This window comes from Dama dama, chromosome 33 (genome assembly GCF_033118175.1).
Source record: "Dama dama isolate Ldn47 chromosome 33, ASM3311817v1, whole genome shotgun sequence".
NCBI lineage: Eukaryota > Metazoa > Chordata > Mammalia > Artiodactyla > Cervidae > Dama > Dama dama.
The window spans coordinates 75,128,445-75,272,623 of record NC_083713.1 but is presented as its reverse complement, the minus strand read 5'-3'; the positions used below and the strand labels follow the sequence as shown (position 1 = coordinate 75,272,623).

The window sequence follows — 144,179 nt, the reverse complement described above, 5'->3', positions numbered from 1 at the left end:
TACATGAATTCATGCCAAGAAAAAAAAAATTGCTATCAGTTAAATTCCTATTCCCACTAGAAATACTAGCATTTTAAAAAATAATAAAAATAAAAACTCTGAATCTTAGGAATGTCAGTGGGGAAGATATTTTGGGCAAGTCCTGTTAAGCAAATGTGTGTTTTTCCCATGCCAAAATGAAACTATCTCCCAAACCCAATCACAGAAGGCCATAAAGAGGCCAGAAGTAATTGTAATAATAACTATTGTTTTAGGTTCCTTAATAGTTGGGGGCAGATGGACTGTGGGTTTGGATGAAAGGAGATTGAGTGGAGATGAATAAAAATGAAATATGCAGATATTTACCAACTACTCAGTCGTGATATATCCTACATGATTATGCCTCAAGCCTGGAAATATTCTATTTGAGTGAATTTAATTCTCTTCTTTACCTGCACTTACTGTTTCATAATCAGGTTGCTTCACGATTCTCTGTAATATAACTAACACTATAAAAGAGCATCACATGCAATCTTTGACTTTTTTAATGCTCAGAAGCCCTTCTGTGAAGACAATAATTCCGTCTTCATTTGAGTCATAATGGGGAAAATAGAAAGGAAAAGCACGGGGAGTGGAAAGGAAAACCATGCCTGTTAAGAGCTGAATCATGGGGGATCCTACATGTGTTAAGGTCATAGTTCATTTATTCTAGGTAATAACCCCATGAGGTAGGATGACTTCCCCTCCTTTTTAAATTTCTTTTTATAAATGAAAAAAGTGAAGGTCAGAGAGTTTATGCATCCTGTCCAATGTCACATGCAGAAAGATGATCCATAATCATGTGCTTGTGTGTGCATGCTAAGCTGCTTCAGTCCTGTCTGACTCTTTGCGACCCCATGGACTGTAGCCTTCCAGGCTCCTCTGTCCAGGGGATTCTCCAGGCAAGAATACTGGAAGAGGTTACCATGCCCTCCTCCAGGGGATCTTCCAGACCCAGGTATCAAACCCACATCGTTTACTCTTCTTGCATTGGCCAGTGAGTTCTTTACCACTGGCGTCACCTGGGATACTGGGATTTGAATTAGCCTTTACTTGCCTTCAAAGCTAACTAATATTTAATGCCTTAAACACAGGCAGTTTACTGACTTCAAGTATATTCTCTTGCCAGGACATCACACATATTTGCCACCACTTGACCAGTCACTAGGCAAACGACTCTCTAAAATGAACTTCCTCATAAACCTTAAGATCATATGCTTCAGAATTCTTCTCTCTCCACTTTCAGCTCCTAGGTCAATGTGACATTATAATGCAAAGAAGAATTTTCTGGGATCTCAAGTTTTGCATTATTATTATTATTAACTTTTTAATTGTATTATTTAGATGTCATCTTATTCTTGTGTTTCTGAAGATAAACAAAATGTTTGCCTTGATTTAAACTCTGATGCCACCCATAATGTCCCTGGATCATGAATTATGTGAATTTTGAGGCTAAAGGAACATGTTGCCTTCTGGACACAGTGAAATGACTGCCTATTCTTTTGAAACAGAGGATATAACATATTTAAACGCATTTGTTCAATACTTTTATTTCAAATATGTTGATGCTCATATGAGAAAAGTCTCCTTTTTGAAGCTAAGAGAAGCATACAAAAAGAAAAAAAAAATGTATTTGGTCAACTTCAGTTTGGACTGCTTGGGAATTGATTTTAATGGGATATACATTCTATTTGGATTTGTTCTCTACTTCTCCAAAGACACCTTTCAATGCTCGTTCACAAACAGCTGACAGCATCTGTCTTCAGAGATGATAAAGGAAAAAACATGATAATAAAATGTATCTGTTAACATCTCTGGGGAAACACATTTTCAATTTCCTTTAACTCACTCCACTTAATTTGACAGTTGGAACTTTTGTCTCATTTGATCCCCAGAACTCAGTGGTGTACATCGCTCAGTGAGCCTAATTTTATTACAGATATTATCCAAATGCTTTTTAATCATCCAAGATCGTGATGAACACCAGAGAGGGAATGTTATTTAACAGCGACACTTAACAGTGAATTAAATGAAGATAGTCCTGATTAATAAAGTGGTTTGAGCTTCCTGCTGCAATCTCTTTCTGTTTACATGCTATTTTTGAGATGACACGGCCATGGTTTGAATCTTGAGACTCAAGCCTTCTTTGATTATGCAGTAAAATTGCATTAATTGTAACTTATTATCACAACATGTGCGATAATTCCCATAGTGCCTGAGATTGAGTTCAATTTGATGCTAATATCATATGAAAGGAAATGGTGATAACCTATGCTAGGGGGAAAATTTATTTTTAAATTATAGAGAATCTCTAATTCTAGGCAAGGAAGTGAGTTTATTTTGGAAAGGAGAGATCACATTGAAAAAGCTTTGATCAAATCATTGGTCTTTTCAAATTTTCACATAGAAATCTGTCAACAAACCCACCTTGAATATACTAGTTTCTTAGTAACCCATGGATGATATAAATGCTTGAAAAATACTTTATCTCCATTCCAATCCTCACTACTATTAATTAAATTTGACTGGAATACCTATGTAAATATGTCATAAATAATTTGAAAGTGAAAAAATACATTCCTTGTAGGCAAAACTAAGTCCATAAATAAGAAAAGCACAAGACATTTTTGTTTGACTATTATCTATAATTTACTATCTAAGTTAATGAGGGAAAGACAATGAAGTTATTTTTATTTGTTTCTTTTATTTTTGGTTAAAATTAAGTTTACTAAAAACATTGTATATTATGAAACACATTTATTCATACTTCGGTCTGTTACTGAAAGAAAAATCCCACTTCATGATATCTTAAGTTTGTCTTTTGGGTAAGCCCTAAGTACTAAAATTTGAATTGAAAGAGACAAAAGAGCAGACAAGCAGACCTTCTGAGTAAATTACTATGTGAATATGGGATTTTGAATAAGACCTGCTTTCTGCAGCCATGAATTCGATAAATAATGAAAAAACATAACTTTTTTTTTATAGTGTCTAAATTCTTCTTGGTAGTCAATGTCAAACTTGAGATTGCTGAGGAACAAATCAATATACAATATAGGGACAAGGACAGACTCATTCCTTGGACATCCATAAAGTAAGGAATTTCACCAAAATAACAACTATGAAAGTAAATGATTCTCCTATTTTTGTTATGGATACAGCACTCATAGTATGCAAAAAGCTCTTTTATGTGAATAGTCAGACTATTTTCATAGCTTCCAAATGCAAACCTTAAGTAGTACCTATCACTGTATATTAAGATTTTCATATTCTTCACTATTTCCTGTCAAAGGATATAAACTACATGAAAGGAGGAACTGGGTCTATCATTCACATAATTTCAAGCCAGAGAAAAGCTATGGATGAGACTCAGTTGATTTTTCATTTATTTATCTTTAACTGAAGGATGATTGCTTTGCAATATTGTGTTGGTTTCTGCCATACATCAACATGAATCCATTGTAGGTACATAGTACCTATCCACATAGGTACATGAATCCCTTCCTTCTTATTGCTTTTGTTTTTGTCATTTTTTTTTCTCTTTTTCTAACTATAAACTAGCATACAATCAGTGACAGATGATTTGGGGAAAAGAGCTCAAGAAAAAAAAAATCAGATAATTTCACCAACCAGAAATGATCTTTGCTAATATTTTGGGGTATTCTTTCTGGATATGTATTTGTCCTTATTTTTTCCTTTTCAACCATGATTTCACAGGCCTAATTTCACAAATACTTTCATCAACATCCATCTAAACTGACTATGATTTTTCTCTTCCATATTGTTAAATCTGTATAATTACATCCTTTCCAACACATTTAAATATATACGTTAACTCCAACCTTTAAAATGCAGTCTATTTTCAACATTTTTATCATTTACTCTTTCTCAATGATCCATTAACTATTTAAAACTAGTCAACACAATCCATTATTAAAATAATTCCAATATTACTAACAACCCAGTAGAATGCTAATTAAATGGCTATATTCTTTAGTCTTCATCTGGTTTGTTTCCTATGGAAACACCCTTCTGTGGTATCACAACGTCCTGTATTTCCTTCCAACACTTTTGATACTTCAGAACCTCTTCTGGTTCATCTTCTACTTGCCACTAAATTTTGACATGTATCGATCTTGATCCTGATTCCTGTTTTAACATTTCTCCCCCAGGCAGTCTTATCCATTCCATTAGCTTTAATTGCCACCTGTATCCAAGGTGCACACAAACATCAATAATCCAGCTCACTTCATAAAGTTCCAAATTCATTTATCTTACTCCCTACATCTTTACTTAAATGTTGGAAAAGCCCCTGAAAATTCTGGTTTCAATTCCAACCTGTAAAGAACCAGAAAGTCTTCATTCCCATCCTTATAACAAGGTAAAATTAGACAAACTAAAAAGCAATAAGAATACTTGGAATCAAGAGAAATTTGAAGTTTCAGGGCAAACTGCCACCCCAGAGTCTGGAAGACTAGGCAAATCCAGAGAGTCCCAGTGGAGATCTGTTCATCTGGGGAGAAGTTGCTGGAATCATAAACTGATATGAACACTTTTAATGGCATTTTTGGCAAACTGTTGCAGATTGCACTTGTACCACCTCAAGAGTAAAAGCTCCTGGGGTATGCAGGCTGGAGTGGCACCAATACTTCAATAGATTTTTCTTTCAGAAATCCCATCAGGTTATGATATTCTGGAAAAGGCAAAAATACAGGCATAAAAATATCACTGGTTTCTATGGCTTTGAGTGGAAGAGGGAGTATTAAATAGATGAAATATAGAAAACTTTGTAGGGTCTGAAGGCATTTTCTATATATCATTGTAATGGTGAATCCAGGACACTATGCTTTCTTCAAAACTCATAGAACATTACAGCACAGAGAATCTTAATGCAAGCAAAATGTAAAATGTATATTTCTCGGAGGTCAGAGGACTTCAGGACAGAATGCAGACTTTCAACATGACGTTTTAACAATACTACAGATGTTTAAGACAATTTCTCTGATGGGGCAGTGGAAAAGGTGCTCGCCTAAGTAACTAGAGATGAATGAAGTTTGTAAGCCTAAAAGCAAATAAAACGCTACAAAGCTACTTAACGCTTGATGAAGGTATTCATCTTGAAGCTAGAGGCCAATAATTCTGGTACCACTCTACCTGCGTCCTGGAATTGAGCGACTAGGTAAATGGATGCTGGATAGCGGGAGACAGGTTTCTCACTATTGGCCTTAAAGCTTACAGAGAAGCAAACAGAAGAGGTTAGAATGGATTAATGCTAGATATACTATATGAACTTATTTTTTTTTAGCAGATCACCTACATTTTAAGTTTTAAATACTTAAGACCAATGTCCATTTTAGTTGAAGGTAAGTTATCATTTTTGTCAGTTTAGTTTTTTAATTGAAGTTTTTTTGATATACAATGTTGTGTTGGTTTTGGGTATATGGCAAAGTGATTTCATTATGAGTATATACATTCTTTTTCAGATTATTTCCCCTCATATGTTATTACAAAATATTGAGTGTAGTTCCCTGTGCCATGCAGTGGGTCTTGTTGGCTATTTATTTTATATGTAGTAGTGTGTATATGTTAAATCCAAACTCCTAATTTATCTCTCTTCTGCTCGCTCTTTCCCCTTCAGTAACCATGTTTGTTTTCTATTTTTTCATTTCTATGTTTTAACTTTTCATAACGTGAATATATATGCATATACATTAGTGTGTATGCAACACATATGAATACACACTTACAAATATAATCACACAGATGAGATGGGATACACAAACACATATTCCTTTCTTCTGTCAGTTGTGAGGATTAGAAGCAATGATACCTCAGGTACAATAAGCAGTCCCGGCACCCAGACCTTCATTTCTCACACCAGTCTCCAGTGCTAAGAATCAAGGCTCCACGAGCAAAATGCCTGATTCTAGGACTGAAGTAGGAAATCTCTAAGAACTCCATGGAGCATCTCAAAGTATGTGGCAGCAAGACAAGAAATGGTGACTCAAAGTCCACAGGAGTCCAACATTATAGTAAGTCCAACATTATAATAAATGACCTTTTGTTGTATTATAATCCAAAGTATAAAATAAATACATGAGTACTCACTGATGTAAATGGTTAAACGAATTAACAGGAGAGATGAGACATAACCCTCAGTCTCTGAGACCGGGCTGCCCATACTAACTTCCTGCCACCGTACAGAGTGGAAAGGGAGAGAACAAGCGCTTTAACGGGCCCGGCACACTCACTCAGGTGATAAAGGTCAGCAGCAACAGTCATAAATCTTGTAGCTGGTACCCCTGATATGATGTGATGGAAACAGTACTTTACCCCTGCCATCCTCCTCCCCAAAACCCATAAGCCCAGCCTAATCATGAGAAAAACATCAAACAAATCCCAATTCAGGCTCATTTCACAAAATACCTGACAAGCAGAACTTAAAACTGTCAAGTTCATCAAAAACAGGGAAAACTTAAGAAACTGTTACAACCAAAATGAACTTAAGGAGATATGACAACTACATTTTAAGTTAGTATCCAGGATGGGATCTTGAAACTGGAAGGAAAAAAAAAAAACTTTAAAGACAAAAGAAAATCTGAATAAACTCTGGACATAGTCAATAACAGTGTATCAATATTGATTCATTAATTTCAAGTCATATATCTTACAATTTTAAGTTGTTAATAGAATAAACTGGGTGTAGTGTGCGTTTGAAAGCTTTATCATATCTTTGCAATTTTCTAATAAATCTAAAACTGCTAAAATGACAAGTATTTATGAGAAGTTTCTGAAATTTTGTGACAATATTATATTTTTCTTTATCAAACTTAGAACTGACTTTTGCTATAGTCTCCACCCCACACCTCATTAACATTGTAAGGCTATCAAACCAGTCATTTCTAAAGCAAATCAACCCTGAATGTTCATTGGAAGGACTGATGCTGAGCTGAAGTTCCAATACTTTGGCTCCTGATTGAAAGAGCCAACTCACTGGAAAAGACCCTGATGCTGGGGAAGATTGAGGGCAGGAGGAGAAGCGGGCGGCAAGGGTGAAATGTCATCACCAACTCTATGGACATGAGTTTGAGCAAGCTCTGGGAGATGGTGAAGGACGGGGAAGCCTTGTGTACCGCAGTCCTTGGGGTCACAAAGAGCCAGACACGATTGAGTAACTGAACAACAACCACCCTTCGTCTTGAGTGGCAGAAGTGGAAAAAAAAAAAAAAAAAACAACCTCCTACATGCATCAGGTGCACTCACCATTTAACTCCCATAGTATCACTAGAAAGAAGGTACCAACTTTGTCTGAGATAATGGGATCTTTACCTTGAAAGAGGCCAGTTACGTTGGAATGGGAAAGAAGAATGGATTTCTCCTCTCTTCAACATTTGTTGCTAGGAGGTCAGGAGTTAGATATGGTTCGTGGTCCTGGATGTCTGTGTGACTAGAACCCTCCAGACCCAATCATCCTGAGACTGTGACCAAACCTTAGGAAGATGGATTGCATAGGAGAGCAAAATTCAGTAAAAATGGACCCCTGAAGAGCTGTAACCTTGGGAGTCAAGATCCATGGTGGAGTACCACTGAGTGAAAAGCCTGACACCTATGATTTTTAACTAACTAATTATAATTGTGTATATACTATAATTAAATTGACATAAATAAATTAACTTAATATGTTTAATTAAATTCATGTAAATATAAAAATGTAATTTCTAAGTCAGAGTGTACATAGTTCAGACTTTTGATTCATACTTTCTAAATGTCACTGGTCAGATATAATATTCAATTTCCAGAATTCTCAGTGAAATTCTGATATCATTCTTACATTATGTATTTCACTTTATATTTACAAACTCATTCCGATGAGCTTGAAAATGATTCAAATACGTCTAATGGATACTGACACTACTCTTTAATGAATTAATTGTTTATGTCTTTTGTCCAGGTTTTAGAGGTCTTCTTTTTCCTACTATTCTTAAGAGTTGATTATGTTACAAAGTTCTAATTTTGGTTATAAAAATACTTTAAAAAAATCTATTCCTGTGACCAAAGCTTTACTCCAGGCTGGCATGAATTGAGAAAAATAGACTTTTTGCACAATTAAGATGACTATTCTAGGACTAATTTTGTATTTGATGAGTGGTCAAAGTAACTTAGGCATAGTTTATGGCTATTGTTATATTGTTGTTTTCATGAGTTATTTACCTTTCAGAGCTGATTTCAACTCATTTCAGCTGTTCTGATACGTAGCCTTTAGCATGACAATCAGATCTTTACTCAGAGGAAATATCATTTATGCTGAGCTGTCAGGATAAATTAAGAAACACTAAGCAAATACTCTCATAAGAGTATGATATGATTAACATCCACATATGATTAGCATAACAATTTTCATTTATTTTCATTATCAGAATAATTTTATTGGAAAATATTCAATGTTATGAAAATGTTCTTGGAATTATTTTTTTAATCTTTTAAACAATTTTTAAAGATTGATTAAAATACAGGAAAATATCAAGATCTAAACAGACAAACCTACCACTAAAACTTAAAAAGCATGTCAAGACTAACTGACCTTTTGTCAAAGCACATTATTTTTTGGTGGAAGGAATAGGAAGAGTGGTGAATTATACAATTATTAACACAGTGTGAGTACAGTTCTGCATATGTTTTAACTGTTTTGATTTTAGGGTAAATTTACCATTTTGAAAGTATGCTATTCTAACTTAAAGTGCACTTATTATGTTCATTTAATAAATGAGAAAAAATTTTTATAAGGTAGAGAGGAGTGGTAATTGGTCAGCAGTAAACCTATAAATATTTAATTTTTTGTTTAATCTCCATTGAATCAATGAATCTAGATAGCACCATATAGAGAATTTCATAGACATTTATGTTTTTCATAGACATTTATATCCAAGACCTTTAGCCCTTGGATTAGTAATAAAAGGTTCTGCAAATACTTACCATTCACTATCTGTTACTTGATGAAAAACTCCACTATTCTCCCCAACATGCTGGCAAGTATCTTTCTTTTATTGGAGATAATGTGCATTAAAGCAGACACATTTTATTCTATCTTGTTCTTAATTTGAATTCTCAATACATTTTTTATTTGAAGAGTTAGAAACCTTGGTTAATATATTATGATGAAATAAAAAATGACATGCTTCTTTTCTTATATAGCACTTGATTCTGCCTTTTCAAAATATAGAAGAAACTTCCAATAAATACATTTTCAAAAGAATGGTGTAAGATTTGGGAATATTATTAACTTTTTTTTTCAAAACTGTATTTTAAAATAACTGAATAAAACATACAATTTAGAATGAGAGAATAGTTCTATTGGTATTTGTCACTGACAATAAACAATGAGCTTTTTTTTTTTATTTGTAAAAAAGAAGATAATAACTTACATTCCCGAAATAATTGGCTCAAAATTTCCACATCCATCATAAAATTTAGAGATTAAAAACACTTTGAAAAGCAAAAAGTGATGTATTAATTTGGAATATATAACTAATAGATGAAAAATTCTTATGTTTGCACAACTTCATATTGCATATATGTTCATAGTTTTATAAGTGGCAAGTTGGGAGGAAAATAGCTTCCTGGTCTGCCAAATTGGAGAATCAAATATTAATTATGTTTAATATTTTCGAGGAGCTACTGTCTGGCAATAGAGTGAGATACTGTAGAACGGCTCATCTATCCATGCCAGGTCCTAACCACCACACTGTTTAACACAATAGCATTCAAGCCACCATTTTATTTTTATTTTTTCCTTTTAACTGTGCTACATGGCATGCAGGATCTCAGCTCTTCAACCAAGAGTCAGATCCATGCCTCCTGTACTGGAAATGAAGAGTCCTTATGACTGGACTGGCAAGGAAATCTCAAAACTCTGTTTTAAATTATCAGGGTAAGACGGCACAGAGAACTACTCATTAGGGGACATGTTGCTATTTAATGTCTTCCAATCATGAATAACTGGTTTTACTTGGCTCCAAGTTGCACAGGGTCTGCAGGCAGGCTAATTGCTTAAAGTGAGTCTGACCAAGCCCAAGACAGGACTATGAATTTGATGATCATCATTTAGACAGATCTTAATGTCTGCCATTGAAGCCTGTGATATCCTATCACCTACATGCTATAACAGCCAACTTTTCTTACCCTGGTCCCTTTTCATTCTACATTTCTTTCTTTGGAAGAGTTGTGTTATTTTGTTTGACTTTCTTTCACTAGAGCTGATGTAATAACCTTCCTTCCAAATAGGAATTACTTTCCTTGAAAATAAATGAACTCAAATTGTTTGAGATCTCTCTGGACCATTCTGGGCTTGGAATAGAGCCAGGTGATGCAGAATAGAATATATTTGCCTTAACTACCTCATCTTCAAAAAATTATCTCAGTGGATCATACCTCACCCCTGCCTCCCAGAACCTGAAAACAAAAAAGGATGGAGAAAATGAAGTATACTAGTAGTGTTCACAGTGAATCTGAGGCTCTTGCCTCGTTGTGGAAAAAAATTGGAAACAAAGCAAGGAGGTTAAGAAAGTAAAGTGAAAAGTGAATTCGCTTAGTTGTGTCTAATTCTTTGTGACCCCCATAGACTTGCAGCCCACCAGGCTCCTCTGTCCATGGAATTCTCCAGGCAAGGATACTGGAGTGGGTAGCCATTTCCTTCTCCAGGGGATCTTCCCGACCCAGGGATGGAACCCAGGTCTCCCACATTGCAGGTGGATTCTTTACTATCTGAAACACCAAGGAAGCCCAAAAAGTAAAATGAGAGTTTATTTAAGCCAAAAATGTACTCAGAGGGAAAACAGGCAGACTGGTGAGGAGCTGCTGTTTGGGGTTTCTTTGTCTAGTGGTCCAGGTGGGTCAGGAAGATCCCCTATAGGAGACCATGGCAATCTACTCTAGAATCTTCATGGACAGAGGAGCCTGGTGGGCTACAGTCGGCAGGGTCCCAGAGTCAGACACGTCTGAAGGGACTTACCATGCACGCACATGAGGCGCATACAAATGAAGGGGTGGAATATTCAATGTGGAAAGAGAAGCTTGGGGATCATATTTCCTGATTTTCATCCAGCTCCACCATCCTGAGGGGAGTTCAGTTCAATTCAGTCACTCAGTCGTGTCCGACTCTTCGCAACCCCATGAACCGCAACACGCCAGGCCTCCCTGTCCATCACCAACTCCTGGAGTCCACCCAAACCCATGTCCATTGAGTCAGTGATGCCATCCAACCATCTCATCCTCTGTCATCCCCTTCTCCTCCTGCCCTCAATCCTTCCCAGCATCAGGGTCTTTTCAAACGAGTTAGCTCTTCATATCAGGTGGTCAAAGTTTTGGAGCTTCAGCTTCAGCATCAGTCCTTCCAGTGAACACCCAGGACTGATCTCCTTTAGGATGGACTGGTTGGATCTCCCTGCAGTCCAAGGGACTCTCAAGAGTCTTCTCCAACACCACAGTTCAAAAGCATCAATTCTTCCACGCTCAGCTTTCTTTAGAGTCCAACTCTCACATCCATACATGACCACTGGAAAAGCCATAGCCTTGACTAAATGGACCTTTGTTGGCAAAGTAATGTCTCTGCTTTTTAATATGCCGTCTAGGTTGGTCATAACTTCCCTTCCAAGGAGTAAGTGTCTTTTATTTATTTATTTATTGAGTGAGTGAGTGAGTGAGTGAGTGTCTTTTAATTTCATGGCTGCAATCATCATCTGCAGTGATTTTGGAGCCCAGAAAAAAAAAAAAAATCAGCCACTGTTTCTACTGTTTCCCCTATTTCCCCTGTTTCCCCATCTATTTGCCATGAAGTGATGGGACCAGATGCCATGATCTTAGTTTTCTGAATGTTGAGCTTTAAGCCAACTTTTTCACTCTCCTCTTTCACTTTGGAGAGATTTTTATCTTTATTTACCTTAGGTCAGAAGTGTCATGGCATCAGTGCATGATCGATATTTCTTACCTACAAGGCTAATTTTATTGGAATGAGAGCATAGTTAGCAATAGGTTACACTAGGATGCAGAAAATTCTTGCCTTTCCTCATCTTTTTTTTCTGTCTGCTCCGAGGACACGTATCACCCAAATGTGTGATTTCCTTCAGTCTGGGGGTTCCTGCTTTTCTTCATCTACCAAAGGATGTGTGATTTCCTGCCATGTGGCCCCTGTGCCCATTTCTCTGCTCATACCTAGCTACCTACCTGCTGTAGCAGTGGATATACTCAATGTGAGTTTTAACTACTATTACAAATAGTCAAGGAGAAATAACAGAACTGGCAAGAGAAAATTATTTAAAATGAGACAAAGTCTAACAAAGATTTCTGGTTTGAACTAAAACTTGAATCCCAATTCATACAAAACTTATATCAGAAATGTTAGGAAAAGTATCTACTTTCAATTTTAGCAATGAGAACTTTCAAAAGCATGATATGATGTTGTCAAGTTGGAACCCGCTGCTCACCACTTACAAAATCAAATGTTGACAGAAAGGAAAGTTGTCTTTAATCGGAATGTTGGCAATTTGTGGAGATGAGAAAAGAAGGTAGAAGACCGGGTCACATTTGTCTCCATTCCCCATGGCCTGCAGGCTTGCTGACTTCTTGTGATCTTTCTGTAGATGCCCTCTTATGCACGCAGTTTGTTTGTAAGATTACTAAAAGGGAATCTGGAGAGGAGATCTGGTCATCTGTTAATTACTTACTCTTCATTCCTACTTCTTTGATCTACAGAAAGAACACGTTAGGCAAGGCATAGTGTGATTAAAAGATTTGGAAGTTGTGCTTGGGTTGGAGATGAGGAGAGCATGAAGGTGCCTGGTTTAAAAAGCTAGTTACAATATAGCTTTGCTAAAGTGACAGGAAGACGGGCTTCCTGCTGATGATGGTTTCCTACAAAGAGCTGCTTGCCATGAAACTATGCATTAAAACAAATTTCCTTCACATTAGCTACTTAGATGTCCATCAAAATGGAACTGCTTTTTTAGGTTAGCACGTGATGAAATTTTTTTTTTTTAGGCATTGTAAACAGTTGGGCCTTTAGGCATAAGACTGTCAGTTTGAAGAAAGGGTTTAAGGAAGATGGCTCTGTAACTTTATATAATTTGTTTGGAAACTCTAAGAGATTAGACACAGGGAAGTATGCTAAACTGAAAGCCTGTGGAGATGGAATAAAAATGTCCTCTGTACCTTTTAAAGCTTGGAAAGAGGACTGACATGTATATCATGTGTCCTTCTCCCAAATCAAACAATTATATGTACATGATAACGAGATTATAAGAAAACTTGTCTGACTCTTTGCGACTCCATGGACTGCAGCACCCCAGGCTCCCCTGTCCATGACTGAGCTGACTGACTGAAGAAACCTTGTAATAAATTGCCAATTAAACACTAATCTTAAAAAATAAATAAATAAATAAATAAATAAAAAACAACAACAACAACAACAAAAAAAACAAACACTAATCTTAACTTTCCAAGTTTCCATTTACAAAGTTAGCATATGAAGAAAAAAAGCCTTCTCTTGCTGAACTAATCAGCAGAAAGTTCATTATTTATATTAAGAATAGATAACTTTTCAACCATACATAATCAGATGAAGTTTAAGATGCAGAAGATTAGATTCAGAAATCAACCATCACTGTCACCTAAAGAAACACAGCCTGTCTGGACCCTGATCTCAGGGGTTCTTGGCCTGCAGTGGTTTGAAGCGGAGTTGCTATTCCCAACCAGAGAGTGAGGTTTCACCACGGAGGTGAGAGCGCCAAATCCTAGCCACTGTACCCGTGGCTAGTGTCAAGACGCTGGCCCTTTGGCTTTGCAGAAAAGAATTCCCACAAAGAGAGAAAGTAGTGAAACAACTAGAGTCTTTACTAGGAATGAAAAGAGTACAGTGTGTGAAGTTTGGCGCACGGGTGGACTCAGAGGAAAAGTCAGGTCTTGTGGTAGTTCGAGTCATTAATATGGGGCATTTCTTCTGGTTTTCCTTTGGCAAATCATTTTCCTTTGCCTGGTTCAGAGCCCATACTTGGTATATCTCAGGGTCCTCCATGGGTGCACATGCATCTCTTAGCCAAGATGGATTCTACTGAAGAGGCCTATAGGCAGCTTGGCATCACTTAGCATCACTTTCCTTTTGACCTCCAAGGAATCTTTCTGCCCACTTGCAGTCTAGGGGGTCTCCTGACTTCTAGAATGGGAAATACGTGGTCTCTTATCCTCTGTCTGGGCAGGGCCCAGACCGCTCTCTCAATCGCCCTGCCATTTTCATCTTGGGCCGCAGAGAATGAAGCTCCAATTGATTTATCCTGGTTGTTTGTGGGTGGGGGCAGGCATCTACCTTCTTCCTCAACCTGACTAGACATCCTCTGATACCAGGGTACCTCATTTCAGGCTCTTCATGTGGTCCTTAAGTTTTCTCATCTCTAACCTTCATAGTCTTCTACTTGTTTTACACATAATTTTCAGGATTATAGGTTGTACTTAGTGGGAAGAATAAGGCAAAATGTGTCTACTCACCCTTCACCTGAGCAAATGTTCTATTTATTTTTAAAATAACAGTTTTATATAAGCATAATTTATTTTCAGATTGAAAAGTCTAATCTTTTTTTTTGGAGTTCTAGGAATAAATGATAGTGAAGAATAATAGAGGAATCACAAGTTTGGGTACAGTAAAACTCTGCTACAATATTTGTTTTGTTACTTTCTTTCTGTGTAAATTTGACAATTTAATTTTTCTTGAGTTTTAGTTTCCATATATATAAGATGACATAAAAATGCATACCTTTTAATGTTACTTTTAATTTTGCAATAATCCAATGGAAAAAACTTGGCATATATTACTGTATCATCAAATAAGAGTAATGACATCAAATTTTGTCATCAAAATTAACAAAGATGTTACTCCCTCCAAAATAGAATGCACATCTTCCTCCGTTTTTGTTTTTTTTTATTTTGAACATTCACTTTTTCTGTGTAACATTGGTGAGTGTGTGATTTCTATTGATACTTTATTGTCATCACAATATCTAAATTTATCTTATCCACTTCTTTTAAAAGTAGCAAGATTCAATCAATATTTTTTTAGTGCTTCAAAGAAGAATTTAGAAATATGGTTATTATTTTATCTGTATTTTAGTTGTGTTAAATAATATATTCACAAGTTGAATTTCTTCAAGCTGTTGTAAGTTCCTTATAATTTACTTTGAGATGGAACATTGAGTTTTTGCAGAATATGTTCAACAAACAGAAATTTATAATACTGACAAAATCCTAAGTAGGAAAAGCATATTTCCAATATCTATATTAATGTTTTAAACTCTTTAATTAAATTTTTTAGAAACTCTATGTAATCACCAACTCTTTGAATTCATTACTTAAAACAACATTTTTGTAAAGCTGAAACTGTATCAGAAAGACATAGAATTTATAAGGTGATCTAAAATATATCATTCAGTTTTATGTACATACTTTACACAGTAATATGTGAAGAAATAAATGAACAGACTAACATTTCTTTTACATCTTCTATACAAGCATGCATTATGTACTTTCTGCATGTTATTTCATATTTGCATCTTCTAGAAGAAATAGTAACTATTTTAATCAGAGGATTTAGAAGCTTACAAACTGCAAGTAGGTCAAATATGAGAACGACTTTAAAACTGCAGTTTGAAATCACAAAGAGTGGCAGCTCCAGCTTTGCTCTTCTTTCTCAAGATTGCTTTGGTTATTACAAATTTAAGAATTTTGTTCTATTTCAGGGAAAAATGCCATTAAAATTTTGAAGGAGGCTGCACTGAGTTTGTACATTGCTTAGGGTAGTATGGACACTTTAACAACATTAATTCTTCAAATCTGCGAACACAGAATATCTTTCTATTTACCTGAGTCTCCTTCAGTTTCGTTCATCAGTACATTATGACTTTCAGCGGCAGATATTTAACCTCCTTGGTTAAACCTATCTGTAGCTCTTTTATTGCTTTCGATGCAGTTATAAATGGGGTTATTTTCATAACTTCTCTTTGTGACAGTTTGTTGTTACAGTATGGAAATGCAGCAGATTTTTCTATATTGACTTCAAATCCTGCTGCTTTGCTCAATTCATTGATTAATTTTAATAGTTTTTTTTTGATGGAGACTGTCATACTTTCTATGTATAATATTTTGTCATCTGCAAATAAAGATAGTACTACTCCATTTATGGTTTGAATGTCTTTTATTTCATCTTTTTGGCCTAGTTTCACAGGCTAAGACTTCCAGTGCTATGTTGAATATAACTGGTGAGCGTGAACATCCTTGTTTTGTTCCTAATCTTAGAAAATTAATTTTCAGGTTTTTGGTGCTGAGTATAATGTTAGTTGTGGATTTGTCATATATGGCCTTTATTAAGTTGTAGTACTTTAATTCTACACTTAATTTGTTGAGAGCATTTATCATGAAAGGATATCAAATGTTTTTTCTGCATGTGTTGAAGTGATCGTAAGATTTTGTTCTTTTTTTTGGTTATTTAGCTGTATAGCATTGCTTAATTTGTGGATGTTGAAATTATCTTGCATTCCTAGACTAAATCTCACTTGATTACATTGTATGGTTCACTGACTGCATTTCTGAATTCAGTTTGTTAGTATTTGTTGAGGGTTGTTGCATCTTTGCACATCAGGGATATTCACCTGCAATTTACTTTTCATGTGATGTCTTGTCTGGAAAACCAGAAAACTAAGATCATGGCATCTGGTGCCATCACTTCATGGCAAATAGATGGGAAAACAGTGGAAACAGTGGCTGACTCTATTTTGGGGGACTTCAAAATCACTGCAGAGGGAACTGCAGCCATGAAATTAAAAGATACTTACTCCTTGGAAGAAAAGTTATGACCAGCCTAGACAGCATATTAAAAAGCAGAGACATTACTTTGCCAACAAAGGTCCGTCTAGTCAAGAGAATTGGACTATAAAGAAAGCTGAGTGTGGAAGAACTGATGCTTTTGAACTGTGGTGTTGGAGAAGACTCTTGAGAGTCCCTTGGACTGCAAGGAGATCCAACCAGTCCATCCTAAAGGAAATCAGTCCTGAATATTCATTGGAATGACTGATGCTGAAGCTGAAACTCCAATACTTTGGCCACCTGATGTGAAGAGCTGATTCATTTGAAAAGACCCTGATGCTGGGAAAGATTGAGGGCAGGAGGAGAAGGGGACGATAGAGGATGAGATGGTTGGATGGCATAACCGACTCGATGGACATGAGTTTGAGTAAACTCTGGGAGTTGGTGATGGACAGGGAAGCCTGGTGTGCTGTGGTTCATGGGGTCGCAAAGAGTCGGACACGACTGAGTGACTGAACTGAACAATGTAATAAATTATAAGTAGGATTTCTGTATTATATGGTAATTCTATTTTAACTTATTGAGAAACCTCTATACTCTGTCAGTCAGTCAGTTCAGTCGCTCAGTCGTGTCCGACTCTTAGCGACCCCATGGACCGCAGCCTACCAGGCTCCTCCATCCATGGGATTTTCCAGGCAAAAATACTGGAGTGGGTTGCCATTGCCTTCTCCTGGCTCCTGGTATAAAATTAAAAAAAAAAAATAATTTCCAAGAAACTTTATCACTATTTTTTTTCTTTTAGGATGTGCACTGCCCAATCCTATGCCATTCACATAGACAAATCATGACCCCCAGAGTTGTACACTGGGTAACCACATACTGTCCATGGTGGCCTTGACTGTATAATTTCATTTGACTTTAGTTCTTAGGTCTTTAATTGATTTTTGACTTGATTTTTGTGTGTGGTGAAAGACAATGCCGCAGTGTCATTCTTTTGCATGCGGCTTTCCAGTTTTCCCAGCACCATATACTGAAAAGACTATTGTTTCCACAGTGTACATTCTTGGCTTCCCTGTCATCAATTAATTGACCATGGATTCCAAATAAATAATAATATAAATGAAGAAGGAGACATAACAACTGGTATGGCATAAATACAAAGAATCATAAAAGGCTAATCAGTAACTAAGTTCAGTCACTCAGTCATGTCTGACTCTTTGCGACCCCACAGACTGCAGCACGCCAGGCCTCCCTGCCATCACCAACTCCCAGGGCTTCCTCAAACTCCTGTCCATCAAGTCAGTGATGCCACCCAACCATCTCATCCTCTGCAGTCCCCTTCTCCTCCTGCCTTCAGTTTTTTCCAGAATCAGGGTCTTTTCAAATGAGTCAATCCTTCGCATCAGGTGGCCAAAGTATTTGAGTTTCAGCTTCAGCATCAGTCCTTCCAATGAACACCCAGGACGGATCTCCTTCCGGATGGACTGGTTGGATCTCCTTGCAGTCCAAGGGACTCTCAAGGGTCTACTCCAACACCACAATTCAAAAACATCAATTTTTTGGTGCTCAGCTTTCTTTATAGTCCAACTCTCACATCCATACATGACTTCTGGAAAAAGCATAACTTTGACTAGATGGACCTTTTGTTGGCAAAATAATGTCTCTGCTTTTTAATATGCTGTCTAGGTTGGTCATAGCTTTCCTTCCAAGGATCAAGCATCTTTTAATTTCATGGCAGCAGTCACCATCTGCAGTGATTTTGGAGCCCCCCAAAATAAAGTCTCTCACTCGTTCCCCATCTATTTGCCATGAAGTGATGGGACCAGATGCCATGATGTTAGTTTTCTGAATGTTGCGTTTTAAGCCAACTTTCTCACTCTCCTCTTTCACTTTCATCAAGAAGCTCTTTAGTTCCTCTTCACTTTCTGCCATATGGGTGGTGTCATCTGCATGACTGAGGTTATTGATATTTCTCCCAGCAATCTTGATTCTAGCTTGTGCTTCACGCAGCCCAACATTTCTCATGATGTACTCTGCATATAAGTTAATTAAGCAGGGTGACAATATACGGCCTTGATGTACTCCTTTCCTGATTTGAAACCAGTCTGTTGTTCCATGTCCAGTTCTAACTACTGCTTCTTGACCTACATACAGATTTCTCAGGAGGCAGATCATGAAATCTGGTATTCCCATCTCTTAAGAATTTTCCAGTTTGTTGTGATCCACACAGTCAAAGGCTTTGGTGTAGTCAATAAGGCAGAGGTAGATGTTTTTCTGGAACTCTCTTTATTTTCCTATGATCCAGTGTATGTTGGCAATTTGATCTCTGGTTTCTCTGCCTTTTCTAAATCCAGCTTGAACATCTGGAAGAGACTAATCAACTGTTACTAAATAGCAAGACAAATTATTGCTACCAAAAGTTATGAATGAATCTCACAAACATAGTGTTGAACAAAAGAAGCCAGAAATAAATGACTGAATATTGTATGCTTCCATTTGTATAAAACTCAAAATGACAAAATTTTTCTCTGGGTCCGGAAATCAAGATAGTCATTAACTTTTTCAGGAGTAATGACTGGGAAGAGGCACTCATGACACTTATTCTATTTCCAAATTCATGAATTCATTTCTTTGAGTTTCTTGAAAATGTTTTCATCCTGTTTTCTTGCTTTTCTAAGATGCTCTTGCAAAATCTGCTGCTTTGTTTCTTTCACTCATTGGTAACATGTTCTTCTTGTGTGGGCTTCCACAGATTTAAAAATATAACTTTACATCTGTTCATTCTACTAAAATGTCTTTTATGGTTGACTGATCTTGGTCCAGTTTTTCATGTAGATTTTTGAGCCCTTTAACTTGTAGATTATTCTCCCTCTACTTCTAGAGAGCTAATTTTTAGGCAAAAATTTGTAACAGTAGTTCTGCATATACATTATTTTGCTATTCCATTACTTTATTTCTGTATGTGTGTGGAGTATGCCCATTTTATCTTTTACTTTTTAAAATCTTTGTTACTCCCTTTATATTTTTGCTTTAAAGTTTCCAAATGTTTTCTTTTACCCTCTCTACCTCAGCTTTTATTTTTAGCTAAATTTATCCTAGGTTTAGTAACTTGGAATTTCAACCTTCATGTCTCAGAAGACCTAGTCCTCCTCTTTAATTTTTCTTAGTTCTTCCAAATGTATCTTAAATTTTCCTCCTCTCTGTTTATTTCTATTCTGATTTTTTAATTTCCAAATTTAGATATTCTGAAATATTTTCAATTAGTTGTTTAATTGCATATAATTACTGTTTTATTATGTTAGGGCTATTTTAATTGAGAAGAGTATTTTCATCAGTGAAAACTTTAGCCCTTATATTGCTCATCTTCTTCTGTTTGTTTTAATAGGTGTTTGAGAATTTGTGTGTGTGTGTGTGTGTATGTGTGTGTGTGTGTGTGTGTGTGTGTGTATGTGTGTGTGTGCGCACGCGCGCGCGCGCGCTGTTGACTGTCTATTTTTGGGTCACCAATATCCAAGGTGTTTATGAGAACTGGTAAACATATCAGTCAAATTCCCTGGTAGATCAGTTTTACTGGTAGCTCAGCTGGCAGAGAATCCATCTGCAGGAGACCTGGATTCGATGCGTGGGTTGACAAGATCCCCTGGAGGAGAACATGGCAATCCACCCCAGTACTCTTGCCTGGAGAATGCCCATGGACAGAGGAGCCTGGCATGCTACAGTCCATGGGGTCACAGACGGTTGGACATGAGTGAGCACACGAGTCAACTTATTGTTTTCTTAGCCAAAATCCGTCCGCTATGTTGGAACTGTGGAGTACGGTTTACTTATTTAATTATTTTATTTATTTATTTAGAAGAAATGAGGGAGTTCATGCTTTTTTCTTTTTTTAATGGTATGGACTTTGGAATTTTACTTTTTGTTTTTGCAGTAGATTCATTAATTTGCATCTCTTGCTCTCTTTATTCCTTTCTTGCTAAGCCTGTAGACATAATTTTCCTGTTTAGTTTGTACCACTTAGCCCCAGAAGCTCTGCCTCCCAGAGGCCCTGGCCCTTTTCTCACACTTCCTAAGCCTCAATAGATCATGCTCTGACCCATCACATCTCCAAACTGTTTTTTAATTATCTTCCCACTCTGCGAACTGTATGTGAGGTTAACAAGGTCAGGGCCACACCACAGATCCCACGGCATGATTCTTTTTCAGCATAGTCTCATCTCAACGTTCCTCTGGAAGTATTCCAGCCCTGATTCTAGTAACTTCAGATTATCCCTCACCCATTCGTAAGTGAATGAAAGTTTGTAGCATTCTGTGTCTTTTAGTTCTGCTTTAGGCATGGCTTATATGCAGTTTTATTTTCTCTCCTTATACGTTTAGTTTGTGCAAAACATGTTAGGAGATTTGGATATAGATAACTGACTTTGGGTGAGGTCTATTAACCCCCTCTCAAGTGTCCTGAGGACTCATTTTTCTGAGTGGTCTGAAATGCCCTTCCCACGCTGACCACTTCAATTGGGGTAAACAATGGCAAATGTGCTCAGGTTTCAAAGAAACCCTTTGATATTGACATGATCCATGCAATGATTCGTCATGAACTATCCCCACCTCCTTCCTCTTACAGTACAGTTCATATATATGACAAAATCTTATACTTAAACACTCAATCTTTAGTCTTATTTTCTACAATGCTATTCAGGTTATTGATTATTTCATTTCTTCTGGTAATTAGCTATTTAATAACACCATTTTTGGAACTTGTTCCAGGTGTTACTATATTAAGACTCAGGGTCTGGATTCTACAGCCATCTGTACTTGTTGCACACATTTGTGCAATTAGGTACACATTACTGACTAAAGTCTAAAGTTTTGATAAACCAAGTATTAAAAGTGAGGCAATGATATATACATGCGTGTGACTGACATTTGTAAACATTATGACAGATATTTAAAGAAAACAATATATATATCCTTTAAAAATGCTGTAGAGTGTTTTAGTGTATAATAATGGGCTATGTTATTCTATTATTCTTATGAGGACACTGAAGCTGAATATTTAATAAATACTTAATCATGATGACAATTAAGTTAAAGATGAATGCTATTCATTCTTTCCTTGTAATATTTCTACACCTGTATATATTGTACAAACAAGATGTTAATATTCATAAAAAGCCAATTAAGAACACATTATTATTTATGCTTTATACTTAGAAACTCAATGAAATTAAGGAATGTATCAGAACCACACAGCTAGCAAATAGCATTCAAGCCTAAGTATCCTTGAATCAAAAGCTTTTGGTCTAAACAGGTGCATTATATTCTACTGATTAATGAAAAAAGAAGCTTCAGAATTTAAAAATGCTTTTAATGTGAAACAGGGCTTATCTTAATTTACTGGAAGCAGAATGTATTTGTCTTTCTTTTATTGCTCTATTCTGAAAACTCATCCTTTGCACTTGTAAATGGACCTCTTGTTACCTGTGAACTGTTCTTCCAAGGCCAAAAATAAATTGAAATTACCTTCAAATCTTAATTGCCTCAGATGTTTAATCTACACAATAAGGCCAATAACCTTGACACACTTCACAGGGCTGCAGAAAGAGAAAGCAAATAAAAGCACACATACAAACACAGTTGTAAAGCTCTTATAAATAAAATGCAGCGATATAAGTGCAAAGTAACAAGAATAATTATAATTGCTCCTCAAACACTAGACTTTCACAATGCAGGTGTCGGCAAATATCTCTTTTTGTGAATTCACATTTGCAGTAGAATAGATAATTGTATTTTCCCTAGTTTAATGTCAACCACCAATTGTATACTTTGGGAACGAGCTATTTATTACAGTATAAAGGACATAAATGGTATGGACTTAACAGAAGCAGAAGATATTAAGAAGAGGTGGCAAGAATACACAGAAGAACTGGACAAAAAAAATCTTCAAGACCCAGATAAGGACGATGGTGTGATCACTCACCTAGAGCCAGGCATCCTGGAATGTGAAGTCAAGTGGGCCTTAGGAAGTACAACTATGAACAAAGCTAGTGGAGGTGATGGAATTCCAGTTGAGCTATTTCACATCCTGAAAGATGATGCTGTGAAAGTGCTGCACTCAATATGCCAGAAAATTTGGAAAACTCAGCAGTGGCCACAGGACTGGAAAAGGTCCGTTTTCATTCCAATGCCTAAGAAAGGCAATGCCAAAGAATGCTCAAACTACCATACAATTGCACTCATCTCACACACTAGTTAAGTAATGCTCAAAATTCTCCAAGCCAGGCTTCAGCAATACGTGAACCGTGAACTTCCAGATGTTCAAGCTGGTTTTAGAAAAGGCAGAGGAACCAGAGATCAAATTGCCAACATCCTCTGGATCATTGAAAAAGCAAGGGAGTTCAATAAAAACATCTATTTCTGCTTTATTGACTATGCCAAAGCCTTTGACTGTGTGGATCACAATAAACTGTGGAAAATTCTGAAAGAGATGGGAATACCAGACCACCTGACCTGCGTCTTGAGAAACCTGTATGCAGGTCAGGAAGCAGTAGTTAGAACTGGACATGGAACAACAGACTGGTTCCAAATAGGAAAAGGAGTACATCAAGGCTGTATATTGTCACCCTGCTTATTTAACTTATATGCAGAGTACATCATGAGAAACGCTGGGCTGGAAGAAGCACAAGCTGGAATCAATATTGTCAGGAGAAATATCAATAACCTCAGATATGCAGATGACACCACCCTTACGGCAGAAAGTGAAGAGGAACTAAAGATCCTCTTGATGAAAGTGAAAGAGAGTGAAAAAGTTGGCTTAAAGCTTAACATTCAGAAAACTAAGATCATGGCATCTGGTCCCATCACCTCATGGCAAATAGATGGGGAAACAGTGGAAACAGTGGATGACTTTATTTTTGGGGGTTCCAAAATCACTGTAGATGGTGATTTCACCCATGAAATTAAAAGACACTTACTCCTCAGAAGGAAAGTTATGATCAATCTAGATAGCATATTAAAAAGTAGAGCCATTACTTTGCCAACAAAGGTCTGTCTAGTCAAGGCTATGGTTTTTCCAGTGGTTATGTATGGATGTGAGAGTTGGACTGTGAAGAAAGCTGAGTGTGGAAAAATTGATGCTTTTGAACTGTGATGTTGGAGAAGACTCTTGAGAGTCCCTTGGACTGCAAGGAGATCCAACCATTCCATCCTAAAGGAAATCCTAAGATGCATCCTAAAGGAAATCAGTCCTCGGTGTTCATTGGAAGGATTGATGCTAAAGCTGAAACTCCAGTACTTTGGCCACCTCATGTGAAGAGTTGACTCATTGGAGAAGACCCTGATGCTGGAAGGGATTGGGGGCAGGAGGAGAAGGGGATGACAGAGGGTGAGATCATTGGATGGCATCTCCGACTCTATGGACATGAGTTTGGGTAAGCTCCAGGAGTTGGTGATGGACAAGGATTCCTGGCGTTCTGTGATTCATGGGGTTGCAACAAGTCGGACACGGCTGAGCAACTGAACTGAACTGCACTCACATGTTGTTTTAAGAAAACTATAAGAAATCAATCTCTAAATCCCCAGACTATACTTAGACAACTTTATATTTCTACTATTTCATCTATCTTATGTTCATTGTTCTAGGATCCAAAACTATTCTTTTGAATAAACAAAATTCACCAAGACCTGGGCTCACTTTTCTTCTTCTCTCAATTCCACCCACTCTTTCAGGCTGCACACCAGGGGTTCTTCACTCTTCCTAGATCCCCTGCTGTCCTTTCCATCCTCTGAGCTTTTGTTTGTCTTTCTCCTTCCTAGAATCCTTTTCATGTCATTTTACTCTCTCATGAAGGTTCTCAGCTGCTGTGCAGTCTTTGGTGATAACATTTCTTCGGCCCTGTAAAGCACTCTATCTCTATTAGAACCCTCACCAGATGCATCTTCTTTGTGCATCTTCCTCTTCCCGAGGACTTGAGGGGGAGGGTGCTGCCCTATTGCTGTATCTCTCACAGCACTGCTCAGTTCAGTGGTGTGAGCATGAAGATGTCCATAAGTGCCTAATAATTAAGAGTAACACAGGATTCTAAGTTAGGAAGATGAGGGAATGAATTCTCTTTTCTTTAAATGCGAGCAACTTGAGATGGAATTTTCCCTGGGCCTTTTGACAGAAACGAAAAGAAAAATCAAGAGTCTCATTCTTGATTAAAAAAAAAAAATCTAAGATGCACAAACACACATTCAGTCTTACACAAAGTGTCAGGTCAGTCTACAATGTGAGTATATAGTATGTGAGTGGGTAAATATCTAATAATATTTTACTGGAATTAAAGTCAATAACCTCTACCCCCTTGTACATTTCCACACTTAGAAAGTTGACAAAATATATGCAATTCTACCACCATATAGGAGCTTCCTACGTGGTGTTAGTGGTAAAGAACCCACCTACTAGTGCAGGAGGTGTAAGAGATGTGGGTTCAGTCCCTGGGTTGGGAAGATCCCCTGCAGGAGGGCATGGCAACCCACTCCAGTATTCTTGCCTGGAGAATCCCCATGGGCCGAGGAGCCTAGCAGTCTACAGTCCATGGAATCGCAAAGAGTCAGACACGACTGAAGTGACTTAGCGTGCACCAACATATAAAAATTCTAGATAACATACTTTAAATATTTAATTTATATATGAGCATAAAGAATGAAAATAGATTTCCTGGTATCAGACAAAAGAAGACTTGAAGATAGCACAGTCAGCTTCCATACTCACGTAAAGGAAGTTGGGACTGCATTGGAAATGGGAATTTAACTAAGAAATCAATGCTCTTACAAGGAAAGGAAATTTTGGAGTTAGATACCTGCAAAACAGGGATTTGAAACTGAAATTGCAGCAAAAAGCTGAGACCAAAAAGAGTTGCCCTCTGATGGATCGGGGCCTACGGAGGAGTTCACTGCCCCAGGGAACCACAAGGTAACTTTTTGCTGCCTCAGGTCACTGTTGGCAAAAGAAATGTCCTTTGGGAAATATAAACTACAAGTGTATAAAATCAAACTTTGCATTATCCACATGCTTTGGAACACTCCAACTTGAGATGTTATTTTAAAACCTGGACCCAGTCCAGTGATTCTTCAGAGTACCTAGCAGATGTATCGTGCATTCATGCTGCAGGAACATTTTCTACCAAAGGGAACAGGCCCTGGAGGAGAAACAGAGGTAAATATGATTTTATACCCACCCTCAGAAATTGCAGACTAGATGACTAGTGAGAATCATAACATCAATCTTGAGGCTGAATGCCTTACAAATGTTTTCAATAGTGTAAACTACAATAAAATAAACATATTTGGTATAAGGAAATAGAGAATTAAAGGTATGTAAAACATCATGAAATGGTAGAATATCATGGAAAAATAGGTAGATATGTAAAGAAAAACAGTAAAATTTAGAAAAAACAATTATTGAATTTTAAGAATCAATGAGATGTAGAAATCTGAGTGAAGAGCATGCTATCTCTGTTTTTTTTTTCAAGGTTTTTTAATGTGAACCATTTTTAAAGTCTTTATTGAATTTGTTACAATACTATTTCTGTATCATGCTTTGCTTTTATTTGGCTTCGAGTCATGTGAGACCTTAGCTCCCTGACCAAGGTTTGAACCTGCAACCCCTATGTTGGAAAGCAAAGTCTTAACCACTAGACTACCAGGGCAGTCCCTCTATTCTATTTTTTGCAGCATCTCGCAAGTCCTTTTTTTTTTTTCAAGTATTTTATTTTGTTATTATTATTATTTTGGCTGTGTCTTGCAGCATGTGGTATCCTTGTTCCCCTACCAAGGATCAAACCCCCACCCCCTGCATTGGAAGCATGCTGTCTTAACTACTGGACAGCCAGGGATATCCCTGCAAGCCTCAAATTTAAGTTGTTTAAAAAAAAAGATCAATGAGAGTTCTGGTTCAAGAGGGAGATGAAGGGAGATTCTGAACCCACAGACACACTGACCCTATAGCTACATATGGACAAATTTCCTCTGCAAAAAAACCCCTAAAACCTGGTGGAAGGACCTTTTCACATCAGCAAGTGAGAGGGGAAGCACAATAAAGCGGGTGAGAAGGCCAAGAGACCGTCTTGCCACAAATCTCAGCAGCAGGGCAGGAAATTAGAAACCTGGAATTTCTCCCTGAAGAGAAAGGGCTCATACCTCATCAGGCACCCTAACTTTGAAGACCAGCCCCTGAGAGGAGAGCACCCCAAAATCTCTGACTTTAAAGACCAGTGAGGCTCCCATTCATGAGATCCAAGACACTGTGGCAAATGGAGGAATGTCTCTTACAGGGCCCAGGCAGGGACCATCAGGTTCAGAGTCCAGCACAGAGATAGCTCTTAGAAAAGCACCCAGACTGTAGATACAAGTCTCATTTCCTAATTGTGAGGAATTAGTCGAAGGGGCAGGGGCACCTGTGGTGATAGTCTCCAGGGAACAAGGCTGGCAGGCAGCATCTTCATCCTCTCCTTCATCCTTGAGGAAGTTGCAGGTACCAACCTTCTGCCCTTACCCCCCAAAAGCTGCCATCTTTGTGCTCCAGCTTGTGGGTACTACCCTTAATTCTTTTTTTTTTTTTAATTTTCCTTTTGTTCTTTTAATTTTTTTATTTGCCTTTCTCTTCTATTTCTTTTTTCCCTTCTTTTTTTCTTGTTTCTTTTCTTATGTATTTATTGAGTTTTCATATTCCCTTTCTGCCTCCCTCCAGCCAGTGGGGACCATCCATGCTCTCCTCCAGTCTTGTTGAAGCTTCAGGTGCTATCTTTTCTTTTTCTCTCCTGCAGGTGCCACTTTTATCTTACAGCTTATAGGTACGACTAGTTTTTTTTTTTTTAATTGTCTTCCTTTTTTTAAATATTTCTTTCTTCCCCCATTGTCTTTGGCCCAGGATCTCCTGGTTAAGGAAGAACTTACATATGTCTGGTGTCCTAATTTTTACATCTGGTGACTTGATTTTTTGTGGCCTGCATGTAGGGGCCTGTGTTCCTGGATCCCCTGGGATCGTAATCATCAGAGAGATAGTTTTTGGATGACTTCCACACTTAGGGCACTGCACAGATAGTTGACTAAAATACACCACCTGTCCTTCTGGGAAAGACGCCCATTTGCTTGTCCAGGGGCTCTGGCCTGTGGGACAGGCTTTTGGTTTGGCAAATATGTAGATGCCTATGAAGGGGCTGGGGGCTTCCCTGGTGGCTCAGAAGTAAAGAATCTGCCTATAATGCAGGAGAGACAAGTTCGGTCCCTGGGTTGGGAAGTTCCCCTAGAGAAGGAAATGACAGCCCACTCCGGTATCCGTGCCTGGGAAATTCCATAGACAGAGGAGGCTGGCAGGCTGCAGTCCACGGGGTCGCAGGAGTCAGATGACTCAGTGACTGGACAGCAATAGTAATACGAAAGGGTGGGGAGGAGTGGAGCCCGGGGAGTCCAGCCTTTGTGCGCTCCTTCGGCCTCATTCCAGCTCACCAGTAACGAAGAGAAAGAAGCTTGTTGCCCCTTCTCTGGTGCCCTGATAATGGGGATGCTGCCAGAGACCAATTCTGTGTTGCCCGATTCTGGTGGACGGTGGACCACAGCTCACAGGTCTCCCATGACCCTAACCAGCAAAGAAAGAGTTCCAGGCCATAGCGGAGGACTAGTCAATAGAAAGAGGAGCTCAGTCCATCTGGAAGGACACTTATTAGATTATAGCTTATGATGACAAGCAGCCTGAGGGGCAGGCTTCTGATTAGACACACATCTAATGACTGTAAACATTTCCGGAGAGCTCAGAGGGTAGGCACTATCTTTTCACTTTCCCTCTGCAGTGCTCCAGACTGCCAGCAGTGATCAGACGGGAGCTCATATAATTTAATAGCAATAATAACAGTAATAATAATCCATTTTAAAAATGGGCAAAGATTTCCCTGGCAGTCTAGTAGTTAAGACTCCACACTCCAAATGCAGGGGATAGGGGTTCAATCCCTAGTCCAGCAACTAAGATCCTACGTTTAGCATGGTGTGGCAAAAAAATAAATAAATAAAATTAGAAAATGGGTGGAGGTTCCGAATATACTTTTTCTTGTCTAAGAAATACATATAGATGGCCCCCAGTTACATAAAAATATGGTCAACATCATTAATCATCAAGAAAATGGAAATAAAAACCACAGAATATCACCATATACCTTTCAGATTAGCTATCAGCAAAAAGATAAAAAACAGTAAATTTTGGCAAGGATATGGTGTTAAGGAGACCCTTGTTCACTGTTGTTTGAATACACTTTGGTTCAGTCGGTATGGAAACTGTATGGAGGTTCTTCCAAAGATTTAACATAGAACAGCCACGTGATCATCAGTGTAAGTGAGATTGTACAGTGTGTGTATTTCCTCTTTTGACTTGTTTCACCCAAGTATTTCATAAGACCCAGGCAATACATGTACTGTGTTAAGAAGTACCACATTGAAAAGAATACATCCATGTAGATGATGAATATTAAAAGGTCATCATCAGATGCAGGGTTATGGGCTTATCCTGGATTTAGCTGACAAAGATAGTAGTTTAAGAGAGAGTTTTGACATTTTTGGAATCAATTCATTTCAATGCGCTAGTGTTCATTTCAGTCAAAGGACATGAAGGAACTTGGGGGGTAGGAGTAAAATTCCTTCCAAAATGTGGCCACTGATCTTCCTTTTTAAAATTATTTAGCAGAAGCACATTAGATGATTCAGTCTAACCTGCCTTTTTGTTGATATAGAAACAATGAATTTACATGGTTTGACATTCTTCAATGGGCCAGATGCCACTTGAACTCCCAGGTGCTCCTGTAGTACCCAACTTGCAAATTATTGTTAAATGCAAAAATATATCCATCTAAGACCATGGGTTTTATAGACTACAGCTGTCATAAAGAAGACCTGATGGTGATACTTCCAGAAACAATTCTGTTCTAGCTAAATCAAGATTGTTATCAATATAGAAAAACTCATTACTGCTCTATGAAATATTTCCATGTTGAAGGTCTCTCAAGTAGGGCAGAATTAGATGTTACAGATGACCACCCATCTTGGAAAACCTTTCTCAAGGAGCAAATAGTCAGGAAAAGTCTTCAGTAAGGTCTATGCTTATGATTAGGGGACAACAATGTATATTAATTAAGATTAATAGGAAGGGGCACTAATTGATTCATGAAGGAAATTAGCACCAACATCCATTATTTCAATGGATCATCTCAAAACATTCACTCTTGTTTAGACTTAAAAGCATTCCTGTTCCTGCGAGTTTTGTGGTTTTATTCCCATTTTACAGATGAGGAAACTGAGCTCACGTAGTTTAAAGACTTAACCAATGTTGCAACGAGCTCATGTGACAGCGCAATTGGATGAAATGAAGTCTGCTTCCCTCAGAATCTCATTCTCTGTTTAAAGCATTGTGTCAGATAGCGCTTTCTTCTTGGAAACATCTTCAGTAACATGTGCTTTCTCTCCCACACACATATACGTCTTTGGCGGTAGGCTACCTTCCTGATTGCTCTCATGTTGGGATAATGTTAGAGTTGGTATTGCTCACACACACAGCAGTAGGCAGTGAACGTGCTGGGTGATCAATGAAAACCATTTTGGGTTTACAGATTCTCTAAGCGTGGCAATGGACGTCTATGAGTGATGGGGTCACTCTTTTCTTCTTCATGCTGCCTTCTTCTTGGCTGTAACTTTATGTAACGTGAGCACAAAACTACTTATTTGAACTGTTTGAGTCCCCACTGATTAGCACTGCTCTTATAATTTTTTTTATTTTATTTTGACTGTTCTGGGTCTCTGTTGCCATTTATGGGCCCTTCTTGTTGAGGTGCAGGGGTTCTAGAGCATGGAAGCCTAGTGGTTGTGGTGCATGGTCTTAGTTGCCCTGCAGCATGTGGGATCTTCGTTCCCAGACCAGGGACTGAACCCTTGTCCCCTGCATTAGAAGGTGGATACTTAACCACTGGACCACCAGGAAGTCCCTGCTGTTTTAAATGTTTGTTACCAGTTAATCACAGGCATGGTGCTTGGCTAATAATTCTTTACTTGCTTTGCACAAAGGCAAAGCAAACAAAAAAAAATTTCAATTAGTATCTCCAATTCTTTTATTAATATTAACTCTGGGAGGTAATAGGACAAGTGAAATTCATGCACCAGCTAATTGGTCCAGACAGAGAGTCCACATTTCTTACTTGAACACCCTCGTTTTGCAGAAAAAGTTCATATTTCAGTTAGACTATAATCAATATATCACCTATATTAGTCTCATGTCAACATACAAGTGTTCATTATTAAGCAGATTCTGAAAGGTTCACTGAATATTGCACTTTGAAATGTGTGTCTGGTGCCTGGGAGCAATTTCCAACCTGTCTTCTGGGAACTAGGACACAGTTAAAAGGATTTAGGAGTTGAAATATCTCACTTCAGAAAATCCATTTCAGCAATTCACACATTAAGGAAATAGGAAATGTTTCTTTACCAATTTCACTGGCATTCAATGGGGGAATCCTCCAGTAAAACACAGGCAATTTTCTTCCAGTTGTTATAGCAATAGATGTATAAAAGAGTGCTTTGTCCTTCTCCACCCTCTTCCAAATATGGAACTGCACAGTCCATCATGGCCACTGTTTATTCATCCACATTCCAAGAACAAGTTTCTTTTAATTGAATTATAGTAAAGCCAGTGACGATTGTGCATTTAGTGAGTGTCAGACTTTTGCCAAGAACTTTAAAATGCTTTATGCTGTTTAGTCCTTGGACTTCCCAGGTGCTGCAGTGGTAAAGAATCCACCTGCAATGCAGGAGACAAAAGTTCGATCTCTGGGTCAGGTAGGTCCCCTGGAGGAGGAAACGGCAACCTACTCCAGTATTCTTGCCTGTGAAATCCCATGGACGGAGAAAACTGGTGGGCTATAGTCTATGAGGTTGCAAAATAGTCGGACACAGCTTTGTGACTAGATAATATTTAGTCCTTACAAGAAACAAAAAATGCAGTTGCTGTCACTATGTGTAATATGCAGCCATGGGAATTTGGAATGGTTATGAGATCTGTCTAAAGTCACATGATTAATATGGTACAAACTTGAATTTTTGATCCAATATTTCTCAAGCTAAAATTTATATCCTTAACCTATGAATTATATTACCAAGAGAATGACATTAATAGCTGACATTTTTGTGTTCTAAACACTGGTATAAATGTTTTACATATATTGACTTATAATTTTTTAAAATATATAGAAGCATGACTTTCAACAACAACAAGAAAAAATGCACAGTTTATAAATTTATTCAAATCAGCAGCAAAAGTACCAGTAAAAATGATAGAGCTAGTTCCAAGAGCATTTGAGGAGGAACTGGGAATTCACAGCATTAAAAAAAGAAAAAAAGAAAGTTAGAATAAAACTGGATAATCCCATATATGGCAATAAGAATATAATCCTGGAGTTTATCTTTACTACTGAAAATAAATTTGCAAGTTAGCATGCAACTTTACAATATTGAGCTCTAGTCAAATGGCAAATTATAAATTCAAACCCAAATACATCCTTCAAAAAGAATAATATTTTATCAGGATTACTGTAAGGTAGTATTATTTGATATTTAAAGAGTTTTTGCCTAACCATCACTACCTTATTTACAAATTTGAGATAATTTTTCTTAAGAATTTTCAAAAGTAATAATGATGTTATATACATTTTGTTATTTACAAGGTTTTCCAAAAGATGTATTCTGTAAAACTGAAAGATTGCAGAACTTGAATGGAACCTGGGTTAAACTGTAAGTAAATTAAATTTGTATCTGATTATGTCACTTATTTTTCTCAATATCAACTCACTAATATGGGGATTAAAATTGCACAACAGAATTATTTTTCTAATTTTAGCAATTAAGTTTGTAGGAAACTCCTTTAGTGGGCGTGTATTTGTTGGAGTAGTACAATAATCATCTATTTTTTTAAAAATTGTGAATAATGTCTTGATCCAGACACAGGTTGGAAAATAATTTCCGACATGAGACAGAATGAGAGGGAAATAAAGTTTATTAGAGTGGGCGATGCTCTTAGTACAGTGGGCCAGCTCAGGGGAGAACTGACGTTGAACCGGGGTCCTTAGTCCACTTTTACAGCCAGGGTTCAAGGAGTAGGATAGGGGTCTTGCCGACTGGGTGAGGCATGTATACTGGGTAGGGGAAGAGTAAGGCAAGTACTTCACCCTGTGGGGAAGGGGAGACCGGTTATACTGCTCAGGAGGACATGAAATCCATTAACAGTTACAACATTAGTTACATTGCAACATTATTGTCACGTAATGTAATTACATTACAACACGGGATGATAAGGGTCTGGTTTTTCCATTCCTGCATTCCAAGACCCTTCTTCGTTTTATCTGCTCTTTTGTCCTTGGATTACCACAAATAATAGTGGCTTAGATGTTGTAATATATAAATTATAATATCTTAAAATTTGAAAATCAGTGGAAATAATACTTCATCTCTTTGTTACTTTTCAATATACACTTGTCCTTCTATCAATCAAGTAAAATAATGAACACAGATACCATTGTTCCTGAAATGGAAGATAAAACATGTACACAAGCTTTGATGTAAGCCTGCCACCACAAAATTCATGTGGTTCATTTACTAAGAATAGTCTTCGCCAACAAGGAGAAATATTTGATCATGTTAATATAGCAAGATAAAAATCAGTTTCACAACGGTCGATTCTTAGCAGCCAAGATTTGAGCTTACACTACCAGCTCTGTCACTTTACAGGAGAAGCATAGCTGTTTGGGAATTTAACAGTCCATTTGGGGGCTCACACTTTCTCTCTCCATGCGGAGAAAGAGAGTTGAGAAATCACATTATATTCAATAACTCAAAGGTGCAGGGCTAACATAGGCTTTAGCACAAAAGCTAATGGATATATATCTAAGACATTTGCCTGCTTCAGGTTCTGAAGGCCTGATGCATCCACTCGCAGCAAGGCTCTCACCTCTCCTGGTCGGTCCTTGGAGAAGCAGCTGGCTCTTTGACTATTAAAGCTTTAGTCGCCATTTGCTTGCCCTTCCCCGCTGCTTTTTTAAAGTGATTTTGCTGTTACCTAAATTACTATTGTCCGTCAGGTTAACCCATTCTTACTCTGAGCAGGCTCTTTGTCTTTTACATGTACAAAGCCCGTAGAACTTAACTCTTAGGGGCAAACGTGAGGGGCTTATGCTGTTCTCTATGCACAGTTCCTAATTTCCATTTCACTGATGGAGAAACTGGAGGCGGGAAGAGAAGAATGACTCATCCAAAGTGAGTCAGTGTGGAATAGAATTCAATCCAGTTTTCATAGAATCACTTTTTAAAACTGTTGTAGCCATGCGTTCCGGGAAACAAACTCACTCAGAAGAACAATGCAGATAGTGGAGTGAGTTTATTACACCGGTGGGCCCAAGGCAGAGTCTCCTCTTAGCCAAGGACCCCGACCAGCATTTGTGAAAATCTTTTATACCCCATGTGTACGTGTCCGAACCCACCACCCCAAATTCCTTGAGACTTACATAAACTAAGGAAGGGTAAATACAATCCCAATAACCCCATCACTCACGTGCCATGTGCTCAGACAGTTAAACAATTAGCCAATAATCAATAAGCACGAGGTTACACTCCGACAGGTACAGAAAAATTGATGGCCTGTCTGGAGGAAGGGGTGATTAGTGTATGTGTTCTCTTAGGCGATGAGTAATCTGGATATGATCTTCAAGATCCCCCAGTCCAGAGGGGATCTTATCCTTCTGTTGTTGTTTCCATAGACACTAAACACAGAGCCCAGAGTCCATGGAGAGGCAGCCGAGCAAGGTCAGCATGGACAGGCCTGAAATGGAGTCCAGGCCCTGTGAATTCCTTCTTCAAAACCACTGTTCCACACTGTCCCACAGCAGACCTTTGGTAGCTGTGGTCCCAATTTTCAATTATTAAGGTGGTGGTTTAGTAGCTAAGCCGTGTCCAACTCTTGTGACACCGTAGACTGTAGCCTGTCAGGCTCCTCCGTCCATGGGATTTGCCAGGCGAGAATACTAGAGTGGGTTGCCATTCCCTTCTCCAGGGGATCTTCCTGACTCAGGGATCAAACCCAGGTCTTCTGCATTGAAATCAGATTCTTTACCATCTGAGCCACCAGGTAAGCCCTCTTAAGAGCATAAAATAAACAAATGTTGAGTTCAGTTTATAACATGTCAATGAGCTTATAGCAACGATGGAGATCATTACTAATAACAACTGACAGGAAAGTAGAAGGAGCCGGGCTAATAGCATTGGCAGGAACCTACACCTCAAAGGTGAATCAGGGCATTATTTCCATTTTAATAATGGAAATTTACCAGTGATTCTGACGGAAGTAGATGGTTTTGCTTTTCCATTCTTCCTGACCATGACCTCCAGTGTGTAGGGGAGGTTTGCCATTGATAACATACAAAATAGTTTGTATGATCTAGAAGATTCATTATTCTGCCCTCTGTGACCTCCAGACTTTTCCCTCACACTCCATCTCACACCGGGAACCACATTCATCTCTCCAAGCTCGTAATACTCTGCATAGTCCCACTACTGTCTACACTGCCAAGGCCAACTGGCATGCCTTTCTCCACCTTGTCCACCTGGAAAATGTTTTGTAATCTTTTAAGATTTAGAGCTTAAGTGTCCCCTCAGCTATGAATCCTCTCCGAACATGTGCCCAGGAAGATTTATCCATATTCTGCTCTGTTCTTACACACTTCTATGATGTCAACTCTGTGACTCATTGCATCACTCTCTCTTTCTCTCCCCAATATAAATTAAATTCATAAGGATATAGATTAAGATCTGATTTCTAAACAAAACAAAGTCAATTCATATTAAATTGTTGATAAAACAACAGAAATCTGTGAAACAGATTTCTGGACATTGCCTCAATTTTTTTTCTCTGCACTTCCTGCATTATCTTCCAGGGATTTAGGAATATTTTTTGTCCTTTGTCCTTATATTTCTGTACCTAAGAGAGTTCTTTGCTCTCAGTCAAACTTACGATTGATATAATAAAAAGTCTCACATTACATTTCTTTCTCTGTTCATCTCAATAACACATGCTATAGAATATCTTTTGTGATCATGTTGTTTCACATAACAGCCCTGAGGGAAATAGAACACTGATCATTAGTGGTTTTGATTGTGCCAAACTGTGCCTTGGTCTCTTAGATTATTTCAGCTTTGTTCGTGCATTTTATCCTTATTATGAATAGTGTTGAAAACAACACATTTCCAAGTGTTAAGGAAAACAATTTATAACTTAGAAATTGGAATAAATTTGATCAACCATAGATACAAGTACACCTAAGAATTACCATTTACTGAAATGTACTTTATTCAAATCACTATTTTTTTTTAATTAGATGTACCAGACAATGAAATTGCATGTTCATTTATCAACTTTTTTGCTCATAGAAATGCAAATGCAAGGCACAGAAGGTTACCCTACAAGATATGGTTTCTTGCCCTATAGGACATGGAACAAAGAGATCTTTTCTTATTCTAACATTCCTTACTAAATTGCCTATAACTACTCAGTTCCTTAACTATTCTTTGAACTACCATTCCCTTTTTTACTCTTTATGTCATTAATTAATGAATTAAATAACATCTTTGACAAGAGTTTATTCTGTATTTAATGAATAATTTTTAAAACTTTTTGAAATTATATACTTTAAAACCCCTCCTTTTTTCTGGGGTCTATTGTTCAGAAGGTCAAAAGTATTCAGAATGATGTTTTCATTCATGTATTTATTTCTAGTATATTGCAACTTATTGCAGCTTTGTGTGGTTAAGATAATTTGCAAAGAATGCAATCTAATTTCAACAAAAATAACTGCTAAAAAATATACTGTAATTTCAAGAGACACCTGCAAGGAAACTATAAGGATTATAGCAATGTTCTAAACCAACAATAAAAAAGTAGCAGAACTGACGTTTTAATTCTATAGTGAATTCTTCACTTGAAATACAGAGGTTAAAAAAATGAGGATGTAATCAGATACAGCAATAAGATCAGCAAAAATACCTAAAGTCATAAAATCTACTTGAAATATGGATACAAATCCATAGTCACTGTTATTAACAACAAGATTACCTAAGTAAATAACGTATAAGTTGTTCCTTGGTGAAGGTTTTTTTTTTAAATGTATGACAATAATTAAAAACAGTATCCTTATTAATCAGACTTCGAACCAAGTCTTTGAAATGTTATATGAAAAATGCTACTAAAGTGTTAAAAAATAATTAAGCAAAAACAATCACACATATGTATACTTCATATATATGTGAATATAATGTATATAAATACACATCCATTCAAGCCGAAAGGAATTTTGAACTTAAAGACATTAAACAACATTTCAAAACATTTGATTTCAACTTTATATTTTAAAAAATTGTCTTGCACATGTTTTATATGGTTTATTTCATATGAGGAAAATAGGACATGCATATAATATACAAATGACTATGACTCTATTGGAAGTCCTCTAAAATTTTGTTTCTTGGTTTGCATTACTTAACAGGTGTGCTACTCAAAAGTTTGGAGACCATTTCTCTGAGCCTAAGGTGAAGAGATATAAAAGACAGAAGACAATGCATAGTCCTGATGGTGAAGATTGGTGGACATAAAGTGATAGCATCAGAGGCAACAGCACCTTCCAATTATTCCTAGGCTCCCTCACATTTGTCTTATTCCCACACCTTACCTCATGGTCCGCATAACAACCAGAGCAGATTAGACTTGCTTTTCCCAAAATTTGCCTTCACATGCTGAGCCCACTGCAGGATAGAAAGAAAAAACAAATTCATAAGGATGTTATACACATTTTTTTGTATTGTTTTGCTTTTATTATAATTTTATTCTCTTTATCTTCCTGACTTTTTTCTTTCTTTGTCCCTAAATTTTTTTTAATACTAACAATCAGAGTTGTTCTCCATCCCCAAATATTTGTTTTCCACATTCTATTTCTGTTACAAAAAGTGCCTTTATAAGTATATGTATATACTTATATATGTATATGTATATAAGTATATGTATATCTATATCTTTGTTCCATTTGCCAACTCTTTACCTTTCAAAACTTGAATTTAACATCCCTCCATCAAATGTGTGTGTGTGTTTATAAGTGGGTTTCAAAAACATTTTCCCAAGTTAAATCTGAAATCAACAATGAGGCTTATGTTGAAGAAAAGCTTTGGGGAATCATAAGGATAGTCATTTAAGTTGAGAATATGTAGATTGAGGAGGGTTAAAATCAAAGTATCTTACTCATGCTTAGGAAGAAACAAAAAGAAAACCATTAGAAGATAATGAGAGAAATGTATGACATAGAATAAAGTCCAGGAGATGTTCTCACACAAAAGTTAAAAGAAGGGACTCTTTTAAGAAAGAGGGATAGCAAAGCACTAGAGAGGTCCAGAAAATGGAGAGATGTCTCAAAATACTTTGAAAATAGAATTTAATGGTGATTTTAGTAAAAGCAACATCTGTTCTACAGTGGACTAGTAAGTAAGGGGAAGAGGAAGACATGGAAACTGAGTAGACAGGGTAATTTCAACTTCTCAAGTAAGGAAGGAATTAAATAGGGCAAAGAATAGAGTCAAAGATGGAAATTAGGAAGTGTTTCACTATAGTTGCTGCTTCAATTTTTTGAGAAAACTGAGAAGCTTCTGGATGAAGAGAAAGCATAGCATATGTGAAGAAAGAGGGTGGAAGTAGAAGGGGGCCACATGCATGCCCTAAAGGAAGAGGCATATTTTTCAAATGTGGGAAGAACATAAGAAGATGCTTATTCCACTAGGACAGAAAGAAAACAGAAGGATGAGAAGAATAAGCAGAAAACTGAAAGGTCTTCTATCATAGATACTTCCTGATTTTCTCCAAAAGCTTCCTCTGATTTCCATATTTACCTATAAGTATTCATATAAAGTTACTTAATTTCTTCTTTCTGTAATCTCTTCTTGCATATAAATTTTTTCCAGTATACTCTAAATGCTAATTCTTGATTAAAGTATCTTCATACACAGCCCCCTTCCTCAATTAGCTATGAATTACCTGAGTATTTGACTTGCCATATTTGTTCCTACATGTTAAGCTCTGTGCAAAGTGTCTGCCTTATTTTAGGCTCTTAATTTGAGCCTTAGTTCAGAATGATATGTAGAAGAGTGTAAAATACATTTTTCAAGGCATGTTAATATATTATTAACACTGTTAAAATTCTGAAAAATCAGATATTTACAGCTAAGCAACTTATCAGCTGAGAAAGTGGTTTAATTTTGTCTATCTGTCATCTACCCATCTATTCACTCATTCATTTAAAGATGAAAGATTCCAGATGCCCAGGTCCCTGGGCCCCTGAAAGGCATTTATAGAATAGCTCATCTGATTTATGGGTAAAGGATAAAGCCTATTTTCCTTTCAGATATGAAAACTCAAAATTTGACTTTACTAGGACATACTCCTGTCAAGTAAGCTAACTAAACTAGAATGAGTTCAGTTCAGTTGCTCAGTCATGTCCAACTCTTTGTGACCCCATGAATCACAGCACACCAGGCCTCCCTGTCCATCACCAACTCCTAAAGTTTACTCAAACTCATGTCCATTGAGTCAGTGATGCCATGCAACAATCTCATCACCTGTCGGCCCCTTCTCCTCCTGCCCTCAATCTTTCCCAGTATCAGGGTCGTCTCAAATGGGTCAGCTCTTCCCATCAGGTGGCCAAAATTTTGGAGTTTCAGCTTCAGCATCAGTCCTTCCAGTGAACACCCCGGACTGATCTCCTTTAGGATGGACTGGTTGGATCTCCTTACAGTCCAAGGGACTCCTGAGTCTTCTCCAACACCACAGTTCAAAAACACCAATACTTCAGCGCTCAGCTTTCTTTATAGTCCAACTCTCACATCCATACATGACCACTGGAAAAACCATAGCCTTGACTAGACGGACCTTTGTTGGCAAAGTAATGTCTCTGCTTTTTAATATGCTGTCTAGGTTAGTCATAGCTTTTCTTCCAAGGAGCAAGAGTCTTTTAGCTTCATGGCTACAATCACCATCTGCAGTGATTTTGGAGCCCAGAAAAATAAAGTCAGCCACTGTTTCCACTGTTTCCCCGTCTATTTGCCATGAAGTGATGGGACTGGATGCCATGATCTTAGTTTTCTGAATGTTGAGCTTTAAGCCAACTTTTTCACTCTCCTCTTTCACTTTCATCAAGAGGCTCTTTAGTTCTTCACTTTCTGCCATGAGGGTGGTGTCATATGCATATCTGAGGTTATTGATATTTCTCCCAGCAATCTTGGTTCCAGCTTGTGCTTCCTCCAGCCCAGCGTTTCTCATGATGTACTCTGCATATAAGTTAAACAAGCAGGGTGACAATATGCAACCTTGACGTACTCCTTTTCCTATTTGGAACCAGTCTGTTGGTCCATGTCCAGTTCTATCTGTTGCTTCCTGACCTGCATATGGATTTCTCAAGAGGCAGGTCAGGTGGTCTGGTATTCTCATCTCTTTCAGAATTTTCCACAGTTTATTGTGATCCATACAGTCAAAGGCGTGGTCAATAAAGCAGAAATAGATGTTTTTCTGGAACACTCTTGCTTTTCATATGATCCAGCAGATGTCCACAATTTGATCTCTGGTTCCTCTGCCTTTTCTAAAACCAGCTAGAACATCTGGAAGTTCACGATCAACTGGAATATTTCTTATATAATTGAGTCAATGCCCTTAAAAACAAAACTTTTCTAAATCAAAAGGTAATGCAATAAGAAGAGGTGAACAAATAAAATATTTAGCTAAAATTGGAGTTCTTTGGTCTGTGAGAATGAATCATTATCTGGAAATCAAAATCATTAAAATGCAGTTAAGGACACTGGTGAAAAAATTTAAGGAATATAGTAATTTAAAAATAGCTTCTTAAATGAAGCCATTATCCTTCAAAGTCTAGCTATGCAAAACAAAAACAAAAAACAAACCTGTGAAACAGAACTTGATTCAAAGACTTCCTTGTACATAGTACATGGCACCAAGAATACAAAATAAAGTTCAAAAAGCCAGTGTTTTCATAAATGAGGTCATAAAGGATTTCATGTTTTTTCTTTATGTAAAACTAACAAAAGAAGCCCAGAACTTAATATTAATTATACTTAAATATTTTTATTTTAATCATTATTACAGTTAGAATGCAATTGCAAATTAGAAAACACTTTCCAGATAAAGGAAATTTATATGAACCAAAAAATCCTTGACAGTATTTTTCTAATAAAAAGGATTGTGTGATTGTGAACATATATTTTCTTTTAACAGGACAACTATTGGAGTGAAATGTAAGAAGAGCTCATTATTATAAATCTGCCTAAAAACTGAATTCAAATTGACTGCTGGCTATCTATCCTAATTCACAGGAAGTTGGAAACTGGTTCTACTAGTCACTATAGAACTAGTTCTGGGAAACATAAACCAATCATCTCAGAATTGCCCATTCACATACATTTTAAAAGATCTAAAACATCTGTGCAATTCTTTCTTTTAAATGTGGAACTGTGAAACCATTAGCTCTGAATTATTTATTAGGTATCCAATTACTATAGTAACATGCATAAGCCCTAAATGTACAGTTTTGTGAAATTTTTACAGATATATAAAGTACATTGGAAGGACTGATGGTGACGCTGAAGCTCCAATACTTTGGTCACCTGATGTGAAGAGCTGACTCATTTGAAAAGACCCTAATGCTGGGAAAGATTGAGGGCAGGAAGAGAAGGGGACGACAGAAGATGAAATGGCTGGATGACATCACTGACTCAATGGACATGGGTTTGGGTGGACTCCGGGAGTTGGTGATGGACAGAGAGGCCTGGCGTGCTGTGGTTCATGGGGTTGCAGAGTCAGACACGACTGAGCGACTGAACTGAACTGAACTGAAGTACAGAGATGGATAAAAGGGAGCATTTCTGGCAGCCCACACATTCTCTCGTAAGCCCTGTAATTTAATTTTTCAAAAACCTCCAAATACTTTCTAACTTCTAGCACCATATGTTCACTTCAGTTCTGTGCAGTCACTCAATCATGTCCCACTCTTTGGGACCCCATGGACTGCAGCATGCCAGGCTTCCCTGTTCATCACCAACTACCAGGGCTTGCTAAAACTCATGTCCATCAAGTTGGTGATACCATCCTACCATCTCATCCTCTGTCATCCCCTTCTCCTCCTGCCTTCAAGCAAGAGAGTTCCAGAACACCATAGGTGATATTTGTATATTCTTAAACTTTATGGAAATAAAGTCATGCATATGCCCTCTGTTGGGTGTAACTTATTTGCCATATCATATTTGTGTGATCCATCTTTATTTTTTCATTTATTGTAAATGGACATTTGGGTTGTTTTCAGGTCTTTATGAGTATTCTTTCCATGCACAATTTATGCACATGTTTTTAGGGTATATAGACTCTTTTTGTAGGTATGTACATCCCTCTGTTTTGAGAAGAAATGCTGGATCATAAAATAACATGCTCATCTTTACAAAGTAATGTATATAATGGCCACCAAGACTCTGATTTATATAATCCTTGTCTATGGTACTGATAGTTTGCAATCACAATTTAACATACAATTTATTTTTTTCTCACAAAGCGCAAAGTATGTACATTCAAAATGTATGTAGGCATTCAATGTGTATCTACTTTCAAAACTTTCAAGTGAAAGAAGACTTTAAAATTTGCAATCACATAGAAACACCAGATAACTGGATCATATTTTGGCAGGGCATCTCATCAGTGACCCACAGAAAATAGAGCTGAAATAGTTTCATTTGAAGTCATCATTTTGACCTTTTCAAAGAATGATTTGGCTTTAATCAGAAATCTGTGTTTCATTCTGAACAAGGAACACATCATCCCAATTCAGCTATTTCCATACAAATGAACTACTTTCCATATCATAAGATTAATAATGAAAAGACTTAGACTCCTATAGACCTGTGTTCAGACAGAAGACCACTCTGTTCTTGCTGAACATGAAGTGTGTGCAGTGTGTTTGAAAGTTAGACTCCTGCAGTGCCCTGAAGGGATAAGGGAATAAATGCTTATTGGCTATGATTAACCTGCACTGTGTCAATCACCCTTGAATTTATCAAGAATAGTTTGCCTTAAAAATGTCCATCTCAACCCTATTGTAAATGGAAATAATAGAGAGCAATTTAGGACAAGCGCAATGTAAATGGAAAGGGAAGGGGATGAAACAAGTATAATTTTTTAGTTTGTATATATGTGAAATTGTAGGTTAGAAGAGTTCTCTTATTGATTAGCTGTGTACACTTAGACAAATAAGAATTTCTTTAAGACTCAGTCTTCTCATCTGAAAACATCATCCATATAATTTCTTTGCAAGAATATAAGTGTCAAATATAATAAACTAGTTATCCTATAAATGCAATATATTTTGTCATGTCATTACTATGATGATAATTTATTTTATGCTTTTTCAAGCATTTCTCATTTTATTTTAATATTAAGGATATTTTGAGGATGAATAGAACATACAATATTATTACCATGTACAGAGAGGAAGTTCTGTCCTGGCTTATGACTGAGTGAGAGAAATAGGACAAAGGTCAATCACTTCTAGTTTACTTCCTTTTCTCACCCATCTTTTTTTCTTTTAATAAATTGATTCATAAGTGCATCATATTTCCATCTTATTGGGTATAATTCTGTGTGTCCTTCAAAGATTCTCATGCTTCCCTTGTCAGTAAACACAAATCCTTTATAAAGGAAACTTTTTAGTTAGATGTTTATTTCTCCTCCATTGCTGCTTAGCCACTGTTTAACTTTTTTCCCCTTTCTTCTTCATCATGTTTTTATCTTATCCTTGACTTATAAAACATATTTTGAATTGAATGAACTGATGCTGATTATCTACATTCTTTCTTGTACCAATTCCTTGCCAATAAAAGGATTAACAGAAAGAAGACAGGCAAGAGGGAATGAAGGGAGGGAGGAAGGAAGGAAGCAAGGAAAAAAAAATTGCTAATTTTTCCATTGGTTCTACTCACCAAAACCATGTTTCAGAGACTCAACATTTAATGCAACTCTTTTTCTGGAGGTCCTGTGGTTCCCAGTGTAGTTGATTCATAAACTGGCAAGTATGGTTCTATTTCCATATTTTCACCTACTTAAGTCAATGGCATGGTTTTCAGGTTTTATGTTCTCATCGCTGTATGATGGCTCTTATTCTTCCAGGTTACCACAGCTTTATGCAGCCAAGTCCAAGGACAAGATGAGGGAAAAAAAAATGTCACCATCAACTAGTTTTAAGCAGGGATAGGAGAGTTTCTTGGGGACTTTACTTTCTGTCTTGTTGACCCAAACTTCACCCCAATCCCATCCTAAATCCTGTTGTGAAAGGTATAATAATCATGATTACTGTAGATGAATCCAAATTTACCTCTTGGGCTAGACATGAATACATACTCACTTGAAAATTATGTGATCTTCCCCAATACTTGAAAATAAGGTTTTGTTTCAAAGGAAGAAGATTAAACACCTTTTGCCCTGGGAGCTGACAGTGCCTGCCATGGCCCTCTTGCAATGAGAGTTGGGTGTGTCACAGAAGTGAGAGGTTGCCAAATTTCCTACTGACTTAATGTCTGTTGTTGTTCTTTATTATGGCCTGCTGAGTGCAAGCGTTAGTAAGTGCTTTACCTTGGTTTGCTAAGAATAGTGTTTTCTAATATTATTTCTTGACCTACATAGCCGAGAGACCCTGGACAACTTACTTGCCCTCCATGGTCTCTGTCAGACCTAAAGCATGGTGGCCATGTGAACTCTTGTGATCCGTAGAAATATTTTCCTTCTCTTCCTCTCCTTTCGCTTGCAGTACTTAATCTTGTACGAGTCCCATTTTGGTGAGTGCCTTCTGGGGCACTAGTTTCAATTAGCAGCTTTTCACAAGCTATTGCTTCAAGTACTTTTTTTTCTTGGTCTTATTATTAAATTATAAGTCTACTACTATTGGTGTTTTTGAAATTCCTCTGCCAGATAATCTATTATAATGCTTTGCAAGTTTATGTTGTGTCCCAGCAAAGATGCCAAAGAGAAATGAGTTTTCCTTGTCACAGAAATTCAGTTTCAACTGCAGGGAAAACTGACTGGAAAGGTTATTAGCCTCTGAGTTAGCTACTGAGAAAGCTTTGAAGTTATCTTCCTAAGAGATCTTTCATAAAAAGCTAAGTGTGCCTGTGATGATTTAGAAATTCTTAACTGTCTGGAAAAGAGAAAGAAGAAGACTCTTAAGTTGTATGCATCCTGATTATTCAAAGCCTCTAAATCTCTGGAAAACCCAGTGATTGGCTAGCTTAAGAGAATTGCTAAAAATCTGGAGGCATACAGAGACATGAGGGTGATGTCAGGTCACCCTCCCCAATTGCCAAAAGGTACTTAATCAATAAGGCTATGTAAAGTGGCCATGGCTGCCCCGTGTTTCTCTTGGAAAGACACTCATCCAGGGAACATCTCCTATCTCACTGAAACCATTTAAGAACTATGTGCAACAAGTCCCATCCTTGATGGTATGCAAGTCATTAGAGCAAATTTCATCTTTTCAATCATGAAAGTGTTGTGTGCATTGAAGTAGGGCTAGTGAATTTGAGATACAAATCACAGTACTTTGAGGAAATCCTTTTAATTGTCTGAGACTCATTTTCCTCATTTATGAAAGGCAATAACATCTTAGAATACTATTGTAAACATGAAATTCTGTAAATGCATGAATCAATCTGTGGTCCCTATTAAAGTTACTTCTTTTAGTTCTATTTCATGTCTCAGTAGTGCTGATAATAGACTAGAAAGTCACAAAGCATGATCCCTAGAAAACACAACTTTGAGACAGGTCATCCAGGTTGAAGATTGCAATCTCAGGGTAACAAGAGGAGGGAAAATGGGGTGTGAAGCAGGGGGGGAGAGATAAACAACAACAACTACAAAGCAGGTTACAGAAACTTTGGGTGCACAGTCTTGAGAGAACACAAACCATTGCTTGATTCCATGGTGCATCCTCCAGAAGGGCCCTGTGGAGCCATTGGGACTACAAACAGTCCTTTAAAGACAGCAAGGATAGAGGCTGTATCTGCTGGGTCCCGCATACCTCCTATATTTCATCTGACAAGGTTCACTCCCAAGTGATTGATTCCCCACACTTTTAGGTTGGGTCACCCAATTCCTCCAGGTGGCTTCTAGAAAGTCAACTTCCAAGGTCAAAGTTTCATCTGAGCCACCTGACTCCTCAGATTTCAGAAGTAGAGAGAAGCCAGGGATTCCCTATATCTGCCATTGTTGAAGATCACCGGGGTTGGTGGAAATCACATTGGAGTGTAGCTTTGATAAATTCCCTTTGGAAGATAGGGCAGTCAAGCTCATGAGAGCTTATGGAATTTCTTCAGGTTGTTTCCATTTGGAAATAGTTCCTTGCATCAGGTGGCTAAAGTGTTGGAGTTTCAGCTTCCACATCAGTCCTTCCAATGAATATTCAGGACTGATTTCCTTTAGGATGAACTGGTTGGATATCCTTATAGTCCAGTGGACTCTCAAGAGTCCTCTCCAACACCACAGTTTAAAGGCATCAATTCTTTGGCACTCAGCTTTCTTTATAGTCCAACTCTCACACCCATACATGACTACTGGGAAAAACCATAGCTTTGACTAAACAGAACTTTGTTGGCAAAGTAATGTCTCTGCTTTTTATATACGCTGTCTATGTTGGTCATAGCTTTTCTTCCAAGGAGCAAGCATCTTTTAGTTTCACGGCTGCAGTCACCATCTGCAATGATTTTGCAGCCCCCAAAAATAAAGTGTGTCACTGTTTCCACTGTTTCCCCGTCTATTTGCCATGAAGTGATGGGACCACATGGCATGATCTTAGTTTTCTGAGTGTTGATTTCTAAGCCAACTTTCTCACTCTCTTTCACTTTCATCAAGAGGCTCTTTAGTTCTTCTTTGCTTTCAGCCATAATGGTGGTGCCACCTGCATATCTGAGGTTATTGATATTTCTCCCAGCAATCTTGATTCCAGCTTGTGCTTCATCCAGCCCAGCATTTCTCATGATGTACTCTGCATAGAAGTTAAATAAGCAGGGTGACAATATACAGCCTTGATGTACTCCTTTCCCGATTTGGAACCAGTCTGTTGTTCCATGCCCATTTCAGGCTGTTGCTTCCTGACCTGCATATAGATTTCTCAAGAGGCAGGTTGGGTAGTTTGGTATTCCCATCTCTTTAAGTTTGTGGTGATCCACACAGTCAAAGACTTTGGCATAGTCAATAAAACAGAAGTAGATGTTTTTCTGGAACTCTCTTGCTTTTTCAATGATCCAGTGTTGTTGTCAATTTGATCTATGGTTCCTCTGCCTTTTCTAAATCCAGCTTGAACATCTGGAATTTCACGGTTCAAGTACTATTGAAACCTGGCTTGGAGAATTTTGAGTATTATTTTGCTAGTGTGTGAGATGTATTTTAGCACCCCTTTTTTTCTAAATAGATCTTGCATGATGAAATGAAATCAGATTAAATATTAACTAGGGATAAAATTTTGGAGTCCCTTAGGTGCTACAAATTATTGTGAATATGTCTGCGAAATGTAGTGAATAGTGATTTTTGGTCACTAAGTTGTGTTGATTCTTTTGTGACCCCATGGATTATAGCCTTCCAGGCTCCTCTCTTCACAGATATCTCTACACAAGAATATTGGAGCGGGTTGCCATTTCCGTCTCCAGGGGATCTTCCTAACCTAGGCTTTGAAATCAAGCCTTTTGCATTAGCAGGCAGGTCCTTTACCATTGAGCCACCAGGGAAGCCCTGAATAATGATTTTAAAATCTCTCCAAATTGATTTTTAAAATGTAAAAGATCCATTTGTCTGTTGACTACAGCTTCAGGTAGATCTGTTTGGATCTTGTTATAACAACAGTAGAACTACTGATGACCAAAGTAAAATATCTTTCTGCCTAAATCTTTACTTCCAGCATGGGAAAGAAAATTGACATTCACTGGACACAATCCTTCCATGTGAAGACCACATAATGCCTAGCAGCTGTGCAGGATTTTGTCAAGTTACTCTAAAGACATGTAAGTGGATATGAGAGAATAATGTAGAATTAATAAACATAATTTTATGATAACATCTATCTTATAATTTTACATTCTTAAGGACTTTTACTATTTTTTTTTAACCTTCACACTTCTTTTCTGTAGGAAATTTTAAGGTCTATCATCCAGTAAAAAAGTATGGACATTTGCTATGTCTGACATCCATCATTGTTCCTGTCTATTTCAGTTTCCCTAGTTGTGTAATTCACCCTGGGGAACAGATTGTATAACTAATCAATCATTCATCTATCTATGTATTCATTGAGTAGCTGTTATCTAAGTACCTAAGAAACAAGACAGAGAGGTATGTCTGGAAAACAAAATGTGAGCTAAAGTCTTCATTTTTCTTTGGAGATCTAGCAGTTCTTAAAAAGAGAAACCATCACAAATAATTGAAATAGGCCATTTCTAGACTCAAAAGTTCCTCCAGGAGGACTAGAACGTTCATTATTCAGTATAAGAGAATTCTTTTTATGGAAGAATAAATATAGAAGAAAAACATGCAATGGACAACTGTTTTTCTGATAGACTATGACAGTAATATTTACTGTTATTAGTTTTACCACAGTGATAAATGCTCTGCTAGACAAGAAACACACTATATCCAGTCATCCAATCCCCAGATACCAAAACAACACTGGATGTTATGCAGGCAGTCCCAACTTATGGTGGTTCAACTTAGCAATTCTCTGTAGTATTGTGAAAGCAGTACACACATTCAATAGAAACCATATTTTGACTCTTGAATTATGAAATTTTCCTGGGTTAGTGATATGTTGTAGAATACTGTCTCAGGACCCTGGGCAAGGTCAGTGATTCATACTCTCAGGCAGCATTAGGATGGAAAAGGTAAACAATCCATACACTTAAAACCATTCTATACCCATACAACCAGTCTATTTTTCACTTTCAGCACAGAATTCAATAAATTGTATGAGATATTCAGCACTTTATTATAAAATAAGCTTTGTGTGAGATGATTTTGCCCCACTGTAGCCTAATCTAAGTGTTCTGAGCATGTTTAAGGTAGGCTGGGCTAAACTATGCTGTTTGGTAATTTACGTACATCATAGATATTTTCTTTTCTTTTTTTTTTTGAAAAAACAGAGTATCCCTTTTACTATAATTTCTTTTTACATAAACCTTTCAACTTAGATTAAAGTAGTAACCTGTCTCTTCCATCAAAGGAGAAAGGTCTTGCATATTATAACATGCAAAAAAGGCTTTTGGGAAATAATAATTTTAAATTTTAGATTCATTAAAATTTTTCATTTTCTTGAGTACATTGAAAAGTGGGGAAAAAACAGGAGGAGGGAAAAGTGGTGCTTCAAACAGCAAATTTCTAAATATTTTTTAAGTGCATTTTTGACTTGTGATATTTTAGCTTACAGTGGGTTTATTAGCACGTGTGCTGTGTGCTGGGCCTAGTCACTCAGTCATGTCTGACTCTTTACCACCCACGGACTGAAGCCTGTAAGGCTCCCTGTCTACGTGGACTCTCCAGGCAAGAATATTGGAGTGGGTCGCCATCCCCTCCTCCAGAGGATCTTCCCAGCCCAGGGATTGAACCCAGGTCTCCCGCATTGTGGGTGGATTCTTTACCAGCTGAGGCACCAGGAAAGCCCAAGAATACTGGAGTGGGTAGCCGATCTCTTCTCCAGGGGAACTTCCCCATTCAGAAATCAAACTGGGGTCTCCTGCATTGCAGGGGGAACCTTTACCAGCGGAGCTACCTGGGAAGTGCCTTCTCAGCACATAACCCCATGGCAAATCTTGGAAGATCTGTACTTAGTTCCCTGTTCCTTTTACATTTTCTGTTTTTCTCTCCAGCATTCCTTATTCTTTCCTCCATAAAAGCTTGCCACTTCCTTCCTTCCCTTGCCCTTCTCCAAGTGGGTCCCTTCAAGAAGTGTTCAATAAAGCTTCTTTATATCACCCAAACTGTACTTTTTAAATCATTTTAATAGAAGAAAAAATGAACCAAACAAATAAAAACAAAAAACACAAGTTGTAGGGAAGCATGGGTATGTTTCTGTGGGATTCTGAGACCCTGACTATATCTGTGACAAGATTTCCACACTGCAGTACTCCTTCCCCCACACATACAATCTCCATCTTTGAGATGCATTTTTTTTTCTTGATGTAGACAGATATTTTCTAAGTCTTTTGTAAAATTCTAAGTAAAAATGGTTTCAACTCCTGGTCTTGAAGCCCTACTGTACATTTCTTCCCATCCAAAGCTACAAACACTCGGTAATTCTGTGTGCAACACTGCCCACTCCCTTGGACAACATCCTAAATCTTTTGTGAAAATCTGCTATATTTGTGCTTTCCTGAACTTCCAAAGGCCAAAAATAATTTAGCATAGGAAATCCTTTTTTATTTTTGGTTTTTGGATAATTGCTTTCAATCTGTAAGACCTTGCTCATTTTGAGGTGAGGGAAATAAGCAAATCTTTAGTAAGTACAATTAGCTTTTATATTTCTTTTCTAGGACTTTTCTTCTGCTTTCTACTCAGTTATCTTCCAATTTCACCTTTTCCCATCTTGTTAGTCAAACAAATTTCTGCCTTTCTGGCTTCTAAATACAAACCTTCTCTACAGAGAAAACCAGAACAGGAGTTAAGTAAGCAGAGAGGTGTGTGAATCTAGTGTGTACATTCCTGTGTATGTTGAACGTTTATATTTCTATCTGTGCATGAACCCTTATGCAAGAGTCTTTGAGGCAGTCAGTAAAATGAAATAATGAAAATGAGGCTGTCATGGCTACTAAACCACTGGGAAACTTAACCTCTTCCAAGACATATTAATTAGCAAAATAAGTGTAATGATGATGATGACATTCATATGATAATTCACACATTCAAAAACTTTTTTTTTTTTTAAATTACTAATTGGACTCTCAACATATGCTATGAAATGACTAAAGAAGCTATTATTTTTCACTTGTAACACATAAGAAGACTGAGTAGAAAAAAATTAAATAAATTCCCTGGAGACCCTTATTGAGTTCACAGTGGAACCAGAACTAGACTTGTCCCAAACAGCTATCTCCTTAACACACCCTTAGTCTTTGTTTCTTGCTGTTTCTCCTCATGTTTTTGTTTCTGATTTTTTTTTTTTTTTTTTTTTTGAGACATCTAAAAGTAAATCAAGCTAGCCAATTCTGAAGAAAATCAACCCTGAATATTCACTGGAATGACTGATGCTGAAGCTGAAGTGTACGTTGCCCAGTCGTGTCTGACTCTTTGCAACCCCATGGACTATAGAGTTCATGGACTTCTCCAGGCCAGAATACTGGAGTGGGTAGCCTTTCCCTTCTTGAAGGGGATCTTCCCAACCCAGGGATCGAACCCAGGTCTCCCTCATTGTAGGTGGATTCTTCACCGGCTGAGCCACATGGAAGCCCAAGAGTACTGGAGTGGGTAGCCTGTCTCTTCTCCAGCGGATCTTCCCCACCCAGGAATCAAACCAGGGTCTCCTGCATTGCAGGCAGATTCTTTACCAAGCAATACTTTGGCCACCTGATACAAAGAGTTGACTCATCGGAAAAGACCCCGATACTGGGAAAGATTGAGGGCAAAAGGAGAAGAGGGTGGCAGATGAGATGGTTAAATATCATCACCGAGTCAATTTACATGAATCTGAGTAAATTCCAGAAGATAATAAAGGACAGGAGAGCCTGGTGTGTTGCAGTCCATGGGGTTGCAAGGAGTCAGACATGATTCAGTGACTCAACAACGTCAACATAGAGTGCCTCATTCAGAATTTGAAGATAAACCTTGGCAATATACGCTTATAGGCTTAAACTAAATTAGATTAAAAACAAATCTGTGGTCTGATTATTTTCAGACTAGAACTGATTTTGAAGTAACTCAGAAAATGGAGATTTATAAGGGCACCAGAGACTACATCTTCATTAGAGAAGGGCTGGAGGAGATTGCAAAACTATGTCACAACCCTCCAGGCTTTTTCTACCTCCAAGATGTCCTCAAGGCTGTAGAGTAATTAATTTTCTTTGTTAGATAATAATTAAAGTATTTTCAATATGTGCTGCTCAACCCATATGCAAGCACATCTGGGAAGAAGTGTCTTTATGGCTGCCTTCTGTTTATTCTTGACAAATCTTCTATAGTGCCAAAGAAAATGACTCACCATGCTGCCTGTTTGACCTAAGTTGAGCACCCTTTCTGCTACAGTTAATATGCCCAGACAGTGGGGGCCATTACCAGTTTGTCACAACTAGCCGGTAGGGACAAAACTTGCTGGTGCGATATGACAGTATAAACAAAAGAACACATGTATTTGAATAATATTCAGTCTTCTGGATAGCTTCTGCTCTGCACAGGAGCTTAATATAAAGTTGGTAGTATCTAATGATATAGGAAAATAACAAACTAGTTTTTCAAGTGTGTATATTCACATATCCAAAGTCTACCATATTCTAGACATATAAAATTTAAATAAAAGTTAAATCATGGTGTTTGTTACACTGAAAGGATGAGAAAGAATGGCTTTTACTATTATGTTGATAAAACAAGCTTGAGGCACTGCAATTTTTTATTTACAGTTGCTAATATTTTCCTGCATTAATGCTTGCATCCAGCCTCTGTTTTCTGGGTTTAATTTACTCATGATTGAAATATACCCTTTAGTAATTCTTCCAAGAAGGGCAAATCTGGAGTTTTGTCAGAATATACTTTTATTTAGACTTGCTCTTGAAGCATACTTTAATAAAACAAAGAATTTTGGAGACAGGTGGCAGACCTCAGTGGCAGGTGAGGAAGACTCTGTGCTCACTTCCTCCTACAAACACATCCAGATTACACTTCTTACAGAGCAGCTACCTATGAGAACAACTTGAAGACCAGCAGGAAATATTTTCCACAACTAAAGACTTAAAAAGGAACCAAAACAATTGAGGTACAATGGGTGGAGAGGTATCAGAGTCAGAACACACACTCATAGGCAGATGACCTACAAATTGGAGGAATATTCCAAACCTCTGAGTCCTCCCAAGGAATGAGTTGTCCAAGCTCCACATCAGACTCACCAGCCTGGGGATCCTTCACCAAAAAGACCAGCCCACAGAACATCTGGCTTACAGGCCAGAAGGGCTTGTGTATGAAAGACCAAGAGGGCAATCAGTAGGAAACAAGTTTTCTTCTTAAAAGGCACACAGACTTTGAGTCCCAGGGGACGAGAAGAAGTTTGAAAGAAGCCTGAGCCAGACCTACCTGCTGGTCTTAGAGAGCGTCCTGAAGAGACAGGAGGAAACTGAACTCCCTTTGGGAGGAGAGATGTTGATGGCAGCCATTTTAGGGAGATTGTTCTACTATGACAACCTGGTTTGAGCCATTTTGGAATCTTCCTACTCACCTATGGACTTGGGCTTGCCTGCCTACCAATGGCTGTCACAAGGCCTGGGCCACCCAGATCACACAGACATCTGTGTGGGACCCATCCTTACTCTCCAGCGGGCTGGCACACAAGTAGGTACCCACCCCCAGGGGCCCACGTTGTTTTGTTTCCTTTTTTATTCTGACTGAGTCTGGTCTTAGTTGAGGCACTTGGGATATTTAGTTGTAGTACCTGGGGTCTAATTCCATGACCAGGGATCAAACCTGGACCCCTGGCATTGGGAACACCAAGCCATAGCCACTTTATCTCCAGTAAAGTTCCCACATTGATCTTTTCACATAATTCAATATTCTTCCCTTTCCTACAAGATAAAGTATTCTTCATTTAAAAAATGTATTCCGTGGTTGGCTTACAACAGTGGTCTCCAGGCTTTCCGGCACCAGGGACCAGCTTAGCAGTAAGCAAGCGATGGAGAGCACCAGGTGTAACGCCACCAGCTTGCTCACTGTGCGTCTGATGCCTAAGAGGCCATGGACACTCGCTAGGGACTGTGGCCCACCGCTGTCAGTCACTGCATGGATCCACAGGCTGTAATCACCAAAAGCTTTGTCGTTATTACTACTCGAACAAACTTTAGAGTCATAAGGAACAAAAAAAAAGAAAATATTTTATTTTACTTTCATTTATTCTGGAACATTCTTCCTTTCATTTATTCACTAATGTTTTTCCTATATATCTAAATGAAGAACATTATACATATATATATATGCGTGGTAAGTTCCTTCAGTCAAGTCTGACTGTTTGCAACCCTATGGACTGTAGCCCTCCAGGCTCCTCCGTCCACGGGATTCTCCAGGCAAGAATATTGGAAAGGGTTACCATGCCCTCCTCCAGGGGATCTTCATGACCCAGGGACTGAACCGATGTTTCTTATGTTTCCTGAAGTGGCAGGTGGGTTCTTTATCACTAGCACTACCTGGGAAGCCTATATACATGTCTAACATATATCATCTTACTTCTCAGAGAAGAAATTCTCTTAACATTTCCTGTGAGAGAGTTCTGTTGGCAAAAAAAAAAAAAAAAAAGTCCTCATTTTTTATTTGTCTGAGAATGTCTTTATCTGGAGGATAATTTGCTAGATTAAAAAAAAAATTCTAGGTTGGTGTTTTGGCTTTCCTTCAGCATGTTAAAGATTTTCTCCGCTTTCCTTTTGCTTTAATGAGTTTTAAAGAAAAATGTGATGTAATTCTTATCCCTGTTCCCCAGTAAGGTGTTCCATGGAAAATGTTTTCTCTTCTCTGACTTCTTTCTAGAGTTTCCCTTTGTCTTTGGTTTTCTGCAGTTTGAATAAAATATGCCAACATATAGATTTTTAAAAATATATTTATTGTCTTTGATATTATCTGAGATTTTTTTTTAATATTATTTGGTGTCTATTATTAGCTTAGAAAATTCTCAACAATTTTTCTTTCTAATATTTCCTCTGTTCCTTTTGTTCTGTGTTATTCTTATATTCCCACTATATATCTGTTCCACTCCTTGTAATTGTCTCACTCTTCTAGCATTTTCTGTTTCTATTTATTTAATCCTTTTTTACATGTTTTGTTAGTTTGAGAAAATTCTACTGATATATCTTAAAGTTCCCTAATTCTTTACTTCCCCTAATTAAACATAATGAGAAGTACATTCAAGACATTATTTATACATATATTTTTTATCTCTAGCATTTCCTTTAGATTCTTAGAGTTTTTCATGATCCATTTCAGTTCAGTTCAGTCACTCAGTCATGTCCGACTCTTTGTGACCCCATGAATTGCAGCACGCCAGGCCTCCCTGTCCATCACCAACTCCCAGAGTCCACCTAAACTCATGTCCATCGAGTTGGTGATGCCATCCAGCCATCTCATCCTCTGTCATCCCCTTCTCCTCCTGCCCCAATCCCTCCCAGCATCAGGGTCTTTTCCAAAGAGTCAACTCTTCGCATGACGTGGCCAAAGTATTGGAGTTTCAGCTTCAGCATCAATCCTTCCAGTGAACACCCAGGACTGATCTTTAGGATGGACTGGTTGGATCTCCTTGCAGTCCAAGGGACTCTCAAGAGTCTTCTCCAACACTACAGTTCAAAAGCATCAATTCTTCGGTACTCAGCTTTCTTTATAGTCCAACTCTCACATCCATACATGAGCACTGGAAAAACCATAGCCTTGACTAGACAGACCTTTGTTGACAAAGTAATGTCTCTGCTTTTTAATATGCTGTCTAGGTTGGTCAGCATATATGGAGAAGGCAATGGCACCCCACTCCAGTACTCTTGCCTGGAAAATCTCATGGACGGAGAAGCCTGGTAGGCTGCAGTCCATGGGGTCGCGAAGAATCAGACATGACTGAGCCACTTCACTTTCACTTTTCACTTTTATGCATTGGAGAGGGAAATGGCAACCCACTCCAGTGTTCTTGCCTGGAGAATCCCAGGGATGGGATTGCACAGAGTCGGACACGACTGAAGTGACTTAGCAGTAGCAGGTTGGTCATAACTTTTCTTCCAAGGAGCAAGCATCTTTTAATTTCATGGCTGCAATCACCATCTACAGTGATTTTGGAGCCCAGAAAAATAAAGTCTTACACTGTTTCCCCATCTATTTCCCATGAAGTGTTGGGACCGGATGCCATGATTTTAGTTTTCTGAATGTTGAGCTTTAAGCCAACTTTTTCACTCTCCTCTCTCATTTTCATCAAAAGGCTCTTTAGTTCCTCTTCACTTTTTGCCATAAGGGTGGTGTCATCTCCATATCTGAGGTTATTGATATTTCTCCCAGCAATCTTGATTCCAGCTTCTGCTTCTTCCAGCCCAGCATTCCTCATGATGTACTCTGCATATAAGTTAAATAAGCAGGGTGACAATATACAGCCTTGACGTACTCCTTTTCCTATTTGGAACCAGTCTGTTGTTCCATGTTCAGTTCTAACTGTTGCTTTCTGACCTGCATATAGGTTTCTCAAGACGCAGGTCAGGTGGTCTGGTATTCCCATCTCTTTCAGAATTTTCCACAGTTTATTGTGATCCACACAATCAAAGGCTTTGGCATAATCATTAAAGTAGAAATAGATGTTTTTCTGGAACTCTCTTGCTTTTTCAATGATCCAGGGGATGTTGGCAATTTGATCTCTGATTCTTCTGCCTTTTCTAAAACCAGCTTGAACATCTGGAATTTCATGGCATTGGGTGCAGCCATCACTCCCTTTTTTATTATCTAGTTCAGACAGGTTTTTCTTGCATATCTTTCAAGTTCAGTGATGTAATGATTTTTGTCATTTTAATTTTCAGCATCTCTATGTGGTGGGATTGGAAAGACATCTGTGTGTACTCAGTCAGTCATCCCACTCAAAACCATGACTTGACTGTATATGTTATTTTAATGTGGATATTTTTCCAGAGTTCATTTTAAATTCTACAAGGTCTTCATTAGGATACGTGTGCTCAGTTGCTTCAACCATGTCTGATCCTTTGTGACCCCGTGGACTGTAGCCCACCAGGCTCCTCTATCCATGGGATTCTTGAGGCAAGAATACTGAAGTCAGTTGCCATGCTCTCCTCCAGGATATCTTCCCCACCAAGGGGTCAAAGCCATGTCTACTGCATCTCCTGCGTTACAAGCTGATTCTTTACCCACTGAGCTACCTAGAAAGACCTTATTTAGGATAGCATCATGGTAAAGTGAAAAGAGCAAGATCTCTGGAATAAAACCACTCTCACATGAATCCTCACCTAAAATTTTCTGGCCAAAAAGAAACGATTTAAACTTTTGAATTTGAGTTAAAATAACATAGTAGAATACCACTTTACTTTTTATCTCTGACTCCAAAGAAACAGGAAAGGGAAGATCCTATTCCGAGTACTGATAAAGCAAAGATAGAAGGGCTTATGAGACACACAGAACTGGTTATATAATGTGTAGGGCCCAGTGCAAAACGAGAATGTGAAATGCCTTTTGTAAAATTAGTGCAAATTTTAGCACATTAAAAGTATGACATTAAACCAAGCACCAGGAATGTGCTTGTGGCCCATGGGCACAATGCTTGTAAAAGCAGGTCTGATGGAGTATTTGGAAGATATTCTAAAGGCAGTAGTGCTCAAATGGGGCACAGGAAAGTCCCGTAAGAGGACTCTGCAACTATAGATTGCAAGTCTGTATAACACAGATTTCCAAAATTAGTGGCACATCTGAATAGTAGAAATCATTAGCAAGTTCACAGGGAATTCTTTTGGTGAATATCCTGTGGTAAAAACTTTGGATTGAGACTCTGAGCTTGTACCCCAGCCCCACAACTTCTGGTCATATGGACTTGGACACATTATATAACCACTCTGCCTTTGTTCTTCATCTTGAATGTTTGATAGAATTTACCAGTAATGTCCTTGGTTTCTGAACTTTTGATTAGTTTTTTTTTTTAATTACTGTTTCAATCTCTTTACTAATAATCAATCTCCTTGGATTTTCTATTACTTCATGATACAGTCTTAGAAGATTTTTTGTTTCTCAGAATTTATTTATCCTAGGCATAGGATATAATTGCTTATAACTTTCTCCTATGATTGTTTGTATAGTTGTGTTATCAGTTACAACTTTTCTTTCTGAAATATTTTACTTGAATCCTCTGATTTTTCTTGTTGAGCCTAGCTAAACTTTTGCTATTTTTTAAAATCTTTTCAAAGAACTAAGTCTTACCTTAGTTGATCTTGTTTATTGTCTTTTTTGTCTTTATTTCATTTACTTATTTATTTGCTGTGATCATTACTTTTTCCATCCTTGCACTAATTTTGGGCTTTGTTGTTCTTTTCTAGTTCCCTTATTTACTATCATTTAAGGTCTTTTTCTTATATCTTGATGTATGCCTGTATTGCTTCAATTTATCCCTTAGAACCACTTTTTCTGTTTCCCACAGATTTTAGTTGGCAATATTTCTGTTTACATTTGTCTCTATATATTTTCTAATTTTTTCATTAAAATTTTTATGACCCAGTATTTGTGCAGTAACTTGTTTAAATCCTACATATTTGCAGGTTTTCTAGTTTTTTTTTTTTTTCCTTTTCTTGTAATAGATTTCTAGGTTTATAACATTGTTGTCAGAAGAGATGGCTTTGGTCACTGCTTCCTCTACAGTGTTATGAATCTCCACCACAGTTCTCCAGGCACTCTGATTCCCAGATCTAATCCTTTGAATCTATTCATAACCTGCATTGTATAATAATCAGGTATTTGATTTAGGTCATACCCGAATGGCCTAGTGCTTTTCCCTGCTTTCTTAAATTTAAGTCTGACATTTTAAATGAGGAGCTCATGATCTGAGCCTCAGTCAATTCCAGGTCTTGTTTTTGTTGACTGAATACAGTTTCCCATCTTTGGCTGCAAAGAACACAATCAATCTGATTTCAGGATTGATTATCTGAAGATGTCCATATTTAATTGTCTCACGAGTTGTTAGAAAAAGGTGTTTGCTATGACCAGCACGTTTTCTTGACAAAACTCTGTTAACCATTGCCATGACTCATTTTGTACTAAAAGGCCAAATTTGCCTGTTATTATAGGTATCTCTTGACTTCCTACCTTTACATTCCAACCCCCTATGATGAAAAGAATATCTTTCTCTTTTTTTTGGTGTTCATTCTAGAAAGTGTTGTAAGAATTCATAGAACCAGTGAACTTCATTCAGCTTCTTCAGCATTAGTGGTTGGGGCATAGACTTGGATTAATGTTGAATGGTTTGCCTTGAAACTGAACTGAGACCATTCCATTGTTTTTGAGATTTCACTCAAATACTACATTTTGGGCTCTTTTTTAGACTATGAGTGCTGCTCCATTTCTTCTAAGGAATTCTTGCCCACAGTTGAAAATACAATGGTCATCTGAAATTCTCCCATTTCCAGCTATTTAGTTCACTGATTCCTAAAACATCTATGCTCAATCTTGCCATCTTCTGCTCAATCACATCCAATTTGCCTTGATTCATGGACCTAACATCACAGTTTCCTATGCGATATTGTTCTTCACAACACTGGACTTTACTTTCATCACCAGGCACAACCACACATCATTTCTGCTTTGGCCATGCTGCTTCATTCCTTCTGGAGCTATTTCCCTGAAATAGGGAGGGAGTAATTTCCCTCCACTCTTCATCAGTAGCATAGCAGATACATTTTGACCTGAAAGGCTGATCTTCCGGTGTCATATCTCTTTGCTTTTTCATATTGTCCACAGGATTTTCCAGTTAAGAATACTTGAGTGAATTGCAACTTCATTCTCCAGCGGACGGCTTTTTGTCAGATCTCTTCACTATGACCTGTCCATTTTGGGTGGCTCCGCATAGCATGTCTGATAGCTTCATTGAGTTATGAAAGCCCCATTGATACACACTGTGGGAAGCAAAAGGCAAGGGAGAAAGGGAAAGATATACCTAACTGAATGTCGAGTTCCAGAGAAAAGAAAGGAGACATAAGAAGGCTTTCTGAAATGAACAATATAAAGAAATAGAGGAAAACAATGGAATGGTAAAAACTAGACATCTCTTCAAGAAAGCTGGAGATGTCAAGGGAGCATTTCATGCAAAGACGGGCATGATAAAGGACAGAAATAGTATGGACCTAACAGAAACAGAAGAGATTAAGAAGAAGTGGCAAGAATACACAGAAGAACTATGAACAAACAATTTAAATGATCCGGATAACCACGATGGTGTGGTCACTCACCTAGAAGCAAACATCTTGGAGTATGAAGTCAAGAGGACCTTAGGAAGCATTACTATGAACAATGCTAGTGGAAGTAATGGAATTCCAGCTGAGCTACTTCAAATCCTAAAAGACGATGCTGTTAAATTACTGCACTGTATATTTCAGCGAATTTGAAAAACTCAGCAGTGGTCGTGGACTGGAAAAGGTCAATTTTCATTCCTTTCCCCAAGAAAGGCAATGCCAAAGAATATTCAAAGTACTATACAGTAGCACTGATTTGTCATGCTAACAAGGTTATGCCTCAAATCCTTCAAGTTAGGCTTCAGCAGTAATTCAGTCAAGTACTTCCAGGTATATAAACTGGGTTTTGAAGAGACAGGGGAGCCAGAAATCAAACTGCAAATATTTGTTAGATCATGGAGAAAGCAAGGGAGTTCTAGAAAATATCTTCTGCTCCATTGACTATGCTAAAGCCTTCGTCTGTGTGGATCACAACAAACTATGGAAAATTCTTAAAGAGAAGGAAATACCAGACCACCTTACCTGTCTCCTGAGAAACCTGTATGCATGTCAAGAAACAACAGTTAATTGGACATGGAGCACCAGACTGGTTCAAAATTGGGCAAGGAGTGTGTCAAGACTGTGTTTCCACCCTGCTTGTTTAATATCTCTGCAGAGTATATCGTGTGAAATGCAAAGTTGGATGACTCAAAGTGGAATCAAGATTTAAAGTAATTTTTAAGAAATGTGTACTTATCACCATTTTAAAAATTTTTTTCTGGCTATTTTTGTAGTTTCTCTCTCTTCCTTTCTTTTTATCTTCCCTTCTTGTTTGATGACTTTCCTTAGTGTTTTATTTAGATTTGTTTCTCAAATTTTTGTGTATTTACTATAACTTTTTGCCTTGTGGTTATGGTGATGTTCACATTTTTCATCCCATGTATTTAGCAGTCTATTTTAAGTTGATATCAACTTAAATTTAAACACACTCCAAAATTCTACGTTTTTACTCCTCTTGTTTTATGCTTTTTCATGTCACATTTTATATCTTTTTATTTTGTTTATCCCTTGGACATTACTGTAGTTTTAATTAACTTTACTGATTTTATTTTTTAACCTTGATAGTAGCTTTATAAGTGATCAATCCAGTACTTTATTATATATTCATTTACTTTTACCAGGCAGGATTTTACTTTCATATATTTTATTATAATTAAGTACTGCTATTTCATTTCATATTGAAGAAGCCCCTTTAACATTTTTTTTGTAAGTCTGATCTACAGTAGTGAACTCCTTTAGTTTTTGCTTGTCCAGAATACTCTTTGTCTCTCCTTTAATTCCGAGCCTGCTCTGTGTGTGTGCTTAGTCACTCAGTCGTGACCAACTCTTTGTGATTCCATAGACAGTAGCCCACCAGGCTTCTCTGTCCATGGGGATTCTCCAGGCAAGAATAATGGAGGGGGATGCCATGCCCTCCTATAGGGGATCTTCCCAACCCAGGAATCGAATCCAGGTCTCCCACATTGCAGGCAGATTCTGAGCCACTAGGGAAGCCCAAGAATACTAGAGTTTATAGCCTGTCCCTTCTCCAGGGGAACTTCCTGACCCAGGAATCCAACCGGGGTCTCCTGCATTGCAGGCAACGGATTCTTTACCAGCTGAGCTACCTGGGATACACGGTAACCTTGCTAGGTAGAGCATTTTCAGTTGGAAGTTTATTTATCCACATGCTTTCTTTTCAGCACTTTGAATATGTCATGCCACTCCCTCTAGCCTGCAAAATTTCTGCTGAGAAATATGCTGAGAATTCTCTTTTTTATGTAACAATCTGTTTTTCTCTTACTACTTTTCAGATTCTTTCTTTACTTTAATTTCATATTTTAATTGTGATCTGTCTTGGTGTCAATTTTATTTGAAACCCTCTGTGCTTCCTCTATCTGGTTATCTGTTTTCTTTCCCTTCATTGAGAAAGTTTTCAACCACTATGTCTTCAAATAAGTTGTCTGCCCCCTTCTCTTTTCTCTTTTTGGACACCTCTAATGCATGCCGTATGGGGCCACCCAAGACGGACCGGTCATCGTGGAGAAGTCTGACAGAATGTGGTCCACTGGGGAAGGGAGTGGCAAACCACTTCAGTATTCTTGCCTTGAAAACCCCATGAACAGTATGAAAAAGCAAAAAGATAGGATACTGAAAGGTGAACTCCCCAGGTCGGTAGGTGCCCAAAATGCTACTGGAAATCAGTGGAGAAATAACTCCAGAGAAGGAAGGGATGGAGCCAAAAACAATACCCAGTTGTGGATGGGACTAGTGATAGAAGCAAGGTGCAATGCTGTAAAGAGCAATATTGCATAGGAACCTGGAATGTTAGGCCCATGAATCAAGGCAAACTGGAAGTGGTCAAACAGGAGATGGCAAGAGTGAATGTTGACATTCTAGGAATCAGCAAACTAAAATGGACTGGAATGGGTGAATTTAACTCAGATGACCATTATATCTACTACTGTGGGCAGGAATCCCTTAGAAGAAATGGAGTAGTCACCACAGTCAACAAAAGAATCCGAAATGCAGTACTTGGATGCAATCTAAAAAATGACAGAATGATCTCTGTTCATTTCCAAGGCAAACCATTCAACATCACAGTAATCCAAGCCTATGCCCCAAACAGTAACGCTGAAGAAGCTGAAGTTGAATGGTTCTATGAAGACTTACAAGACCTTTTAGAACTAACACCCAAAAAAGATGTCCTTTTCATTATAGGGGACTGGAATGCAAAAGTAGGAAGTCAAGAAACACCTGGAGAAACAGGGAAATTTGGCCTTGGAGTACGGAATGAAGCAGGGCAAAGGCTAATAGAGTTTTGCCAAGAGAACGCACTGGTCATAACAAATACCCTCTTCCAACAACACGAGAGAAGACTCTACACATGGACATCACCAGATGGTTGACACCAAAATCAGATTGATTATATTCTTTGCAGCCAAAGATGGAGAAGCTCTATACAGTTAGCAAAAACAAGACCAGGAGTTGACTGTGGCTCAGATCATGAACTCCTTATCGCCAAATTCAGACTTAAATTGAAAAAAGTAGGGAAAACCACTAGACCATTCAGGTATGACCTAAATCAAATCCCTTATGACTGTACAGTAGAAGTGAGAAATAGATTTAAGGGACTAGAGATCTGGTAGGCAGAGTGCCTGATGAACTATGGACGGAGGTTCATGACATTGTACAGGAGACAGGGATCAAGACCATCCCCATGGAAAAGAAATGCAAAAAGGTAAAATGGTTGTCTGAGGAAGGCTTACAAATAGCTGTGAAATGAAGAGAAGTGAAAAGCAAAGGAGAAAAGGAAAGATATTCCCACTTGAATGCAGAGTTCCAAAGAATAGCCAGGAGAGATAAGAAAGCCTTCCTCAGCGATCAATGCAAAGAAACAGAGGAATACAACAGAATGGGGAAAGGCTAGAGATCTCGTCAAGAAAATTAGAGATACCAAGGGAACATTTCAGGCAAAGATGGGTTTGATAAAGGACAGAAATGGTATGGACCTAACAGAAGCAGAAGATATTAAGAGGTGGCAAGAATACACAGAAGAACTGTACAAAAAAGATCTTCATGACCCAGATAATCACAATGGTGTGATCACTCACCTAGAGCCAGACATCCTGGAATGTGAATTCAAGTGGGCCTTAGAAAGCATCATTCTAGTGGAGGTGATGGAATTCCAGTTGAGCTATTTCAAATCCTGAAAGATGATACTGTGAAAGTGCTGCACTCAATATGCCAGCAAAATTGGAAAACTCAGCAGTGGTTGGAAAAGGTCAGTTTTCATTCTAATACCAAAGAAAGGTGATGCCAAAGAATGCTCAAACTACCGCACAATTGTAATAATCTCACACATTAGTAAAGTAATGCTCAAAATTCTCCAAGCCAGGCTTCAGCAATATGTGAACCGAGAACTTCCAGATGTTCAGCCTGGTTTTAGAAAAGGCAGAGGAACCAAAGATCAAATTGCCAATATCCACTGGATCATCGAAAAAGCAAGAGAGTTCCAGAAAAACATCTATTTCTGCTTTATTGACTATGCCAAAGCCTTGACTCTGCGGATCACAGTAAACTGTGAAAAATTCTGAAAGAGATGGGAATACCAGACCACCTGACCTGCGTCTTGAGAAACTTGTATGCAGGTCAGGAAGCAACAGCTAGAACAAGACATGGAACAACAGACTGGTTCGAAATAGGAAAAGGAGTACGTCAAGGCTGTATATTGTCACCCTGCTTATTTAACTTATATGCAGAGTACATCATGAGAAACGCTGGGCTGGAGGAAGCACAAGCTGGAATCAAAATATATCAATATTGAAATATTGATATATCAATATTTCATATCATATCAATATATGAAATATCAATATATCAATGTTGAAATATCAATAACCTCAGATATGCAAATAACACAACCCTTATGGCAGAAAGTGAAGAGGATTTAAAAAGCCTTTTGACGAAAGTGAAAGAGGAGAGTGAAAAAGTTGGCTGAAAGCTCAACATTCAGAAAACTAAGATCATGGCATCCGGTCCCATCACTTCATGGGAAATAGAAGGGGAAACATTGGAAATAGTGTCAGACTTTATTTTTCTGGGCTCCAAAATCACTGCAGATGGTGATTGCAGCCATGAAATTAAAAGACGCTTACTCCTTGGAAGGAAAGTTTTGACCAACCTAGATAGCATATTAAAAATCAGAGACCTTACTTTGCCAACAAAGGTCCATCTAGTCAAGGCTATGGTTTTTCCAGTGCTCATGTATGGATGTGAGAGTGAATTATAAAGAAAGCCGAGTTGCAAAGAATTGATGCTTTTGAACTGTGATGTTGGGGAAGACTCTTGAGAGTCCCTTGGACTGCAGGGAGATCCAACCAGTCCATCCTAAAGGAGATCAGTCCTGGGTGTTCACTGGAAGGACTGATGCTGAAGCTGAAGCTCCAATACTTTGGCCACCTCATGCAATGAGTTGACTTGTTGGAAAAGACCCTGATGCTGGGAGGGATTGGGGGCAGGAGGAGAAGGGGACGACAGAGGGTGAGATGGCTGGATGGCATCACCGACTTGATGGGTATGAGTTTGAGTAAACTCCGGGAGTTGGTGATGGACAGGGAGGCCTGGCGTGCTGCGATTCATGGAGTTGCAAGGAGTCGGACACGACTGAGCGACTGAAATGAACTGAATTAAATGCTGATATTATTCCACTGCATACTATCTTATAGGCCCCATGAGTTATCTTTATTTTAAAAAAATTATTTTATCTTTTTACTGCTGTGCCTGAATTAACTGTATTTTTTTGTCTTCCAGCTCAGTGCTCTGTTCTCCTTCACACAGTCTGATTTTGAACCCCTCTGTTTTTCAGCTCAGTTATTTGTCAGCTCTGCAACATGTTTTGTACTTTTTTATGTTTTCTGTCCTCTGTTGAAGTTCTCACTGTGTTACTGTCATCTTCTCCCAAGTTTTTTGAGCATCCCTGTGATCACTGCTTTTAATTTTTTATCAAATTTTTATTACTTATCTCTGTATCAAGTTTTTTTTTTTTTTCTTTTGGAATGTTATCCTGTTCCCTTATTTTGCTTGATTCTCTGTTTTTGTGTCTCTATATTAGGCAAAAAGCTACCTGTCTTATTCTTGAAAGAGTGACCTTGTGCAGGAGATAAAATGCCTTGTTCAACCCTGCCCATGTTCGTGTTTGTCTTTAGAGACCTTTGTGAACATCTAAACTATGTTAGTTCTGATATGCCCCTCTTATTGAGGGTGCACTGAGCCCTGTCATTTGACCATGAAGAGGATGCACATTAAGCAGCTAGTTTCAGATGATGGAAAGCCGTAAATGTACAGTCCTATGGGATTTCAATTGTAATCCCTACTGGCCTCCAGTCCAGGAAATCTGGAGGTGTCTACTGGATGACACTGATAAAAAACTGTGACACCAAACATATATATATATATAAGCTCCTTTCTGGGAGAACTATTTTTAGCTGTAGTAAGGCCACAGGGGTGCACAAGGATGATATCTTACTGCTTACATTCTAGAATACATTCTTAGTCTCTGGATGTATGGGAAAGCTGAAGCCTCTAACTTAGGCTACAGCTCTAGGCTGTATAAACAGGCCTTTCATTGTTTCATTATTTATTTATTTATTTTACAGGAAAACAGGAGTTATGTTTCAGTCAGCTGTGTGTGATACCCTGGGGATGAAGGCCTGCCAAGCACTGTCTTTCTGATTGTTACAGTCTGGGCAACTGGAAAACGTCCCCCCCTTGGCCACCAAGTAATCAAGGCAATCAAGTGTCTTCTGTGTGGATGGGATGTGCCCGTGCTTTTAGCTAGGCAGCGGGGAGTACAGGGGACAAGGGCATTCACTAGGTCAGAAAGGCTGCAGGAACGTACCTTGACTGTGCACACCTATGAGTTTCATTGGTGGGTTAGTACTTCCCTATGCACATGCGAATTTTGGGCTGGAAGGAGGAAAATGCTATGACTGATCAGTCCCAACAAGGAATTGGGGGGTTGTTGCATCTGTGGGTACTCTCCAGCTTTTTAAGGCAGTGGGATAGCATCCCAACCCATCGCCTCTCTATGTCTTAGCAAGGCTGTGAAATGGTGTCACCTCTGAGCTCACTTAGCTCTGCTAGTAGGGCAGGTAGAGAGTGAAATAATGGCATCTGCCAGTATCCGTCTCCCAGGAGAGTTTCAACTACCCCTTGATCCTCAGCAGATACTTTTGGATGAGTTTCCTTCGACGCTTTACCGTCTGAGCCACCAGGGAAGCCCCACATAGAGTCTAGAAGCTTTCAAGCTATTTTCTCACTGGATCTCAGAGTAAGTGGGACTGCACGTGAGCCCTTTAAAGAGAGGGTCTCAATTTCTTAAAGTGTTTCTGTGTGTGCTTAGTCACTCAGTCATGTCCGACTCTTCGCGACCCTGTGGACTATAGCCCGCCAGGTTCCTCTGTCCGTGGGCTTCTCCAGGCAAGAATATTGGAGTACGCTGCCGTTTACTCCTCCAAGGGATCTTCCCAACCCAAGGATTGAGCCCGTGTCTCCTACACTGCAGGCAGATTATCTACTGAGCCATCAAGGAAGCCCTTTGAATTTTAGTTCTGTTGGTTTCCTAAGGCAGATATTTTGGGGTTTCATTTCTCTACTACAGATTCCAAGAGCATCAACCCCTCACTCCTCCAGGGGAAGCACCAGACTGGTGAGATCCCTCCATATTTTATATAATGTGTCACCGCACCAGGGGTTCACAGTGAGACTGTCTTTCCTTTGTCTTGATGTGGTCCTTTATCCGTTTCTTGTGAAGAAGCAGTTCATCTATTTTTTTCTGGATCTTTTTCAGAGGTGAATAATTCACATGTAGCTGTAGATCTGGTGTGTCCATGGGAAGAGATGCCTTCAGGATCTTCCTATGCTGCCATCTTGGACCCATCCACCTAATTTTATTCCTTTCTGTTCTTTTAATATTTGCTTTTCCTGTTTGTATTCACTCTCTTTTCTTTTAAAATTTAACTTATTCTTCTATTCCTAGTTCCTTAAGTTGGGAGCTTAGATCATTTATTTAACACTGTTCTTCTTTACTAAGTATTTAATATTATAAATTTCCCTTTAATCACTGCTTCTGCTATTTTCCACATTTTTGTTATATAGTGCTTTCACTTCTATGCAATTTAAAATATTTTATAACTTCCCTTGTTACTTTCTTTTTAACCCTTCAGTGATTTGACATAAATTATTTAATCCCCAAATATTTTAAGCTTATCAAATATAACTTTTGTATTAATGCTATTATATGCTATAGTCTAAGAAAAGACTTTGAATAATCTAAAAGACTTTCTAGTCTTTTAGATTCATTAGTGGTTTTCATGGCCCAGAATATGATTTATCTTGGAATGTCCCAGGTGTATTTGAAAAGAATTTCTATTTTGATGTCATAGTTATGCTGTATAAATGACAATTTAGTTCATTTGTTGACATGTTGATTCAATCTCCTATACTTTTATTACTTTTCTATCTACTTGCTCTATTGATTGTGGAAAGAGATGTTGATATTTCCAACTATAATTGTGGAATTGTTTATTTCTTATTTTAATTCTATCAGTTTTTCTTTCATTTACTTTGAAACTCTGTTACTAAGTGCTATTTAGGAACCATGACAGTTATTGGAGAATTGATTTTTCATAATTGCTTAATGTCTCTTGTTATCCTTAGTAATATTCATTGTTCTGAAGCCTACCATTTCTCGTATTAATATAGTTAATCCAGACTTCTTTTGATTATTGTTTGCATGGTTTGTAGTTTTACATTTTCTTTGACTTTTGGCATATATGTGACTTTATGTTACAGCTGAGTTTCTTTTATACAGCTTATAGTTGAGTCTTTTTTATTCTTTACACAATCAGGTAAAATCTGTCTTTAGATCTCTGTTTAGATCATTTACTTTCTATGCAGTTATTTATATCAGTTTCTTTAGATCTAACATTTGATTACTCATTTTCTCTTTTTTCTTTCTGTTTTTTGCCCATTTATTCCCACTTTATTGTTTTTCATTATATAAATAAGTTTTAGCATTTCATTTTTAATTTACATACTAAGTTTCTGGTGATATTTCTTTGTATTACTGCTTCATTCTTTGCTTTAGCGATTACAACATACATATGCATAGCCTTTGCAACTTAATTTGCTTAACATTTTAGTACTTCACATGAAATTCAGGTTCTTAAAAACATGTAAGACTCCTTACTGTTATCACTCTCCTTTATTTTGTAGTTGTCAAATATACCTATATACATTTAAACCTACTGTCAGTGTGGTAACTTTTATTTTTAATACTTATGTGTATATTTACAAATAAAAAATAAAAATCACCACATTGACAGTAGGTTTTATTATACATAGATATAATATTTTGAAAACTAAATATTTATGTGTATATTTAGAGACTTCTGCAGTGGCTCAGTGATAAAGAATCTGCTTGCAGTGCAGGAGCCGCAGAAGACTCGGGTTCAATCCTTGGGCCAGGAAGATCACCTAGATGAGAGTATGCCAATCCACTCCAGTATTCTTGCCTATAGAATCCCATGGACAGAGGAGACTTGTGGGCCACTGTCCAAAGGGTTGCAAAGAGCTGGGCATGAGTAAAGAGACTTAAACACACATGCTCATGTGCATATTTGAAAAAATATACACATAAATATTACTAAAATAATAGCTATATATTTACCCAAGCCCTCACCACTCAAGTCATGCAACTCCCTAGTTGAGTTTCACTATTGGAAATGGCACAAGAGGAAAGATAAAAATAAAATATGGATACCCCGGGGCCTCTTTGGAACATGTGGTCTCCTTTTCTTTATTCCTGCGGCTAGAAAGATGGGATTTCAATTGGAGATTTAGCTGACAGCATGCTGACTGCTACACAGCCTCATGACTAGAGAGTTCCTTCAAAGTAAAGCTGCTAAAGAAACAAAAAGCTGAGAATCCCACCCACATGCAGCTTGGTTCTCGTATTTTTTACTTTTATCTATAAATTACTTGTAAGGGTCCTCAGGTAGTTGATTTTTTGCTTCTTATCCAGTTGCTTAGCAGAAGACACAGGGTATACTTGGCTGAAAGAAACATAATTCCATTTATGTTTCCCAGGATGATAAAAAGAGTTATGATAAAATTAAAACCTACTCATGTGAGAAGTAAAATAGAGCACATGACAGATTGATTTCATATAAGACTTTGGATTTATGCAGTAAACAAGATACACAAGCTTTACGTAAATTTAATGAAAAACATAGTATTTAAATTGAAATGTGCTGTGTGAGGAAAAAAACGTTTTTGTGTGTGAATTGCTAGGAACCAGATAAACTGGATATCATGTGAATCTATAGAAAAAGTTTCTCCTTGACCTTTCTGAGTAAATTTTACTGCTATGATGTGTACCACATACTTAGTTATTTTAAAAAAATTATCTTTACTAAAGAATATCAATGAGAAACAAAAGGACATGCTTAAATGGAGTTCTCATGATTTGACATAAACCAATTCTGGCTCTTAAATATGTTATTAATTTGTTTTTTTAATGATGCAAAAAATACATACAGTAAATTACAGAGGTCAGAGTTTAGGATTTAAACTTTCAAAGCAAAGATGTACAAAGAGCATAAATGCTTATCCATAAAAGAGTGGTTTGACCTCTATAAACCTTGTTTTCATCATCTCTAAAAATGGAATAATAACTTTACTCTTTGTTAAATTTATTTGGCAGGTTATATAAGCAAGCATTTACAGAGTACTTCACCATGCTTCTAGTGCTTGTTGCTCAGTAAATGACTGTTGATGTCATTATTATATTCCAGTATTATATCAGATACTGGGGAAATGAATCATAATGAAAACACATACCAAGTCTGAAGAAGTAAGTAGAAAAACATACTAGTGAAAAGCTATGTAACCACATTATAATCAAGTTATTGAATTACAACACAATAATTGTAGAAGCTTTAATATAACAAATGCAACTGAATGTGGAGATGGAAGTGAAAGTCCATTTTCTTATGTATGTTATCTCACACTATCTACATGAGGTTTTCCAACAATATGAAAAAAGATTATGTAAAATGTTTAAAAAATGAGATCTCATCAATGTTGGGGTAAGAAAAATCTCTAAGGTATATTATTATGAAGATGCAGAGATACAAATGATTGTATGCTGATTATGCTGCCATTTGAGTAAAATGAAATACACTCATGTACACATATGATTATTATTGTAATGACACATAGAGAAAAACCACAAACAGTATTTATCCTGGAGGACAGATACTGAAGAACTGGGGTACAGTAACAAAATGGAGATTTGCTTTTCAACTTAAAGTTTTCAAAATATTTTCCGTTACTTTATATTATGTCTATTTAGAATTTTAATAACATAGTTAGGGAAAGCATAATATTGGAAAGTATTTTGATGTATTAATAAAATGTATATAGAGTAGTCATTCAATAAAGGCTTATATTTTAAGCACCTAATTAATAATATCATTTAATTAAAGAGTTCCTTCTAAAAGCCATCAGCTAATTAAATTTTTTATTTATTATTATCATCCTTCCAAAATTCTTGGTGAATTACCAGAACTTCCTTAGGGTGTCAGAAATATTCATTGACCTGCATACAAACTAAACTATTTATCAAATGCCTTACAGTTTTCCAACATTTCTACCATTCCTTTCATTTTTCCTATAGTTTGCTAAGCTCAGAATGACATTCTCATCTTCCTTTATGACTATTCTATACCTGAGTGAAGTAGGGATTTCTGAGGCTCCAAAATCCAAGGACTTTACTTCAGTAAACTTTGCTCAGGTAACCATGCATCTCTCCATCTAGGTCACCTGGACTCTGGATCGAGGCCATCACTTCATCTTTGCTGCTCTAAGACACATATTGGGTCTCTTGGACTTTTCCAATATTTTAGTGTGGCTTCCCCCGCATGGCAGCATGGCATGAACCTATTTTAAGTATGTGTATTTTCTCACAAATATCCATATATTTTAAAAATATGTATATATAAATTTTGTATATGTATGCACATATGTGTATACATATACATATCAGTTCAGTTCAGTCGCTCAGTCGTGTCCGACTCTTTGCGACCCCATGAATCGCAGCACACCAGGCCTCCCTGTCCGTCACAAACTCCCGGAGTTTGCTCAAACTCATGCCCATCGAGTTGGTGATGCCATCCAGCCATCTCATCCTCTGTGGCCACCTTCTCCTCCTGCCCCCAATCCCTCCCAGCATCAGGGTCCTTTCCAACGAGTCAACTCTTCGCATCAGGTGGCCAAAGTATTGGAGTTTCAGCTTCAGCAACAGTCCTTCCAACGAACACCCAGGACTGATCTCCTTTATATGTGTATGTATATATATGTAATATATATATAATGCATATATATATAGATATGTAATTTAAACCTAAAGCACATTGGGCCTCCTATAGCACTCACTATTTTAAAGTAAGTTGTTAAACTATAGGAGTTTGTAGCAGACACAGCAGGCTACCTATTAAATACCCATTTTCTCTTTGTGCTTACTAAGACAGCCCCAGTTCTAATTGGGGTGACATTATGCTTTGCTAAAAATATGCTTTTTACTATCCCATCTGGCTGCTAGGTAACAGCAATGTTGCATAGTTCTGTACAGGGCCACCCCCTCGGTCGTTCAGGGCTCCAAGAGAATGTTTTGTGGGTCTCTCTTTCTATAAACAGTTTGATTAAAAATATATTACAGACTTCCGGTGAGCTGCATTAGACATATTTGTCCTATTTCTCCTGATGAATGCAACTGAAAATCCTGTTTATTATATATAAAACAAACATAGAAAGATGCTGAATGGTGAAGAAAAGTAGATAGCCTGTCTAGGAATATGGTAACAGAGGGATGATATAAGGTAGCAAGTTCTCTCAGCTTTCTCTTTGTCTTGTATGTACCAGACTGTGAAGCCAGTCACCCAGAAATGTCATAGGACACAGATTAAGAAAAATAAATAAAAAATAATCAAGAAAAGCCTGCTTTCTCTGTTAAAAGGCCAAGAAAGGGTAGACATGCAGGGCAAAAAGTTTTGGAAATAACCACTCTAGTCCAGTAAAATAGCACATAAAAAAAAAGAGGAAGGACCCCACTCTCAATTCCATCAGCAAAAACTGAGCGGAAACCAAAATCTCACAAGGTGTCCCAAACTCCTGGCCAGGGTAATGTCAGAGAAGGCATAGTCAGGAACCAGCACTCTCCTCACCAAAGATCTTGGAGTGTCTTAATAAGCTCCCTGCTCTGTTCAGGAATTGAGCTGCAGGAGTCAGACTAAGTTGATAGCATAAAGGAAATTTTTATTTCTGCAGGCTCCAAGAGGCCCACCCTTGGGGAGGAGCCAGGAAGGAAGGTCCAGTGATACAACACAGGCCAACCGAGAGCCAGCGAACCTCAAGGTAGACACTTTCTTTTACACCTGGAAATTGGGACATGCTTTTTTTAAACTCTGTACTACAGTGTAGGAAGAGAAGGTGTGCCCCTAGGGGGCTTGAGGCAGGAGTGCATTCGGGGTTCTGTGGAGCAGGGGGCTGAGGCCACGGCCCTGCTCCCCGGAGGACACTCATTCTGGCTGAGATAGGCGCTGAAAACCAAACCAGCAAAATTCCATCCTGAGAAAACAAGGTCATGGAGGGTGATAGTGTCAGGCACCCAGCCACAGCAGGGGCATATTTTTGTCTGACTCACCTTCCTCTCTCTCTGGTCTTTTTCTTTTTTTTTTTGGATCTTATCTTTGTTCTTTTTTTTAAAAGGAAAACATTAGTTCAGTTCCAAGTCATAGGAGTACAAGCAGAGGTGAAGGGGAGCCTTGGTCCACGGCGGGGGCTCCTGCAGGAACCACTCTGGGTCCTGGGAGGGGTTTCTTGCTGAGGCTCCTGTAGGTCTTGACAATCAGAGGGTCTGTCAGGACAGAAACGCAGGGAAGCCCCTGTGTGAGTTCCGCCATGAAAGGAGAAACCTTGCCTTTGACCTGAGAATGGGGGGTTGCTTCCTCCAGAGCCTGCCAGACACTGGCTACTGTCCGGAGGGAGCTGGGGGGGCAGCCAGTGATCCACCCAGGCGGCCAGGGCCCACGTCCTAGGGCAGCAGGGGCCTGGGCCCCCCATGTCATCTCCTCCAGGAGGCTGAACCCCTGAAGCGGCAGCGTGGAGAGCTGGGTCTCCTCACACAGGGGCAGGGCCTTGGGGGAATAGCTGTTCCAGTTCCTTCGTGTCCATACATTTCCCGCCTCGGCCCAGCTGGCCCCTCTCTCCCTGTCCCACTCCATTCACTGCCAGGACACCAGGGTCCCTCTGGCTCCAAGGGCCCTAAGTGGGCAAGAGGTGGTTTTCCACATCGTTACACAAGAGGACCCTGGCCCTTTGGCCAAATAAGAGGAAGAGGACACAAAAGGTGAAGCAGGTGACCTCGATGTGGATGCCCATGACAGTGCCCATGGTGGATGCCCAGTTGGGGGCCTCCCCTTCCCGACAGTCACATAGTGGGCCCAGGGATGCCCTTTCAGAGGCTCCCCTCAAAGACACAAAGCAGGCTTGGCATTGCCATCCCCATGCTGGCTGCGGCGAGCAGCTCCACAGCGTACACTGCAGTGGGGTCAAGCTGGCTGAGGCTCTGAGAGAAGACAGGTCCAGGCAGCAGGATGGGGCCTGTGAAGGAGGCCTGGCTTGCTGGGTGGTAAAAACACCTTGAAGACACCCTCTTGCTAGGCCAGCGGGCGACAGGGCTCCCGCAGCAGCTACAGGGTGGAGCTGCCCAGGACCCTCACTGAAGTCTTGGTTGGGGGGGTGGGCGCGGTTCGCCTAGAGTGCTGGCCAGGTTGGGAGTGAAGGCTGAGCTGCAACCCCGCCACCCAGGTGTGTAGGAGACACAAGAGGAAGCCGCCTGCAGCCCCTCCACCCACAGCAGGGTCAGTGTGGTGCTGGCTTAAGAGGACCTGGCACTGTTCTCGGCCACACACTGGTAAATGGCCTCATCTTCCAGGCGACTCCAGAAATGGTCAGATTGCTGTTGTTACTACTGAGAATGATATGGCCTCTAGGACCCAGCACCTGTCCATTCTTCAACCACATCACGTGAGGGGGCGGCTCAGCCTGGGTTTGGCAGGTGAACATGGCTTTGTCCCAGCCAGCCAGGAGGTGCTGGACAAACTCTGCTGGGGCTTGCACCACCAGCCGGCCCCAGGCCCTTCTCCTCACCCAGGTGCCAGGCCTTTTGGCCACGTAGACATAGAGATGCCTGAGCCCTGGACGGTCATGTCTGAGACGATGAAGTCCCCACACCTGGCACCTGGATGCCCTCCACCCCGAGGGGTGTTCATGCAGGGGACTCCAGGACACAACGGGGGCTGTAACACACTCAAGCACTGCAGCCTGGTGCAGGGTCAGGGTGAGGCTCTCAGGCCCCAGAGGATTGCAGGCTCCTTGCAGGCCCCGGAGCCCAAGCCTGTCACGGTGAAGACGCCGCTGTCCTTGGATCGAAGGCCGGTTATCTGCAGCACCCTCTTGGGCAGCAGCGTGTACCTCTCCTCGGCTGTGTCATCGGGGACCTTGTTCTTCCCCCAAGTGATGAGGGGTTTGGGGAGCACATGGATTTGGCACGGGAAGCAGGCCACACCGCCCTCCTCACCCCCAGCGGCCTGAGGATACACGTGGAAGTCCGACATGGTTGCAGCCTGGATTCGAGCCTTGCGGCTGACCACCAGCCCAAAGCGGTTCTGAGCCACCTACGTATAGTCGCCCTCATCCGAAGGGCTGCCTCCTCCATCCCGCAGGAAGTGGCGGATCATCAAGGACCTATGGGCCAGCACAGGGGAGTGGGGACCGTCCAGCAGCTCCACCCCGTTCTTCTCCAGGTGATTAGCGCTGGAGGAGTCCGCTCCACCTCGCTGCCCAGCATTACAACGGGCTGCCCAGAGACTGCAACATCACCGCTTGTCTCCACAGCAAACGCCGGCTCAGCAGAGTGGCCACGACCCTCGCTCGCTGCAGGCCGGAGCGCAGCGGCGGCGGCGGCAGCAGGAGCCGGGCCGGCCGCTCCGGGGCGCGGGGCGCGGAGCCGCAGTGGGGCTCGCGGTCTGCTGGACTCGGCGACGCCCAGCTCTGGGGTCTCCCGCAGGCTCACAGTGTTCTGCGGGGCGGGTGCCTGGGCCGATCCCGAGGGGTTGGGGGCTGGGGCCACATGCTTGCCTAGGAGCGCTGGGGGTGCAGGGGGAGCGCGGCCCCTTGCACCCTCTTGCACCCACCCCGGTGATCAGGAATGTATTTTGAAGAAATATATCTCAAGTATTAATAATTGAGTCCACCACTGAGTCCCCAAGATATAAGATCAACACCCTAAAATTAATTGCATTTCTATATACTAGCAATAAACTTGCGGAATCCAAAAATAAAAATGCAGTACCATTTACAATTCAAAAGAAAAAAAAAAAGGAAAGAAACCCAGAGGTTTAAATCTAACAAAACACATGCATGTAAACTAAAAAGTGTGACATGCTAATGAAGGAAACAAAAAACTGTCTAAATGATGAAATATATTAAGCCTCAAAAAAGAACCTAAATAAATGGTGAGACATACCATGGATTGAAGGGATTCAACAAAGTAAAGATATCAATTCTTTGAAAATTATTATACAAGTTTATCCTATCAAAATCTGAGCAAATTTGTTGGTTTTTTTTTTTTATATATATATATAGGACAGTTTATTCTAAAATTTCTATGGAAGGTCAAAGGAACTATAATAGCCAATATTCTGGTAAAGTAGATTAACAGAGTTATTCGAGATTTATTACATAGCTTCAGTAGTCAAGATGGGACTCGGAATAGACAGACAGATCTCTTTTGCAGAATAGAGAATTCAGAAACACATTTACAACCAACTGATTTTTGACAAAGGTGAAAAACACGTCAACAAATTGTGCTGGAGCAACGCATATTCATACTGAAGAATTATACCTCAGCTTAAACTTCAAAACTTATACAAAAAATTTGTGTGGAATGAATGATAGATTTAAGTGTAAAACTATAAAAGTATAAAACTTAAGAGATAAGATAACCTAGAGAAAATATTCTGGACTCAGGGCTTGTTGAAGAGTTCCTAGACATGACATCAAAACCACAGTCCATTAATGAAAAAATAGACATCTGATTTTATCAAAATTAAAAACTTAATGCATTTGAGGTTTAGAACTTGGTGAAGAGTTCATTGATATGACACCAAAACCATAACCTATTAATTAAAAAATAAAATCTAACTTTATCAAAATTACAAACCTAATCCAACTGGAAATGGGAAAAGTCATGAAGGGATATTTTATTGAAGAGAATTTTTAGATGGTAAATAAGCACAAGAAAAGATGTTCAACATCACTAGCCACTAGAGAATGGCAACTTTATGCCACAGTGGAATATCACCACACTTTGTAGAACAACTAAAATCAGCAACAGCGACTAAATATCAATTGCTGGCAAGGTTACAGAGAAACTGGATCTCTTATGCATTGCTGGTGGGAGTGTGAAATAATACTACCATTCTGGAAAATAGTTTGACAGTCCCTTAAAAAATAGGTTAAACTTACACCTAACAAGTGACCCAGCAATTATTCGGGCTTCCCTTGTGGCTCAGATGGGAAAGAATCTGCCTGCAGTGTGGGATACCTTGGTTTGATCTCTGGGTTGGGAAGTTCCCCTGGAGAAGAGAATGGCTACCCACTCCAGTATTCTGGCCTGGAGAATTCCATGGACAGAGGTGCCTGGCAGGCTATAGTCCATGAGGTCACAAAGAATCAGACACGACTGAGCAACATTCACTCACTCAGACTCACTGGGCAATTATCTCAGCAAAATGAAATCTTATGTCCACATTAAAAACCTACACATGGCTGTTCATAGAAGGCCTATTTGGAGTGGTCAAAACCGGAAACAACTCATGAATTAATGGTTAAACACCTGTGATACTCTGGAATTTCACTTAGAAATAAAATTGATTGAATTACCAACTTGAAAGGATCTCAAAGGCATTGTGTTGAGTGAAAAAAGTCAATCTCAAAATAGTTACACACTACTTAAGTATATTTATATAACATTCTCTAAAAAAATTATAGAGCTGGCAAAGGGATTAGTGATTGCCAAGAGTTGTAAAATGTTGGGGGAGAGGTGTGTATATGAGGATAAAAAGGGAACATGAGAGGGTCACAGATGTAGAGAACAAGCTATGGTTAGCAAACTGGGGAAAGGGAGTTGGGGTGAATCAGGAGATTGGGATTGACATGTACATACTACTATATATAAAATGGGTAACTAATAAGGACTTGCTGTATAGCGCAGGGAACTATACTCAATACTCTGTAAGGGCCTAAATGGGAAAAGAATCTAGAAAAGAGTAGATATACATATAAGTGATTCACTTTGCTGTACCCCTGAAACTAACACAGCATTATAAATCAACTGCTCTCTAATAAAAACTAGTGAAAAAGATAACGAGGAAACATTTGTGGTGATGGAATGGTTCCGAATCTTGATATAGTGTGGTGGTGATTACATGAACTTACGCATGTAGTAAAAAGACAATGAAACATATAAGCCATCAAAGTCAGATCCTTGGATTTGATACTGTACTCTAATTGTACAAGATGTAACACTTGGGGAAACATGGATGAAGGGTATGGCACACGTCCCTGTATTATATTTGCAACTTTCTACAAAGCTGTTATTATTTCAAAATAAGAATGCATATTGATATATATTATATACATACGCATATGTATGTATATATGCATGCTATAGGCATAGTATATAGTATGCATAGTATATGCATACTATATGCATGTGCATTATAAACATATAATGTTATAAATAATGCATATTATATAAAGCATGTTATATATAATTGATTTAATGTGCCCATGTAAAGTATACTGATTTACCAATTGATAATATGACAGTGTGAAAAGAGAGGTTGTTACATGTTTTTTATTATCCAATCAGTGTATATGATGATTCTTCATGAATCCCACCCAACGTGAGGTGTGGTAATACATGGCGTCTACTTTCCTTACAAATGTTCCTACTGAAGGACCCTAGTTCACTCTTGAGCTTTTTCCTCTGCTCCTTTTTTTATAAAAATAGGAGTTTTCAGGGGAACCTAATACATAGTTTGTGCCTCTCAAATGCTCTGCTTTCAGTATTGACATCACTTGGTTCCCTTCTTGATGTGTGTTGCTTTTCTTTATGAGATTAGCTTTTCTTTTTGTTCACTGCTATATTCCCTGGATCTAGAACATATTAAGAAATCACAGTAAAATTTTCAGTGACTGGATGTATAAACATGCATCAACTAAAGAAAGGAAACAAATTTTTTCACAGCTGCCAACAAAGTATAAGATGCTCTATGTTGGGTCTCAGAAGGATATATATGTGTTAAATGAAAACACATGAATGGCTTCACCACCCCTTTTTTCTTTTTTTTTTAAACACTTATTTTAAAGAATTTTTTTATTGAAGTATAGTTGATTTACAATGTTGTGCATTTTTTTAAATTAAATAATCCTTTGATTGATTAATGAGACATTGTACCTTTGCTTGATTTCTGTGGTAAATATTTATAGGAAAACTCAAATTATTAATCAAACAGGAATATTTCTTAAGCATTAAAATAAGCAAAAAGAACCATGGTGAGATGAATTTCTAAATCCAAAAGTTTTGGAGGAAACAGTAAGGATGAAACAAAAGGAATGTATATCTATTTTCATTTTGTTTATTTGGCTGTGCCAGGTCTTATTTGCAGCACACGAAATCTTTTTTAGTTGCTGAATCTGGAATTTTAGTTCCCTGCACAAGGACTGAACCTGGGGTCCCTGAATTGGGAGTGTGGATTCTTAGCCACTGGACCAACAGGGAAGTTCCAGGAATATATATTTTTAAAATAAAAGAATGCAGAGAAATGAAGAGGAAGAAGGATAAACAAAAACTGAAATACAAGAGGCAGAATGACAGACAGGCTGTACAATGCTCACCCTCATCTTAGTCATCCATAATAACTCTTGCATAATGAAAAGCTTTTATGTAACAACATAAGAGATTCATCCCTCAGGACATGATTCAGTACAACAAAAATAAAATAAAGGTAATTAGTTCAATGATTTTTCAAGGAGAAACTGGCTGTTCTGCATTGTGCCATGTTGTGATATGCCTGTAGGAGGGACAGTAAAATAGGGAAAGAAAAGATAAATGAAAAATGAACTTAATTAAAAATACATGTCATCTCCAGACAAACTGATTTAAATCATCCAAGTTGTAGAAGAACAATTTTAAACATGCAACAATTTATAGAACATTGTTTGTTAATCCATCCTAAGAAATCTAATGAAGATGACCTTTCCAGTCAAAGGCCAAGGGAAACTTTGTTTTATAAAAAGTTGTATAAAATTATCCATGGGGACGTCCCTGATGGTTCAGCAGTTCAGACTCCATGCTTCTACTGCTGAGGTCGTGAGTTCCACCCTTGTTCAGGAAACAAGATCCTTCATGCCAAGGGGCAGGAGGCTTCCTAGTGGGCACAGCGATAAAGAATCTGTCCACCAACACAAGAGATGTGGGTTCAGTCTTGGCTTGGGATGACCCCCTGGAGTAGGAAATGGCAACTTGCTCCAGTATTCTTGCCTGCAGCATTCCACGGACAGAGGAGCCTGGCAGGCTCTGTCTGTGGGACTGCAGGCTGTCCGATGTGACTGAGTACAATTACAGTGCTGCATGCACAGCCAATAAACAGACAAAGCAACATAAAAACTGGAAGAATGTCGTGTGTGGATGTGAGAGTTGGATTATAAAGGAAGAATAGATGCTTTAGAACTATGGTGCTGGAGAAGATGCTTGAGAGTCCCTTGGACTGCGAGATCAAACCAGTCCATCCTAAAGGAAATCAGTCCTTAACATTCATTGGAAGGACTGATGTTGAAACTGAGACTCCAGTACTTTGGCCACATGATGCAAAGAACTGACTCATTGGAAAAGATCCCAATGCTGGGAAAGATTGAGGGCGGGAGGAGAAGGGGACAACAGATGGTTGGATGGCATTACTGACTCAATGGACATGAGTTTGAGTAAGCTCTGGAAGTTGGTGATGGACAGGGAGGCCTGGCGTGCTGCAGTCCATGGGGTCGCAAAGAGTCGGACATGACTGAGTGATTGAACTTAACTGATAAAAACTGGACTCCAGCATAGTCAATATTTTTTTAATTAAACATAAAACTATAAAGTTAGATTTTTCTAAATATCAAGGTACCAGAAAGTTAAACAAAATAGTAATTAAAAGAAAAATGTAATATTTGAAAGATCAACTGGAAACGAATAAAAATCATTATTTTGAAGGGATAGATGAGAACATTGTTAAAGAGACAGAACTAAATATATGATGTATACACTATTGCTTTTTGTAGCTTTGAATTTTGAAACATAAATTATTTACACTCTCAAAAATGAAAATGAAATTGGAAAATAAGAGACCTAGGTACATAAACCAGACATTATTAACTACAGAAAGAAAAAAAAAGTGACTCACCACAGCTTTTGCTATTTTTTTAGACATTTAATTTTGAAATCATTTTGGTTTACAGAGAAACTGCAGAAGAAAAGAAAATGAAAGTGCTAGCCACTCAGTTGTGTCTGACTCTTTTGACCCCATAGACTGATCGTGAACCTGGATCTCCCGCCTTGCAGGCAGATTCTTTACCATCTGAGCCAGCCGGGAAACCTGAGAAACTGCAAATCTAGCACTAATTTTGCCCCACTCACCCTAACATTATCTCATGTAATGTTAGTATATTTACAAAAACTGTGAAAGTAACTTTGTCAGAATACTATAAAGTTTATTCAGATTTCACCGGTTTTTCTCTTTATGCCCTTTATCTGTAAATCCCAATCCATGATATCCATTGCAGTTGGTCTTTATGACTCCATATTTGAGGTTAACGCATGATGATTTCTTGGTTTTTCCTTGTCTTTCATGACTTCGTCAGTTTTGAAAGGCACTGGCCATCTATTTTTTACAATATCCCCCAGTTTAGGTTTGTCTAAGGTTTTGTCATGATTCAACTGAGGCTATGGATTTTGAGGAAGAATAAATGTTAAGGGTCCTCCTTACTGTGTCAAACAGGGGTATATGAACTCAGTATGAATTAATTCTGGTGATCTTAACATTGACTATTGGCTAAAGTGGTACTTGCTAAGTTTCTCTACTGAAAAAAACAAAACAAAAAAACAAAAAACCTCATTTCTCTTGCCTGAAGCTGTTTTTTACAAGTGAGATACAATCCAACTGGCATCCAAAGGGAAGGAATTAAATTTCACCTTTTAGAGGGATGGCTACCAAACAATTAGTGGACATACTAATTAGCTGTTAAAATCAGCATTGTTTTCCAGTACTGTCCACTCTGTGACCCCATGGACTGCAGCACACCAGAATTTTCTGTCCTTCACCATCTCCCAGAGTTTGCTCAAACTCATGTCCATTGAGTAGGTATATCAATTAACAAATAATTTGAGGAGATATTTGGATTCTATTCAAACAGTCTTTTTCTTATAAACTTTCCCACAATTTTTAGAGCATTCATCAGTACATTTTTTCCTGCAGCACTAACTGTAATCACTTTCTGTATCCTGCACTCACTCACCATTCATAATCGGGACTTTTTCTGTGGGCAATGTGTCACCTCTCCCCATTCATTTATTTATTTATGCTACCATTTATTTACATCAGCATGAACTCCCTGATAATTGCTTTGTTATTTTGATTGTAATTCATTATAATTCTATTATTATTTATATTGCTACTCAGACTGTTCCATTTTAGACACTGGAAGCTGTTTCACATACCTTCTTTTTTTTTTTTTTTCTTCCTTACATTCTAGAAGTAGGTGTGTCTGACTCATGTTTCTTGCTTTATTGCTAGAATTAGCCATTTTTCTGAGTTCTGTTCCTTTTTTAAAAATTAATTTTTATTGGAGTATAGTTGCTTGTGGCTCAGCTGGTAAAGAATCTGCCTGTAAAGCTGGAGACCTGGGTTCGACCTCTGGGTTGGGAAGACCCCTGGAGGAGGGGTAGGCTACTCACTCCAGGATTCCAGTATTCTGGCCTGGAGAATCCCATGGTCACTCCATGGGTTGCAAAGAGTCGGACATTACTGAGCGACATTCACTTTCAATAAATAGTTGCTTTACAATGTTGCATTAAGTTTCTTTGGTACAGCAAAGTGAATCAACTATATGTTTGTATATATGCTCACTTTTTAAGATCTCCTTCCTGTTGAGCAGAGTTCCCTGTGCTATACAGTAGGTTCGCATTAGCTACATTAGTTCAGTTCAGTTCAGGCACACAGTCATGTCCGACTTTTGCAACCCCATAAATCGCAGCACGCCAGGCCTCCCTGTCCATCACCAACTCCCGGAGTTTACTCAAACTCAAGTCCATCGAGTCAGTGATGTCATCCAGCCATCTCATCCTCTATTGTCCCCTTCTCCTCCTGCCCCCAATCCCTCCCAACATCAGGGTCTTTTCCAATGAGTCAACTCTTCGCATCAGGTGGCCAAAGTACTGGAAGTTTCAGCTTCAGCATCAGTCCTTCCAATGAACACCCAGGACTGCTCTCCTTCAGGATGGACTGGTTGGATCTCCTTGCAGGCCATGGGACTCTCAAGAGTCTTCTCCAACACCACAGTTCAAAATCATCCATTTTTCGGCACTCAGCTTTCTTTATAGTCCAACTCTTACATCCATACATGACCACTGGAAAAACCATAGCCTTGACTAGACGGACCTTTGTTGGCAAAGTAACATCTCTGCTTTTTAATATGCTATCTAGGTTCATCAAAACTTTCCTTCCAAGCAGTAAGCGTCTTTTAATTTCATGGCTGCAATCACCATCTGCAGTGATTTTGGAGCCAAGAAAAATAAAGTCTGACATTGTTTCCACTGTCTCCCCATCTATTTCCCATGAAGTGATGGGACCAGATGCCGTGATCTTAGTTTTCTGAATGTTGAGCTTTCAGCCAACTTTTTCACTCTCCTCTTTCACTTTCATCAAGAGGCTTTTTAGTTCTTCACTTTGTACCATAAGGGTGGTGTCATCTGCATATCTGAGGTCATTGATATTTCTCCTGGCAATCTTGATTCCAGCTTGTGCTTCCTCCACCCCAGCATTTCTCATGATGTACTCTGCATATAAGTTAAATAAGCAGGGGGACAATATACAGCCTTGAGGTAGTCTTTTCCTATTTGGAACCAGTCTGCTCTTCCATGTCCAGTTCTAACTGTTGCTTCCTGAGACCTGCATACAGGTTTCTCAAGAGGTGGGTCAGGTGGTTTGGTATTCCCATCTCTCTCAGAATTTTCAGCTTCAACAAATGGAATAAGTGATCTCATTTACAGCAAAGAAAAGTATGGACACCAAGGAGAGAAGGGGAGTGTGAAACAAATTGAGAGATTGGGATTGACATACATACATTATTGATAGTATATATAAAATAGATAACAGTTGAGCTATTTCAAATCCTGATAGATGATGCTGTGAAAGTGCTGCATTCAATATGCCAGCAAATTTGGAAAACTCAGCAGTGGCCACAGGACTGGAAAAGGTCAGTTTTCATTCCAATCCCAAAGAAAGGCAATGCCAAAGAATGCTCAAACTACCACACAATTACACTCATCTCACATGCTAGTAAAGTAATGCTCAAAATTCTCCAAGCCAGGCTTCAGCAATACGTGAACTGTGAACTTCCACATGTTCAAGCTGGTTTTAGAAAAGGCAGAGGAACCAGAGATCAAATTGCCAACATCTGCTGGATCATCGAAAAAGCAAGAGAGTTCAGAAAAACATCTATTTCTGCTTTATTGACTATGTCAAAGTCTTTGACTGTGTGGATCACAATAAACTGTGGAAAATTCTGAAAGAGATGGGAATACCAAACCACCTGACCCACCTCTTGAGAAACCTGTATGCAGGTCTCAGGAAGCAACAGTTAGAACTGGACATGGAAGAGCAGACTGGTTCCAAATAGGAAAAGACTACCTCAAGGCTGTATATTGTCCCCCTGCTTATTTAACTTATATGCAGAGTACATCATGAGAAATGCTGGGGTGGAGGAAGCACAAGCTGGAATCAAGATTGCCAGGAGAAATATCAATGACCTCAGATATGCAGATGACACCACCCTTATGGTACAAAGTGAAGAACTAAAAAGCCTCTTGATGAAAGTGAAAGAGGAGAGTGAAAAAGTTGGCTGAAAGCTCAACATTCAGAAAACTAAGATCACGGCATCTGGTCCCATCACTTCATGGGAAATAGATGGGGAGACAGTGGAAACAATGTCAGACTTTATTTTTCTTGGCTCCAAAATCACTGCAGATGGTGATTGCAGCCATGAAATTAAAAGACGCTTACTGCTTGGAAGGAAAGTTTTGATGAACCTAGATAGCATATTAAAAAGCAGAGATGTTACTTTGCCAACAAAGGTCCGTCTAGTCAAGGCTATGGTTTTTCCAGTGGTCATGTATGGATGTAAGAGTTGGACTATAAAGAAAGCTGAGTGCCGAAAAATGGATGATTTTGAACTGTGGTGTTGGAGAAGACTCTTGAGAGTCCCATGGCCTGCAAGGAGATCCAACCAGTCCATCCTGAAGGAGAGCAGTCCTGGGTGTTCATTGGAAGGACTGATGCTGAAGCTGAAACTCCAGTACTCTGGCCACCTGATGCGAAGAGTTGACTCATTGGAAAAGACCCTCATGTTGGGAGGGACTGGGGGCAGGAGGAGAAGGGGACGACAGAGGATGAGATGGCTGGATGACATCACTGACTCGATGGACTTGAGTTTGAGTAAACTCCGGGAGTTGGTGATGGACAGGGAGGCCTGGCGTGCTGCGATTCATGGAGCCACAAAGAGTCAGACACAACTAAGCGACTGAACTGAACTGAACTGATACCATTTTTCTAGGTTCCAAAAATATGTGTTAATGCATTTGTTTTTCTCTTTCTGACTTACTTCATTCTATATGGTGAATAGTGTTATCCGTATGATAAATAGTGTTTAGTGTTTAGAAACCAGATCTGTGTCCCAGGTTTTGTTCACTCTTACTCTGTTATCTCTATCTGGACCATCACAACAGAGAAAACGCATATAAATTGTATGTATAACAACCCATGTAGACACAATTATATTTATTTCCATTTATGTATGTATGATAAAATAGAGTGCATGCTGATTTCTAATTCTAATCTAGTATCATGGAATGTATTTTAACCTCCTCTTTACTTTCTTATTTATCACTTCTATGTAGTATGATTGGAGAAGGAAGTAGCAGCCCACTCCATTATTCTTGTCTGGAAAATCCCCTCTGGTAGGCTCTTCCACCCCTGGGGTCACAGAGAGTCAGAAACGACTGAGCGACTTTACTTCACTATGTAGTACAATGCCTGGCTTCCATTTTGCGTAATTTATTTGCTGATTTGATCAATTTTAGTAAATATACAAAACATTTTCAAAATTGCTAACCCATATCCCAGTGAAAAACAAATTTATCAACTAAGCAGAGAGCTTATGTTTAGTTATTTTTATTGTTAGTCTTACAGAATATAGTCAAAACATACTTCTCCAAAATTATTGAGCCAGCTCCTTTTTCTTATTTCCCCTCATGTGGATGCGCCATATGGGTGTGCTATCCATGCACAAAGAGCAGATTCACTTGTCGCAGTTCACATTTCATCCTGGTATTCCACAACACCCTGCTTGATTTCTTAAAATTTGCATACAGTAAAATTCACCCTATCATGGGCTTTAAAAATGCAGAATAATTTACTTATCACTTTAATATCATAAACATGGTTCAGTCACACTAAAATCTCCTTCTGTGGTCTCTGTTGAAATCTCTTTTCATTTTCCTGACCCTTAATGACAACTGATCTTTGTTTCTGTTACTCCCCATTCTGTTCTATTCGATCTGTGGGTCTCTCCTTTCACCAAAACCGTACTCTCTACTATGGTGCGTGCTAAATCACTTCAGTCATGCCCGATTCTTTGAGACTCTATGGACTGTAGCCTGCCAGACTCTTCTGACCATGGGATTCTCCAGGCAAAATTGCTGGAGTGAGTTGCCATTTCCTCCTCCAGGGCATCTTCCAGACACAGAGATGCAAACACATCTCCTGCATCTTCTGCCTTGCAGGTGGGTTCTTTACTGCTGAGCCACCAGGGAAACCCCTAGAACCTATTGTATTTCTTCCTAATGGTTCTATCGACTACAGAGAGAAGAATACAGAAACTTCCAGCTATACTGTGCATATGTCCATACCACCTTTCAGATCTATTAGAGGTCTCACCTATGAAGCTCTAATGTTAGATATATTCAATAATTTAGTATCATATTATCATCTTGAAAAACTGACCTCTTTATCAACATGTTCATTTTATTTTATTCCACTCTATGAATTCAGTGTAGATTTGCTCTTTCTCTACACTATATTCCTTCTCCTTGTATAACTTCCTTAAGCCTTTTTTGTAGAGGAGATTGTTGGCAATAGATTTCCTTAGATTTTTGTTCCTTTGTTCTAGAAAATCTTTATTTTTTCTTCAGTTTTTAAAACTATCTTCTTTGGATATATAATTCTGAATGGACAGTATTTTTTTCTTCAGCAGTCTTTATTTTTTCCAATTTTCTTCCTATTTGCATGAATTATGACTATAAGTCAGCTGCAATTCTTTTTCTTATAATTCTTAATCCATCCTATTATAGATAATGAGTCCAGCTCCATTATATTTCAATAATTTTTCTTTGCTTTCTAGTAGTTTGAAAATGATATGTCTGTGCAAAAAATATTGTTTATCTTGCTTAATGTTCTATTAAGGTTTTGAATTTATGGTTTAGAATCTGCATTACTTTTGGAAAAACTTAGAGAATAGTTTCTCTAATATTCCTTATATTCCTCTTTCTCTTTTGGAGATTCCAACTACATGGATTTTAGAATGGTTTAAATAACTCTTGTATATTGCTTTTCACCTATGTTATCTTTACTTTGGGGGCTGGGTAGCATTTGCAGTCCTATCTTTTATACACAATGAATCATTTCTTAGCTGTATTGAGTCTACTTATGAGGCTCTCAAAGGACCAGCACATTACAGTTTTTTAAAAATTATTGCTTATAATTATCTCTGTCATAAATTTATGTTTTAACTTTATTCTGATGATGGTGTTATTTCTTTATATTCTGCTTTATCTTGTTTTTCCTCTGTGTTTATTTATTTATTTTTTTTATTGAAAGCTGGACATACTATAGAGAACATTAGACACCAGTATGATTGATATTAAGCAAGCCTTTCTTTCTCATAGGCCTTTGGTATGGAAATTTGTATTAATATAGTCAGTAGTTTCACTGAGTGTAAAATTTTATGTTGATAATATTATTTTAAGTGCACTATAACTTCATATTCTGCTTGTGTTTTATTTGTGTTCAGTTCAATTCAGTCACTCAGTCATGTCCGACTCTTTGTGACCCCATGAACCGCAGCATGTCAGGCTTCCCTGTCCAGCACCAGATCCCAGAGCTTGCTCAAACTCATGTCCATCAAGTCAGTGATGCCATCAAAAGATGCCATCCTCTCATCCTCTTCTCTTCCTGCCTCATTCGTTCCCAGTATCAGGGTCTTTTCCAATGAGTCAGCTCTTCACATCAGGTGGCCAAAGTATTGGAACTTCAGCTTCAGCATCAGTCCTTCCAATGAATATTCAGGAGTGATTTCTTTTAGGATTGACTGGCTTGATCTCCCTGCAATCCAAGGGACTCTCAAGAGTCTTCTCCAACACCGCAGTTATTTGTGTTACCTATGCTCGTGAAGCCTATGTTAGTTGTGGACTAATTTGTCAGAAAAAGTTTATCAAAATTGTTTTTCTTCTTGCCTTTGAGCGTCTCTGCTTCACTTTGGATTTTGCTCTTGTATTACTTGTGAAATAGGATTGGCCTGCTGCTTTTCCCCAAGCTGCAACACAGTAACTTTTCCTTGTAATTTCCTTTATTTCTCTCCATCATGGTGCTGTGGTGCAGGAAAGCATTCTTTCGTATTTTGTTCGTCTTAAAATGAGACAGGCTCTGTGAAACTTTGGACTTGTGGCATTTGAGCATGCTCCTGTGCCTTCCTCAGTTGGTATACTGGTTGTAGCATATATTCCTGAATCTCTTTGTGGGTAGAGTTTTATTATTTTTCTTTCCCTATTCACCGTACCTTAACAGCAAAGGGTTTCCCCTGGACCCAAAAAACCACCATTTTTATTTTCCCTTTCCTCTACAAAGTAAAGGTTTTGGCTCATAGATAAAAGAGACAAGATTGATCTGGACCAATATCCACTCTCAACCATCATCATGAGAGAATCTTTCTCAAAATACCACCACTTTTCCTTGTGATGAAAAGCAGGGTTTGACCTGCTTTTGACCCCTACAACAGGGTCAAATTCCTCTTTGTTCAAGATCTCTTCGCTAACCATCAATTAGACTTTAGCAATTTATTAACAATTTCTAGTTTAATCTCCTTTTAAATTTGCATAGTCTGGCAGTATCTGCCCAAACAAGCAAATCTTCAGGTCCTGTATCTCCCTGTAGGTTCCCGTCTGTCCCCAGATTTCATGTTAGTTGTATATCTTGCAATCTTACTTTTCTGATGGATTCTAGAAAAGACATTGATTTGCATTTTATCCAGGTTTTTTCTTATTATAAAGATGATAGCAATGCTTTTGCTTTCTCTCTCTACATTTTGAAGGTGAAAACTTCCTCTCAACTAAATATTTTAAATGGAAAAATAATTTCATATCCTTGGAAGGACATACCCTAAGGACAAATATAACTACAGATAAATCTTAAACTTCAATTAGGTGGTTTATTTGTAGAAGTAATACTGGTATTGTAATTCTGAAATTATTTTATGAACATTGTAATATGAAATAAGTAGGTAAATATATTAATATTCATAGGAGCCAAGACTTCCTCTGTAAGAGAAAATTAAAAAGTGGAGAAAGGGAAAATCTTCCAGTGGCAAATTTGAATTAGAAATGCCAACATGAACTCAAATATTTATAAGTATAAAAATAAATACATGTTTTTTTCTAACTCTAGCCAATGAAATGTTAGAATTTTCATCTAACACAGTTATTTGTTCTAAGTACCATTTCCTTCTAAAATGAGCCATTGCAAAAGTAGCTTATTTTGAGTATGGGGCAGGAAAAATATAGTACCAGCTTCAAGCACTTTGGCCAGAAGGCAAGCAGGTCCCCAAACAGTAACGAGAGCACACCTAAAAGGAAAATATGCTGTAATGAGAAGGCCGTCCGTTTATAATGATTAAAGTGATACTGAGGCAAGCGTCATCATGCATGCAAAATCATTTGATGAAAGTATTTAGGGAACAAGATAATCTTATTATCTCAAAACATCACCTCATAAACTGCTTACAAATTGTACTCATGAAGGTGTGAAAGTAAAGTCGCTCAGTTGTTTCCAAATCTTTGAGACCCTGTGGACTGTAGCCTGCCACGTTTTCCCATCCATGGGATTCTCCAGGCAAGAATACTGGAGTGGGTTGCCATTTCCCGATCCAGGGGATCTTCCCATCCCAGGGATGGAACCTGGGTCTCCCGCATTGCAGGCCGACTGTTTAACTCTGAGCCACCAGGGAAGTCTATGAAGGTACAGCATACTTTTAAAATGGAGCTATTTAGTGCCTATCAGGGTAAGCAATTTATTAAATTTAGCATCACCAATTTTGGGGCAATCTGAAATCATATGTCTCCTGGCACAACACAAAAAGTGTACTTTACATCAAAAAGAAAACTCTGCATAACTCTCCTGTCAAAAAATGTTTAATGTGAAATAGATTATGAGTAAATAATCCAGCAAATACAGAATATGACTGATTACACAGAATAATGGGATTTGATTTGAAACCTTAAAAGAATCATATAATGAGAAGAATGGGGAATGTTTTAAAGTTAAAGAGATTAGAGACAAGAATCAAATACAATATATAATCCTTTGTTGAATCCTGAATTTTTAAAAGACATTGAAATCCACTTTCAGAGTAAATGAGGAGATGTGAATGTGGAATTGACATTTGGTGATAACAGAATTTAACTGAAGTGTTAGAAGAGTGATGATATCCCTTTGGCTATGTAGAAAGTTATTCTTAAAAGGCACGTGCAGAAATACAAAAGGTAGAAGGTTAACACTATACACACACACTCATGCACATGTGTGCATGCAATTTGTATGTGAATAGAGGGGGAAGAAAACATGGCCTGTTGTATTCAAGCTCCTTCAAATAATGTCCAAAGGTTCTCTACTCAAGAACGCAAGCTGATCTTGTTTTCTAAGCATAGATCCAAAAAACAAGTTATATTGAGATTATCATTTCTCTATGCATTTATTAGGAGTTTGATTTTGACCTTGCCAATTGTCAGGTGTTATAATAGGGCGATCACTTTCAATGCATGGTTGCAGTGATGACAACAGGCAGAAATGTCAGTTTCACAGCTGCATCGCCCAGACCTACTGAATCAGAGGCTCTGGAGGTGAGGCCCAGCGACATGTGCTTCATTAAGCTATGAGCTTTTCATGCAGTTCTTTGTAAAATAAAATTTTAGAAGCATATAACTAAGGTAAAGAAGATCATATATATATATATGTAATATTTGTTCTTTGTGATTTACCATAAAGTGTTGGAAAGAGTAAGGAAAACAAATACAAAATAAAAATAAAAAATTTCCAGACTTAGAGTCACAAGACATGTAATATAATAGCAACAGAGTACATACAAGCTGTTAAATTATAAAAATCCATATATGTGAATTCTAAGATGCATATCTTAATTAAAATAAAATAAATAAAATTTTAATACATCTTAAATAAAAATAGACACTGTGTTAAAAAACAGAGCCATCACTTTGCCAACAAAGGTCAATATAGTCAAAGCTATGGTTTTTCCAGTAGTCATGTACAGATGTGAGAGTTGGACCATAAAGAAGGCTCCGTGCCAAAGAATTGATGCTTTCCAATTGTGGTGCTGAAGAAGACTCTTGGGAGTCCCTTGGACAGCAAGGACATCAAACCAGTGTTCTTTGATTTTCTAAAGGAAATCAACCCTGAATATTCATTGGAAAGACTGATGCTGAAGCTGAAACTCCAATACTTTGGCCCCCTGATGCAAAGAGTCAAATCGCTGGAAAATACCCTGATGCTGGAAAGATTGAGGGCAGGAGGAGAAGTGGATGACAGTGGATGAGATGGTTAGATGGCATCCCTGACTCAATGGACATGAATCTGAGCAAACTCCAGGAGTTGATGAGGGACAGGGAAGCCCAATGCACTGCAGTCATTGAGTCTCAAAGAGTCAGACACAATGACTGAACAACAATAAATAAAATAACTGGTCATTTCTAAGCAGGAGTAAAGATTTCTTCATGGAAAAGATAATCACTATGAGTCAAATCATGACCTTGAATTGGTCACATCAGGAGGGCTTCCCAGGTGGTGCTGGTGGTAAAGAACCCGCCTGACAATTCAGGAGATGTAAGAGATGTGGGTTCGATCCCTGGGTTGGGAGGATCCTCTGGAATAGGAAATTGGCAACCGACACCTGTATTCTTGCCTGGAGAATCCCATGGATAGAGGAGCCTGGCAGGCTACAGTCCATGGAGTCACAAAGAGTCAAACACGACTGAGGGTCTTAGCACAGGAATCTAGTACATTATGCAACTTTTAGATAGTCTCCCAATTAGTCAAGCATTGATTCCAGGCTTCAGGACTGCCTTCTTCCCAGGGAGCATTATAAAGCATGGAAACCTTGGATTCCTCTGGACCCAAGACCTTATTCTGACCTCAGTGGATAATGGGGAGGCCCTGCACTCTTATTTCTTTTATGTCTACCTTGTTCCTTCTGAATTCTCCCACCAAGGCAAAATGGTGACTGATGTTGACTGCCCAAGATTTTCTCATCGTTCATTTCCCAGTGCTGTCATCATCCAACATTTGAATTCTTTTCCTTGTCCTACTTTGACATAGAATTAAAAGAGAGACTTCTGGCCACCCTGCCCACACTCCCAACAGCGTATCTGGATTTTAATTACCAGTAAAGATGAAACGCAGAATGGAATCTAAATGGTGAATTTAAAAAGTTCCTGGTTCTTCTCTACTTTTGCCATAAATTCTGATGACTCTTTAGGAATTACCATTTCATGTCTCTTCCTTTCTCTATTGCTCTGTCCTCTATATATAATATATGATATGGTTTTAAATATTTATTATGACATGCATAATGCATTGCATATATGAATGTGTGCAAATAAATATCTGTATACACTTAAACACATTTATTTTTTAAGTGAATCTCCACATGTATTATGGCTCTCCAGAGAAACAAAATCAGCTATATTTAATTATTTACAAATTTTTTTTGGTTCCTTATTTTGAATTGTCACCAAAGGTCATTTGGGGTTGCAGACACATTGTGAAGTATCAGAGGAAAAGCGAATCAGTAGGATTCAGGATAATGGTTATCAGCTACACCAACTATTTCCTAACAGGGAGGAAAATCTGCCATGGTAAAGAAGGTCATTGTTTTTGCTGTGCTGGACAAAGAAGAAGAAAGGGTAGTCTGCACACAACCTGGGGGTGATTCTTACAGATGACTGAAGTGGTGACCATGGCCTCCACGCCTTCCTCATTGACCTCCACAAAGGACCCACGTAAGACCCTGGACAGGTACAAGTCTCTTTTTGATGACACCCAAGAAGAGTAGCCTTGGCCACTAGAAGGCATCAGGCATTGAAGACATGCAAACAGCCAACTAGCACAGGAAAATGTGCTCGACATCTTTAGCTGCTGTGTGTTAGTCACTCAGTAGTGTTCGACTCTTTGTGACCTCGTAGACTCTAGCTCTCCAGGTTCCCCTGTCCATGGAATTCTTCAGGCAAGAATACTGCAGTGGGTTGCCATTCCTTTCTCCAGGAGATCTTCCCAACCCAGGGGATCAAACCAGGATCTTCCGCAGGCAGATTCTTTACTGTCTTAACCACAGGGAAGCCCCAGATGAGTTCTTCCCAGGATGTGAAGAGCAGCCTCCAAGTCATGTTTATTCTCTAGTTTAAGCCTAAGGAGGAAGCCTTCCATCTCTTCTTCATCCATCATGTCTGGTTTTGTCAATTCTATGAATTTCTCATAAGTAAGTTATTTTTCCACCCCTTCACAGTTGGTATTTTTCTCTGGAAGCATGTTATATCTATTCAGCTTCTTGCCAATTAAGAGAAGCACCAAATTCTTGGTAAATAGTTCTTCTATATATGTCCTTTCAAACGTAGATTCCTCAAACATCACTTACACAGAATTGCCTTCATTCTTGCAGACTTTTAATTGTTTTTCCTTGATCTGAAATTTGTTAAACTGATGACCCTAGTTTCCTGTGAATTAGATGGCTTTCATAGGAATCAGATTAGTCACTGAATTAACTGAATTTGCAAATGCGAACTCTATAATTTCACTTTTTATTTCTTGGTGAGCCAGGCGTGTCTGTATTTTCTGAGTTCCTCTGTAAAGATGCTAAGGTCGGGTTCTTCTATCTCTGCTTGGTAGAATTTGCAGCAACAATCTTTGAAAGATGAGGGGAAATAATAAGACTTTTTTCCAAAGAGCCTTTTGGCAGTTCTAAGCAGGTACTGTGCATCAGTCCTGGGAACTTTGAAGAAGCAGCTGGAAATCCTGGTGGACATATTCACCTCTGATTCCACTTTTACTTAATCCCTGGATTGTAGTTTTGCTATTTGCTCCCATGAAAACCATGGCCAGGTCAGAAAAGATGCTCTTGGGGGAGAAAGACATGTTTCTCAGTATCAGTAAAAGTCAAAAGTATATTATAATGTACTTATGTCTAACATAATTACATACATATACATGTAGCATATGTATATAAAAATGTGTACCCTATAATTCTATAAATATTCAGTTATTATTACCCAGTAGTATATGTATGTGTGTGTGTGTGTGTGTGTGTATTTTTCTTCCTTTGGAATAGGGAATTGACTCACATGATTATGGAAGTTGAGAAGTCCCACAGATTGCAGTCACCAAGCTATAGAACCAGTAGGGCTAATGGCGTTGCTTCAGTCTGAAAGCCAGCAGGTTGGAGACCCACCTGGGGAGGATCCAGTGTTTCAGTTTCAGGGCAAAGCCAGACAACGACTGGCCAGTGAAAGCATTTGAGCAAAAAGAATTTTTCTTACTCAGCCTACTGGTTCTATTCAGGTCTTGTTGTTTAGGAGCAGACTCACAGTGCAGAGAGCAATTTCCTCTATTAAGTGCACTGACTGAAATGTTTATCTCATCCAGAAACACCCAGAAACATCAACACATCCAGAGCACTGTTTGACCAAATCTAAGCACTTGTGTGTGGCTCAGTCAAATTGACATATAAAATTAGCCATCACAACACAAAATTAAATACAATTAATCTTTGTATTCAAATATGTGCCAAGAATATAATTTCCTTTATTAAAAAAGAAAAAACCTTAGAAGCAGATATTACCATTTGAACTGGAAACCTGCATATATTCTAGAGAAGAAAATTCTCTATCTCCTGCTCACGTTCCAGGCTAAGATGCTTATCTTACATGATTGATAATTGAAAAAGAGATCCTGGAAGTGGGTCCATGGAAAATCAGAAAGCCTCCTGCAGGTGAACTCATTTAAAAGTGGCTGATCATCATCAGTGGGTCCTCCACCCACCCCTAAAAGCAAGATTCACTTGTGTAATGAGTTTGAGCTCCCCTCCAAATTCATTTTTTATCAGGAAGAGAAATACTCCATCTTTAGATGTTTCTCTCAGTGTCATTTTTGTAATATTCTAATTACCCATTAAATACAGTAAAGTATATTTTATATTAGAATAAAAGTGAAATGAAGTCCCTTTTAAATCAACATGTGGAACAATTCCAGAAATGATTTACATTCATTCTGCAAGACTTTGCTATGTATGAATCTGTCACATGGGAATTTTTTCCTCCTCAAACTGCCGACTTTCTTACTAAACCACTGAGGCGACAGTTTTCCTCTGAGCCCAAAGCTCATGTTATTTCTCTTTTTTGCAGAACGTTTCAAAGAGGACATACAAGGGAGAAGGGCTTACCTTAGTTTCTGAGAACTGAGGCAAAGGTGCTTTTTCAGCACTTAACAACACTAAGAAGGAGAAAAGATGGTCATAACTGACTTTCCACAGCAACTGATTGCAGGGGGCAAACCGCTACATCAAGTAGGGGCCACACGCTCCCACACATTGCCTCCTATGAGTCTTCTTTCTTGAGCACAGATAAGGGCAAAGAGATTTTATTCTGCTATTATTTAATCAATGTTCATCCAAGACAAGTGGAACTTTATTAAGTAAAAATAAGTACAAATGTGAATCCTCTGCTTTAGTCTTGTGGAATGCCTCTTATACTTACTCTGAATTAACCCAACAATCACTTTCTCTGAATGCTGTTAAAATACCATTCGAGTCACAAATTTACTTATGGCTCTTATCTTCTAAGAGTTTCTAAGCCATGTAACCTAGGACTAATGCAGACAATATAGACAGGAGGTGATTTCCCCTCCTTTTACACACAGGAACTGTTCAATAAATGTTAGTTGGTATCACTGTTTTCATGAATACTAGTTATTTTTTGCCCCCTCATTCCTCTGTTGAAACCTGTTGACCATCCCAATGCCACCAACAAAACACACACACCTACCTCCTGGTGGAAGAACAGCATCCCACCCACCCACGTTTACACTTGGAGAAATCCAACTGAAAGATTCCACACTGACCCACTCATAAAAGGGTGAACACACATCCCTGTGCCTGAAGACAAGAAGAATGCCACGCTTACCGACTCCCCAAACATAAGAATACAGGCTAAGAGGAAAAACACATTTTCTATTTTGCTTCACCCTGCCAAAGTGTACCTGTATAAAGGAAAGGAATCAGCACAGATTTTTAGAGTCAAAGAGTGAAAGTGTGAGTCACTCAGTCCTGTCCAACTCTGCGACCCTGTGGACCGTAGCCCACCAGGCGCCTCTGTCCATGGAATTCTCCAGGCAAGAATACTGGAGTGGGTTGTCATTCCCTTCTTCAAGGGATCTTCCTGACCCAGAGATCAAACCCAGGTCTCCTGCATTGCAGGCAGATAGAGTCAAGAAGACCTGGGTTTGAAACTCAGCTCCCTGCTTATTAGATCTGTGATATGAGTTTAATATGCTTGTCTGAAAAATGGAGCTAGTGACAACATTTCCTAAAACATTTCCTGCCCCAACTCATTTCTCAGGAAATAAAATCAGTAACTATGAATGGGTACAGTCTTTGTTAAAAGTTTCATTCATTTCCTTATAATTAAAAGTCAGGAGATTGGTCTAGAAATCCTTTTGGTATCTTATGGCAGTATGAAGTTGTTTTATAGATAGATTCCTAAAGTTCCTAGCTATATAATGGTCCTTAGATAGCCTTTGGGAATTGCCATCAATCTTTTTTCCCCTATGTTCCCAATGATGTAATTTCACTTTCATTGAATATCTTTGTAGGTTGCCAGAGCTCTGTAGGCTTAAGCATGGCATTTATGAATTTAAGTAGCTTCACTTCATGAGTTGGAGCCAAGGTAAGGATTCTGCTAGATAATGGCTACATTTATCCAACTATATGCTTAAGAACTGGGAGATAAACCTAGAATGGGTTTAGAGACCCATTCTGTAAACTGAGACCATCTCCTTTTATTTTATTTTATTTTTTTTTTTTTTAATTTTTATTATTTTTTTTTTCCAGTGGGTTTTGTCATACATTGCTATGAATCAGCCATGGATTTACATGTATTCCCAATCTCCTTTTAAAACTACATCAACTCTGCCATTTACAGCAACATGCATGGTCTTAGGGATTATCACAGAACGTGAAGTCAGAAAGAGAAAGACAAATATCATATGATATCAGTTGTATATGGAATCTAAAAAATTTATGCAAATGACTTTATTTACAAAACAGAAACGAATTCATGGACATAGAAAGCAAACTTATGGTTACCAAACGGGAAAGAGAGGAGAGTTAAATTAGGCATTTGGGATTAGCGTATACACACTACTATATAAAAATAGATAAACAACAAGGACCTACTGCATAGCAGTAGGGACCGATACTCAATATTGTATAATAACCTATACAGACAAGGAATCAGAAATATATATATTTGCTGTCCTCCCAAAACTAAGGTGACATTGTAAGTCAACTATACTTGAAAACTATATAAAACTATTGAAAACTATATAAGAATGCCATCAGTCATGAGTGGCGAGCCACTCTGTTTTAGCTTCTGGAGTTAATGTTAGATTTGAAAAGAGAATTGGGCAAATTTTGAAAAGTAAAACAAGTATCAGCCTTTCTCTTTAGAGTACTGAGCCCGTAGCTTTTACTATTCTAAACTGAACATCCTGGCAACACTTCCCCATGATTCTGAAATTAGGTATTTTTATTTTCATTAAATTGCATATGACTTTAAACAACACATAAAAAAGCAGCTGAAGATAAGAAGAAACAGACTGTGCATTTGAGCTCCCAAGAAGACAATAAACAGAAATCCATTTGGGTATTTATTTAGTCAAAGATTTCACAATTTTCCACTAGAGAGAAAAACAAGATAATTCCTTCAAATACACGGCCAAGTGCTCTGCTCAGGCCATTTGACTTCCTGTTTCGTTATTGCTGTGTTTGCAACAATACCATGCAGTGGGGAATGCAAAATATGCATTAACCGCACGTGCATTAACATACTGTTAACTATAGAGACAATGTTGCTCCGCGGGTCTCTAGAACTTTTCATCTTGCATGACTAAGATCCACCTCCCTGTCTCCTTCACCACCCTCATCCCTAGGCAATGACCATTCTGCTTTCTGTTTTAATGATTTTGACTATTTTAGATACCCCAGGTAATTGCATCAAGCAGTATTTGTCCTCCTCTGACTTGCTTGTTTCATTTCACTTAGTGTCTTCGGCATGGATGAAACTTGAGGACATTGTCTTAAACTTTTGATCACAATCTGTAGTCCTAGCGTCCCAAAACATTCATTTCTCTTACACTAGATAAAACTGGCTTGTTAAAACTAAATATAATTTACAGCACTAAAAGTTAAATAAAATCACAAAAGAAAATAAGAAAAATTCATTCTTGGGACTTCCCTGGTGGCCCAGTGATTGAGGCTTCACCTTCCAATGAGTGGGGTTGTGGGTTAAAAAAAAAAAAAAAAAAAAAACACAAAACAGAAGCAAAATTGTAACAAATTCAATGAAGAGTTTAAAAAAGTGATCCAGATAAAAAAATCTTAAAAAAGAAATGCACTTTTGTTCCTTCAGTCAACCTTTAGCTGTTGTTGCTATTAAGTAAGTCTCCCTATTTCATCTCATTTACAATGTTACAATCTTACAATGTTGTGAAGAAATGCCATAATATTTTTTGCCTCAAAAATATATCTTGAGCATTTCAGCAAAGTTAAAACCAGACAGAACCTCTAGGTAACCGCAACAATAGTTAAATCGGTGGCCAAAAAGAAAACTGAGTCTGTCAGAGGACAGGACAAGGAGAGAAAAATCAAAACCTCTAAACTCCTAAAACTGGTGGTATCAAAACGCTCTCCAACTGGAATTATAGTTAAGATTTGTTGGTCTGACATAATCACCTGTTTCCACATTATTATTTCTTCCAATTAAGTGAGGTATTATAGCTGCTATTCAGATATGCTAAGTCGCTTCAGTCATGTCTGATTCTGTGATGCCATGGACTGTAGCCCACCAGGCTCTTCTGTCCATGGAATTCCCCAGGCAAGAATGCTGCAGTGGGTTGTCATTTCCTCCTCCAGGGGGTCTTCTGTACCCAGGGATTGAACTCCTGTCTCCTGCAGTGCCTGCTTTTCAGGCAGATTTGCCATGTGACATGAACAAGATTTGGAGTCACAGATAAGAATTCAAATCTTGTACTCAGTTGTTACATGACTTTGGATTACTTAGTTACTTACTTTGTTAATCTTGCTTTGCTCATCTCTAAACTACATGCTAGTATGTAATTCCCAGGTTGTAAAGCATAAATAAATGTGTATAAATGTATACATGTATAAACTAATGTATGTAGCATACGGCATAGTTCCAATCACATTGCACCCAGATTCTTCACTGTCTGAGCCAACCAGGGGAGCACCACCAATCACATAGAAAGAATTATTTTTTTTTCCTAATCTTATAGAAGCCTTTGGAGGGCTTTGCAGTGCTGTCTCCTTCTGCCTTCATTTAAAACCAAGAGGCCCTTGGCACAGGTTCACCTTGGAATGACTCACGGTCATCAGATAACTTCTTTCTTTGAAGTCCTCTATCAAATACTGTCAGTGAAATTCAAGGGGCAATTAATCACTTACTACTTATGACATCTGTTCTCCTGTTGCCTTGTACTGCTAATCAGCAGCTTGATTTTCAAATTAGCTGTTGATGATGTTCTTACCTCTCAATTTATAAGCACCTTGAAAGCCGAGACTGCTAAGTATTGTCTTTCCAGTAAGGTTTTAGCAAATATAATAAATGGGAAAGCTGCATATTTTTTAAAACAAAGCAAGCTTGTAAAAAGCTATATTGAATAAATTACTCAGGGGCTCCAAATTTACGCAGGATAGTTTGTCCCTGTGCTGAATATTTCCATTCAACTACAAGTTTACAATATTTAAAATTTTCTGTCGTTGTGTGTTCTTTAATGTGGCTGCCTCAAGCTGTCCCTCTCCACTGAGCTTCAGGATCTCTAAATTGTTCTCTGCTGTAACAAATCAATTTACATATCAGTGAATTTATTTTATACAGCTTGAAGCTAACAAATTTTGTGAAAATAGTTCTCCTTAGTACCACATAGGGCTTATAGATCTATTTTCTGGATGAGATTTACATCATTGTTTTTCAAATCATTTTGAAAGTGACTTTTCAAGTCACTTTGGTGACTTTTATTGAATCATCTGGAACAACTGTTAAAAGAACAGACCTCAGACATACTGAAATACTCTGATTAATGGAATAATATATGATAACAGCAGTGTTGTTGTTTAGTGGCTAAGTCATGTCCAACTCTTTTGAGACCGCATGGACTGGAAACTTCCAGCCTCCTTTGTCCATGGGATTTCCCAGGCAAGAATACTGGAGTGGGCTGCCATTTCCTTCAGAGGATCTTCCCGAACCTGGGATCAAACTCACATCTCCTACATTGGAAGCTGGATTCTTTACCACTGAGCCGCCTGAGAAGCATTATAGTAATAGTTATGATGATACAGTCACAGCTCCCAAACAAGTCATCACAGACAACTCAAAATCTGATCATTTTGATGGGCTTAGTCTTTATGCTGACCACTTACACTCTACTCCCTACCACTCGTATATTTCATGCCTCTTCCTCCAGATTGCAAATTTTAGTGACACCTTCCTTACATGAATGGTAATATGTCAATTGTAGAGTCTGGATTAGAGATTAAAGGAAAAGCTAAAAAAGGAGAAGAGGACAACCAAATCACAACAGATAAAATTCTTGCTGTTTCTTTTTATAAGACACTAATTCATTTATTTATTTTTAAAAATTGATGTTACTATTTTATGTGTGGATTTAAATTCATTATTCATTCTATATGTATTTGGTGGTTTCTTTGTCAGGCCTTATATCATGCTTTTCTCTATAGTTTTTCTCATTTTTTTTTCTGTTCTTAATATATTATGGGTAAGCATATATATGGGCTTCACTGGTGGGTCACTGGTAAAGAATCTGCCTACAATGCAGGAGACCCAGGTTCAATCCCTGGATCAGGAAGATCCCCTGGAGGAGGGCCTGGCAACTCACTCCGGTATTCTTGCCTGGAGAATCCCATGGACAGAGGAGCCTGGCGGGCTGCAGTTCACAGGGTCACACAGAGTTGGACACGACTGAAGTGAGTAAGCACCAGCAAGCATATATATGCATGTGCCTATATATACCCACACCCAGCCCACAGTGTGTGAAGTCCATACTATGTACAGATTATAAACCAAAAATTTTGTACATGTCTATAACTATTCAAGTCTCATAAAAACTATCATTAATGATGGGAATCCAGTGTAGAAACTGAGATAAGTAAAATAAAGTTAGTTATCCAATGTCACCCAGCTGGAATGTATCAAAAGAAAAATTTAAACTCAAGATTATCTTTGTCCAAATCCACACTATTAACTCCTTAGAGAAACCTAAGACTTTTAGAATTTCTCCTCCCACAGTATGAGCAACTCCTAAGTAATAATTTATATTATGCATGGCACCTTTCACCAAAAACTAAATTGATGTGTGTTGGCAAAGGAAAATAGTGTTATCTGGTTTCTGATAGCTACTTTCCTGTGTACTGGAAGGAGTAAGAATTAAATTGTTAAAAATATAGGTTAGTTGCTAGAATATTTTTATATATAAAAATAAGATATGCCATCAATAAATAAATATTTATGTTTAATATATACACCAATCATTGATCTTGTACTTCCTTGCCACTTCCCACAAAAAAAAGTATTTTGTGTGTGCTAGTAATGATGATGATCTTGTTTGTAGAGAAAAAAATTCCCTTTGAAATTGGCTTATAGGAAACACAAGTAGATAAAGAAAGAAACTTAGAGGAATTCTGAGAGTCATATGTATACTTTGATGGTCAATTTGGATAATGGATATTAACACAAACTCTGTTATAACATGAGTGAATTATGACAAATTCAAAAGATTCAAATACATATAGGCACACATTCAGAGAGAGATGTCTAGCTTTGTAAAAATAAATTCATAGGTGATATAACATTACAGTATTATGTGCATGCCTATGTCTTCATGTTCCCATGTCTGTGCTCTTCACCTTTGCATGAAATCGTCTTCTTCTCATAGCTGCCTGATTAACTCCTGCCTGTCCTTCACCAAACAGTTCAACAGCTCAGGGTTCACCTTTTTTAAGAATGTTTTCAAAATCCTCAAGTTTCCTCTCCCATGAGTTTGGAGTGGAGGCTATGTTTGCAGCCATCATGAAATTACTAATTAGGAGTCTCCCAAGACAGACCATCTATGCATTAGATATTGTCTACTATCCCCTGATAAATATTAGAGTGAATTATCTCTGTGATTTTCTTTTGTGTGGTTGTAAGTTCCCATAGGATGGAGACTTTCTATTTTACTAAGAATGCACAAAATGGGTGTTCTTAATGGTTTGCTTAATATAGGAAACAAATAATGCTTGCAGACTTGAATTTTAAAATATTTCCTGTATATATCTCATATAATACAGTGGTTGATTATACATACAGATATGAAAAACAAACAAACAAAACATGTCCATCTCCCTATACAAATTTAAGCTATTCCCAAACTAGTTTCAGTCAAAATAGAAACCTGACTTAATAATGGAGAGAAGTTTGTCCGTCTTCTTATTAGTGTTACTCCTAATTAAGTTCTGCAAATTTTAAGACAGCAATTTTCAAATTTTTGTTTGTCTAATGAAATCCCCCAAATGTGGAAATGTAATTTTTATATATTTTGTGAAAGTAAATAACATATCCAAACCAGCAGTTGACCAATGGAAGGAACAGAAGTATGACCAGCATTTTGCAGCATCTCATCACTTGGCAAAATAACTTGAGAGTTCCCTACATTGTTCGCCATATGCATTGCTTGCTCTCTTTTGGTTAAATGAAACGCTATAGTGACCATAGTGTTAGTCGCTCAGTTGTGTCCAAATCTATGACTACATGGACTGTCGCCTGCCAGGCCCCTCAGAATTTTATAGGCAAGAATACTAGAGTGGGTTGTCATGCCCTTCTGCAGGAGATCTTCCAGACCCAGGGATGGAACCCAGGTCTCCAACAGTGCATGCAGATTCTTTACTGTTTTGAGCTACCTGGGAAGCCCATAAATGAAACACAGACCCCAAATAAAACTTCAAATGTCTTTTCCTTTTGTTTTGCTTTTTTTTTTTTTTTTGGTCCCTCTTTTGAATCATTAGGATGCTAGATGATAGTTTGTGGAAAATCAACTCTTCCTGGCCAGTAGAGAACTTAAACTTTGGATTATTGTCCTGTGGTGGTAGGTACCCACCTCTATTTTTCTTCATGTGGTGTTTTTATGTGTGCATGTTACTACTTTGGTTGTGGATTCCTTGGACCTAAACTGTGAGGACTCTCATTAGACGTGCACACTGTGTACCTCGAATGAAATTCTGCTTTGACATGGCAGCTATTCCTCATCCTCATAGCACATTCTCAAACCTTCCTTCTAGTTAAATATAGCACTTACACATTTAATATCTGTCAATTAAAAATAAAGGGCAGAAACATATTTTTACAAACAGAGTGCCTACCATCTGATGTCTAACATTCTAGAAGAAAGCAGAGAATGCCAAATCTGAGGGCTTTATTTTTTTCCACACTATCTTACTTGCAGCTGAGAAGTTCAGAGAATCCATGAATTATCCATGAATGACATGAATCGGTGTTTGAGATCATCTAAATCTAGTTTTTCCCTAGTAATCGTGGCTTCATATCCCTTTTACTGTAGTTTATTCTATTTATAAATATCATATGGATTTAAAAATATTATTATTGCATGAAACTGAAATAATTGGGAAAGTCGTTTGAATTTGCCTTTTTTCTTCTTTAAAATGGGAATAAAATGGTATCTGTCTTGTGATATTATTAAGTGGATTCATTTCATTAAATTTTAAAGCATACGAAATCATGCCTGTCACATAGTTAAAGTTGTGTAAATAAATAATACTTGAGAAAAACATATTACAATTTTTCTACAAAGTGCACTTAAATAAGACTCTTAATATTTTTGATGCAAAGGAAAAATATACAATGTTTAATTATAAGTGCTACTTTGAATTTTTTATTTTTTAAGAGCATGTATTGTCAAAAAGTGCATTTAAGTACAAATCACTATTGTGCTATGCAGACCCAAACTTACATTAAACTATAGACTGGACTTTACTCCAACAGGCAAGAAGTGCTCTCAGTTGTTCCTAGTTCTCTTTTTGATGTTTTGAGTTCTTTTTATAAACCATAAAAATAAACATATTCTGTTTGATTTTAGAAGCATTTGCTTAGAAATAGCATATAATAGTTTTGATAATTGCATTCTCATTAAAAAATTAGACATAATTGTCTTTATATCTTCACTACCTAGCACAGATTTTTGTAGTACTAGAATCATCCTGAATTAGTAAATCTGTGTGATCAAATAGATGAGTCTAAGGTAACTGTAGAATATCTTGAGGCAAATTTGCACAATTATCAACTTTATGCTCATCTTCAATGTTATGCATTTGTATTACTGATGTTTTCCATTTTCTAATCACTGAACTAGCATATTTTAAAACAAAATGAAAAACTGAAGATTAAAAAAAATTTATAAAATAAAACAAAAAAAAATGGCTCCAACTAATAAACTGTATTATAGCTCTATGATACTAAGTAGACACATGTAGTAGATGGAATGAAATCAGTTCCCAAGGTATTGAATAAATGTGTGAGTGAGATGAGCTGATGCTCCCAGTTTAATTGCCTACATCCAAGTATACCTGAAGTTCATGTTCTCTTATCAGAGACATATTAATGCCAGGTTCCATTCTCATCAGTACCCATCTTCTGAGCGCCTCCCCCTGTTGATGGCAGTGACCTATGGGTCCCCAAGGCAGACAGCCCTGTGTGGTGTTCCAGGTTTCCTGTGGTTACCAGACCACTCCACAGTGTTGCTGAAGACCAGAAGTTTTGTATATAACGGTGGCTTATGCAATCTGCTTGTAATATGATCTGAAATTTTGACACATTGAAATTTAAAATATCACTGTGTGGCTGAGTTTATAGATTTTAAACTGGTTATCACTTTTTTGGGGGGGGGGGGCGGTCAATAAGTGTTTCTATTTCAGCCAAGATGCTATTGTAGGTAACCATCAAACTGCTGTTTTCAGATATACAAATTTCACAAAATTGAACAAAAGCATTTTAGCATGCTGCATTACCATACATAGAAAACTGGTGAATATCTTCAGACACTAAGACTAGGAAACAAAATGAATTAACAATGTTTGTTAATATGATTGTGTATTACTCAGCAGTAACATGCTGCTTTTAATTGTTGAAACTCCTCCCCTCAGCCCTTGTCTACCTGCTTACGCAGCACTAGCAAAATAACTCAGATAAAAGTTGGGAAAGGGGAATTAAGGCAGGTGTGAGAGATCCTTTAGTCATTTGATTAATCAAAAGAAGGATTTAAGTGATTTTCTGCCTGACTAGAAACTAGAAAAGTGAAGAAATGAGCCAACCTCCATGAGCAGGCAATGACCTTGTTACAGATTGAATTGTGTGCTCACAAAATCTATATGGGCTTCCCAGATAGCACTAGTGATAAAGAACTTGCCTGCTAATGCAAGAGACACATAAGAATTTGATCAAATGTGAATTTGATCTCTGGGTGGGGAAGACCCCCTGGTAGAAGGCATGGCAACCCAGTCCAGTGTTCTTGTCTGAAGAATCTCATGGACAGAGGAGCCTGGCAGGCTACAGTCCATAGGGTCCGGTACACGACTGAAGTGACTTAGCAGGAACATATGGTCTTCTTTCACTGAAAAGAACCTGCCAAGTACGTCTAATCCATATTTTGGGCTTTCCTGGTGGCTCACATGGTAAAAAATCCAACTGCAATACAGGAGACCCCGGCTTGATCTCTGGGTCAGGAAGATGCCCTGGAGAAGGAAATGGCTACTCCTTCCAGTATTCTTTCCTGGAGAATTCCCCATAGTCCATGCGGTGGAATAAAGTCGAACACAAACTGAGTGACTAACATTTTCACTTTCAAAATCTGTATATTGAAGCCCTAACTAAGGTGAATATATTTGAAGATGGGGCCTTGAGAGAGCTAATTAAGATTAAATGAGGTCATAAAGGTGGGCTCAGAATCAATAAGGGATTGATATCCTTGTCAGAAGAATAGATAGACCTTTATCCACTCACACACAAGGGAAAGGTCATTATGAAGATATCCCAAAGGTGGCCGTCTGCAACAGATATGTTCAGAAACAATCCTGGAGGTACTTTGATGTTGAATTTCTAACCTCCAGAACTATGAGGAACACGTTTCTGTGGTTTAAGCCACCAAATTCATGGCAATTGCAACCTGAATTGACTAATATATTTCCCAAGAAGAATGATTAGAAGAGATCCCAGGCACAGCTCTTCAGAACAACAAAAGGCCAACCCAGGAGAGATTAAATGTGAGGCTGTATCCTCTTGCATGGATGGTGTCAGGATGAAGGCGGGATGTAGTTGTGACTCTTACCTCTGACAGAAGATCTGACCTTCTATATCACCTTGTGAATAGTTAGTTCCAGCAGGAGATTGTATAGCTTCTCCAGGATGTTAACCAACCCGAAATAGATTTCCTAGTCAGTTAATTCCATTGGTTCAACTAGAGTACAGTCTAGTGTTTTGTTTGTTGAAAGAGTCTCAACCGTTGCCAGAAGCCAGAAGATTAAGATTACACTTGGGAGATCAGCCCTTTACCAGGACATCGGTAAATTTAAATATTTTGGGGTTTTTTGTTTTGTTATTTCAGTCAATCCGTTCCTATAATTGGAAAATAAATTCACTTGCTTGTAGAATTAGAGCTATCTTGGTTCAGTTCTGGGTCCACACCATCTTTGTGTTTTAAAGTTAACGTGAATCAAGTTTTAGACTGTATCTGCCAATACTAACACACCACTTCACACTTCTGATCAGTGAGGGCCTGATAGGAACCTAAAGCCCTACCTATCACCTGGGTCCTGCCATATGGAAAGAAACATTTTCTCCAGTTGTCCATAATCTAGAGGCAATGGTTCTTTGAGAGGTTACAGTTGTCCCATCTCACAGGCTCAATAAATTCAGACAAGTTAAAACTAGAAGAGGGTAAAGAATTCTACTGCAAGCAGGCAAAGAAACCACACAGAGGATGCCTTTATTTATCCTACTTTTAGAGTGCTCAGAAGTGGCTACAGGAGGCGTTTCTGTCGTTGCTAGGAGAGTGGCACGTGAAGGCGGGAGAGAAGTCAGTAGGAGCCAGTGAAGAGGCAGCATCTGTGATGAAGAATCAAATACTGAATTTGACACAAAGGAGCAGGTATTTTGGAATCAGTAACTGAGGCTGCCTCAGGGGGTCACGTGGGAGAAGCCCACTGGGACTTCTGAAAAATGACGGGACTTGGCCACGAGTAAACCAAACCGAAATAGCTGGATAAATATCACCCAAGAGCTTCTTCAGTTTCAGCTGTCAGAGAGTCAGCAGCGGCAACGGCAGGGCTGCCAGAGGGAAAAGAAGGGGATAAGAAACCGTGGCAGTAAGACAAATCAGCTTCCTCGTGTCCCGTTAGTGGTGACAGTTAAAGAAGAGAAATTTGGGGAAGATATTCTATCAAACTGATAAAGGAGATAATACAATGGATGGACCTTGACATTATCATAAGTAAGTCAGAAAGAGAAAACACAAATACAACTTAAATGTGGAATTTAAATATGACACAAATGAACTTACCTGTGAAACAGAAACAATCTCACAAAGAGCAGACTTGTGGTTGACAAAAGGAATGAGTAGGCAGGAGACAGAAGGATTGGGGGTTTGAGACTAGCAGATGCAAACTATCATGTATAGGATGAACAAATAACAATATGAAGAAGAAGATATGTATGAATCACTTTTCTACACAGCAATTAACACAGCATTGTAAATCAAGTCTTCTTCAATAAAATTTAAAAAGATGATAATGTCAAACTGAAAACTCACAAAATCAAAATACAAAACTATCATGAAAAACACCTGTGTAACTGAAATAATAGGTGATTATATCCTAAGTATTGCAGTCAAAATGAAAGCAAATATTATGAGTTCTTTCACACCTTTAATCATGAGATGTTAATGAATTAATCTACACTCTTTTTTTAATCCAAGAGACCCACTGTCTTTCATGATCTCTACAGAGTGCACAAACTCAAAATTGTGGTCAGACATGGACATCTATTTTTATTTAAGTACACCATCCTCAACCTCCAAATGTGAATAAAATATGTACTCTATACATTCCTAACTGTTTAACTATGACGTGTCATTTTTCTAACAATCTATAAAAATAATTATGATGAATTACATCCTGAACTTTCTAGGAGTATTCTAAGTATTACCTCTAGATGTATTACAGATATTTTATATAAACTAAATATGGTAAGTATCCTACGTACAAACATGCTCCATTGCAAGAGCACATTCACAAATCTAATTTGTTTGTAAGTCCAACAGTGTTAGCCAGGTATCCAACTAACATAATTGGCTGTATAGTACTGTACTATAATAAATTTATAGTACTTTTCACACAGAAAATATATAAAAAACAAACAGAAAAAAAATTTAATCTCATGGTAAAATATTTTGAAAATTATAGTAGTGCAATAGAATAGCCGGCACACAGGGTCTGGCATCAAGTGAACAGGCAAGACGAGTTATCAACTGAAAGAGGGAGGCGGGAGATGGTAGAGCTGAAGGACTGTAAGAAACAGGAGATGGAGGGTAAGCTGCAATTCCACTCACGCCTGATTTGATAATACAGGTTCTGTCTGGTTCCTCTCTGGATTCAGTTCTATCTACCCTCTTGAAAAAACGACCCAGTGATATCTGGATTGTGGGTCTTTTTTCTCATCATAGGCGACATGGTAGCAACTAGCAATGGATTGCATTCTGAATGGCTGTTGCAAGCTTCATGTACCATTCTACATTCAGGCACTATGTCTCAAAAAACTAACAGTACCTCCTCAAATAAAGAAAATCTCCTTGCCGTTTCCTGCATGGTGAATCCCTTTGGTTCATCAGTTACTTCTTCTTTCTCTTGCCTCTCTCTGTCCTTTCTCTTGTAATGTCCACAGAAGCAAAATAGCTTGCAAAGGATGCACATATTTGACAATATAAGCCAAACACGTGAATGGACACTTGAACACGTGTTAGCATCTCTGAAAGTTTGCAACTTGAAGTTTCATATGTAGGGGACTAACTGTGAATGGTTTTCAATAAGACAACATTTAGGAGCTCAGCTATCCAGGGCTTTAATGACCCTTTGTGTGTGCCGACTTCAGTACTCTATACATCACAATCTCATCTTCAAAGACATGCTCTAGTCCTCAGCCTTTTAAAAAGAATTTTGTAGCTGTTAAGTCCTATAAATATCTGTTTTATTTTTTCTTCCAAAATCTAACTGCCATTAAAATAAATTCTTCCATCAAAAATTTGATTTCTCACTTCAAAATGGACATGTGAGTAGCTCAGCAAACCCCCTCACAGTGAAGTGAAAGTGTTAGTCACCCAGTCATGTCCAATTCTACAACCCAATGTACAATAGCCTGCCGGGCTCCTCTGTCCATGGGGATTCTTCAGGCAAGAATATTGCAGTGGGTTGGGAATCCCTTCCCCAGGGGATCTTCCCGACCCAAGGATTGAACCCAGGTCTCCCACGTTGCAGACGGATTTTTTACCATCTGAGCCACCCCCTCCCTGTTTCTCCCACTGAAACAAACATTTAATTGTTAAAAATTATAGTACAAGATGAAAAGTATCTGAAAGTTTTTCTAAGAGCACATAGAAAATGAAGAAATGTTCAATCAAGAAAATCTACTAAATATGTGTAAGAATAGTAAGAATTTGTTTGGGAAAGGGGTATAATTTAAGCCATGATCTACTCCTCTACCCAGCCCATACCCAACTCAGTGTGAAGGAAATTCTACTCTAGATGATTTTGACCAAGGACACCCTGTTCTCCCAGCACGTAGTCTAGAGCCATGTTTTGCCTCCAGGAGGCATAGGCAGCCAGAATCTCTCATCCTTCTCCTCAGCAGTATATTTCAATAGTTCTATTCTAGGTAGGTGGGACTGATCTCAGAAGAAATTGCAGTGAGTGGTGGCTTGAAGCAAGATCTTAGTTCCCTGCCCAGGAATTGGATTTGGGTAGCCTGGATAATGGAGAAGGCAATGGCAGCCCACTCCAGCACTCTTGCCTGGAAAATCCCATGGACGGAGGAGCCTGGTGGGCTGCAGTCCATGGGGTCACTAAGAGTCGGACACGACTGAGCGACTTCACTTTCACTTTTCACTTTCACGCATTGAAGAAGGAAATGGCAGCCCACTCCAGTGTTCTTGCCTGGAGAATCCCAGGGACAGGGGAGCCTGGTGGGCTGCCATCTGTGGGGTCACACAGAGTCGGACACGACTGAAGTGACTTAGCAGCGGCAGCAGCAGCAGCAGCAGCCTGGATAAAAATCAAGAATTCTAGTCGCTAGTCCATCAGGGGCTAGAAGCTAGAGGGAAAATTCCCTGGCCCTTGCTCCTAGTGAAAAATGCATTTCTCAAGGAGGAAAAAAACAAAAACAGGGGCAAAGTTTATTACTAGAGATGCAGCACAAGTGGGAAAGCAGACAGAGAGACAGTGAGTTTAGTTAGGACAGAAGCAGGGCAGAGACAGGCCTGGAGAGGATGTCTCCCCGCACCTCAGACGTGGGTAAGCATCCCACCAGTGAAGACAGTCACAGTAAAGAGGGCTCAGTCATTTATATGGGGCAGTCCTTCTGGGTCTTTGTTACCTTTGACCAATTATCTGGTTTCTTTTTCCACATCTGTCCTGCCCTACGATCCTCCCTCACACGCATGCACAACATTTTTCCAAGATAAAGTCCAGAACAGAAGCCTATTGGGAGGGGTCTTGGCATCACCTATTATGGGGTGGTGCCCCCTCTTTCTTCACCTCCAAGGAGCCTAGGATGGGAAATATGTGACCTCTTGATATTTTATTCAAACAGAGATTAGCATCTTTCTGTCCCTGCCATTACTGTTATCTTAAAGTGTCCAGTTATTTATCCTGTTCCTGTTGTTATTTCTATATCAAAGTGCAGACAGGAGGCTGGTCATAAATATCTAGCCTGAAGACCACTTGCTTCCTGCCTCAGAAAATGCAAACAGCAGACTAGTTGAAAATGCCTAACCTGGAGCCCATCGATCTCCTGCCTCAGAACCAAGAGAATCCAAATTTCCTTACCCACTAAACCCCCATTCATGGGGTAAAAGCTATAACCCAGGTGCAGCCACTTGAGAACACTGGGAATTTATTCAGTTTACTCCAGCTTGCTTGCATAATACATCAGTAGTTTCATTATGAAAGGATCAAATCAAGAAGATCAGGGACTCCCATCACCATGAAATACTCCACCGTAGAGGAGCAGGTCCATCTGGGAGAAGCAGACCCTTGTCCCAGAGCTTCAGGCCCGATGCAATGACGGAGGTATTCTGCCCGAGGACAAGGCATGCTGGAAGAACAGAGATTTCTGTAGCTCTACCTGAGGGGGCAGACTTCATTTGGAACAGAGCTTGCAAAGTTTATGCCTAAGGAATATTTTCGTTCTAAGGAGAGAAGAAAATGTTAGTAGCTCTGAAATAGTATTAGCAATAAGCAATATGTAGTAAAACTGGCTCAAAATTATGCAAAGAGAACTAGGAAAAGAGAAAGCTAAGAAGCCCCCTCCTGAGACTGAAGAAGTCTCAGAGACAGGCAGCACTGTGCTCAGGCAAAATTGCCACTTCAATTGGATTAGATTGTGGAACAATTTATACCCCCAGGGTGTTTTCAAAAACAATAGGACAGTCAGTTAGCAATGTGTGGAGGGGAACAGCTGGGTTTCCATACCATAAGAGGCAGACCATCTATAAGTTTCACTGGAAGTTCAGAGACAGAACTCTCCTGAGAGAGTTTGGCTAAGACAACACTTATCCCTATTGGTCAGATGACTGTGCACAAGCCCATCAGAAGTTACAAAGTGTGGGGGAAATAGGCTTCACTGAACCGCTGCAGCCAAGTTCTTAAACAATAACAACAGGCCCTTGCGGTGGGGATGAGGGCCAGGATGTGGTATCTAGAGTGACTACAATCCATTATCAAAAATGTCCAGTTTTCAACAAAAATAAAGAGACATGCAAAGAATAAGAAATTGTGATCCATAAATAGGAAAAACAAAATGCATGCAATAGAAACTTCCTTTGAGGGTGTCAAATGCAGAACTTAGCAAAGATGTCAAAGCAGCTTTTACAACTATACTCAAAGAAATAAAGGAATATGTGTGTAATTAAATGAAGGTGATGACAATGTCTTATAAAAAGGAAAATAGCAACAGAGCTAGAAATCACAAAGGGAAAAATCTGCAGTTGAAAAGTACAACATGCTAATTTAAATGGAAAATTCACTAGGAAGCTCAATAGCAGATTTGAGCTGGAAGAAGAGAGTGTCTGCAAGTAGGAAGATTGAGAATATATAGTCTGAAGAACAGTGTGAAATGAAATACTTGCTGCCATATCAAGAGGCAAAAAAAGCCACAGCTATCCGCAATCTCTGGCCTCCTAATGTGAATGTGGGCTAAGTCGCTTCAGTCATGTCGGATTCTTTGCGCCTCCATGGACTGGAGCCCACCAGGCTCCTCTTCCCAGGCAAGAATACTAGAGTGGGTTGTCATTTCCTACTCCAGGGGATCTTCCCAACCCAGGGATTTAACCTGCGTCTCTTATGTCCCCTGCGTCGGCAGGAGGGTCTTTACCACTAGTGCCACCTGGGAAGCCCTGATGTGAGTCAGAGTTCCCAAAGGGAATGCAAGGTCTGCAATGCAGCGGATGCCACCACTACCCCCAGGGTGCTTGCTAAGGAGCTGGGGGCGGGCGATGCAAGAGGCACCTATCCACCACACCTGCCAGGATTTGGCCCCAGATAGCTGAGATGCATATGAAAGGAATGAATTCAGTGAGCCCGGAGGCTTCCATCTTCCCATACGTAGAATGCTAAATTCCTTCACTTGATATCTTGTTTTCCTTACTGCTTAACAATAATGTTCAATGTTTAGACTGCCGGCCTCCTTTGTTGCAAACTTGTGTATAGTCTAACTCCCTCTCCTACCCCCTGAGTGTAGTTTTCTCTGGGCTACTGTGATGCTGGTCTTCTCAGGGGGCACGAGTGACAAAGAACCCACCTGTCAGTGCAGGAGATGTAAGACACGCAGGTTTGATCCCTAGTTCGGGAGATCCCCTGGAGCAGGTTGCCTGGAGCATCCCGTGGACAGGGGAGGCTGCTGGGCCACAGTCCAGAGTCGGGCCGACTGAACAGACTTGGCATGCCCGCAGGCTCTGAGCTGTCGCGTTCCGGGCTCGACATCCTTAACATTCCCGCAAAATAAAGCGACTCTCTGCTTATAAGTTTTGAATAATTTTTTTTAGTTGACAAGAGAGAAAACCAAATGAAGACAAATGAACAGAATCTCAGAGAAATGTGAAAACCACCAGGGCATCCACATCAGCATAACGGGCGCAAAAAGAGAGGAGAAAGGCAAAGAAGTGAAAGTTATATTTGGACACATAATGGCTGAAAAGTTCTCAAATGTTATAAAAATAACCAATCTGAACAACAAAGGAGTTCTATGAACACCAAAGAGATATATACCTAGACCCATGATTGGTAACATATTGAAGGACAAACAGAAAATTTTGAAAGAAGCAAGTAAATTAGTATCACTCATTTTGTACATGCAAATTCTAAGACTTAACAGCAGATATCTCATCCTAATTATACTCTTCTTTCCCATATAAAATATGGATAAGTAATTCTAATAATGAATTATTTATTTGAAAAAGTAAGACATGCCACATAAAGGTATACTTCTAGATGACAGAGTGTACAAAGGTGCTTGATAACAACTCCCATAATATTTTTACCTTCACTAGATGACGCGCATAGTTTTAATACATAAGCCACAAGTCTTAATTTATAAGGACTTTCAGTCTTGAATACACATAGAAAATAAAAGATAGAGCAAACATATTTGTAATGTGGAATGCATATGGTGAGTGCTAAGTATTGTACAAATTGGTATAGGCTATATTATTTAACTTAGAACATGGCAGACTTTGCACATAAAACTCTCTCATGGTTACCAAGATGCTATTGAAATAACAACAATAATTAAAAACATATAAATTTATATATGTGAAACCATGAGAAAATAGTCTCTCATTAGATGAGAGAGTTCAACAAAATTTGGAAGCACAAGTCCCAGCTTGATAATAGATTATATCTGGGAGGTAACTGATCCGTCCCACCTAAACTGAAATAGGTACTGTATGTTTCATAATCCCAACTTAGATGCATCATTTTCTGACAGTTCCAGGATCCCTGCACAAACAACCACTAATGCAAAGCTCAGCCCATAAGGTCTATGCGTTCTGTCATACCCCGGTTTCCATGTGTGGGATTCCTGCTCCCTCACTCTAAGAACAAGCGGACATAAAATAAACCACCTATACAACATGGGGAGTACAGGAAATATTTTATAACTATAAACTGAGTATAACCTTTTAAAACTGTGAATCCCTATGTTGTACACCTGTAACATACAGTAATAAACTTCAACATACTTCACTAAAACTAAATAAATAAAATAACTTAAAAGTGGACATATAAGTTTCACTGTATGTTTGAAGGAAATCATTAATATGAAAAGGCTGAGATAAAAACACACAAAACTTGTATCAGGGTTGAGATAAAATTGAGAAGTATAACAGTTTAAAATACATAGCCGGGCAGGGATTTTTAGGGAGGTGAAACTATTCTCCCCAGTACCATTGTATACATCTGACATTATGCATTTGTCAGTACCCACTGAACTGCATGGCGCACACGCCCTCACATCTAATGAATAACATCGGGAGCTGAATTTCACAAGAAAATCCTTAAGAGATTGCTAGAGTTTCTGAGTGAAAAACAAAGGTATTATAATAATAACATTTGGAATTATTGAAAAGTTTCTGTCCCCATTGCCCATAAACCAGCAGCAATAAAGGGCCTACAAAAGTCCGAGGAAAAAAATTTGAAAGTAAACTTGAGCATAAGCTTCCTAAAATACATATTCAAAATGTTGCAATTACAAAGGCTGTGTCTGTTCATGTACACTTTCTTAGGAGGATACTTGAAGATGTAGCTAACCAAAGTAACTGTCACAAAGTGAGACATGTAAATTATAATCACAGATTTTAGTGAGGAAGTCTCAGCATAGCCAGTGTCAATAATCCTTGCTAGTATCTTCTTTGGTCTGAAGTAGGATACAAATTGAAAGACTTGCATGAAACATGTCAGTCAGGATAAAAATGGAATGATTTCAGTAAAGTAGATAACATAACTAATGTTGCCAGATATCCATGATGCAATGAATTAAAGAAAGAAAAAAAACTAATATGTAGATTGTGCTAGGGTGTGAGCTAAAGACAGTTGCTCAGTTATGTCCAACTCTGCAAACCCACAGGCTAGAGCCTGCCAGGATCCTCTGTCCATGAAATTCTCTAGGCAGGAATACTGGAGTGGGTTGCGATCCCCTTCTCCAGGGGATCTTCCCAAGCCAGGGTTTGAAACCGGGTCTCCCACATTGCAGACAGCTTCTTTACCAGCTGAGCCACCAAGGAATTTTGGGCAGTGCCAGTCTGGATGACTCACAAGCTGGAATCAAGATTGCCAGGAGAAATATTAACAACCTCAGATATGCAGATGATACCACTTTAATGACAGAAAGTAAAGAGGAATTAAAGAGCTCCTTGATGAGGGCAAAAGAAGAGAGTTAATAAGCTGGCTTTAAACTCAACATTCAAAAAATGAAGATCCTATCACTTCATGGCAAATAGATGGGGAAAAAGTGGAAAAGGTAATAAATTTTACTTTCTTATGCCCTAAATCACTGTGAAGAGTAATTGCAGACACAAAATTAAAAGATGCTTGTTCCTTGGAAGGAAAGCTATGACAAATCTAGACAGCATATTAAAAAGCAGAGACATCTCTTTGCTGCCAAGGGTTCATATAATCAAAGCTATGGTTTCTCCAGTACTCATGTATGGATATGAAAGTTGGATCATAAAGAAGGCTGAGCACCAAAGAATCAATGCTTTTGAACTGTGGTGCTGGAGAAGACTCTTGAGAGTCCCTTGGACAGCAAAGAGATCAAATCAGTCAATCCTAAAGGAAATCAATGCTGAATATTCACTGGAAGGATTGATGCTGAAATTAAAGCGCCAATACTTTGGGCCACCTGAATCAAAGAACCACATCATTGGGAAAACTTGATGCTGGGAAAGACTGAGGGAAAAAGGAGAAGAGGGCAACAGAGGATGAGATAGTTGGATGGCATCTTCAACTGAATGAATATGATTTGAGCAAACTCTAGGAGAAAGTGAAGGACAGGAAAGTCTGGTGTGATGCAGTCCATGGAGATGCAAAGAGCTGGACACGATTTAGCAACTGAACAACAACAGCAATAAAGAGAAACAAAGTTGAAAAAAATAACAGGTGGAAACTAACAAATAAGCTAAGAAAGACACAAGAAACTTGTTGCTCAAGAAAAGCAAACCAAGATGTGTCCTATTTAGAGTAATCAGTGGAGGGAAAAGGCAGAGTCCAAATACTCTGGTTGTCATTGGGGTTGTGCACTGGATTTATAAAGAAGAAAGTGCCATCTTAGGAATATATTTGGCTTTATAATAAACATTATTTCTAAAAAGCTAACAATAAATCATCACATAGTGATTTTCATGTTACAAACTAAGTATTTAAAAAGTGCAGAAAATTTAACTATGATTACAGTAAGTAATGTCATTCTTAAAATAAAAAAATGCAGATGACAAAGTCAAGAGGTAGAAGAAGAGAATATGAGGGATTCAGATAGGTTAGAATGTGACTATATCAATTCATAAAGGAAGAAGTTAAGCGATATAAAGCTGGTAGAATAAGAAATACACAATTATATGTATATGTGGGTAATCTGCATGGTGGAGTGTGTATATTGTATAATGAAGCCATGAGGAGAAGAGTGGAGATGCAGTGACAAATCTGGAAACTGAGGAAAAGGAGATGAGGATATTTAAGCAAATTTCATTAAAAAGTCCACATGTAATTGCTGAATTCATGAATAAAGCAATAAAGGCATAATATTATTATTTGCAGCTAATTAAAAGTGTCTACTGCCACTGCCTGTGAACTCCCAGAAGCTGAATGCCAGGCTCTGCTAGGAGACCTTGCTAAGCCTATTCGAATACATCTTTCCTTTTAATAGCCAAGGAAAACCACAAGCAAGTTTATCTTCTAAAGCGAGGAGAGCCCTCAACCCCCTGAGGAGCAGTGGAAGGAATTCCCTTGACTCTAAAGAGGAGATAGAGGAAATTGGCCCCCACTATGTTTATGTTCTGGAACCCATACAAATGCTTCTCAAATGTAGTTCTTGTCCTTCGCTAGTGCAGAAATGTCATGTTGCCTGTCTTGGAGGAAAAAATGGAAAATAAGGCTTTAGACCCCTGCTCTGTAGCATTTAAACCCTTGCACAACAAATTGACAGAATGATTGGATGTTTGTTGACCGCAATAATTGTTTGTAATTTTTATGTCTTTAATTTCATTTTTCTAGTTCAACATGGCATAATATATGTAATAGTGTCCATCCATCTCATCCTTCACCCGAGGCAGCTAGAGAAGCCCTGCTCTGTAGCATTTAGTCACCATCTGTCTGTGTTTTATTTCAGGTTCAAATGACTTGTGCCCAGCATAATGGCTGCCGTGTAATTGTCACTCGAGTAGTATTTCTGAGTGAATGAATGAAGGAAGAAATGCTTGACACACAATAAGATTAGTGATCATTTATTCACTGTTGCAAAATAAAAACTGGCCACCTCTGGGAGGCAGATCTGGGATATCAGACAAATGAGGGAAGGGGGATTCCTTTGACTGACGTCTTTTACATAGTTTCATTTTACCTAAAATGTGTTCAGAATTAAGGCTTTTAACTGGAGAGGAGGACTCTCCTTAAAGAGATGAAAAAGAGTGTGAGCAGGCTCCACAGGAGTAAGAAAACATGCGTCACAGGGGAGGGAGTGGTTTTTGACTTTGACCTTGTTTTAGGGAAGATTGTGGTGAATGCACATGAAGAAATGGTAATTGCAATACAGTTTAGACATCACCATAAAAAATTAACTGAAAAAAGACAGCAAAATCATAATTTGTATTTTAGATATGTTTTGTTCTCTTTCCATACAGACAATAGAAGTTAGCATTCAGTAAAATGCCAGGGTTGTGTGTGTGTATCTTTTGCTCTAGACATAGTATTATAAAATAATTTAACTCTGGGATAAGCAAGATAATTCAGTCATATCTATGAGCATATCAATGGCAGGCACCGTGACTTTTTTCTTTCATTACATTTGATGATGACTAACATTTCAAAAATCAGAATTTTCTTCAAAGCACAGTTGTGAACAAATCCAGAAAAGAAGAAAATAGCCATCTTCCTTCCTCTCTCTGTTAACGTGAAGTTGTCCAACATAAGCTGCAATGATTTTGTATTTTTAAACACAGAAACTTTCCCCTTCTCTGAAAAAACTTTCTCCTTCTCTAAAAAAATTTGATCATTGGGTTGGGAAGATCCCCTGGAGAAGGGAATGGCTACCCACACCAGTATTCTTCCCTGGAAATTTCCGTAGACAAGAGCCTGGCAGGCTACAGTCCATGCAGCCACAGAGTCAGACCCGACTCAGAGAATAACACAACACAACAAAGAATGTGAAAGCAGGTTACTTAAGGGGTGCCTTATTTGACCCGAATCTTCCACAAGGACTGAATGGAATAGGAAAGAATGTTCATTTTTTTGTCTTCTCTTGTTGCTAGTCTCACGGTTTGGGTAGACATGTAGAAAATACCTACTATGTGTAGGGCTCCATGGAACTCACTCAAATGAAGGGAAAAACAATGAAAGTGCCTGCTTTTGAACCTGTTTTCAACCATGGCTACAAGATGGGAATCATCAGAAGCAGCTTTAACCACCATACGAGTAGAGTAAGAAGCCACTTGTCTTGTGGTGAGAGATGAACGCCGTTGTAAATAGACCTTAGAAACTGTGAATTAGAAGATGCTGAGCTTGGAACTCTTCAGGCCCATACAAACTGGAAAATGGTCATTTTATTCTCATCCCCTTTATATGACACTCAAGGAAAAATTGCTTCCACGTGCGGAATTATTGTATTCTAAATATATGCAACGTGAAAAATGTGAATTCTTCAGGGAAATTTTCCCTTAGGCCTTCAATCTGATTTTGAAATGGATGAAGTAAATGGCTGTATTTCATTATTGAAACCCCCCAGGAAGGTATTTTGACTTGCCTAGTAAATTGTGAATGTCATGTTGATTTTCTTTTTATTACTGCACTAGAGGATGGTATTGACTCCTTGTGAAAATCAGGCATGTGGAGAAATAAATGTCTGTCCTTAATCTCCTCTCTTCTCAGTGTTAAGAAATAAGGAAGAACTGATACATTCACACTGTGCTTGTAGCTATGGCTACTTACCCTAACTCCTGACATTTCAAAATACTGACATATCATACAGCTAGACAATTAGATAAAAGTTTAGTAATTTCAACTGAACTTTACAAACTGTCTACATGTCCTTTACTATGATCAATTGTTCTTATAACTCATCAATTACGTTGTACAAAAAGATTTCATGTATCATTGGAAGACTGAAGACATCGAGCAGGTTGCCCAAAACCATTCAGTCAATAAAAAATGGACTTTGGAACCTGCCTTCTGTCCCCAAACCACAGCTTCTTCACAAGAGGAATCAGGATATATCCCTGAAAGTTAAGCCTTCCTGCAAATGTCACTCTGATATTGCAGAGTTAGTTTGCTGTGGTTGCTTTCTCTTGCTGCAGTGAGTTTTCAGGTTTCTGTGGTTGGCTGTGTTTCTGTCATTTGCATCTTTAAAGGGTTAGGTGCTACTGCACCCTTAGTCATAAGGAGTACAATATTTTAAACTTCAGAGATTCTTTCAAACACCTCTTCTTTCCCCAAGATCTCCACCTGAACTTCAAGTCAATACCTCTTTCCCAGCTACTTACAGATTCAGTCCAATTCCAGTTCCTCGTGTGGGTTGAGTGTACTGTCAGGGAGTTAGCAACGATCTCAGCTCCATCTTCCATACGGGCAAGACCTCACACTTTCTTTATCTTTTGGATCTCCTCCTGTCAAAGTCTGAGACACCAGTACCTTTATATCTTAGCATCTGAAACGTAATCAAGAGTTATACGTCTTTTTCCCTAAGATCATTGTCAGTAGTTCTCAGAGTGTTGTACCTAGATTAGCAGAATTAGCTGGAAACTTGTTAGAAATACAAATTCTTGTGTCTGTTCCCAGACTTCAGACACTCTAGAGGTGGGACCAGGGGAGCTATTTTAACAAAGGCCCTGGTGATTTTGATGCATAAAGAGTTTGGCAATCAATTTCCTCTTTCATTCTGTATTGGCCCAATTTATGGGACTGGGTTTGAATTTTTAATCCCACTATGAAACAACTGTGGTAAAGGTATAAACAAAATCTTTGATTCACATAAATACAATTTTAAAGTCCCTCAAATATTGCTCTAGTGTGGCTTCCTTTTCAGAATGAGTTCTGAAAAGTCAGATTTTTAGACTTACAGTCTTTTTATTGATGATGGCCAGTTTATAGTTTTACTCTGAAAAGAAGTCATTAATTTTTTTTTTTTTTTTAACTGAACCATGGAAAACAATCCAAGTATTCTGGCACTAAAAGTGTTCAATATAGGTAAATTTAATTCTATAATTTTCTCTGCTGCTATTCATGGACTTCTATTACCTTGGCAGAATCATAACTTGTAAAAATGGCCTTGTCCTAATTAGCAAATATCTAAAATATTTACAATTTAAGAATTATCTGCTGCCTGCTTATTAGAATGAAACTATACAAGCACAAATTGAGATGAGCTTCCTTGGTGGCTCAGATAGTAAAGAACCTTCCCGCTATGGGGGAGACCCAGGATGATTCCTGGGTTGGGAAGATCCTCTGGAGAAGGAAATGACTACCAACTCCAATATCCTTTCCTGGAGAATTCCATGGACAGAAGAGCCTGAAGGGCTACATTCCATGGGGTCACAGAGAGTCGGACACGACTGAGCATCTAACACTTATAACAGATGCACAAATGGAGACAGGTTAACCAAAGAGGAATCTAATATTTGGCCATACGATTGGATATAAGACAAAGGATAAAATTCATTCATTCATTCTGAAAATTAGAAAAAATATGCTTGAAACTGAAATGATAAGAAACATTATTTGGGTCACATTTGAGGAAGAACTGAAATCGTTTCTTCACCATTATGTTGAGAAATGAGAGAACATGCCAGGGCAAATTAGATGTTTTCTAGTTATGCCCCTTATTTTACAAATAAGGAAACTGAGACCAAGAAAGGGGAATAAATTGGTCCCTTGATTGTATAGCAGGAGAGCAGTTCAGTTTTCAGTTTCTTAAGAAAGACAGTTTTGGGGTACAAAAAACCAAAAAGGATTTGCAATTGCACTTTTAGTAAATACTCTAAAAAAGGAAGGTCTGGGGTTTATCATCACCATGCATGTGTGCTAAGTCACTTCAGTCATGTCTGACTCTTTGCAACACTATGGACTGTAGCCTGCTGGGCTCCTCTGTCCATGGGGTTCTCCAGGCAAGAGTACTGGAGTGGGTTGCCATTTCCTCCTCCAGAGCATCTTACCAGGCATTGAACCAACGTTTCTTATATCTATTGCATTGGCAGTTGGGTTGCTTACCACCAGAGCCAACTGGGAAGCCCTCGTCAATTGTTAAAAAGCAGTAAAGAAAAAATAAGTTCTCTGGCTCCTTAGAACTTCTTCAGGCAGGTGTTTTGTAGTAGGTCATCCTAGGGACATTGCCTTCTGCTGTTAGAAGCCTTACTAGAGTTTGGACATCTCTTAGTGCAGATGTTTGGACAGAGTCATTATGTGTCAGGGCTTCCCAGGTGGTGTTAGTGGTATAAAAACCTACCTGCCAATACAGGAGACATAAGAAACACAGCTTCAATCCCTGAGAATATCCCCTGGAGGAGGAAACTGGGTATCCAGTATTTTTGCCTGGAGAATCCCATGGGCAGAGGAACCTGGCAGGCTACAGTCCAAAGGTTTGCAAAGAGTCAGACATGATTGAAGTGACTTACTACACATGCACTCTCTCATTATGTGCCGAAAGTTCTCAGCCTCAAACAGGAAACAACCTAATCATTCAGCAACAGGGTGACAGATGCATAAACTCCTCAGCAATTAAAAGGAATCAAGTTGTAATATTCATGACAGCATACATATGCATGTTCAGTTGCTCAGCCGTGACTGACTCTTTGCAACGCCATGGACTGGAGTCCACCAGGATCCTCTGTCCATGAAAGCGTCCAGGCAAGAATATTGGAGTGGGTTGCCCATTTCCTACTCCAGAGGATCTTCCTCACCCTGGGATCGAACCCAAGTCTCTTGGGTTTCCTGCACTGTAGGTGAATTCTTTACTAACTAAGCCACCTGAGAATATTGAGGATATGGCTAAACCTCAAAGTCATAGTACTCTGTCTACAAAGTAAGCTGAACACCAGAGTGCATCCTGTGTGTTTCCATCCACATGAACAGGTGAAATAAAAAAGAAAGAAAGAAAGAGAAGAAAAAGCAGTGATGGAAAAAGAAGAAATAAAAAATAGTTTATTTGAAAATAAAAGGGGTTAGGGATTGGGAATACATGTAAATCCATGGCTGATTCATATCAATGTATGACAAAACCCACTGGAAAAAAAAAATAAAATAATTAAAAAAAAAATAAAAAAAAAAATAAAAGGGGGATTTCTTTGTGGTGTCTCTCTTGGTCTTCCATCTGTAACACTTCTCACATCGATCTATAATTATTATTAACTAACTTTCCCTCTGAGCTTTGTGTTTTACTTACCTCCAACCTCTAGAAGTTTTTTCAAGCCTCGGTGCAGGGTTGTGGACAAATTAATTTTCATGGGGCCAAACTAGAACCTTGGTTTACTGAGTTCGATGCTAGCATCTCCAGGGAAGAGTTCCCAGTTTTGCCTTCTTTTTTCTCTTAGCCACTAGCAAAGAGGGCTTGAGGTATAGCTGTACTTGGGATATCAAGTCTGTTATCCATTTGGAATTATCTCAAAGGGCATATCCATGTAACAGTATAAAATTTCTAGCTAGACAAAAAAGAAAATAACACAACATATCCCTCATTTAATTATAGTAATAAATGGACAAGGCATAAATTTCAGGGCTGGAAACTACTGAAAACTTGATGATCTTCTAGAAATTCTCCTGCCTAACTGTATAACCTAGAAAGAAGACTCATATTTTTTAATTAAAAGATCTTTGTATAAAAGATTAAAAAAATAAAAGGGATGCCAGTGTATTTCAGTGATGCACCAGCGCATGTAACAAAGTCTTTGATAGCCATAGAAAAATGTTATTAAAAATAGAAAAATGTCTCTTAAAAAACAACTCCTAAAACTTTTCACAGGATGATATCTGTTAGGTGCTATCACAACAAGGAAAGGAGAAAGGAAAAAATGATACTGCTTTAGATTCTCAGTTACAATTTATTTAGAGAGGAACGCTGATTTGTCATCTTCTTTCAAGAGATGTAAAAATGTGAATGCTCATTAGGTAAGAAGATATATAGCAAGGCCAGAGATAACTAAAGAATCTAAGATGAGAAAATATGACAGGACACTGCACGTTTGAATGGGAATATAAAACATACCATGCGTTTCATAATTTTAACAGTCTGGCCAAGGCAAAGGTTTCCAGGCCATTGGTTAGGCACTTTACTCCTTCCCTTTTTTATACCTGTCTGAAGATTCAGATCAAGAACACACACATATTAAATACCTGGACACAGTAAAAATGATTTGAAAAATAGTGTCACTAATGAGATACCATAAATGTACACTTGTTTGTGAAAGTGAATCCAACCTCATTCACTTTGCCATTACAGTTTGGTGGTATTTATTTTCAGTTTTCTTTTTCCTTTCTCTCTAGATGCTATTTCTAAAAATGCTAAGTAAAGAGATACTAAAATGCATAGTATATCAATACAATCTCTGCCTTTCCTTTGAATTAATACTTTGAGTTTATCCTCTCCCCAAGTCGATCTCACATGAATAAATGGTATCATATGAGTAAATAATTTTAAACTCTAAGTTCCAAATCATGAAAAATACTAGCTCCAGTTGTTTATCCAGCCCAGGGCTCACTTGCTGGGTGGGACCACATCATCTGATGATTGACAGGCAGATACAGAACAGTCACTGGCTCCCTTCTTCTACTTGCTGTGTGTAGCTTTGGGCTGGATCTTTTGAAATGGATGAGTAAAGCTTTTAATCTTATGTGTCTTTCAATGCTTTGCCTTGGTTGGAATTCAAGAAGCCTGCAGAACTTCTTAGAAAAGAATATAAACGTTCCTGAAGTGTTTCAAAAACATCAATTCAAAAGGTCTAAGTCAGCAACGACAATGACAACAAAAACGTGTCGCTTTCTGTGGGAGGGAGGAACCCATAAAAAAGCATATTTTCCCAGATGGTCCACTGGCCAATTACACAGGCAGGAGCTCCTGAAAAGCAAGGCATCAGAAGGAAACCCTAATAACCAGTAGAATGGGAGGAACAGAATGGTAGTTTCACATCTGCGCCTCCTCTGATAGATAAAAATATGGCAGATATTTAAAGCAATGTGACCTACCATAAAATATAATGCAATTTGGTAGTCAACAGTTTTTTAGCACTCTAGCTATTATGTACAGCATTTTATTGGTTAAAACAATTGATGATTATCATTAATAGAAGACCTAATTATTCAGACCTGCACTTAATAAGCAGACAAAAAGTCATGATATAATATAAATTGTATCCATCAAAGCACTGTATCAAGTTGATATCCCTAGGTCATGTGTGTGTGTGTGTGTGTGTGTGTGAATAAGAACTACTGACAATAACTGAAAATGGTTATAAGGACGACCTGGAGTCTGAACAGAGTGCTGGCGCTTCCTTAACTGCACCCTCCCAAACCCCCCGGATTCTGCGCTTCACTCCTTCTAGTTCTTTTGCTCTTACAGACTGTCCATGCTTTACACAGCATTGACTGTGTGAATTCCAGTTGCCACAGTTTAGTTAAACATTGGTACCCAACTACACCATCCACGTTCTAGTTACCTGGCACTTTGACAATGAGTCATTAAATAAAGTGTGAACTTTGCAGCTAACTCTTCCATTCACAGATTACAGATGCACATGGCAATCAATGACCAATCACATTCCATCTTTTAAATTTTTTATCTTATTTTTATTGCTTATTTTATTTTATTTTTTGGCCATGCTGAGCAGCATGGAGGATCTTAGTTCCGCTTCTGAGGATTGAACCTGTGCTTCTTGCAGTGGAAGCACAGAGTCTTAACCCTTGGACCATCAGGGAAGTTCCCATATAGCATCTTTCACAGTCTGTGTTGACAGGTCACTGCACATCTACTATTCAGTTCATGCATGAACTGGAAAGGATGCCACCGTGTGACCTCTTTGTCCCTCAGTTATAACCTCGTGTGGCATTTTACAAAAATAGATAATGAAAAGAGAAAGCTGTCCAGAAAGATGAAAAACACAGCCAAAAAGAAAACAAAATGTGATAGTACTAGAAGTGAAATTCAAATCAAAATTTATTATAGAAGAAATAGCTGACCACAGAAATGTTGACATGGTTGCAATTTGTGAGCCTGAACAGATTCAGCTAAAGAGCTTCAGTAAGAGTGTATTTCTCAACACAAATGAGAAAAGTGGTTGTGAAGAAAAAAATGATGTCTCATAGGAAATAATGGTGCCCAAAACCTTCACATTGAAAGCACTCTCAGAATAATTTCACAAAATTAAGAACAAAGAATGAAATGCTGGCAACTTAAACAAACATAGAAAACATATAGCTATTTACAAAGGCATAGAAAAGGTTCTTATTCTATATTCTAAACTATATAACTAGAAGAAGGGAAGTACTTTTTGTAAATAAATGAAACACTTTGATTCTCAGTCCTTCTAATATTTTAATGTGCTAAACAAATATTAGCTTTGCTATTTTTTTAAAAAAGTCCTGTATACAATTTTATAAGTCTATAAGATTTTGATGAAGTATTTTCAAAAAGTGACAGAGCAATCATAAATTTCCTCCTTGAGTATCACGACCACTTTGTCAGCTTCGTGGTAATTTGTGTGGTCTCTCATTCAGCATGGGCTCCCTACGTTGCTGCTGTTTTTGTTAATTGCTGAGTTGTGTCCCATTATTTGCAGGCTCCCTATACTTAGGGCTTACACTGATGCATGTGCAGTTTATTTTCATCTTGTCTGCCAAGCAAATGGCTACTTTTCCTTCCAGATCCATCCCCAAAATCACCTAGAGGAAGTTTTCTATCACTTTCCAATAGAGTTATATTCTTCCTGATTATAATCTTTTGACATAATTTCCAGGCCCCGATTAGAGTGTTTTTAGAAGTGTTTCCTCTCAAAGCTATGAATTTCATAAATGTGTATCTGTGTATACATTAACACAGAGCAACGTATCTAGAATAATATATCCCTGTGGAACGTTTCTATAAAGGAATGAATCTGCCGTTTTCTTTTGGTGTCACACTGGAGTCACTGATATGATAACTGCAGTTTTGACTGTTCATAATTAACACCAGCAGACCAACAAAGTGTCCCTGTGACATTTTCTTTAGGCCCAAGTGTTAGTCACTCAGTCATGTCTGGCTCTTTGAGACCCCAAGGACTTAAGCCTACCCCCGCCTACTCTGTCCTTGGGATTTCCAGGCAAAAATACTGGAGTGGGTTGCCGTTTCCTTCTCCAGGAGATCTTCCTAACCCAGAGATCAAACCCAGGTCCCCTGCAGTGTGGGCAGGCTCTTTACCATTCTGAGCCACCAGGGAAGTCCCTGGCAGTATTTGCTTCTGGCCCTAAGTTGCATTAAATACATAGAAAATTTGGAATTTAAAACTAGCCTAGCACATTACTGCTTCTGAATGAAACTATGTTAACTCTTGGTTCTGCCAAGCTGAAGGTCTTTGATAACTTTGGGGAGAACAATTTTGATGGGGTTGTGTGGCTGCAAGCCGACTTGTAGTGTAAGAAAGAAAACTAAGAAGGGAACTTCCTGCTTACACATTGTAGATAAAACACACGTATCAACAATCGCAGTCTCTCAAGGCACCACTAATGGCAGTAAATGGTTTTGGTTTTTTTTTTTCTTAAAGACATAATCACATGAAGACAAAAAGAAATGAAGGAGAAACAGAAGTTCTGGAACAGAAGTTTATTGAAAAGCAAATGAACATACGGTAATAGTTATAACATAAGAAGATGTGTAATTAGATAATAAGCACATGAAAAGATATTCAAAGTCACTAATTATAAGAAAAATGTATATAAAAAATCAATGAGATACCATACCACACTCATTAGGATGACTATTACAAAACTAAATAAATAATTTTTTTAAAAAAAGGAATATTTGTTAAGAAGGATGAAGAGAACTTGGAACCCCTAGCATTATTAGTAGGAATATCAAATGATGTAGCCAGTGTGGAAAACAGGTGTCATTTTTCAAAAACATAAATACTAAATTACTCTATGATCAAGCAACTCCACTTCTGGATATTCAGTTCAGTTCAGTTCAGTCACTCAGTCGTGTCTGAGTCTATGCAACCCTATGAATCTCAGCACGCCAGGCCTCCCTGTCCATCACCAACTCCTTGAGTTCACCCAAACCCATGTTCATCGAGTCAGTGATGCCACCCAGCCATCTCATCCTCTGTTGTCCCCTTCTCCTCCTGCCCCCAATCCCTCCCAGCATCAGGGTCTTTTCCAATGAGTCAGCTCTTCGCATCAGGTGGCCAAAGTATTGGAGTTTCAGCTTCAGCATCAGTCCTTCTAATGAACACCCAGGACTTACCTCCTTTAGGATGGACTGGTTGGATCTCCTTGCAGTCCATGGGACTCTCAAGAGTCTTCTCCAACACCATAGTTCAAAAGCATCAATTCTTCAGTGCTCAGCTTTCTTCACAGTCCAACTCGCACATCCATACATGACCACTAGAAAAACCATAGCCTTGACCAGACGGACCTTTGTTGAAAAAGTAATGTCTCTGCTTTTTAATATGCTGTCTAGGTTGGTCATAACTTTCCTTCCAAGGAGTAAGCGTCTTTTAATTTCATGGCTGCAATCACCATCTGCAGTGATCTTGGAACCCAAAACAATAAAATTTGACACTGTTTCCACTGTTTCCCCATCTATCTGCCATGAAGTGATGGGACCAGATGCCATGATCTTAAGTTTTCTGAATGTTGAGCTTTAAGCCAACTTTTTCACTATCCTACTTGACTTTCATCAAGAGGCTCTTTAGTTCCTCTTCACTTTCTGCCATAAGGGTGATGTCATCTGCATATCTGAGGTTATTGATATTTCTCCCGGCAATCTTGATTCCAGCTTCTGCTTCTTCCAGCCCAGCGTTTCTCATGATGTACTCTGCATGTAAGTTAAATAAGCAGGGTGACAATATACAGCCTTGACATACTCCTTTTCCTATTTGGAACCAGTCTGTTGTTCCATGTCCAGTTCTAACTATTGCTTCCTGACCTGCATACAGGTTTCTCAAGAGGCAGGTCTGGTGGTCTGTAATTCCCATCTCCTTCAGAGTTTTCCACAGCTTATTGTGATCCACACAGTCAAAAGCTTTGGCATAGTCAGTAAAGCAGAAATAGATGTTTTTCTGGAACTCTCTTGGTTTTTCGATGATCCAACGGATGTTGGCAATTTGATCTCTGGTTCCTCTGCCTTTTCAGTTCTGGATATATACCTTCCCAAATTTAAAACAAACAAAAAACTGACTCAACAGATATTTATACACCCTTGTTGGTAGCAGCATTATTTATAAACACTAAACTTCCAGGGTGGCTCAGCAGTAAAATCTGCCTGCAATGCAGGAGGCCACAGGTTCAATCCCTGGGTCAAGAAGATCCCCTGGAGAAGGATATGCTCTGATGGAACAAAGGTGTTTTAATCAACATGGCGTGGACATATATACTGTCTTACAAGGTAGTTATTCTCAGCAAAGATAAAGATTAAAATTTCAGACTTACAAAACACAAGGTGATCCCTATTAAAGAGAGAAGAGGGTACTTATCACCATAATGAGAAACTAACAAAAGAAATGCCTGGATTCCTCAGCCCGGGGAAAGGCGTGCCTCTGCTCTTAATTCCTGAATATTCAAGAATTAATAAGGGCCAGAGGGTTCCTGACAGATCCAAAACAGCACACAGGAAGCCTCTTGTTAAATGCTTCCTGACACTGAGGTAATCAAGTGTGAGGTTCCAATGTACATAATTTTAACATGCAAGAACTAAAGCAACAACAAAATTACCTCCCGTGCATTCTTTTTGAGAAAGCTATTAGAGAATTATCATCCAAAACTTTTTCTAAGAGTAAATCAATAAAATGGGAGACATGAGGCTGGAAGCAGGATATCCACCACGGGAAGCAAGGAGAAGAAATTGCAGAAGGGCAGTGAAGGCACATTTCAGCAAGTCTTCTGTGGAGAGGAAGCAAAGGGACCCTGGGTATCTGAAAATGCCAGAAGTTGTGAGATGCACTTCTTCCAAAAGATAATGTGAATAGACTGGAGCACTGAAAGTATTTTGAGGAGATTCTTTTTGGCAAAGAAATCATGTTGAATTTGTGAATGCAGAAAGCTAAAGGACAAATCAACACTTAAAAAACCATGCATGTGAAGTAAAGTAAGTGTAATTATAATTTACTATCACGCTCAGTGATACATAGTATATAACAGACATGAAATATTAAACTTGGAGTATTTACTTTTCAATCAAAATACAGTATAAAACTTGGGGTATGGAGATGAATGCAAATGTTATGCATGACAAGGCAGAAGAAAAAATAATAGCTTTTCCTAATGGTAGGGAAACTGATAAAAGTTAACATATTAACAACAGCAAATCAGCATGCTATCTTTAGAGACACAAAGATAAATATGATCGTAATTGGAGAGAAGATAGGGAATGTTGGTCCAGTGCAGGTAAGTGGATGGATAGGATGCTGGAAGCTTGTGGATTTTCCCCTGTGAGGCTTCTGTTTTTTCAGAGAGGTTCTTCAGCTGAAAGAAAGTATTGAAGAGAAAGATGGTGATGAATTTAAACCAAAGCAGAGTCTGAAATAACCATCTGGGAAGCAGAGAGGGATGAGCGTGTGTAACAATAAAACCTTTGTGCGCTCACTTCTGTGTTTTACGATCCTCTCTTTTTAGCACATCTGCAATGCGCTTGTGGTTCTTGTGCTCACTGTCATGTCTGACTCTTTGTGACCTCATGGACTGTAGCCTGCCTGGCTCCACTGTCCGTGGATTTTTCCAGGCAAGAATACTGAATTGGGTTGCCATTTCCGACTACAGGGGATCTTTCTAACCCAGGGATCAAACTGCGTCTCCTGCATTGGCAGGTGGATTCTTTACCACTGAGTCACCTGGGAAGCAAATCTGACTCCACATTGGATTGTTCCGTTCCCTATGCTTAGTCACGCTGGCTCTGCTCCTTTCCGAAAAGAATGTTGTTGAAATATACGGGGTAGCCCTTTCTCAAGGCTCTGACCTTTAAGGATATAACACGTTTTCCTTCATCCACAGAGATAAAAAGTTGCAAAACCAAGAATAACATTTGTGTTGTTGGAGGCTTACAGGAACATACTGATCTGAGGATTTCAACACCAAACAGTTTGCAAAACTAACCATGCCCCTCCCTTACCTTTCCTTTAAAAGTGCTTTGCTGAAACCCTTCAAGGAGTTCTGGGGTTTGGGGGCAGAAGGTGCCAATCTTTTTGCATGGTCATAGTAAGCCTTTCTCTGCTCCAAACTCTTGAGGTTTTGATTTGCGTGGCATCACGGTGGGTCAGGCACACACACTTGGTATCATATCTAAAGTGGGGCACTTAACTGAAATAAAGTGATTTGCATGTAACTTTCTTTTTTCCCATAATGTCAAGTTGCAAAACTTGTCTCTGTTTTCTCCTGTTCATATTGTTTGCCTGACATTCAATTTTTCATGTAAAATGTTTCACCAAAAGAAACTGCACACAAGTGCTTGTCCAACTGCCTTTCACATTTAAAGATGTGAACTTGAAATGCATGGTTCTGTGAAGTCCAAGTTGCCTAACTGGTTCTCAAGTCCAGACAGTCTGGGGTCATTCTTCACATCTGTCATGGTTGGCGTGGACTTCTCTGTGACTGGCAATAATTCCAAATGGGATTCTGACTTCTTGATGACCTCCTATCTTGATGACCTTCTGCCTCTAATTTATATAATTCCAGACTCTTACACAAAATTTAGCCTGTAAATATATGTCATCAATTTTTTAACAATCTATGACATTTATAAAGTCTTCCCTAGTGGCTCAGATGGTAAAGAATCTGCTTGCCATGCAGGAGATCTGGGTTCCATCCCTGGGTTGGGAAGATTCCCCGGAGAAGGGAATAGCTTCTCACTCCAGTATTCTTGCCTGGAGAATTCCACGGACAGAGGAGCCTGGCGGGTTGCAATATATGGGGTTACAAAGAGTTGGACATGACTGAGTGACTGACACTTTCACTTCTTCACTTTCAAGACATTTCTTTTAGTCTCCAAATTAGTGAGCACAGATTTCTCGATAAACCTAGGACTGACTAATAAACATGGTCATATTGACCTCTCCCCTCTTTGTAGGAATGCTTGTGTATGGATTGTTGTTGATAAAGGTAGAAGAAAAGCCCAAACTCAGTTACAAGGGAAAAAAAAATCTCCTTTTAAAATCATGCACCACAAAACTTCTATTTAGCTATTCATGGCAGGAAACTCAGTAAAAATTATTTAAAGCACATTAATTCAAATCAGCACAGCCTACCTCCGTGAGAAAGTTGTTGCATAAAGGGAACAGTTCCTCTAATTAAATCTAAAAACTCTACAGCTGTGAAACTATAAATTTTTATCTATGCTAGCAGTAGCTGTAAAAGTGATTCTAAATTAAAATATTAACTTTTCCCCCTTACACACAATAAAAGACTTAAAACTTCCATAAAATGAGTCAGATTATTTTGGCCTTTCTAAGTGGATGCCCTGACTTTGGCAGACTTTTCCTACCTCAGAATAAAGTGTTTACTTTTCACCATAATGCCTTGTGCTTACTTTTTTTTTTTTTGGCAATAGTTTTCATAGTATGACTTAACTATAAAGGAACTCACACTTTTGATTTTTTCTTTCTTTCCTTCTGACATTTTTGTTTTTCTCTAATCAGTTGTTCCTTACTGGCCAGTTGCAATAAACAACAACATCTGGTCTGTTGCTGGCTGAATAGTTAAATCTCCTCTCTCCAGGATAAGAAAATCTGTTTTTAGATCCTAGAGGATCCACGTTACACATGTTCAAATAAGCATGTCCAAAACCTTGGCTGATCCTGTGCGTACCTGTTCAGTCATGTCCAACAGTCCTGGCATGGTTATAGTCTTGCCAGATTTCTCTGTCCATGGGATTATTCTGACAAGAATACTGGAGTGGATTGCCATTTCCTCTTCCAGGGTATCTTCCCTGGAAGGGAATCCAGGATCTCCTGTGCCTCCAGCATTGGAGGCAGGCAGATTGTTTACCACTGAACCACCTGGGAAGCCCAAAAAGAAAAATCCTCCCCAAAAGAATTAATTTCCAGAAAGTCATCAAAGGGAATAGTAAAATTCTAGTTTTGAACACTTGAAAGTAAACAGAAAATTAAAAGTTACCATTTGCTGAGCTGGTTCTGTTCCTGTAAATTTCAGTTTGTTTGACCTTTTTTATCATTTTTCTAAACAACTTTTCCCTATACTCACAAATCGGGGTGTATTTGGAGAGTATCTAAAGATCATTGCAGGCTTTAGTGCGACTAGTCACAATCATCTCACCTGTGTATCGTCTAACATTTGGACCTTAGCTGATGCTAGAGTTTTTATTGTCTGTACAACAGACTGGAAATTCTGTTGGTAGTGTCCTAAGACGATGTGTGTCAGTGGTGTGATGAGGGTACACATGTGTGCACTCATGGTCTGCTGACTCCTGGAGAGGGCTCCCAGGGTTCCAGTCCTCACTTTGAACTCTCATTTGGTGAGGGCCAGGGAGGAGTTCCATAGACTACTTGTGAATTCACAACAGTTTGAAAACAGAGGCATGGCAACCAAAACGTATTTTCTACAGTTTCTTGGACCCCGACTTTTTCTTTGACACAAGGATTAGGAGGTAAACCATGTATGTGAAAATTTGTTTTTCTGACTAATAATAACATTAGCTATTTAATCTTGACAACCATTTTTTGCATACCTTAATCAAGTTCTGGTCCTGAAGTAACAACCACAATTCATTCATTCATTCATAAAATTCTCTCAGCCATGTCTGACTCTTTGAAACCCCATAGACTATCCAGTCCATGGAATTCTCCAGGCCAGAATACTGGAGTAGGAAGACTCTCCCGTCTCCCAGGGATATGTTCTACTTCATCATATTGATGGAGGAATAATAGTGAATTAATGAAGACACAGGTTTTGAAATCAGAGACTGTTGTGGTGGATCTAGGTGCTGTGTCCTTGGACACTTTCCTTAAATCCATATTAACCTGTGAATCCTGGTTTACTAATTTAGAGCATTGTTTGGATCATTGAAAGAGGTTGTGTGCAGGCATGATGATTCTCCTTCCCTTTCCTCAGAGGATCAAAGCATTAATCACTACGAGGCCCAACACATGTTTAATATTTGTCTTCTACTCAGTATTATGGGTGTCTCAATAGTGATATTATGAACTACCAAATAAACCAAATTATTTGGAGATTGCTTAAGCCTCAGATACTGCAGGAAAACAATGGAAAGAATGTGAATGACCTCTGAGAAATTAAGTGCGATCTAATCAGTTAGAAGTACTGATACTCCTATCTAAGGTGCACTACTGGCAACACTGCAGAAGGAAGAGGCAACCCTCTCCCTTCCTATCTGCGAGGTCCCAGAGAGGGAGGAGCCCAGTAGGCTACAGTCCACGGGGTCGCCAAGAGTCAGACTTGACTGAGTGACTAACACCTGAGCCTGAGGAAAATGCCACAGGGACACGCGGTGAGCAACTGGTGTTATTTATGATCACATAAAACTACAGTCCGTGGGCAAAAGTCCACGGGGTCACAAAAGACAGGTCTCAGCAACTAGCGACAATGTCACCTTTGTATTTCGTGTCTCTAGTTCACTATGTATAAGGACGGGCAGCCATCATCCTATACCTTTCTCAGACGTAGCCTCCCCTATGATGATGTATAGGGGAGGCTACAGCTGAGATAGGGAAGGCTGACAAAAGAGGAAGACAAACATTTTGTTCTATATTTTTATCCAGGTGTCAAGCACATAAACTGTCATCTGGATCCTTTAAATACTGGGGTAAGCCACCTTAAATAGCTTGCGTGTGTGCATGTTAAGTAGCTTCTGTTGCATCCTACACTTTGCGACCCTGTGGACCGTAGCCCACCAGGCTCCTCTGTCCATGGGACTCTCCAGGCAGGAATATTGGATTGGGCTGCCATGCCATTCTCCAGGGGATCTTCCTGACCCAGGGATGGAACCCATGTCTCTTTTGTCTCCTGCATTGGCTTGTGGGTTCTTTACCATTCGCATCACCTGGGAAGCCCCTTAAATAGCCTACTTACCCCTAAAGATATTCCTGCAAGGTGATACACATCAAGAATAAAAAATGCTGTGATCTCTGCCTCATCAAAAAAAGGTTATGTGAGATTTCAAATACTCATTCAAGAAACAGAAAGGTGTGACATATTCCTGAGAAAGACTACTATTTAAAAATATTTAAGATAAACTTTCTTCTCTTCAAGTTTCAGCCATCTGGAAAATTCCTTTATGCCAACTATGCTAGTCTTTGGTAAGGCCATGTGAACAAGGTGCTATTTTGCTTGCCTGATGAAGAGAAATAAGGTAATTGCTTTAAAAATTACTCTGATCATATGGACATGAACAATGATTGAGAGAAACATTTGGATATTATAGACTTGTTCTGACTTTTGGAATCTTAGGCTTTGCACTTCAAGTACTGGCTAAATTTCTAAAGATTTCAAAGCTTTCTTTATGTAATGAAAGTCACAATACTTAATTCATAAGATATATTTTAGGGTAAATGATTGTAATATACGATGTACTTAGCAAAAAGAGGTACATTTTTAAACTCTCATTAAATGGTGTTTGTGGTGTTAGTATCCATTGCCTTCTGCATAACACAATTCTGAATAAGCATGAATATTGTTTTATATGAACCAGTAAAAAATAAAGAGATCTAATTTATTTGCCCCTAATTTCCCTGGCTTCAATCCTACCTTATTGCCCTATTATCATAAGGAAATTACAGAAAGTACATCAAGAGTAAGAGGTCTAATGATGTTGTAATAGAGAGGCAAATGACAGCAAGCTTCCTAAAAGGACATTAATGCCTGAATTCTGGGTTTTCCTATATGCCTGATTTGTGCCAAATGTCTGAAGGAGTAGGGACTTTAACCTACCAGACCCAGCAAGTGAACTTGTTTGTCTTGGAATTCTGGATCAGATCTCGGAGATGCTAAAGAAATTCAAATTAGTTTTGTTTTTGCTTTACGACATGTTGTCATCAGGGATGATACATACTGAACCAATGTGACTAATTAGCCCCTTGAAATTTAGCTCCATCCGCACCAGCTTTCCTGGTATGCAGGATATTATTAAGTAGGCAGATGTGCTTAAATGCCTAAACTTTTTGATTTGAGACAACGTGGTATGAAGGAAGGTGCACTGACATGAGAATCAGGTTTTTGTTTTCGTTATTTATTTATTTATTTTAAAAATTTTTATTGTGACATATATGCTTTACAATACTGTGCTGCTTTCTGCCACACATCAGCATGAATCAGCCATAGGCACACATATGTCCCTTCCCTTGTGAGCCTCCCTCCCATCTCCCATCCCATCCCACCTGCCTAGGTTGCCACCGAGCCCTGGACTGGGCTCCTTGAACCACACAGCAAATCCCCACCAGACATCTATTTTGCATATGGTAATGCGTGTGTTTCCATGCTACTCCTCAATCTGGTTTTTCTTGGGAACCAGTCTCTGGTGACCCTTGGCTCCTGTATCCATGCATGTGTTGAATGGGTGGATGTGATGGTCTGTGACCTTCAGGGCTGTGTCATAGCAAGCACCATTGTTTCCACTGTGCATTCTTGGGTTTCTGTCTCTAGGATGCTGACTATATGCCAGGAACACTCTCAAACCACCCCTCGGAGAGGTCCACATGGTGAGCGACTGACACTTCCCACTAACAATCGGCGACACTCGCCAGCACGTGAGTGAGTCACCTGAAAAATGGATCCCTCAGCCCCTGTCAAAGCTCAGATGACTGAAGCCGTAGGAGCCATCTCTCTGTAGCTCACTAGAAAGCCCCTGTTCCGGAACTGTGTAATCAGCCACACCTTCGTTTTTGAACTAAAGACGCCATGAGGGATAGTTCATTAATCACAGTTGTTTAAAGCCACTACTTGTTCTAGGTGATTGTTATGTAATAAATTAATATAAGCTCTTGGACCTTTGGCAAGCAGTTTTCTTTCTTCTTTCCTTCAGTCCTTCCTGCCTTTTTACCCTCCCTTTCTCTCTCTCCTTCATTCATTTTCTTTTAACTCAGTGCCCTATTTGCAAAAATGGGTGCAAATGTTTACCTTGCACCTACTTCACATGACTCATTTTATTTTGTTTTGTTTCTGGTTCAGATTAAATGTCCCAGTCTGTCTATAGGATCTGAAACGTATCAGTAAGCACTCAACAGATGCAAATTGTTTTCGCTTCCCTCATTTACAAAAAATGCATTATTTTTTCTAAAATATCTGGTACTTTCAAGAAGAGATACTGAACTTTGGTTCAAGTTCCCAGATAGTGAGATAAATATATATATATAATGTAAGCCTTAAAGGTGCTATAGCAGAGTGGGATTCTAAAATAGCCTGAAATGTCAGATGCTTTCCCCAGGCAATGAAAAAAACATTTGTCCAAAGAGCAAATGCTAGTTGCAAACTAGGGAGGCAGTAGTGTCAACCTTCATATCGTATCTTTGTATGTTTGAAGACCAAAAATGTCAGAAAAATCAAGCGTGTTCAGGAATTAGAGTGAAAGGTGATTATGTGCCCTAATACTATGTCCAGTATAAAGGACAAAACTATCTATCATATAAAGAGACATCCTAGGTGACTAAGTTTCAGAGATCTGGATTTCTGCTGTAACATTTGCTGTAAGCCTTTGTCATGCTGCATGCATACTAAATCATTCAGTTGTGTCTGACTTTTTGCGACTCTATGGACTGTAGCCCACCAGGCTCCTCTGTCCATGGGATTCTCCAGGCAAGAATACTGGAGGAGTTGCCATGCCCTCCTCCAGGGGATCTTTCTGACTCCGAGGTTGAGTCCACATATCCTGTGTCTCCTGCTTTGGCAGATGGACGCTTTACCACTAGCGCCACCTGGGAAGCCCTTTGTCATGCTGCTTGCTGCTTGTTTGCAACGTGGCTGTAACCTCATCAGTCACTCTGTGTCATGCTAACTAGAAATAGGAAGTGGAGAGGGTCAAGGAATACAAGAATACACTTCGGATATCACCCCTGATATCAAATTTCCAGCTACATCACATTGACCAGACTATACTACATGATTCCCGTAGAAGCCTTGACCATTGAGGAGATGGGTTCCTGAACTCAGCACAAACGTGTACGTGTGTGTGTGTGTGTGTGTGTGTGTGTGTGTGTGCGCATGCTAAATTGCTTCAGTCATGTCTGACTCTATGCAACACCAGGGAATGGGCCTGCCAGGCTCCACTGTCCATGGGATTCTCCAGGCAGGAATACTGGGGTGGGTTGCTATGTCCTCCAAGGGATCTTCCCGACCCAGGGATTGAACCCATGTCTCTTATATTTCCTGCATTGACAGGCAGGTTCTTTACCATTAGCACCATCTGAGAAGCACTCCTAGAGGAAAAGCAGGGTTATGTTCCCCTAGCCTCTGCCCACAACATTCTCATAAACTAATCAACACAATTTATGTCTATTTCTTTTTAAAGGCATCTTATTTAATATATATTGTGATTGATTCACATTGATTTCACACTCAGTGGTACTATAATACATGTCTGAATTAAGCTTATCTAACACATATATTTTCTCCAAAAGGCATACCATAGCCTTCACGTGCTTAGGGATACTAGACAACAGTTCAGCACTAGGTTTACAGGTCATTTTAAAGGTGAAGTTACCAAGAAGAAACATAAAAATGTGGCACTAAATATACTTAGAAAAGGACCTTATTTACTGTATGAGAGATGAAATAAGATATCAAAGGTTTTACCTTGGTTTACCTCAGCTGGGACTATGTCTACAGCTCAATTCAAATTTTTGCTGCTCTGCACACGTCTGGGAATGCCCACAAAAGCACCATGAGTATTGATTTTGGGGTTATAAATAAATTTTAGTGAGTGGGTGAATTCATGCCTATGGAATATATGAATAATGAGGATCAATTATAGTTATTTGGTGCCAATTATGTTGGGAAAGAGGAAGAGAATCTGACATGTACAACCACCAATTTAATTAAAAGTACATATTACAGCTGACACTAAATATTTAATTTCTAATGCCAGAAATGTGGAAGGACCCACAGAAGAGGAAAACCACAATAATGGCATGACTATGTTATTTCTCTATGAATCTTCTGACTTTCTATTTGATGAAGAGGAAGGCAATAATACTGGTTCACATGAGGGTTTCAGATAACTTTGAAATAAATATGTTATGTACTGTCTTTTGTCTTTCAGATGATCCTGTAGCTATCTTTCCTGTTACAATTCCATTCACTGCAGCTACACATGGAAGGAGATATGTTCTGTCTGAAATCAGATTAATAGCTGATCTATCCAAACATCGTTCAAGTTATCTATTAATATCATTGGGGCCTAACCCTGTCTAACCATCACTGAAGAAGGGAAAATGCGGATTTCAGTGTTGATTAAGCAAACAAACATCATTCTTGCTTTATTTAAGCAGCTAGACTATGGACTGGGAGTAAAGACGTACTCACATTCACGTGTTGTTTGCATTGGGTGGATGCCTAGCATAATGACACCTAAATCTCATTCCTATGTCAAGGCTTGGCAATGTCTTCTTGGGAATCTATCACACACTCAGTTATTGATTAAGTGTTGTATACAGTAGATCTATGACTTAATAGATATCACTTGCCCTTAAAGAAGCTAATTATTTTGAGGGAGGAGAAATGATTTATAAACAAAAAGAATCAGACAACAATCACACAGAGTCTACAAAGACATACTAAGTTGTATGTGGCATGAGCCTGATAAGAAAGTCTTTATGAAGGAATTAAGCCTTGATTTTTGGCTTTAAAAGGAAACAAAGTATTATTGGCTTAAAAATGATTCTAATGTATTGTTGTTGTTCAGCTGGCCAGTCGTGTCTGACTTTATGACCCTATGGACTGCAGCATGCCAGGCCTCTCCGCCCCTCACCATCTCCTGAAGTTTGGCAGAGTTCATGCCCATTGCATCAGTGATGCCATCCACCCATCTCATCCTCTGATGTTCCTTCTCCTATCCTCAATCTTTCCCAGCATCATGGGCTTTTCCAGTGAATCAGATGTTTGCATCAGATGACCAAAATGCTGGAGTTTCAACTGAACCATCAGTCCTTCCAATGAGTATTCAGGGTTGATGTCCCTTACCATTGACTAGTTTGATCTCCTTGCTGTCCAAGGGACTCTCAAGAGTCTTCTCCAGCACCACAGTTCAAAAGCATCAATTCTTCAGCACTCCACCTTTTATACAGTCCAGTTCTCGAAATTGTATGTGACCACTGGGAAGACCATACCTTGACTATACAGACATTTGCTGGCAGAGTAATGTGTCTGCTTTTCAACATACTGTCTAGGTTTGTCACAGTTTTCCTACCAAGAAGCAAATATCTTCTGATTTCATGGCTGCAGTCACCATCAGCCGTGTTTTAGAGCCCAAGAAGAGGAAATCTATCACTACTTCCACATTTTCCCCTGTTATTTGCCATGTGGTATAGGGGCCGAATGCCATGATCTTAGATTTTTTAATGTTGAGTTTTAAGCCACTCTTTGACTCTCCTCCTTCACCCTCATCAAGAGGCTCTTTAGTTCCTCTATGCTTTCTGCCATTAGAACGGTACCATCCACATATCTGAGGTTGTTGGAGTTTCTCCCAACTATCTTGACTCCAGCTTGTCACTCATCCAGTCCCACATTTCTCATGATGCGCTCAGCGTGTAGGTTAAACAAACAGGTGATAGCAGGCAGCCCTAGGGTACTCCTTTCTCAACCTTGAATGAGCCAGTTATTCCATTCAGGGTTCTAACTGCTGTTTCTTGACCTGCATACAGGTTTCTCAGCAGACAGGTAAGATGGTGTGGCATTCCCAACTGTTGAAGAGCTTCACTTTATTAAAAAATATATGCTGAACTGTTTATAATAGCCAGGACATTGAAGCAACCTAGATGCCCATCAGCAGATGAATGGATAAGGAAGCTGTGGTACATATACACCATGGAATATTACTCAGCCATTAAAAAGAATTCATTTGAATCAGTTCTAATGAGATGGATAAAACTAGAGCCCATTATACAGAGTGAAGTAAGCCAGAAAGATAAAGAACATTACAGCATACTAACACATATATATGGAATTTAGAAAGATGGTAACGATAACCCTATATGCAAAACAGAAAAAGAGACACAGAAGTACAGAACAGACTTTTGAACTCTGTGGGAGAAGGTGAGGGTGGGATGTTGCGAAAGAACAGCATGTATATTATCTATGGTGAAACAGATCGCCAGCCCAGGTGGGATGCATGAGACAAGTGCTCGGGCCTGGTGCACTGGGAAGACCCAGAGGAATCGGGTGGAGAGGGAGGTGGGAGGGGGGATCAGGATGGGGAATACGTGTAACTCTATGGCTGATTCATATCAATGTATGACAAAACCCACTGAAATGTTGTGAAGTAATTAGCCTCCAACTAATAAAAAAATAAATTAATAATAATAAATATGCTGAAACACTGGGGATGCAATAGTGAACAAAATTCATGGGTAAAGAAAACTCATGAGTAACTAAAATATGCAAGTATCCTATTGTAAAATACTATATATGAAAAAAGTGAAAGTATTAGTTGCTCAGTCATGTTTGACTCTTGCAATCCCATTGACTGTAGCCTGTTAGGTCCTCTGTCCACAGAATTCTCCAGACAAGTATACTGAAGAGGGTAACCATTCCCTTCTCCAGGGAATCTTCCCCTCCTAGGAACTGAATCCAGGTCTCCTAAATTGCAGGCAGATTCTTTATGGTCAAAGCCAGGAGGGGAGCCCCCAGGATACTGAGTATACTGACCATTAATTCTCACAGTAATATTGGCAATAGAACATTTTATTAAATAAATACAAAGAAAGCTACCCATCATAAGTCATCTATCCTTGGCCACAGACTGGTACGTGGTATTAAAGGTATGTCAGTAAGGAACATCTTGGAAGGGGTGGGGGCTCGCCTAGTGGCTCGGTGACAAAGAATCTGCCTGCAGTGAAGGAGACTCGAGTTTGATCCCTGGGTTGGGAAGATCCCTTGGAGGAGGGCATGGCAACCTTCTTCAGTACCCTTGCCTGGAAAATTCCATGGACAGAGGAGCCTGTTGGGTACAGTCCACAGGATCACACAGAGTTGGACATGACTGAAGTGGCTAGGCAGCAGCAGTAGCAGCAGCTGGGGAGGTTTGTTGAAATCTGTTTTACCAACCAAATACAGACCTGAAACATAATACTAAGTAAAATTAAGTATGGGACATATGTGTGTTACTTGATTCTGAAGATTCTTGGAATTCAGAGGCATAATGAGAGTGAATATATAGGACAAAATTTCCAAAAGGAGAGTTAAAGGTAGGAAACAAATATTTCAGTTGATATGAGGGAAAGTGGAATTATTTGGTGCTACATAAAAGAATCACTGATTCAACTCTAGGAGAGCACATGTTGTGATTCTTTTTTCATTAGTAGATTCTGTCCCATCAAGCCTGAAATGGATTAGTGAAAGATCAAGAGTAATGATGAGGTGGAGAATAAAGTTGACTTTAATATGTGTCTAACATTTAAACAAACCATTAAAAATATACATACAATCAGCTGCTTAGGAAAGAGGCAAGGCAAGAGAATCTGATCAAAAGATAGATTCAGGTTAGACTACAAAAGGCTTCCCTTATCTTCAGAGATTTTTCTCACCGCAAAACTCTAAATTCTCCCTTCAAGTATTTCATATGTTTAGGATTTTAAGAAAAATCTTATCATTATCTTATCATTCAAGTCTGGGTAAAGTTGAATTAATTGATATAGTATCCATTTAACTATAACTTGAAACTTACTGGTCATAAGCACAATAGTGAGCTCATTTGGAAAATTATCATTCTGAATCTCCTTTTGGAATATAAATAGCAAATTTCATCAGGGGTTAAAGGGCACACACTGTTACTATTCCCAGGTTGTAAGACAGTCAGTGATGCAGAAAGCGACAAACTCCTTGAAGAATATTAATAAAGAAATCAAATCTTGCATTTTTGAAAATATTGCTTTGCTTATATGACATAGAAAATATTTAATAACATTCAGCTCAGTTCAGTTCAGTCGCTCAGTCATGTCCAACTCCTTGCAACCCCGTGGACTGCAGCACACCTCGCCTGCCTGTCCATCGCCAAATCCCGGGGTTTACCCAAACTCATGTCCATTAAGTCAGTGATGCCATCCAACCACCTCATCCTCTGTCGTCCCCCTCTCCTCCCACTTCCAATCTTTCCCAGCATTGGGGCCTTTTCAAATGAGTCATCTCTCTGCATCAGGTTGCCAAAGTATTGGAATTTCAGCTTCAGAATCAGTCCTTCCAATGAACACCCAGGACTGATCTCTCCTTTGGGATGGACTAGTTGGATCTCCTTGTAGCCCAAGGGACTCTCTCAAGAGTTTTCTCCAACACCACAGTTCAAAAGCATCAATTCTTTTGATGAAAGTGCTGACTCAGCTTTCTTCACAGTCCAACTCTCACATCCATACATGACCACTGGAAAAACCATAGCCTTGACTAGATGGACCTTTGTTGACAAAGTATTGTCCCTGCTTTTTAATATGCTG

At 38.6% G+C, this 144,179-nt stretch overlaps 1 pseudogene; it reads right to left on the bottom strand.

Moving 5' to 3' along the window:
• Positions 1 to 35,423: 35,423 nt before the first annotated feature.
• Positions 35,424 to 93,659, bottom strand: LOC133051029 (immunoglobulin superfamily DCC subclass member 3-like; annotated as a pseudogene).
• Positions 93,660 to 144,179: the final 50,520 nt, after the last annotated feature.